Source organism: Cupressus sempervirens, chromosome 4 (assembly GCF_028749045.1).
Source record: "Cupressus sempervirens isolate cs-2001-9-10 chromosome 4, ASM2874904v1, whole genome shotgun sequence".
In the NCBI taxonomy this organism is placed as follows: Eukaryota; Viridiplantae; Streptophyta; class Pinopsida; order Cupressales; family Cupressaceae; genus Cupressus; species Cupressus sempervirens.
This window is the reverse complement of record NC_143121.1, coordinates 73,910,538-74,054,716: the sequence shown is the minus strand read 5'-3', so window position 1 is coordinate 74,054,716 and position 144,179 is coordinate 73,910,538. Positions and strand designations below refer to the sequence as shown.

The 144,179-nt window shown below is 35.4% G+C and overlaps 1 protein-coding gene and 2 pseudogenes across 1 annotated transcript; 2 read left to right on the top strand and 1 right to left on the bottom strand.

The window, feature by feature from the left end:
- Positions 1 to 10,850: 10,850 nt before the first annotated feature.
- On the bottom strand, positions 10,851 to 14,896 carry LOC149560007 (receptor-like protein 7). The gene is made up of 3 exons (XM_089827539.1): positions 14,701 to 14,896; positions 14,132 to 14,572; positions 10,851 to 10,873 (listed from the first exon to the last, which is right to left on the bottom strand). The coding sequence occupies exons 1-3, from the start codon at positions 14,894 to 14,896 to the stop codon at positions 10,851 to 10,853; spliced, it is 660 nt and encodes a 219-aa protein (XP_089683665.1).
- A 41,812-nt stretch (positions 14,897 to 56,708) lies between these two features.
- Positions 56,709 to 129,726, top strand: LOC149560005 (protein LEAD-SENSITIVE 1-like; annotated as a pseudogene).
- LOC149560006 (seipin-1-like) lies at positions 83,355 to 84,534 on the top strand (annotated as a pseudogene).
- Positions 129,727 to 144,179: the final 14,453 nt, after the last annotated feature.

Below are 144,179 nucleotides of genomic sequence, written 5' to 3'. Positions count from 1 at the left end.
TCAATAGATAGATTAAATTGAGCTAGTTGAAATTGTTGATACTGAAGTTGAACCCTAAATTTTCTCATTAATGTACTAGTAGTTAATACTATTGCATACCTTTTCAAATTTTTTGGTGTACTTTCTTTTGGACGTTCCCCTTTCTCCTTTGCATCCAAAATGAACTCATTCCAGTCCCTCACTGAAACAAAGGGAGGACACTCATACTTCGGGTTTAGGATGAGGCTCTTTCTATATGTGTCCCTCACAACCTGTTAGTACTCGATATGGTCACAATTTCAAAGCTTCAAGTTTAGAGTTGTTGAACCACTTCAAACTGAAGTTCAAAGTAGTTCAAAGTAGTTCAATGGTTCAGAGGTCCAAGTTGGTTTGTTGGTTCAACATGCAAACTCAGATAAGGCTTAAGGTTGTAAAGTTCAATGATTCAGAGCAAAGGTATAAGGATCATTTAATCCAAGTTAAGAGGACTTCAGAAGAAGTTTCATAGTTTCAGAATTCAGTTTTAGATGTTAAACCCTTTTGAACCACTTTGAACTAAAGTTTGAAGTAGTTCAAAGCAGTTCAGAATGGTTTAATGTTTCAAATGATCCATCATGTAGGTTCAATACAAGCATAATTCAAACTCAGGGTACGAAATGCAAATCGGTTGACTTAGCAAAGTTCAAAATCAGAAGATCAAGTCCGGTAGATGTATGGAAGATGAATATTTTTCCAAAGCAATTTCATATATTAGGCATGTATGTGGATACCTACAATGTGATAAATGAAAAGAGGCCCATGAATTTTGTAGGAAACTGTGCAAGATTGGTATAACCTACGGCTTTCCCCCAGTGCACATAAATATATATTAATCGGCATCATTATGATGGGCAGCAACAATGTTTTAAAAGTCAAAAGAAAATCGAGTTCACATTTCAAGGACAGTCTAAATCTCAATACAATCACATTGGTCCATACACTTCTATAAGCCAAGCATCTATGAACTGGCAAGACTAGTTTCATAAAGGCCTCGATCTCAGTATGAGATCATGGAGCTGAGGTGGGTTACAGGAATACAGAGAGTATATGCTCGATGCAAAAAATCTTGAAACACAAGGAGTAATTTGTGATCATCTATAAGTTGAAATTTTGACGATATATTGTGCTTGAGCTGCTTTCAGTATCAATGTTACATAAAGGTCATGTGACAAAGCACTATGGTGATCGGTTGTAATGAGAATAGGCAGATATACATCTCATGCAAATTTTGGATGCTCTAATGACAAACAAATAGTCATATTTAAGAGGTCATAAATTCCAATCTGAACATTGGATCTAGCTGAATTTTAGATATTTCTTGGCAAATCTAGTTCTCTAAATATTCACCAAAGAATTTTGTTATATTACATGTGGATCAAAAGTTACAGGTTCTTGACTACACCACTATTGGATCAGAAATAACAGTCATGAATTGCAGATGGAAGAAAATAGTCATATTTCGAGGGTCATATCTCTCAATCCGATTGTTGGATCATGTTGCATTTAAGATATTTGTTGGAAAACCCAGTTATCTAAATCTTTTCAAAATATTTTTATGATATTTAGTATGGATCAAAAGTTATAGGTTTCTGTTTACACCTCTATTGGATCAGCAATTAACAATTACAGAATGCAAACAACCAGATTGGGTCTCACTGTGGAGGCCATAACTTCCAATCAAACTGTTGGATTTGGCTCAATTTTAGATATGTTTCTAAGAAGAAAGTTACACATGATCTGACCATATATTTTTTCAAACTCATTCCTGGTTAATAAGTTACAACTGATTGAGTGGGACACTGTCAATGGCAGTTATAAAACCATGACAAAACATCATCACCAGCAAGTGCCACCTGTCAGCGTGAGTATGTCATAGGGGCCACGAATTTGCAAAGATATAAAATTGAATATTATATCCAAGGAAATTTAATCCAAAGATGAAAAATTATTAATTGGCACCTGTCAATTAGTTATGTACATTTGTCCAAAGCAGATACAGTCACATGAAGGTGTTAGAACTTTGGTTAATAATCTTTGGAGACTCTCACATAGGGAAATATTGTAAAACTGAAAGGTCACCGAAATAACTTTGAAAAGGATTACTATTAATGAGAATAAATTTTATGAAAGTAAGTTGATGAGGGAAAATGAAAAACTTCCTGGGAATGTGTAAAGAAACAGTTGGCAAGAAGCAGTTATAGGAACTGAAAGAGGGATTCATGCATAATTCTATTTAATTGAGAAGGTAAGATATAGAGGGGGTTCCAATTTTTGGATTTTTGGCTAGGAGACTTTGGGATATAGCAGAACAGAGGCTGTGAATATAGTGATAGGAGGGAAGATTGGATTTCTCTAAGACTTTGTGCTACAGGAGGTCCCATTCTTTTTCCTATTTGATTCTAACTTCTTCCAGACTGTAGACTTTGAGCTTCAGGCAGGGAGGAGATCTTGCAAAATCATCTTTTTTATTTCCTTGGGAGACAGGGAGAGGCAAAGCATGGGCAGATTTTTCTGTTTTTGAATTGTGTGTCTGAGATAGAGAAAAGGTTTTGGTGATTGATGTAATATTGTGAAAGAAGTTTCTATTTTTCTTTAAATAATGGTCTGATTGTAATGTGTAAAGGAGTCCTTGTGTTCTTTTACAGTCAGGGAAGGGAGGCTGAAGGTTAAACATATTATACTTTGTTGATAATGTATTTTTCCTTCCACTGAATTTGGACTTTGAGTCATTTCCGATTTTTCCTGAAATTACAGTTTGTTGTCATTGTTTCTTTATTATGTTGACATTCCAAGCATCTTTCAGAGCTATGATTTTAATTCTCTCAAGAGAGCAGAGGTTAGGTATTCATTTACATTATGTGATATAGCATACAGCAAATTAACTTTGTGTAATATGTTGTATTCTATTTCCTTTCTTTTCAATTCTTAGGTTTTGTGTCTACTCTACTCTGTGTTTACGAATAGATGCTTGGTATCCTTTCGTGCTTTCTGGTTAAAAGTACCTATAATTAATTCATTGTAAATCTTACACTGGTTAAAAGTACCTATAATTAATTCATTGTATATCTTACACAGGGAGCTGTACCCAATAAAATTCAGAGGAAGGCTATTAATCTAATAATAACCTATCCAACTGTTAGTGCTAATTTGTCCTTTCATTTGGGCATTCAGGGTCAGATTTGCATGCATTTTCTCGAATGACAATCTGTTCACTAATAGATTTTTGGCAACTCTACTGGGGAACAAAACAAAGATTTAAGTGTCTATCTTTATTTCCTCAGTTTTATGATTATCTCTGTGTGCAGGAGATTGGCAACTCTACATTTTTAACCCGATGAATCTTTGATTGTGGAGTTTCAGTTTGTGTTATGGTAGCAGTTGTAACTCAACCATGGGGTGCTCAAATTGGACCATTTTCCTTGGTCCAATATTCAACCTTACAAAAAAGGTCATCAAAATTCCTTCCCAAGTTTCATGGAAACAGAACACAAGATTTGGCTGATCATATCAAAGCGTTTATTGTTGTATGCGGGATTCTTGGTGTGTAGGAAGAAGATGTATTTGTCAGATTGTTCATCCAAAGCCTCATGGGAAAAGACATAGAATGGTTTCAGCATTTTCAAGATGGATGCATTGCAACTTGGGACAATCTTGAGCAGAGATTTCTTGAAAGGTTTCAGCCCACAATCAATTCCCATCAATTATTGGTAAATCTTTTGCAAATTCAAATGAAAGATGATGAATCTGTAAGGAAGTTCATTGATAGATTTAATCGAATTGTTGGTAAAATTCCTCTAGCCAACCAACCAAATGAAAAAAATCAAGTATGCTTCTTTATTGCTGCTATGGATGTTGAAGTCAAGTTTTGGTTACAACACCTTGGAATGCAAAATTTGTTAAATGTGCAAAAAGAAGCAATCAGGTTAGATGATGCCTTAATTCTTAGTGGTATTAAATCTATAAAGACTCCCCCAATGGAAGAATACCTTTATGGACAGCAACAATACATGGATGAAGAAGTTACAAAAAAGAAGCACATTTTAGAAGAATCCAAACCTACTCCCAAGGTTGCTCATTTTCAGAATCTAACAATCTTTAATGGTGGAGACTTTAAAAGACCCTTGTTAGCTGAAGATGGTGCTTTAAAGATGTCAGGATTCTACTACGTGCATATTGAAAATGATAAAGAGGAGCAAAGCAATGCTAAAGATCTCATAAATTCAGGTAACAAGATTTTGCCACAATCTGTCTTCAACCCAGAGACTAGATCTCCCAAATCCACAGGTACAGAATGTTATCTAGTTTCAAATGGTCCATATGGTAAAGATTTTCATAACGATATTTAGAAATTTAGTTTCATTGAAAGAATGAATATGGATGATTCTTTATATTCTAAAAATTGTAATCAGCAAGTTGAAGAGTCTGTCATATGTGATGCTGAAGTTATATCATATTCCTCTTTTGAAACTTGTGTTGATAGTAAGGTGTCATATGCTGATGAGGATAAAATTGTTTGGAGTCATCTTAATCCACTTTTCATGCCGATGGGGTTTGATGAGAATACTTCTATCAAAGAAAATTCTCTTTTCCAATTTCAAAATTCACACTTAAATAATGAAAATATGTTCAATAGCCCCTAGCCAGGTGAAAACTTTTCTGAAACACCACATGAAAATCTCATCTATGAAAAAGAAGAAACTATGGGTATGTCTCTGCCATCACTTAAGCTGGATCATTTTCCTGATCATACCTTAGGTACCTGTTCAAATGAGTTCCAGAATGAAGCATGTATTGAAAAATTCCTTTCTCATTCATCTATGCATAATGTCATTTATTTGGAATGCAAAGGAAATGATGAGATATGTGATGACATTCTAAAAAGAGAAAGGGATGGGATTTGTGGCATGATTGATGACAGTTGGTATCTTGAAAGAGGTGAAGGAGATATACATCCAAGGGCTGATCCTATGCTGAAGGAGGCATCATTATGGCTACAAACTGATCATGACCATGCACAGGAATTGAATCTGCATGACAATATTCCTAAGGATTGTAGATCATCTTTTGGTGAGGCTTTTTCATTTCATTTTTTTCAGCTTAAGGTGGAAGTAAATCATGCCCATGTGGGAAATCAATTCTTAAGTGAAGGAGAGCACTATGATGAGTTGTGGTTGTTTGAGAAAGAATTTTGGATCCATATATGCATGCACACTGATAGTCTAAAGTTTGGCATTGAAGGAGTCATCATCAAGAAATGGTTTGGAGATATTCCATTGAGGTACGCTTTGCTGATTAGAAAAGGCTCCTATTTCTCTCAACTGGTAAATGGATTCACTTAATTTCTTCTTTCTTTTGATCTTTATGGTAGGTTTCTTTTCCTACCTTTTAAATATTGTAAATAAGTTTTTGTTGTGTATAGTGTAGTTTGGAATAATGAGCAAGCTTCAAGCTTGTTGGTAGTTTTGGTTTGTTGTTGGTTTTGGTTTGTTGGTGTTGCCCTGCTCCCCACCACCCTCTTTACAAGAAACTCCTGGTCTTCTCTTCTTCTTGACTCTATTTTCCCATGGATAATGCACTATTCTATTCCCAAAGATTACTAGATTTCTCTAATTTTGCATCAAAATTAGTCCCGCAGTTAGAGCCCCTATTAGTACCCGATATGGTCACAATTTCAAAGCTTCATGTTTAGAGTTTTTGAACCACTTTGAACTGAAGTTCAAAGTAGTTCAAAGTAGTTCAAAGTAGTTCGATGGTTCAAAGGTCCAAGTTGGTTTGTTGGCTCAACATGTAGACTCAGATAAGGCTTAAGGTTGTAAAGTTCAATGATTTAGAGCAAAGGTATAAGGATCATTTAATCCAAGTTCAAAGGACTTCACAAGAAGTTTCACAATTTCAGAATTCAGTTTCAGATGTTAAACCATTTTGAACCACTTTGAACTGAAGTTCAAAGTAGTTCAAAGTAGTTCAGAATGGTTTAATGTTTCAAATGATCCATCCTGCAAGTTCAATACAAGCATAATTCAAACTCAGGGTTCGAAATGCAAATCGGTTGACTCAGCAAAGTTCAAAATCAGAAGATCAAGTCTGGTAGATGTATGGAAGATGAATATTTTTCTAGAGCAATTTCATATATTAGGCATGTACGTGGATACCTACAATGTGATAAATGAAAAGAGGCCCATGAATTTTGTAGGAAACTGCACAAGATTGGTATAACCTACGGCTTTTCCCCAGTGCACATAAATATATATTAATCAACATCATTGTGATGGGCAGCAACAACGTTTTAAAAGTCAAAAGAAAATTGAGTTCACATTTCAAGGATAGTCTAAATCTCAATACAATCACATTGGTCCACACACTTCTATAAGCCAAGAATCTATGAACTGGCAAGACTAGTTCCATAAAGGCCTCGATCTCAGTATGAGATCATGGAGTTGAGGTGGGTTACAGGAATACAGGGAGTATATGCTTGATGCCAAACATCTTGAAACACAAGGAGTAATTTGTGATCATCTATAAGTTGAAATTTTGATGATATATTGTGCCTAAGCTGATTTCAGTATCAATGTTACATAAAGGTCATGCGACAAAGCACTATGGTGATTGGTTGTAATGAGAATAGGCAGATATACATCTCATGCAAATTTCGGATGCTCTGATGACAAAAAAATAGTCATATTTAAGAGGTCATAAATCCCAATCTGACCATTGGATCTAGCTGCATTTTAGATATTTCTTGGAAAACCTAGTTCTCTAAATCTTCACTAAAGCTTTTTGTCATATTACATGTGGATCAAAAGTTACAGGTTCTTGACTACACCACTATCGGATCAGAAATAACAGTCATGAATTACAAATGGAAGAAAATAGTCATATTTCGAGGGCCATATTTCTCAATCTGATCATTGGATAATGCTGCATTTAAGATATTTTTTGGAAAACCCTGTTATCTAAATCTTATCCAAATATTTTTATGAGATTTAGTATGGATCAAAAGTTATAGGTCTCTGTTTACACCTCTATCGGATCAGCAATTAACAATTACAGAATGCAAACAACCAGATTGGGTCTCAGTGCAGAGGCCATAACTTCCAATAAAACTGTTGGATTTGGCTCAATTTTAGATACCTTCCTAAGAAGCAAGTTATGCATGATCTGACCAAATATTTTTTTAAACGCATTCCTAGTTAATAAGTTACGACTGATTGAGTGGGACACTGTCAATGGTAGTTATAAAACCATGACAGAACATCATCACCAGCAAGTGCCACCTGTCAGCATGAGTATGTCATAGGGGCCACGAATTTGCAAAGATATAAAATTGAATATTATATCCAAGGAAATGTAATCCAAAGATGAAAAATCATTAATTGACACCTGTCAATTAGTTATGTACACTTGTCCAAAGCAGATACAGTCACATGAAGATGTTAGAACTTTGGTTAATAATCTTTAGAGACTCTCACATAGGGAAATATTGTAAAACTGAAAGGTCACTGAAATAACTTTGAAAAGGATTATTATTAATGAGAATAAACTTTAATAAATTTTATGAAAGTAAGCTGATGAGGGAAAATGAAAAACTTCCTGGGAATGTGTAAAGAAACAGTTGGCAAGAAGCAGTTACAGGAACTGAAAGTGGGATTCATGCAGAATTCTATTTAATTGAGAAGACAAGATATAGAGGGGGTTCTAGTTTTCAGAGTTTTGGCTGGGAGACTTTGGGCTACAGCAAAACAGAGGCTGTGAATACAGTGATAGGAGGGAAGATTGGATTTCTTTGAGACTTTGTGCTACAGAAGGTCCCATTCTTTTTCCTGTTCGATTCTGACTTCTTCCAGATTGCAGACTTTGAGCTTCAGGAAGGGAGGAGATCTTGCAAAATCATTTTTTTTATTTCCTTGGGAGACAGGGAGAGGTAGAGCATGGGCAGATTTTTCTATTTCTAAACTGTGTGTCTAAGATAGTGAAAAGGTTTTGGTGATTGATGTAATATTGTGAAAGAAGTTTCTGTTTTTCTTTAAATAATGGTCTGATTGTAATGTGTAAAGGAGTCCTTGTGTTCTTTTACAGTCAGGGAAGGGAGGCTAAAGGTTAAACATATTATACTTTGTTGATAATGTATTTTTTCTTCCACTAAATTCGGACTTTGAGTCATTTCCAATTTTTCCTGAAATTACAATTTGTTGTCATTGTTTCTTTATTATGTTGACGTTCCAAACATCTTTCAGAGCTCTGATTTTAATTCTCTCAAGAGAGCGAAGGTTAGGTATTCATTTGCATTATGTGATATAGTGTACAACAAATTAACTTTGTGTAATCTATTGTATTTTGTTTCCTTTATTTTCAATTCTTAGGTTTTGCGTCTACTCTGTGTTTACGGATAGATGCTTGGTATCCTTTCGTGCTTTTCGGTTAAAAGTAACTATAATTAATTCATTATAAATCTTACATGGGGAGCTGTACCCAATAAAATTTAGAGGAAGGTTATTGATCTAATAATAACCTATCCAACTGTTGGTGCTAATTTGTCCTTTCATTTGGGCATTTGGGGTCAGATTTGCATGCATTTTCTCGAAGGACAATCTGTTCACTAACACAACCTTAAGATGTCTAGAAGCTTTTTGTAACAATTTCTTATGATCAAAAATATTACTACCAAACTCATGCTCTATATCTTTGATGAGCTCATCTTTTAATTTTTGATCTTGGTAGTTCCACCTTTTAAGAAAAAATGCAAAATTGTTAGATATAGCTAGTATAAGAAAAGACCCGAATGAAAGGAAAAATGTTGCACCAATTAATGATATAAAAAAAAAATAGTGGGATAAAATTAGTTCAGTTGTGATGTTCTACCTTTTACATATGGTGGGCCTAAATCTTCGCAGCATGAGGTCATCAAGCCTCCTATAAAATGTATTGTTTCCTGCAAAAAATGTCATGGGATAATTAATAGTAAGAACCATTAAAATGAATCATGCGAAGAATACTTTTCATAGTGAATAAAAAATACATAAAATGAGATACATTTCATCTTTTTAGTGATCTATTTCAGGGTTGGAGGATCAACTTGACCAAAATTGACCAAAAAAGAAGTTTGGAAAAAAAATTTAAATGTCTAAAACCAATCAAACTCTACCAGGGTTCTGTTGCTGATGTTCTAAAACTAAAAAATGTACTATGACTATATTAATCAGTATACCTTGAAAAAAATATAGTGCATAATACATATAACTTGCCATGACCTTCATTTTTTGTCATTCTTAATTGATGTTGTCACTGATCATACCCGGGATATTATGGAAAACAAATATTGCTAAAATAGATAGTGAAGCTGAAAGTGAGCACTCTAAAACTCTAATAGACAATAACAATGATGTGGGAAATCATTGAAAACTGAACATTGAATATGAAAGAAGACTCCCACTTTTGGTTCTCTATAGAAAAATTGGTTAGTATCTTCTACTGAAAGCATGAAATTGCAATGTACTGAATTACTGAACTAGAGAATTACTGGTATAGACAAAAGGTCATTGATAATTCAGATGATCCTACCAAACCCCTAATAAAAAGGAATTCTAGAATAATTAAACAACTTGCACAATATGACATACTAAAGAAGGTCATGAGGCATCACTCCACATCAAAAGCCCTTGCATTCACCACTTCCTATCATGTTTACATCTTGCAAGAAAATCCTTATTACAATATAAAAAATAATTATTTAAAGTACTTGGAATCTTAGGACATTTCAAAGGCATTGTTTCATTATCGTCAATCAACAATGATGTCTGCATAGCTCGCGTGCTAGAAATACGGGTAGCTCCAAGAAATGATAGTGAATTATCACCAATACATGCACTATGACCTGCATTTGGTGGCGTACCAGATGATGCATCTCCTACCACAAAAAAAAATAATACACTATGTGATGCACCCAAGATTAAAGTACATATTATCAACTCATAATTAACAGAAAACCAAATATAGAAAAACAAGGATTTACCAGCTAGACTTCCCCTTGTTGCTGACATTGCAGTCAGCAATCTCGTACGGGCATTCGTCAACCTCATAGGAGTCTCCTACACTAGATGACTTGAACAATACATTGTTTGCAAAGACATTCTGAAATAATAAAAGTAAGAGTTAAGAAGTTTTGAATCTTCAAAATAAAAAATTCCTTCTAACTTGTCAACTAAAAGATTATTTTACCAGTCGCAGTTGGAGCTCTACTACTACCGGCCTCATCGTGTTGTCCTTGACAAAGTTGTGGATCAGTTGCCAAAAATTCCTATATAACAAGAATTTAGTAGTTAAAGTTTCTTACAACTCTTTAAAAAAATTGCATCAATAAAGTATTTTTGAACATATTACATATTTTACTTCATAACATAAAAGACTATAAAATATAAATCTTTATTGTAGTTTTGTTATAACTAAATATTCATTGGAGCTTACTTCATGATGCTCTCAAATCTGACAGCCTCTTCATCATCTCCTTGGATTCCATATTTGCCTCATCCAAAATTTTCATTGCTTCTAAATTTATTTTTTTTTTTAAATTCTTCAACATTTTTATGAAATTGGGAGTTTTAGCAATATCCTCATCAGAAGGCGTAGCTAGTGGCTCAATACTTACTGATGTTGCTTTACCCTTATCCTGAACATCAAATTGTGAGATAAATATCAGTAAAACTATCATAAAAACTAAAAAATCATAAATAAAATAACGTAATAATATAACATTTTTCAACTATCTAATTTGTACAATTTCAAAAAGGTTTACCCTCACTGAAGAAGGGGTGGGAGTAGCATCCTGGTGACCTCTATCATCTGTCAGGTCCATATCGCCCTGTCACAAAGATTAAACATAAAAAATTCAGCTAACTGAAAGCAATAGACAGCAAAAAAAAACTTATTAACAAAATGGTAAATAGTACTTACAGCCCTCATGATAGCAACTTTGTTTGTATCTATGCAATTTAAATGGTAATCGATTAGCAGTTCTTCCCCTACACTTATTGATTTTATTGCACAAACAAAAACTTCATTCCCCTCATGCACCTCAAATATGCAATTGGGCTGCTTACTAGTTGAGGAAAGTCGCATACTATTTATAAAACCTACAATATTACCTATTTCTTTTGGTCTCCCATCAATGTACATAGAAAATCTTTTACTTTGATCATTTTCTTTTCGTTGTATATAATTAGCTGATACCCCATACCTACGCATACCTTTTTTATATCGAACAATTTGCATCCAATCATTGTAATTGTAACATGGACCGACATACTTGAACAATTCGACAACTTTTTTGTAACATACCTTAATCCCATCCATGGAAAATAGGCCCAAACCATGTAATGAGGATGGAGCAATGCGATATATCCTCTCATTAACACAAAAATCTATGTTAATTGGAGGTAGCTCATTGGGTACCCATTCTTTCTCAATGTGTGAGTACCGAAAGGGCACCTTGATGTCGCCTTTGGTCTCATCATCATAAGAACATGACCCCCCCATTAGCAAGGAAAAATTGCATGCATTTATTAATTTTTTTTCTATTCTTTTGACCTCTAGTTGATCTCCCTATTTTAGCCGTACTACATGTAGAGCTTTCATCTACCATTTCCTCATTTCCCTCGTTCAATGTAGATAGATCTAACAAGTACCTATTTGGTGGGTCCTGCAACCCATCAAATGGAAAGTGAAAGTGACAAATATAAAATGTAGTAAGTTGAAAGTGATTATACAATTATATTTCTATACGGACCTTCTTTGTCTATATATACATTATATGATTATATAATATGTCTATTTATAACATACGTGCTCAATGATAAAAAAGAAGAATATAAGAAAATTATGTCTATTTATTGACTTATACCTGTTGATCCATGTCACTGTGCACAATCCATGCCAAATGGATCAAATTTCTTGTAGTCAATTGACTCTTTGCAAAAAGGGTGGCAATTAGACACAATATAAACATTGTTAATTATAAATAACATATGTTGTAATCATTAGAAATGAACACAATAAATATGTAATCAAATTTTTTGAATATATTAATCATTTACCTTAAGTTAGCTAAAAATTAAATGATACACGTTTGCTACAAATAACTTAGAAGACAACATGAACAATAGGTAACATCGCCAACATGAACAAATTTCCCTTATATATGGAATGCAAGATCATCAACAGAAGGGGTGACGATGTACCTGTAGTCAATTGACTGCTTGCAAAAAGGGTCATAATCAGACACAACATAAACATTGGTAACTATAAATAACATATGTTGTAATCATTAGAAATGAACACAATAAATATATAATCAAATTTCTCACATATTTTAATCATTTATCTTAAGTTAGCTAAAAATTACATGATACGTGTATGCTACAAATAACTAAGAAGACAACATGAACAATATGCAACATCGTAAACATGAACAAATTTACCTTATATATGGAATGCAAGATCATCAACAGAAGGGGTGACGATGTTTGTAGTCATTGATTATCTTCTTCTTCTTCTTCTTCTTCATCATCATCATCGCCATCATCATTGCCATCATCGCTATCATCATTGCCATCATCACCATCATCATCGCCATCATCACCATCACCATCATCATCATCATCATCACCATCACCATCATCATCATCACCATCATCTTGATCTTCATCATCTGCTTCTTCATCATCTTCAATATCTTCTTCTTCCATAACATTATACTTTATCGGCCTTCCTCTTGGATCATGTCTAATAACAAATGACCAACCCTATTTATGTGGAACCTCTAAGTGAAACACTTTCTCACATTGGCTTCGAAGAACATAGGTATCATCTCCAACTGGCTCAAATGACCTTGTATTGATCATTGTAAATCCATTATCATGTTGAATAACTATTCTATCTAGATCATTTTGATTTAGTCATAACCTGCACCATTTGATGACGAATAGAACTACTTTGAAGGTATTAAATTCACACTCAATTATATCATCCAAGATGCCATAGTATTGATTTTTAGATTGTTGAGGATGTGTGTTGTTTCTAGATGATATATTGGTGACCTCAAAAACTGCAATTATCCCAAAAATCACAAGTTTTCTTTGTGTCATCCAACCTTTTTATGCAAAATTTGTGGCCATGATAGTACATAGCTTTGTGGTGCTTGACCTGTAATTTTTGAAGTGCGTGTAAATTATTTGCATCATGAGTTGATACGAAACATACATCGAGTTATGATCATTAATAAATTTTTACGTACCTCTCTACCTCTTAAACCCTTTACTAGATCAACTACCATCGGCATAACATTGGAATCTCCATTACGATGAGCTTCTGTAACCAATGAAGCAACACCTTCCCATGTTAATGAGCAACCATTTTTTTGACATCATTCAATCCATTCCATTGTCCCTTTCCTATGGTATTAATCCTCACAACATGTTGTTTGAAAGATTCAATACTTCGAGGAAGGTTAGATTTGAAAATTTGAAAGGAATTTTTCCTAACAACTTGTTTTTTGAAAGATCTAGAGACTCTAAACGAGCCATGTTTGCCAAGGATTTGGGAATTGAACCACATAGCTGATTATTTGAGAAGTTGAGAGAAATTAAACCTTGGAGGGCTCCCAATGCTAGAGGAATATTGCCTGAGAGGTTGTTATGTGAGAGATCTATGAACTTGCCTGCATAGATTATCTTCTCATATGTTTGAACCCTTCCTTTTATCCAAATTGTTACTTCATCCTCGAACTTTGTTTCATAAGGAGAGTCCAGATTTAAATTAGTGAAATAAGAGAAGGTAAGTCATTCATCAATAATTTGAGATTGATTGACCATAGCATATAGATTACTTAGATCTTGAGGGATACTTTCTGATAAGCAATTACTCGATAAATCTAGAATTTGGAGATTCTGCAACCTCATAAGTTGGGTTCGAATTTTACCTTCGAAATTATTAGAGATTAAGCTCAAAATTTTAAAATCTTTCAACTTTTCAATCCAAACAAGAATTTTACCTTCAAATTTATTATTTCCCAAATCAAATATTTTGAGACCTGTGCAATTTGAAAGGGATGGAGGAATATTACCTTGAAACCTATTGCCATTGAGATTTAGTGTATGAAGAGCTGTGAGATTTCCCAACTCCTCTGGAATCTCCCCTTCCAAATCATTGTGAGACAATTTTAAAACCACTAATTGAGAACACAACCTGATAGTTGTAGGGATCTTTCCCGTCAGCTTGCTATTTGACAAGTCCAAAATGCCCACTCTATCTGAATTTGTGCAAGTAGAACTTGGAATTTCTCTGGAGAGGTTATTTCCTGACAATGACAGAAAGATCAATGCCCAAATATCTGATGGAGGTCTAATGTTTGGAATCGAGCCGTTAAAAATATTATTTGATAGATCTAATAGGAATGAAACAAAATCCAAAGTAGGAAGTGTGCCATACAATCTATTCCCTTGCAAATCCACCGTAGAAAACCAATGGGATATCTGCCAGGGTAGAGAACCTTCCAAATTGTTATCTGAAAGAATGAGCATATCAAGATTAAGAAGATCCCACAATGACGAAGGAATATTTCCCACAATGTTACTACTTAAAAGATCTAGTTCCTTCAATTATATTGTTGGGACAAAAATGCAAGGAAAGCACCTTCTATATTGCAAGACCTCAATGCCAAGTACTCCAAATGGTCAAACTGTGGAATCCAACTTGCAAATATAGTAATAGATAACTGATTTTTAGAAAGGTCCAATCCTCGTAAGCGAGTCTGATTTTCAAGCATCTGAAATGAAATATTGCCTCTTAATCTATTGGAAGCAAGTGACAACACTTTGAAATTGGCCATCTTCAAAAGAGAATCTGGAATTGTTCCTGACAGCTAGTTATCGCCCAAATGCAGCTCACTTAATGTTGAAAGCTCACATAGAGAGGATGGAATCTGGCTAGTCAGATGATTATGGCTGAGTAACAATACTCTTAAACTTGCCAGCTTTGAATTGGAGTCTGGGATTCTTCCTGATAGCTAGTTGTTACTGAGGTCCAGATGTGCAAGGGATAAAAGGCTTTCAAAAGAGGATGGCATAGTTCCCTCCAAATTATTACGGGACAGATCCATGGTCTCAAGTTTTGAATAGTGTGCAGCAGAGTGGGGAAACTCTCCACTTAAATTGTAGCCAGAAAGAGATAGAGCAACAAGTGAGTTGGAATGGCCTAAAATGAAAGAAAGGTTTCCCTTCGAGTCATTATTACCACTAAGGTTAAGATTTCTCAATTTCAAATGGGGCATGAAATTGGAAGGGATGGAGCCATCTAGATTACTGTAGCTGAGATCAAGTGAAACCAATGAAGACCCATTCTCAATCCAAGAGGGTAGTTCGAAAGGGAATGAATTCCATGATAAATGTAGATGGGACAAAGAGGTTAGATTTTATAGATCTGGAATATTATCTGATAGCCCACAACTAGATAGTTGAATCTGGGTGAGATTGTGAAGACCGTTGAGGGCCTCACCCCAGTGCTCTGAGCCCATTGTCAAGTTCACTTCATTCATTCCCAAGAATTCAAGGCTTCTCAGACCTCTGGCCCATACATCAAACTTGTAACTCTTAAATTCCCAATTATCTGAAAGATCTAGATGACGCAAGCTTGACATATTTCCCAACACTAGAGGAACCTCAATGCCAAATCCAGCATTTGACAAGCTAAGAAATGAAAGCCTCTACAATTTTGAGAACTATGGAGGAATATAAATACCTTGAAAGTAATTCCAGCTGAAATCCAAGTGCTACAAATCAAACAGCGATGGATGAATTTCACCACTCAACTGATTGCTTAAATCAAGGGTAATCACATGCGATGTATGATAATCATAGCCAACACCCTCCCACTCACAAAAATTTAATCCATGCTAAGAGGATAACTGACTCGAGGAAAGATAAAGGCCACCCTTGAAATCTAATAAAGAACTTCTCTCATCTTCAATACATGTTGTTGAAATTGACATATTAAGTTATGGAGCTAGATTTGGTATTGTGATTGCAGTGTTGTGCTTCCACATTTCTAAAAATTACAGTGCAGATGTATGAAATTATATGCATAACTACTCCTATACTAGTTCATAACTCCTATATTGTGATTGTTTAACTCCATCACCCAAGAGGATGCCAAACAAGATTAAGTTTTACCAGAGATGTCAAAAAATTACATTCAAAAAAATCTAATTTATAGAAATAACTACAGCAGGTAAAGCACATTTGAAAGATAAAAATAGACAACTAATGTATATAAATCCCAGAATCATTATGATTCAAAATATTACTTGACTTATAATTAATAATTATGGAAGGTTTTTTTTCACTACACTCAAAATTCATTAACAGAATGGGTGAAGGTAAGGTAGGGATATACCAAACTCGCACTGTAACGTGGTTCCACATTTATAAGACACAACAAAATTTGGTTCCACATTTATATGACACTTTTGAAAAATTAAAAATATATAAGTAGTTCACCATAGTTTTTAACTCTCAAAATATTAAAGAAATGATATTCTATGATGCCAGTGTTTTTCCTAAATGCTAGACAAACTACATTAGAGATGTATAGTATTTCATATACTACTACTCAAGAGTTCTAATCATTTCAAATTGTAATAGAATAATTACTATATATTAAATGTACATTTATCTCACATGGCCTTTACCTTATTGTTCACTTGTTGTAATGCTTATTTATGGATCATGTACAAATGTGTTATGAGTTTTGGAAGATATTACCTTATCTCATAGACATCCTTGGTATCAAGACTAGCTTAGTTGTATATATGCAAAGCATATTTTCAACATTTTCATTTAAAAGGATACTTCTACATTTTCCATTATCTACTCACTAAAACACAAAACACTAATTCTGAGCCATAAGTTTCCATCAATAAAATACAGATGTATTGATAAGACACAGATCAATGCAAAAGCAAAGAAGAAAAGCTTGGTGAGATAAGGCCACATAATAGAAGGAAAGAAGTATAGGAGAAAATTGTTAAATAGGAACACTAAATTGCTCATGGAGAACATTAAAATAAATTCAATGAATTGAACTTCTATGATGCCCCCAATCCAGCCAGTCAATGCACAACTAGAAATTTTTTGCTAACACTATTTTGTAACCCTGCGAATAACATGCAATTAGCGAAAGCACCAAACTTCCATTAATTTCAAGCAGTCTCCATTTAATGTAGAAGAAAAGAAATCTCAAACCAGTTAGCATATTAGTTTCCTGATTTCCACCAATTCTGGAGGGCCTATAAGAAAATGAGAGGGAAATTCCCTTAGTGATGTAACATAAACAATTATTGTTCTTGGCTCTTAGTTGAAGAGGTTTTAGTACAAGGCTTGCACTCCCATACCAAGTAACAAAGATGATTGGTGTTCTTCACTACCAATTAAGAATATCCCAATCTAAGGTTTGTACTCTCATATCAAGTAACAAAAACAATTATGGTTCTTGGTTCTTATCAAAGAGGTTTTTCAACCTAGGTCACAGGCTTCCATACCAAGTAGCGAAAATAATTATTGTCCTTGGCACTCAACTAAAAAGGTTTCAGTTTAAAGATCTTGCTCCCATACAAACTAGAACAAAAACAATTATTGCTCTTAGCTTACAATTGAAGAAGCTCTAATCTAAGATTCATGCTCTCATATCAAATAATAAAAAATTATTATTATTCTTGATTATTTGTCCGAGAAATATTAATCTAGAACTCATACTCTTATATCCACTAACAAAAATATATCATTCTCAACTGTCAATCCAAAAAGTTTCACTCTAAGAATTCTACTTCCATATCAAATAACAAATATAATTATTGTGTTGCTCCCAATATAAAAAGTTGCAATCTAAAGCTCATGATCCTATATAAAATATTATTAAACAAGCTCAGATTTCTTCAATCCATAATAACTTCTCCACATACAGAATATTATTCATCAGTTTTACCAATAACCAAAGTAATTGGTAGACAAAAGGTCACAGGCTACAGATTCAAACCATTGGAGTGTCTAAAAGAAATTGCATTGTACAGCTGACACAAAACGTGAGCCAAATTGTTGCGTGAAGCTTAAAATAGTGAAATAGTTGAAGTCAATGAAGTCAATCATAATGTAGGTTCAAAAAATCTAAATGTTTTTGGTAGAACTTGCTCAGCACACTAAATTAAGATCTGAATTGTTAGTTTTTCAGCTCCCCAAAAGTAGGATGCCACAGCAAAAAAATTGCCTTGTTAGGATAGCGTAAATGAATATATCACCAAGCCACTTTCCACATAAAATCAAAGATTATCTTGGTTAATTTCTTTTTTCAATTCAATGGTCTCAATATAACTTCAATCTCTTTTCATAAGTACTATTGTTTTCAGCTGTTATATGGTACATAGTATTATAGTTGTTTGAAAGTTTTTATAATGCACATTCAAAGACCTTCTAACGGACAGTTTGATGGACCAAAAGTTCCACAAGATGGATTCAACACATGGTTTTAGAAGATCAGGATGCATTAAGCAGTCAGTACTGAAAAAATAGCACAAGATTAATGCATGGAGTGCTCAAACCACTAATTTTGGAGAAAATGCTGCCAATATGGAGTCCCCAAGTGCATTCTTATGAAACCCCTTATAGTATGGTTGAATTGACACCACATGGTGGAGAATGGAACACTTTCTATTGTTGAATATAGGAGGATAATAAATCATGTAAATCATGTACCAACTAACAACACATAAACAAGGGCTTGAATGCAGAAAAAGGCATGATCCAAGGCTTGATCATGCATGAGGAGTTGAGTGCCTGGAAGAGGGGATGAAGCCATTCATGGAGAATATGTGTGGAGTCTAGACAAGATAGAGGGCGAAAAAACTAGACTGTGGTAGTTACCACCAAAAAAATGAACCAACAAAAAATGATGCAAGTCACAGAGCGCCTATAGCCCATGTCGATCTTCCTTGCCATCTAGACACACAGTTGCGGCCAAAAGATTGATTGCAGCAAGAGTATCATAACTGAAAGTCCTATAGAAGGTCAAAATGCTCCCTTCCTCAATTGAATTTAAGTCATAGAATTCAAGAGTTTCCCATTCTTCACTACTGAGTGGTGATCGTTTGGAAAAATTACTCCCATCCTCATTTGAAGAATCCTTCTCTGATCTCTTTGAACACATGTATCTAACAATCAGTACTCCAAATGTATGCACATTTATGAGAAAACAATAGTTAAACATGAGAGTCCTATTAAGGGTTTGAAAGCTTGCAAGGCTTTTAATAACAAATTTCTATGTTCGGCCCTGGGTATATATGGGAAATAATCAGTGGTTAACCCTACACCTCAAACACAAGTATTTCATACGTAATTAGCCAGACAAAAATCTTATCAACTAAAATTTTATATATTACAAATCTACACAATGTCATGGTAAAGAAAACCATATAGCGCCAAACTCTTACCTGTTACAATGGTCCCTACACAATGTCGAGTCCTCTCTTCCGGAACCCACCCTTGAAAATCTATGCCCTCCTGCGAGAAAAATACTGGAAGTGAAGGAGTTGAAGTGGTGGGTCAAGGAAGGTCGACCATTGGCACATCAAGAAGCATTCCATCGATTGCCATACAATTCTATGCCTAAAATTATATGGCAATTGTGAACCATCAAAAGCTCGCCCTTATGTTCTATTCTCCGGACTCATAGCAACCCTTGTGCCAAATGAAATGTGTTATATTTTTGCCATTTTTTTTGGTTTTATGTTGCGGTGTGTGTCGCAATTGCAACAAAAATAATCTGTCGCAATTGTGACCAATACGAGCATGTTATAAAATAAAATAAAAATTTTCTTTATAACTTGACCAACCAACCCATTTAAAATACTTGGTCGCAATTTAGGGTAAAATGCACTAGTGAGTCTGCATTTCTGAATGGAATTCTAGAAGAAGAAGTCTTCATTGAACAACTTGAAGGATTTGTTGATCCAGACAATAGAGATATGGTATGTAAGTTGTAAAAAGCTTTGTATGGATTGAAACAAGCCCCTAGAGCTTGGTATGAAAGAATGCATACATATTTGGCAAAAATTGGTTTTGCAAGGACAAATGATAATGGAAATATGTACTTGAAGACTGAGTTTGACAAAGAGATTATATTAGTTGGGATATTTATTGGTAATATCTTATTTGGAGGAAAGGATGCATTGTGTAAGTCATTTGCAGATCAAATGAGACAAGAGTTTGAGATGTCTATGTTTGGAGAGGTCAATTTTATTTTATTTTGCCTTGCAAGCATATCAAACAAAGAAAGGTATCTATATTACACAATCAAAATATATCAAGGAGATATTGATTTTTTTTGGTATGGAAGACTCAAGACCAGTTGAAACACCTATGGCTACTAGACATAAACTTTCAAAAAATGACGATTCTACTGATGTGAATCAAACGTTGTATAGATAACTGATAGGAAAGTTGCAATATGTTGTTCATAGTAGAACAAATATTGCACTAGTAGTTGAGATTGTTGCTAGATTTTCTACAAATCATAAGGAAAATCACATGATGATAGTGAAAAGAATACTGAGATATCTAAAAGGCACAAAGGATTATGGATTGTACTACAAGAAGAATGAAAAATTTGAGTTGAAAGTGTATACTGATGCAAATTGGGATAGTGATGTTGATGACATAAAGAGTACAAATGGTGGTGCTTTCATTCTAGGAAAGAGACTAGTTTCATGGATGAGCAAGAAGAAAAATTGCATCTCCCAATCTACAACCAAAGTTGAATATGTAGTTATAGTAGTTAATTGTTCTAACATAGTGTGGATCAAGAAATTGTTGAAAAGAATGAAGAGATAATTGAACCTATTATTATATTCTGTGATAACACAAATGCTATAAACATATCTAAAAATCATTTGATGCATACTAGGAACAAGCATATTGCTATCAAGTATCATTACTTGAGAGTGTTGGTTCAAGAAAAAGAAGTGAGATTGGAGTATGTGAATACAAAGAAACACATTGTTGATATATTTACAAAAGCTTTATGTAAGGATGCACATGAATATCAAAGAGGAAGCTAATTGTTTTCATGTTCTAATATGATAGAGGGAGTCAACGTGCCTAGTTATGTTATAACTAGAGGTGTTGCATATTAGAGTTGCATGGATGAGAATCATAATGAAACTAAAAAGGGAGAATTGTTGGATATTGAGAACATAAAGCATTGATTGAAGCAAAGTAAATGTTTTTGGATTGCATGGTAATAAGAGGTGATTCCATCAATGCCAAAGAGGGAGATTGTTAAAAATGAAAATTGGAATAATTGTTATGTTGTCATTGATGTCAAACCTTATTGGTGAGATAGTTGTTACCTGAGTAGAGTTCCATATCAAGATGATTGATGAAGAGGATTTGAGAAGAAGAGATAACAAAAGGACCTAGTGAAAAGGTTGAGTTATGAGAAACTACAATGGGCACTTGATCAATTGGACTTTGATAAGATAATGCATTGTTTAATCATAACACTTAATGAAGGAGTTAGTTGTATTGAAGCCTAATAGAGATGATCATTGAAGGAACAAATACATAGGCTTAACTAAGCTTCAAAGAAGAAGATTAAGGAACTTAGAGTTGAAGCTAAGTTATGCTAGTGTCAACTGAGTAAGCAATAGAAGGCGGTAAAAATTAGTGTCAATCGAGCGCCAATAAAGACAAAATAAAATAAAAGTTGGACCGAGTGCCAATAAATGGACTGGGTAAAGTCTATGGAAGCCAAGTAAAGAAAGATAGTATTAACAAAGTAATCTAGTGATAACCAAGGCCAAGGAACATAGTTTTGGCTAAATATCAACATTTTATAGTTTGTGAAGGAATTGAGATTCTTGGAAGACATAGTTGAATTCTCAAAATATGGGAATTGTGTTGAAGATAAGGATTGATGATATGGAAGCTAATGCAAGGGAAACTATGTTTGAGAATTTCTATACATGGATTCAAAGAGGAGTTTGGAGAAGTTTCTAGAGGGTGAAGGAGGAAACAAAAATATGAAAGGATTTCATGAATCTGACCTAACCCTAAGATCAATGGTGGTTGACTTAAAAATCATTTGTAAATCCTTTAATTAAGGTGACATTCTAATGGAATATTATCAAGTCCTCTAACAAGGCCACTCCTAATAGGGTGATTAAATCCTTTAACAAGGTCACACCTAACAATGTGTATTGTAACCTTTAACTAGGTTGGCTCCTAATAGAGCTCACTTCAAAAGAGTGAAAAATTGGTGATATGTTACTGGTGGCTTTTCCCAAATTGGGTTTCCACGTTAAATCCTATTGTCTTACTTGTGTGGCTGTTATTTGAGATGTTTTATCATTAATGTTTTACATTCTACAAGTTTGTTACTATTTTGACAATGGACTACAAGTTTTATGTTACTAATAAGTTCTTATCAAGACCGAGCTACTTAATGATTAGATCTAAGTTGTTTGAAGTTTTGAAAAGTTTAATTGGTACATCTAGACCTGAAGACAATTGATTCACCCCCACCCGCACGCCCCCCCTCCCCCCCCCCCCCTCTCTCTCAATTATTCTAAATCATTTTAACAAAGAAAACCTTGGTGATCAAATCCACCTCTGTAAAGTTGGGGGGGGTGGGGGGGAGAGTCGGGGAAGGATGTAAGTATCCTTTGATGTTTAACCTTTTAAGAAGCAGGACCAATGATGTTTGTTGAATTGGACTCAAGATATGATTATTTAAAACCAAATGGATGATGTGAAATCTCTTTCTTGATTTTTATAATATTGGTCTTGAAAAGGTTTTTTCAACTTCATAGGATGTTGATGGAGAAAAAGGGTGCTCAAATTTTCTCTCTAATTTTGTAAATTTCTAGTGCTAGTATCCACTATCTTGCAAGTTTTTCCAAAAGTGTTACATGATAGATCAAATGCCCTATAATATACTACAAATGCAATGTTTCAATTGTCCCTAGGTGTTACTCTGCATAGTGGATGTGTTGTCATAAATTCACACACATTTTTTTATGTTTCAAAAGCCTTGTAAGAAACTTCATATATGTTGTTTTAAATTTAGATGTGTTGTTATATATTTTGAATGTGTTATTTCACCACCGATATGCATTATTTTAGTTTTAGAAGTGCTATTATAGGTTATAAAATCAATGTTTTATCCATTTTACTGTCTACTTATGGTTTTTGCCTAGATTAAATTGAGAGTTTACAATTTTAAGATTTTCATTTAGTCCAAAATAAGCACATTCAAACTCAGCAATGATAAAAACGGGAAGATTCCAAGCACAAACCTAGAATGCAAATGGCTTCCTAACAATGGCTTTACTCAGGATGATGACTACAAGGATTTAGTATCATCCAATAATAATCAAATTTATGTCTCTATAAAGAGAGCTTCCCACCAACGTAGGTGATGTTATGCACAATCTCTTGTGAGACTACTAGAGGAAGGCTACCTTTTGAACACAATTGCCTTGCATCCCATTAAGAATGCAAGTTTGAAGGATTTCCCTCTCACTGACCCTATTAAGGAAAATATCGAGAGGTATACCTTTTTATGGCCTTGTAATTTACCTACGAAAAACTAAAATTAAAATTAGGTTGAAAAGTTTGTTTGCTCTAAAAGGATGAGAGCATATCCCTACTACCTCAACTTTCAAACATACCAAACATGACTTGTTTAATTTCGAAGCCTTTAATATATGAAAAACAAAAGGATCTTAATTAAGCTATGTGTTTTGTTCATTCCTTAGCTAATTTTCATTAAAAAAAATAGGTATTTTTGGTATTCTGATTCACTCATAAGAGTAAAAAGCATAGGCTCAGTATTAAGTCAGAGATTCAAAATATCTTGTCTAACTTAGGCTAGATTTAGAAATACAAATGCCAAAATTTAAGTATAGAAACCAAAAGAGTTTAGGCCTACCTGATTCGAAGCTAGATAAAGGCTAGGTGAGACTTTATTGTAAAGTAATAGAGAATGATGATAAATATAAAGTGGGTCCAATAAACAACTACCAAATCAACAATTCAAGAACATCTCATGTCTCCCTAACTACAACTGCTAAAATTGCTTTCAGATCAACATCTTAGTGACAGTCCTAGAATGGGATTAAGCTATTATGTAGATCTATGATGATACTTTGAAGACTTGCAAAAGCTATACGAGACCTATATGGATGAGTGATCTAACAAGATAAACACATTAAAATACTCTAGATATGATGTTAAAAATGCTAGAATTGCCTATACTTATGATGTTAAATGACTTGATATCTCTTAGCTCTAGGCTCTAGTATGCCTATAGTAATGATGCATAAAACTTGGGTCCTTTTGCTCTCAATTTTGCCTCCCACTTAAATGATTTTAGAAGAGGTTGGGATAAAGATTTGGGATTTACTTTTTTATAAAAGGTAATGGTGAAATTGGAAATATCTCATAAAACCCCAAGAGGAAAAGTCTAATAGACTTGAATCATGAGGATAATTATGCTTTTTCATTTATTTTTAAATCCAAAGGGATGGATTTTCACTTTTGAAAGAATAATGACTTTATTTGGTTTATTTAAATTTCCATTTTTTAGAAAAAATTAATTTTAGAATTAGGACTTTAAAATGATGAAGAATTTAGGTAATTAATTGATTAATTACATAAATCATTTGATGTTGTGATTAATCTAAATATCTGTTATTTTTCTCATTTTCTCTAATATTGTCCTTAATCCGTATTGATTTGATTAAAATCATTTTGTCAAAGTCCTAGCAATTTTAGGGTGTCTACAGTGTGCTTGTTGGAGTCTCGGCTTTAACAAATGTTTCATTGAAGTTCTCTACATGCTCTTTCACATTTTCTTTTAGTCTTTCATTATTGTCTTCATTCCTTCCCATATTGGTATTTGCACTCCTTTTATAATTAGATGTCCGTGAATTCAATGATATCATGATATTTGTCCTCATATTATTTCTACAACTATTGAATCTACAAAATATTTTTGTATGTCCAAGGTTGTTGCAATTATAATAGGCGATGACATTGTTTCCATGTCTAGGTCATGATTGATTGATCTGTAATGTGCAATCTCTAGCAATATGTTCAAAGTTGTTGAACTTATAATGCATAACTCCATTTCTTATGACATTTGTAACTCCAATAGGTCTACTAGTTTCTTGGTAAGTACCTTGATGCATATTATTATTATTTAATCTAGATTTCCTACATTCATTAGCTCTATGACCATGAACAAATAAATTATAACAATAACCAGAAAAAGGGTTAGTGTGCATACCTGTACAATCCTTCTTCATATGACCAATTTTACTGCATGCAAAGCACCTTCTATTAAATTGTTTCTTCACTACTTTAGGTTGTATAGACTATTTAGTTACTTCTTTATTCAGATCTTTTTTTTTTGTTCAAGCTATTGGTTTACTGAATCTTGCTCCTCAATGACTTCAAATCTCTTAGATGATTCACCTTCATAGTAGCTAATACTGGTCATATCACCTTTAGGTCTTTCTACCATGATTTTCTCATCAAGCTTCTTAGTTTTGGAATACAAATTCTCAAGATGATGCTTTTTTTTTTGTAAGCTCTCCTTTTACAATAGTGTGATACTTCTCAAGTTTTGTACGTGTTGTAGCTTTGTTTATTCAAAAGTTTAGATGTTACCTTAGTAAGTTTGGATTTCAAATTTGCATTCTCAGATCCCAAATTTGATTGACTTTTCTTCTCATCTTTCATCAAGATCATCTTAATATTCACAATTTCAAGTTCATTCTTTAGAATCTCATTCTCCTTCTTCAGCTTAGAAACTACATCACTATCCTTGATTTGACCATTTGACTCTTTCTTCTTGGATTTAGTAGATTCAATATGCTCTTTCAACTTCTAAATGAAATCTTGCACTTCTCTAAGTTTTATCTTTAGGTTATCTCTTTCTTCTATGATTACATCAAGTTCCTCAAGATTTTTCTCCAGATCTTCTATAACTTATCCATATCCATAGAGATCTTACTCAAGTTGTTAGGCCTCCTCTGAGAAACTATGCTCTGATACCTATTGTTAAAAAAATAGGAAATACTGAGGGGGGCGGGGGGTGAATTAATACTCCACAAAATTTTCCCCAACTAGTGACATCTTTAACAATTTGTAAGAATGCATATAAGATTAATTGAAAAGTAAACATAACAACAATACAATGCAACTAACAAAACCATTATTTTTTAACTACGAAAACCCTAGCCAAAGGAAAACTCTAATGGGGATGGTGCTCACAAAATGATCCACTAATAAAAAGTATCTTGTGAGAGATATTAAACTTGTTAGGAGTCTATTACATCTGTATAGTGTATTTGTCCTTTTTAGAGTATTAGGCCTTGTTAGAAACCTCAACCTTGTTAGGAGTTGATATTACAATAATAATGTAGCAATTTGAGGCCACTGCTCAAACATGCATATCTAATGTGTTGGAAATATTCAAGACTATGCTAGGTTACTAATAGGGGAGGGGTGAATTAGTAACTTTAAAACTTTATCAACATTAGATCTTAGTTGCAATAATCCAATAATCATTGAATTCATTAAATTAGATCTAACTACATGCATAAGAAACTAAAAACATAAACATTCATGGCACATGAACACAATAATTTGGTGACCCAAAAACCTTCCAAATAGAAAGTAAAATTGGGGTGGGGATGATACCCACAAAACTTCAATACTGCAGCATAAAGTTGGCCTGTTAAGGCTTACAATGATCACTTTTGATGATCTGCCCTATTAGTAGCAATTAGGACTGCTAGGTTCACCTTGTTAGAGGATTTACAAACATACAATGAAGGATGCACTTGATAAAGAGATTTGACAAAAGACTATTAAGTCTACCTTGTTAGTGGATTTTGAACTGGTTCACTTGTTAGAATAAAATAATAGATCTTTGACTTACAACTAATTTTTTGATAGAGATTCTTTGAAGTATTGATCACCTTTATGTGATAGATATGACTCTAGTACTCCTTAACTGATATGACCTTACAATACACTTGTTATTGATTCACATTTGCATGCCTCTTACACATTCTTCATTCTTATTTTTCATTCATGCACACACACATCTATATCTATCCATGGATATGATACAATACATTACACACACACACACACACACACACACATATCTATCCAATTTACAAAATTACAAAGTTGGTCAGTATACAAGTTAACACCAATATTACAAAGTCAGCTCAAATGAAGACACTCAAGTTTTGAAGATTGACTTGGTGAAGTTCTGATACATATCGTCCACTGTCATTACTTGGCATCATCATGCATTCAGTAGAAGTGAAAGCTTAGTGCATACTAATCATCTCAGATTAGTCTCGAACTCAATCTACACTGGCAACTTGGTAGATATTGTGTAACTTGGTAGAAACTAAATTCCATGTTTACCATACCTAAACTCAGTAAACACTAATCATCTCATCACTCAGTTAACACTAACTTCACTTTACATGAACTGATGGCTCAATAGAAACTATGAAGCTTGGTAACTATTGAACTGATCGGTAAGAACTATAAGACTTCACACTGCTTGAATTTACTTGTTAACCACTGGAATGCTTAGTAGGAACTGTAAAGCTTGGTGGCTACTGAATTTCATGGCAAACACTATAGACTGTGAAATGAGTTGGGTAAGCATTCAAAATCTAAATAAGTGTTGTCACTAATAACAAACTTGACTTAATGTCAACAATCTCCCCCTTTGGCATTAGTGACAAAAACACTTATCAGCCAAAACTTATATACATCATTACAGTGTGATACTAGCTTGGTACTAGAATATTATTTTTTAGATTTTTCAAAATTTTTCTTTGTAAGTATATACTCTCCTTTCCTTTGCTTTCCATGATTCTCCCCCATATAGTATACATACTAAGTGTTTCTCCCTATATAGACTAACTCTCATATACTATTTCTCCCCCTTTTTGACAATAATGCCAAATATTTATTCAAAACTTATTTACACAGAGACACCAATATAAGAAAGAAACTTAGAATGTACCTTAAGTATGAGTGCTAGAGTCTTATCCCAATTTTCTTGCAAAACTTTTCAGGTATATAGAGCAATTTGAACTTCTACAGAGAGTTCTATCATGTGATCTGCAATTGAGAAGTTATTGTCATGGATCAATGTTTTTGAGTAAACAATGTGCTTCTACATTGTGTCCATGATGGGAAGGATCATATTCTAAATATCTATCAGTAAAGACTGGATCCTTGCTTCTTCTCTCAATAATTCTGCTTACAGATCTGACAAGAATCTGATTTTCATATGATGTGCAAAACTTGAACTAGGGTCAAGTGTCAACTGTTATGCACTAGCCTTCAGATCTTCATCAATCTTTGTTAGTTTTCTCTTTATTTCCTTTGTGAACTCGGTAACATTACATAATTTTACAAAAAGTGATGTTACATTTGTGCAAGAATTTTCAAGATTGGTCAAAATTGAGGAAAGCTCCACTTGTTGAATAATAATTTGTTGAGCAATGTGCTCAAGCACTTTGTTATCAAATTTCTTCCCTGCTTTATCAATCAATTTTTCTTGACCACTGGAGTCCTCATTAAACTTCTAGACTACTTCTAATTGAAATAAAACATGTTGAGAAGTATCAACTTTAACACCTATTACCTTAGTCAAAATATCCTTAGCACTCTCTATGATTTTATATTCTCTATCTCTTTCCTCTCTTAATTTCTTTTGTCTCACTTTCTTTTGGAGTTGACTAGCTATTTGCATTTTTTCTGTTGTGGCATTATCAAAATCCCACTTTGGAATCTAAATTTCCTCATCTAAATCAATATCCTCCTCTATCTTTTTTCCACTCAAAAGCCTTGTACAAGGTTGAGCCTTGAGTTCAATTGCCTTTGTACATACCACCTTAGAATCTAGAATGGAAAAAATAGTAGAGATAGCAAGGCTAGCAGTAAAAACTAATATAGTACTGACAGATGGAATATTGACTAGAGTGCTTACTAAATCCAAAATTGATATACTTATAGAAGTATCCAAAGTTGTAGAAAAAAAATTGTAGAATCCAAAATTGTAGAACTCAAAACTGTACTTACTGCTAAAGAACACAAAATCATAGAACATATTGTAGTCATTGTTGATGAACCTAACTTAGGAATTGAAGAAGAGGGAGGTTGCAGCTCAGTAGATGAAGTGGTAGACACTTCCATTAGTGATACGTTGAGCTGTGAGGGAGCGAAGAGTGATTGGACATTTGATATATTTGTTGTGGTGACCATCAAACTTGTTGAAGCTAATTCTAAATTTGATGTAGCTGCTGATTTGCTTGGAGAATGAGGAAGTGACTCAATGACTGCTACAACTATCTTCATAGGATTAGTCTCCTCATCATCTTCTTTGACTTCCTCAGTGGCTTCTTCCTCTTTATCTTCTTCAACTCCTTCATTGTCAAATTGAATTATTTCAAAATTTGTTTCTTCTTCCTCATCATCACTATCATCATCCTTGACTTCTACTAGAAAGTCACTTGGTTTCTATAAGAAACATATATTCTTCCACATGTCTGTAGCATTCTTGACTACATGCTCTATATCCTTTAACAATATTAAACAAGTATAGAATCTAAGAGTCATTCTGTCTTCATTTTTCTTCACAAACTCTTTTACCTCAGCATTTGTAATGCTCAATAACAACTGCCTCAAGGTTTGTTCATAGATATCTCTTGTTTTCTGCAAGGCTGAGTCCCATCTTGGCTTCAATCTCTCTAATAGATCATTAGAAATCTAAGAAGCTATCTGATCAGGGGAATACTTCTATTTACCCATCTTAGTTAGCACCAATTCCTCAATCTGCTTCTTCTCAGCCTCTGTCTTGGTCTCATACTTCAATGATTTGAAGTTGGTTATGCTTGCACCTTCTTCCATTTGTTTTAGTCTTTCCTAGAAGGTAAGAGAAGGCTTGCTAAACATGACTTCAGTACCTTTCTTCCTAGATCTTCTAGTAAACACTATAATGGATGGCTTGGGTGGCTTAGTGATAATCACCTTGCCTTTCTTCTTCACTGGTTGTTCTTCCTTCTCTGACTCATCCTTTGCTTCATCATCATCATCTTCTCCTTTACCCTCAGTCAACAAAAGAGGTGTGTTGGTTTTGAGTTTTTCTATTCTCCTCTTGCCTTTGTTAATTACCTATGGAAGCTTGATTTTAAGCTCTATTCTTGCCTTGACCTCATCATATGTTCCAAAGTGTGGTTCCTTTGGATTAATAGGTTCATTTAACAAGGCTTAAATTATGTCTTTTTCTTTATCAATGTTCACCTCATATGGAAGAGGTTTTACCCATACAACTCTTAGAATCACTGCCTAAATGTAGACTTTGTCACTGTCTACCATGAAACAAACAACATCTTTGTAATCTTCAACAAATTTCTTGGGAATCCTAAATCTATTATTCATTTTCTCTTTGAAAAAATCAAAGTATTTATACATTATGTTGTCAAAATTCTCACACATTTCTGCAATGTATTCATTAATTTGATACAAAACTGGCACATACTTTCTCCATACAACTGTATCTTTAGAAGGGAAAAAATTTTGAACATAGAAAAATAGACATGTCAACAATGAACCAAATTTACAAGGATTGTTCTTGGATGTCCTTATACTTTCTGCAAGATCATATGATAGATTATTTTTTACAACTTTGAATGCCAAGTCTACTGCTTCACATGACACACTATTGAGACTCAAACTATAAATCTTGTGTGCTATAACATGTATGCCAAATTTCAATTTTGCATATGTTACACTACTAATCTTCATGCCTCTACTATCCCACTCGGCTAGGGTTTTATTTTCTAACTCCACCCAACCTAGGGTTTTAGTAGCTTTGGCTTTAGAGAGAATTTTTTTTTAAATATTCTAAAAGGATTCCCTAGCTTGAGATGCGTACAATATACAAATTATGCTACCAATGCAATATTTTTAAGTTAATAATAGTCTTAATCATCTTCAAGCTTGGTCTTCATGTGATAAATCATCTTCTTAGTAATCAAAACTAGTTGCTCAAGCCATAACTAACCGCTATGAACTTGACTTAGGATGTATCTGATCCATTTAATTTGGAAACTTCAGGATAGGTGGGGAATGTGGGTTAAACCCTTATCTTCCAAGTGCCTATGCTCGGGTTTAAGAACACCATTCACACATAATTCACCTAGGGCATCATCCATCTCTAGGGTTACAATTTCTTGAATTGCACACTTAGAATGAGTTCGGATATCATTAATGAGAAGTACCTTGGGAGGGATTTGCGATTGTGCTCCTTTTGGATCAAGGGTTTTCGTAATTGTTGGTACAAGTTTGAAATCTAGTGGTTTCCATTTGACTCCTTGAACTAACATTTCTGACCCTTTCTTTGCCTTGCTATTGTTTCTTGATGTTGCCATGGCTACTCAGTAGGTTATGGAAAACTTCAAAAAAATTTACTACAAATTTCACTCAAAATCACTTGATCGCAATAACACTTCAAAATTTTGGTGAAAAATGAATTCAATTTCCTACCTTTTGATAACATTTTACCATTAATGCTCTATACAAAAGTAGTTGTGATGACATCATTATGCATGATAGGCTATCATCCACTATCTATTTGGATCACTCGATGAATACTTCATAACTTGGTAACCAAACATGTATGACTAGTTACTCCTGACCTTGCTCAGTAGAGTCCAATCTTACTCAGTGATTACTGATATTGATCTTCTGTGATCCCCTTGTATCTCAAATACTAATTTGGATCTTTCCTTCCTTTTCAATTTTGGAACTGTTTAGATGTGACCATGATAACGCAGTTCTAGTTCTTACTTAAGAACTTAGTTAGAAATGGTCGAGTCACCCATTTCTTGAGTGACATGGCCATCATTTCTTGGACTAGCTTCTTCAATGGATTTAGGAATCCATTGCTGCCTCATTTGTTTTCTAATGTTATCTGCTTTTGCTTTCTTTTCATCTTCAATTCTACTTGTATTCATGCAATTCTTGGCTAGATGACCAAGTTCTATACAAGTGAAACATCTTATGGTGGCATCTCTCTTCCTTGTGTGACATTTAACATAGTTCATGCCAATGTGTCCATACTCTCCACACTAATGACATCTACACCAAGTGTTATAGTCCCAACCAAATAATGCTTTCACAATTTGCTCCACTAGATTGAATGACTTGGTTCTGTAGTATGATGCCTTGTGACCTTATTTCTTGCATTTGTGGCATTTATCTTCAAATTTTGGTTTCTCTTTGCATTCATTAGCCTTTTGACCATGCTGATTGTAATTGTAACATTTACCATTGAATTTTGCTTTTCCATTACTCCAACATTTGTTTGATGTATGACCTATTCTACCACAGTGATTGCAAGTAGGTCTTTGACTCCTTTGACCACCTCGTTTGGAGGACTCACCTTCTTCTTTGTATCCAATTCTTGCATTACCCTTTTGTCTATAGAGATTTTTCTCATTTAGTTGATTCAATTGATTCATGTCTACTTGGGATTTCATCATTCTCTCATTGACTTTCTTTTTAGTGTTCGGGTCATTTTTCAATCTTTCACTAATTTGCTTTTTAGATCTCAGCTCACTTCTTATTCTTTCATTTTCAGATCTCAGACTCATGATTCTTTCATTTGCATTGGAGATTTGATCTATAAGATCTTCATGTTGAAGGGATTGGTTATGGATCTCATTGTTTCTTTTATCCATTTCTTCTTTCATCTTGTTCCTTTGATCCAAGATTTCACATAGCCTTACTGATTGAATTTCTTTTTCTCTTTTGAGCTTTCTAACTTCTTCTTGCAGGGAACCATTCTTCTCTAAGAGTTCTTTGATTGCATTATTTGCTTCATCTGAACTACTTGAAGGGAAAAGATCTTCAATGTACTGGTGATCATTCATCTAATTTGCAAGTTCCTTCCTTCTTTTTAAGGATTGGGAAAGTTGTTCCTTAGCTTTCTTGACTTGTGCAATGGCCATTTCTAGATCTAGCTTTTCATTGTCAATTGCTTCGTCAAGTCTGAAGATCTCCATTGTCCTTGATCTTTGCTCAAGCTGTCAAGCTTTATCCTGAGAACCACAAAGCTCTGCTACTAATTGTTGGAAATATTCAAGACCATGCTAGGTTACTGAGATGGGAGAGGTGAATCAATAACCTTGAAACTTTATCAACTTCAAATCTTAATTGCAATAATCCAGTAATCATTTAATTCATTAAATTAGATCTACTACATGCATAAGAAATTGAAAACATAAACATTCATGGCACGTGAACACAATAATTTGGTGACCCAAAAACCTTCCAAATAGAAAGTAAAATGGGGTGGGGATGATACCGACAAAACCTCAATACTGCAACATAAAGTTTGGCCTATTAAGGATTACGATGATCACTTATGATGATCTACCCTATTAGGAGCAATTAGGACTACTAGGTCCACCTTGTTATAGGATTTACAAACATACAATGAAGTATGCACTTATTAAAGAGATTTGACAAAAGACTATTAAGTCTACCTTGTTAGAGGATTTTGAATTGGTTCACCTATTAGAATGAAATAGTAGATCTTTGACTCATAATTGATTTTCTGATAGAGATTCTTTGAAGTATTGATTACCTTTATGTGATAGATATAAATTTTTTGCTCCTTAACTGATATGGCCTTACAATACACTTGTTTTTTATTCACATTCGCATGCCTCTTACACATTCTTCATTCTTGTTTTTCATTCATGCATACACACATCTATATATATATCTATGGATATGATACAATACATTACATATATATCAATCCAATTTACAAAATTACAAAGTTGGCCAATATACAAGTTAACACCAATATTACAAAGTCGGCTCAAATGAAGACACTCAGGTTTTGAAGACTGACTTGGTGAACTTCTGATACACGATGTCCAATGTCATTACTCGGTATTGTCATGCATTCGGTAGAAGTGAAAGCTTGGTCCATACTAATCATCTCAGAGTAGTCTTCAAGTCGGTCTACACTGGCAACTCGGTAGATACTGTGTAACTTGGTAGAAACTGAATGCCAAGTTTACCACACCTGAACTCAGTAAACACTAATCATCTCATCAATCGGTTAACACTAACTTCGCTTCACATGAACTAATGGCTTAGTAGAAAATGTGAAGCTTGATAACTACTAAACTACTCAGTAAGAACTATAGGACTTCACACAGCTTGAATTTACTTGGTAACCACTAGAATGCTTAGTAGGAACTGTGAAGCTTGGCAGCTACTAAATTGCATGGCAAACACTGTAGATTGTGAAATGAGCTCGGTAAGCATACAAAATCTGAATAAGTGTTGTCATTAATAACAAACATGACATAATGTCAACACTAATGATATATTTTGTACACAAAAAGGTATAGATACAAAAACCTTTCTAACAATGTTGATATCTTCAATATTGGATTTGTCTGTGGTGGCTCTCTTCGCAAAACTGTTAGGATTTAATGAGACATAAATAACAATTACATGAAAATATAACCAATATCAAATAATACGCACATAAGAGAACACAAGACACAAAGATTTAATGTGGGTCACCCAATCCTTGGGCTACATCCACCAATAATGAGTCCAATATTTTATTATCCAATGATTACAACCTAATTATAATTTGTAATCCCTTACAACTCAATACTACCAAAGAAGCTATTATTGTATCACACATTATGAAAAAACCCTAACCCTAAACCATTTTATATAAGTATTTTTGCCACTTTAAGGTTAAAATTAGTTACAACATGTCGGCCCAAAAGTGCCAATAAAATAGCAACAAAAATATTCTTCTTGGGGGCTATGCCCCCAACCCCCTAATAGTCGTGGCCTATTAGAATTATGGAGTATGTACAGTAGTTCCCTAATAACTCACCACAAATTAACAATCTCCCACTTGGGGACTAATCAAGCTCTACACTAGACAATAATCTAGCACTTGGAGATTGATCCTCACGTGCTACAATCCTCACATGCTAAACTCTTCATAACCTATACTACCTTTTGTCAAGTGCTCACGTGCCAAAATGCTATCAGTTAAGTACATTAACCAAAAGGTGTCTCTACTGATAGTACAATTTTCCAATTCTTTATACCAAAAACATGTCTTCATATCTTGATGACTTTATATAGATTATATGTTGCCATAAATGACAACACTAAAGTACATCCATACTATCCTCTTAGGAAAATTGCCAACACCAAAGAAATCACACTTCCTTATTTGGTATAAGAGGAATACAATCATTGTTGAAGTCTTTAAGAATAAGTTCTCTAGACCTCAATTCCTCTACCACCTTCACAATATGTTGTCCAAGGGTGTTCCAAAAGTCTTGAAATAAACATCTAGAAAACCATGTAATCCTGGGGCTTGCTCCAGTACACTCATGCTAAAAATAACTTGTCTAACTTTATCACCACCAGTAGGAGCATATAGCATTTTATTTTGAGCCTCTAAAATAAAGCTAGGGATAACATCCATGATATAAGCGCTTGTCTCGTTATGTATAATATTTGTGTTGAAAATATTATAAAAGTGTATGACAACCTCCTAATTAATATCAGCCAGGTTAGTTAACCTTACTCAATCCTCATTATTGATAGAGAAAATCTTATTGTAGATTGTTTTGCTAGTAATATAGTTAGTTAGATGTCTTGATGGTTATCATTTATGGCAACATACATTCAACACTTCATTTATGCATTTAGAGATAGAAAATTGTCTATGTGTTAGACAATTTACAATAGCACATAGTACAGATCTTAAGAGTATGGATGATGCACAAAGAGTTAGCTTATGCTTAGTTGAGAAAAGGTTTGTGACATTTTCATGATGATGTGTGCCAGTGCGCATATGTGTACAGATAGTACGACACAAGTTATACTAAGATTAATAGTATGTGTATTTAACAATGCAGAATAAAGCATAGCAGCAAATAGAGTTGTACAATTTTAGGAATTATTTTGGTTACAAAATAATTACTAAGTCATGTTTAGCCAACTATGTGGATTTTATTCCATAAGTTATTTAATATTATGTCAAGCAAGTGAAGACATGAAGGCCAATAGTGCAGAGTTTTGTGAAAGTGCAAGGTATAAGTAAAGATCTTATCTTGCATAGATATTGGGGAAGTTGCGTGATTATATGTAACATGTGAACTATTGTGAGAACTATCTGCAAGCTTTATGTGATGTGAAATATGATGTAAGATTAGAGCAAGTGTGAGTTACAAAAATAGAGCAAGTATTGTATGTATACCTATCTTGTGAAGGCATTGAATTATATAATGGCATGTTAGGGCAGTGGGCTCTTCTTGCATACATTGTAATTGTTCTACCAACTCCTAATAGGGTTGTAGCAACTCCTAACAAGGTTGAGGCTTCTAACAAGGTCAAGTCCTCTAAAAAGGATTCAAGACACTATATGTACTTCATAGACCCCTAATAGGGTCAATATCCTTAACAAGATCCTATTGTTTAGTGAATCATCTAGTGGGTATCATCCCCACTAGGGTTTCCCTAGTTAAAAAATAATGGTGTTATGAGTTCTCTATGTGCATGATTATATTTGCTATTCAAAATTGTTGGTTTACTTTCATATGCAAGTTATAAAGTAATTAACAATATTCAGTTGTGGGTAAAAGTTTGTAAAATACTGATTCACCCCCCGCCCCCCCCCCCCCCCCCCCCTCCCCCCCTCTTAGTATTATCTATTTCTAACATGTTTAGCATTGATTGAATTATGAAAGAACTTCATATTTCTATATTCTATCACAATCCAAGTTTCTCTAGATTTATGATGCCAATATACTTCTTCTTTTAGTAAGATTCTTTAATACCTTTTAATTAAGGAAGTCTCAAGCTAGAACTCTTCTTCACCCATACTTAAAGTTATGACTAAAGAGTGTAAGTCTGCTAATTCTTGATCCAATTTGATTTCAATGAAAATAATTTGAAAAGTTTCCCTCTTCCACATTTTTAGTTGATCCTTAATAAAGTATAACTTCTTGAAAAAATTCAAAGCCTTATTCCCTATTTTGATCTCAGTCATCTTCCACCATAGATTGATAAGTCCTTCCAAGTTTTTATGTCGAAGCCACATGGTCTCATACTTTAATGGGGCTCATTTTGGGGCCAAGTCTTCTTGGATGTTTATGCTAATTAGGTAATGATCAAACCTAGAAATAAGGATATTCTCCAATTGGTAAAAAGTAGTCCATAACACCACATTCACCAAACAAAAGGAATCTATCCAGTTTACCAAAAATATTGAGAAACCTTTGCCTTCTATTAGTCCATGTAAACTAGCCATTTCTTAGGATTGGTTCACTAAGTCCATTATTAGTGCAAAATTTAGCAAAGTCTCATTGTCTCTGCCCAACCCAACCTTTCCCTCCTCTCTTTTAAACTCAATAAATGATAGCATTAACAATAGATACAAAAACCATTCTAACAGTGCTAATATCTTCAATATTTGATTTGTCTTTGGTGGCTCTCTTCACAAAAATTTCTATGTACTAAATTTTCTCTACTATAACATGAAGTTCACATCATACAATAATCATAATAAAATAATATAGTCAGTATACAACTTTACATACAAAACTCTTTCCTTTATACCAAACTATATTATCTAGTTGGCCTTTAACCTTGTTACATGCTTCACAAAACATAAAATCACTTCATGCTAACTTAGGGTTAGCACCTAGGATGCCATCTCATAATAGTTAAGTAATTATTTTGGTAAACCTAAATAATTCCTTAACATAATTAATCCTTTTCTCAAACCTATCATGTTTTGTTTGTGCAAATCTGTAATTGATAAATTGTTGATATCTATGTCTGTACAAGTCATAATGACTTGCACTCTTAGATATAGAATCCTCATACCCTGTACTACCTTTTGTCAAGTACACATGTGCCAAAATTCTATTAGGTAAGTGTGCTAACCAAAAAGGTATCTCTCCTGACAGTTAATCTTTATAACACTTAGACAATTTCCAAATTCTTCGTACCAAAAACATGTCTTCATATCTTGCTGACTTAATACAAGTTATATGTTTTCATAAATGACAACACTAAAGTATATCCATACTATCCTCTTAGCCAAATTTCCAACACCAAAGAGATTCTCTCTTCCTTTTTTGGTATAAGAGGAATAAAAGTATTATTGAAGTCTTTAAGCATAAGTCCTCCAGACCTCGATTCCTCTACCACCTTCACAATATATTGTCTATTGGAATTATGATATATTTGTCATTAGTGCAAACACTTATTCTATCCTAAATGCTTATCTTTCTCATCACTTAGTCTCAAGTATATACCAAGCATTCAGTGGTTACCTTATAAGTTCAATAGGCAAACAGTTCTCACCGAGCATTCCAGAAGATACCGAGTGAAAAAGGTAAAGGAAGTTCAACAGTGTTTACCGAGTGAAAAAGGTAATCAAAGATCAGCAGTTTTTACCGAGTGAAAAAGGTAATCAAAGTTCAGCAGTGTTTACCGAGTGAAAAAGGTAATCAAAGATCAGCAGAGTTTACCGAGTGAAAAAGGTAAACAAAGGATTCAGTGTTTACCAAGCTAAGCAAGGTAAACGAAGAAGATAGTTTCTACCAAGTAACACTACATCTATCGAGTCACCAATGGCTACCGAGTTCCAAGCAATGTTCTATGACTAGTATGAACCGATTCTCTACTTTTATCGAGTGCATGACAATGCTGAGTAACATAGTGGATGCCGAGTATCAGAAGGTCACCGAGTCAGTTCAGTGAACCCGAGTTTACTAATGGGCCGACTCAGTAATGTTTTGTTCACTTGTGTTTTGGCCAACCTTGTAACTGTAAAATATTAGAATGGTATATATGTAATGTATGATATCATTTTTGATATATGAATAGGAATATGAACATATTGGCATGAAATAAGAAAGGATTGTTCACATGTGAAGAAGGTATTGCTATCAGCAGCAGAGCAAAAGGAATACAACAAGGTCAGCATAAGGAGCAGAAAAGTTATATCTATCACATCAGGTGATCAATGCAAAAGGATCTTATCAGCAAACAAGTTGTAAGTAGATCCACTATTTCATCCTAATAGGTGAATTAGTTTTTAAATCCTTTAACAAGGTAGACTTAACGGTCTTTTGTAAATCTCCTAACAGAGTGCATACTCTATTGTATGTTTGTAAATCCTCTAACAAGGTGGATCTAGCAGTCCTACTTGCTCCTAATAGGGCAGATCACTAGAAGTGATCATTGTAAGCCTTAATCGGCCAAATTCATACTGCAGTAACAAAGTTTTGTGGGCATCATCCCCACCCCAATTTTACTTTCTAATTGGAAGGTTTCTGGGTCACCAAATCATTGTGTTCATGTGTTATGAATAATTGATCTTTCATTTATGCAATAGATTAGATGAATGAATGATGAATGGTTAAAATGCATAAAATTTTATATGTTACTGATTCGCCCCTCCCCTCTTAGTAACACATTTCATCCTGAATATTTCCAACAATTGGTATTAGAGCATTTGGTTCTTAGGACAAAGTTTAACAGCTTGAGCAAAGATCAAGAACAATGGAGATATTCAAACTTGACAAAGCTATTGAAAATGAAAAGTTAGATCTAGAAATGATCATGGCTCAACCCAAAGAAGCTAAGGAGCATCTTTCTCGATCCCTAAAAAGAAGGAAGGAACTTGCAAGACAAATGAATGATCATCAGTATGTTGAAGAAAGAATTGAAGACCTTTTACCTTCAAGTAGTTCAAATGAAGCTAATGAGGCAATCAAGGAACTCCTAGCAAAGAATGGTTCCTTGTAGGAAGAAGTAAGAAAACTCAAAAGAGAACAAGAAATCCAATCAATCAGGCTATGTGAAATCTTGGAATAAAGAAACAAGGCAAATGAAGACTTAGAGGTAAGAAATAGTCAATCCCTTCAGCATCAAGATCTTTTAAATCAACTTTCCAATGCAAATGAAGCAATTATGAATTTGAGATCTGAAAATGAAGACCTAAGGAATGATCTGATCACTGAAAGACAAATTAATGAAAGCTTAAAAAGTGACTTGAGATCTGAAAGACAAATCAATGAAAGTTTGGAAAATGACCTAAACACTGAAAAGAAAATCAATGAGAGAATGATGAAATCACAAGCAGACATGACTCAATTAAATTAGCTAAGTAGAAAAATCTTCATAGACAAAAAGGTAAAGCTAGACTTGGTTACAAGGAAGAAGGTGAAACTTCCAAACAAGGTGCACAAACAAATCAAAGGCCTACTTATAATCATTGTGGTAAGATAGGTCATACATCAAACAAATGTTGGAGTAATGGAAAAGCAAAATTCAATGGCAAATGCTTCAACTGCAATTAGCATGGTCACAAAGCTAATGAATGCAAAGAAAAACCAAAATTTGAAGGCAAATGTCACAAATGCAAGAAACTAGGTCACAAGGCATCTCAATGCAAATCAAAGGCATTAATCCAGCAGAACAAATTATCAAAGCAATATTTGGTTGGGACTACAATACCTGGTGCAAATGTCACTATTGTGGAGAATATGGACACATCGGGATAAACTGTGCAAGACATCACCTAAGAAAGAAGGATACAACCATAAGATGTTACACATGTACTGAACTTTGTCATATAGCTAAGAATTGCATGAATACTGGAAGAATTGAAGATGAAAAGAAAGAAAAAGTTGATAAAATTCAAAAGCAAATGTGACAACAGTGGATTCCTAAATCTATTGCTCAAGACAGTTCAAATAATGATCATGTCACTCAAGAAGTGGGTGAATCCATCATTTCCAATTGAGACTTAAGAAGACTCAGGAACTGCATCTTCTAGCCACATCTTAAACAGTTCCAGATTATAAAAATGGGTGCGATCATACCAGCTATCCCTAACATTCCTACCTTTGGAACCTATGATGAAGCAAAGGCCAGAATAGAGCTTGAAATCAAGCTACCTCATGCAATAAGCAAAGGCAAGAGGAAGATAGCCAAAATGAAAACTGCTACTAGTCCTCTTATGCTAACTGAAGGTAAAGGCGAGGATGAAGAAGATGATGAAGAAGAAGCAGGAGGAGAAGAAGAACAAGAACAAGAATCTACAGGAGAAGAACCTCTAAAGAAGAAAGGTAAGGTAACCATTACCAAACCTAAGAAGATGCCTACTGTAGTATTCTCAAGAAGGACCAGGAAAGGCAAACAGGAACCTGTACTGGTCAGACCTCCACTCACATTTGAGGAAAGGCTCAAACAATTGGAAGAAGGGGCAGGCATCACACATTTCAAAGCTTTGAAATTTGAAACAAGAATAGATGTTGAGAAAATGTAGATAGAGGAACTGGTACTCTCCAAGATGGAAAAATGGAAATACTCCCTGGAGCAACTTGCTTCTCAAATCTCCAAGGAACTACTGGAGATATTGCAACCAAGATGGGAAACAACCACCAAAATGGTGAAAGATATCTATGAGCAATCTCTGAAAAACCTTCAACCAAATCTCACTGAAGCAAAAATAAAGGCTGCAATGAAAAATCATGAAGGAAAAATGATGATCAGATTCCACACTTGTTTGATTTTAATCAAAGACATTGAGCATGTTGTAAATGATGCAACAAACATGTGAAAAAATATCTATCATCTGCATAAGTCCAGTGAAGATCCAGTAGAAATCCAGGATGATGACAGCAGTGACAGTGATGATACAACTGCCTCTCCATCCATCAAAGTCTCACTAGGAGAGCTACATGCATTAATGGAGGAAGATAAGGAAGAAAAAGAGGAAGAAGCTAAAGAGGAAAATATGGAGGAAGATGATCCAGTAAAAATTGCAGTAGCAGTCATTGCATCTCTTCCTCACTCTCCACCTAAAACTATCACATCATCAAGGTTGGAGTTAGCTTCCATAGGATGATAGCATCTTCATCAGATTTATCATCTACACCTGCCACTTCACAGCTCCAGGTATCATTAGTGGAAGTGTCTACCACTTCATCTACTGAGCTACAGCCCTCTTCTTCAGTCATCGAGCCAGCCTCCTCTGTTCCAACATCATCAGGCGACACATCAGTAAGTTCTACAATTTTGTCAGTTCCAGCAATTTTGACAGCATTATCTGTATCTACTTCAAGTATAACTAGTTCAGATACTGCAATAACGGGTATATCATCATTTTTGGGAAGTATTCTGAATCCGGTAAATACTTCTATTGGAATTCATTATTCAAGTCCTATCCCAATTTTTGCTGCTAGCCCTTCCATCTCTACTATTGTGTCTATTCCTAAGATTAAACCATTGGCCACAGAAGTCAAACAAAAGCAACCATTAAGACTTCTGATAACTAGAAAAGAAATACCAAAAGAAATTGATTTAGACACAGATATAGTTATTCAAAAAATTGACTATGAAAACGCTACCATTGAAGAAATGAGGTATGCTAGTCAATTAATAGAGATGAAGGCTACGCAGAAGTAGTTAAGATCTAAAAGGGATAAGGAATACAAAATAATAGAGGACACCAAGAACATTATTACAGAGGCTATAGGTGTTGAAGTAGATTCTACTCAACACATTTTGATTCAATTAGAAGAGGCTATAAATAAATTCAATGAGGACACCTCTGGTCAAGAAAAATTGATTGAAAAGGCTGAAAGGAAATTTGATAATAAGGTGCTTGAGCACATTGCTCAACACATTGCAATAAAACAAGTAGAATTGTCTATAGTTTTGGCCAATTTTGAAAATTCTTTTAATAATGTAACTTCACTTTTCGCCAAACTTTGTGATGTTATCGAGTACACAAAGGAGATCAAAGAAAAATTGAATAAAATTGATGAGGATATGAAGGGCAGTGCCCAAATATTGCAACTTGATCCCAATTCAAGTTCATCCCGTCATCTCTAAATCAGATTTTTGTCAGAAAAGTAGGTAGAATTGCTGAGAGAGGAAGAAAGGATTAGGTCTACCTTAATAGACATCTAGAACATGATCCTTCCTATCATGGACACAATGCAGAAACACATTGTCCACTCCAAAGCATTGATCCATGACAACAATTTCTCAGTTGTAGATCATATGATTGAACTTTCAACAGAAGTTCAAATAGCACTCTGCTCCAGCAAAATTTTGCAAGAAAATTGGGATAAGATTTTGGCTCTTATTCTCAAGGTACATTCTTCTTTCATCTCCCATTTTGGTGTCTCTGTGTAAATATATATTGCTTAATTTGGCATTATTGTCAAAAAGGGGGAGATAGAGTTTAGAGTGGGAGATAGAGTTAGAAAAGATAGAGATATGTGTAAATACACCAAGCATATTGCATGGGGGAGATATTTGTAAATCAGTATGACAAATTTTGTACATAAGTTTTTACTCATAAGTGTTTTTGTCACTAATGTCAAAGGGGGAGATTGTTGGAATTATGATATATTTGTCATTAGTGCAAACACTTATTCTATCATGAATTCTTATCTTGCTCATCACTTAGTCTCAAGTATATACCGAGCATTCAATGGTTACCTTATAAGTTCAATAGGCAAACAGTTCTCACCGAGCATTCCAAAAGATACCGAGTGAAAAAGGTAAAGGAAGTTCAGCAGTGTTTACCGAGTGAAAAAGGTAATAAAAAATCAGCAGTGTTTACCGAGTGAAAAAGGTAATCAAAGTTCAGCAATGTTTACCGAGTGAAAAAGGTAATCAAAGATCAGCAGAGTTTACTGAGTGAAAAAGGTAAACAAAGGATTCAGTGTTTACCGAGCTAAGCAAGGTAAATGAAGAAGATAGTTTCTACCGAGTAACACTACATCTACCGAGTCACCAATGGCTACTGAGTTCCAAGCAATGTTCTATGACTAGTATGAACCGAGTCTCTACTTCTACCGAGTGCATGACAATGCTGAGTAACGTAGTGGATGTCGAGTATCAAAAGGTCACCGAGTCAGTTCAGTGAACTTGAGTTTACTAATGGGCTGACTCAGTAATGTTTTGTTCCCTTGTGTTTTGGCCGACCTTGTAATTGTAAAATATTGGAATGGTATATATGTAAGTATAATATCATTTTTGATATATGAATAGGAATATGAACATATTGGCATGAAATAAGAAAGGATTTTTCGCATGTGAAGAAGGTATTGCTATCAGCAGCAGAGCAAAAGGAATACAACAAGGTTAGCATAAGGAGCAGAAAAGTTATATCTATCACATTAGGTGATCAATGCAAAAGGATCTTATCAGCAAACAAGTTGTAAGTAGATCCATTGTTTCATCCTAACAGGTGAATCAGTTTTTAAATCCTTTAACAAGGTAGACTTAACAGTCTTTTGTAAATCTCCTAAGAGAGTGCATACTCCACTGTATGTTTGTAAATCCTCTAACAAGGTGGATCTAGCAGTCCTACTTGCTCCTAACAGGGAAGATCACCAAAAGTGATCATTGTAAGCCTTATCCGGCCAACTTCATATTGTAGTAACGAAGTTTTGTGGGCATCATCTCCACCCTAGTTTTGCTTTCTAATTGGAAGGTTTCTGGGTCACCAAATCATTGTGTTCATGTGTTATGAATGATTGATCTTTCATTTATTCAGTAGATTAGATGAATGAATGATGAATGGTTAAAATGCATAAAATTTTATATGTTACTGATTCACCCCTCCCCTCTTAGTAACACATTTCATCCTGAATATTTCCAACAATTGTCATAGAGTGTTCCAAAAGTTTTGAAACAAAAAGTTGGAAAACCATATGATCTTGGGGCTTTCTCCACACTCCTAAAAACAACTTTTCTAACTTCCTCACCAACAATAGGGGCATATATCATTTTATTTTGAGCCTTTGAAATCAAGCTAGGGATAACATCCAAGATATAAAGGTCTATCACGTTACGAATAGCATTTGAGTTGAAAATATCATAAAAGTGTATGACAACCTCCTAATTAATATTAGTCAGGTTAGTGAACCTTACTCCATCCACATTATTGATAGAGAAATTTTTATTGAGGACTATTTAACTTTGACTAAATTATGAAAGAACTTCATATTTCTATATCCTGTTGCAATCCAAGTTTCTCTAGATTTATGATGCCAATATATAATTCTTCTCTTACTAAGATTTTTGAATACCTCTTATTTAAGGAAGTCTCAAGCTGGAACTCTTGTCCACACATACTTGAAGATATGACTAAAGAGTGTAAGTCTACTAATTCTTGATCAAATTTGAACTTTTCAATGAGAATATTTTGAAAAGTTTCCCTCTTCCAAATTCTTATTTGATCCTTAATAAACTATAACTTCTTGAAAAAATTAAAGCCTTATTCCCTAGTTTGATCTTAGTTGTCTTCCACAATAGATCACTAAGTCCTTCCAAATATTTATGTTGAAGCCATATAGTGTCATACTTAAATTGGGCTCATTTTGGGGTTGAGTCTTCTTGGATATTTAAGCTAATAAGGTAATGATCAAACCTAGAAATATGGAGAATCTCTGCCTAGCAAAAACTAGTCCATTACACCATAGTCATTGGACAAAAGGAATCTATCTAGCTTCCCAATAATATTGAGAAAGTTTTGCCTCCTATTATTCCATGTAAACTAACTATTTCTTAGGATTGGTTCACTAAGTCCATTATTATTGCAAAAATTAGCAAAGTCTCATTGTTCCTACCCAACCCAACCATTTCCTCCTCTCTATTCAACTGGATAAATGATAGCATTGAATTCTCCTCCAACCTAAAATAAATAACTCATCCTCTTGTGTTGAGGGAATATTGGATAAAGTCTACCACACCAACCTTTTATGCCTTGAGTTTGTTGGCCCATGGACATTTATAATGTTAAGCCTTAAGAGTAACCATCTTGAATCAATTTGCATCCAATGTCATGACCTCTCCTATCCTTTCAATGTAGCTATTAGGTAATTCTCATTCCAAAGAAAACCCAAACTCCTAGTTTCTCCCACTACCTCTGAGAAACAAAACCTCCATTTGGGAAATCTAAAGGTAAAACTATCCATATCATTATTCTTAAGCTTAGTTTCTTGCAAAAAAAAAGTCTAATCTCACTTGATCCAAACATCTTTTGATCAAGTGAACCTTGTCAGGGGAATTACAACCCTTGACATTCGATGAAATGATCCTCATAAAGGGCATAACCCTTTCCCAATCTCAAATACTTGGCTTAGTTTGCATCATTTCCTATTATGGCCAATTTTACCTGAGTAGACTTAGGTCCACACTTCTTTTTCTCCCCTATATTTGGTTTGGAAATATTAGTTGGAGTTTGTTTGACAATCCTCTCTTCCATGATGTCAGGAATATCTGTCAACCCTAGAAAGTCCTGATCATCATTATCATCTAAAAAGGCCCCATCAGAGTTTGAATCTAACTATCCACTAATATCCTTGACACCTTCAAAAAAGGTTTGCAAATTTCTAAATGGAGGATAGGAATATCCTTAAACTATTGATTAACATCTTCCTCCTTGATCAAAGAAACAACACCTTTTAATTCTTCTCTAATCAAAGCTTCCTCATGTAGAAGATCCTTGTCTTCTAGAGGAATGGCAGCCTTGTTTGACACCATTTGCACAAATTCCATTTCCACTTGGGCTGAAGAAGGTAAAGGCATTCCTTTATCCATTCCTAACTCATTTGGTGGAATCCCATTGGAAAAATCAACTACCTATGTGTCTTGAGCTATCACTGCTTTCCCATTACCTTCCATTCCCTTTGAAATTTTAGAATTCACAAGATTTCCTAACAAACCTCCTCCCTTTGTAAAGTCATCATTTTAAAACAAAATAACAACTTCTTCCTTGATTAAGTCACACCACCAAGTTTGGCTACAATCAATTTGATCTATTTTCTATCCATGAGAAAACATCAAAAGACCAAGAGAAGGATCCTCATATTTACCCTTTAAAATTTGAGGGTAAACCTTTAGAATCACATTGACATAGGTATCTCTCTCTAGGCCTTTCCCTTTCCCTGAGCCATCCTTCCTTAAATCCAATTCTACGTACTATTGATGCACATGTACCTCGATGGCCTATTTCCACATGCCCTCCCCTTTTCTTATTCCCATACGGTTATGGATTGCATGTAAACACTAACAATTAACAAACATTCTTGTGTATATTCATAAATTGTTGTGGTTTATAGCCTCTTTGTGGTGCATATAGCGACCCATTTAACCCCTATAATATTTAGGGTTATAAGATTTGAATATTCTTGTGGAAAGTTGGGGAGTTTAATCGATGTGGGGGCTTCATTCAATTCAATTTTCAAAGGGTTAAAATTTGTAGACGAATCTAAAATAGTAATCCCATTTCCATTCACAAAGAACAAGCCATTATTGAGAGCCCATTCTTTGTCAACCACCGCAACGCATATAACTACATGGAAACCATTTGACAAGGGCTTAAGCTACCATCCCTATCATAGGGTTTTCTCACATCACTGCTTAAGCTTAGGGTAGGTCGGCCAAAGTTCCCCCCCCCCAATGGAAGCACACTCTTTAAGGAAATTGATAATGTCCAACTATTCCCTATTTTCTATGGCTAACAATGTAACCAATGAATGGTCATAACTCGGACTTACCAATGAGCTTGAGCTATTTGTTTGCTCTAGGATCTTAGGTCTCCAAAACTTGTTATCAATCTTTTTGAAATCAAAATAGATGGTCTAGCCTTCAATCATTTCCTCGATTTTTCCAAAAGGGTTCTTGTGACTGAATCCTCTCCTACCTTGAAACCCTTTTCAAATAAAACCAATTGACTTCCAATCAAAAGGTTGTTGCTATTGGAAATAATCAAGACTAGCTAGGTTATTGAGAGGGGAGGAGTGAATCAATAACCTCAAAACTTTTGAACAAATTCAACACTTAATAACATAATCCATTTACCATTAATAGATCTAATCTACTACATGTATGAAAAAACTGAAAGCACAAAACACTTTGAACACAATATTTGGTGACCCAAAAACCTTCCAAATAGAAAGTAAAATTGGGGTGGGGATGATACCCACAAAACTTCAATACTGTAGTATAAATTTGGCCTATTAAGGCTTACAATAATCACTTCTGATGATCTACCCTGTTAGGAGCAATTAGGACTGCTAGATCCACCTTGTTAAAGGTTTTACAAACATATAATGAAGTATGCACTCGATAAAGAGATTTAAGAAAAGATTGTTAAGTCTACCCTATTAAATGATTTGAAGTTGATTCACCTATTAGGATGAAACAATAGATCTGACTTACAACTGAATTGCTGATTTAGATCTTTGAAGTACTGATCATCTCTTTGTGATAGATGTAACTTGACTATTTCTGATTTTGACCTTGCACAACACTCTGTTGCTAATTCACATTTGCATGCTGATCATCACATTTGCTTTCACTCTCCTAAAAAATATTACTACTTTATTCTTAGGTATGATACAATACATTACATATATACCAAACCAATTCTCATAATTACAAGGTTGGCTAAAACACAAGATAACACCAATATTACTGAGTCGGCCCAAATGTAGAAACTCAGGTTCTAAAAGCTGACTTGGTGAAGTTTTGATACTCGGTGTCCATTGGATTACTCAACATCATCATGCATTTGGTAGAAGTAGAGGCTCAGTCCATACTAATCACTCAATGTAGCTTCAAACTCGGTGAACATTGGAGACTTGGTAGATATAATGTCACTTGGTAGAAACTAAATATCATATTTACCATGCTTGCACTTGGTAAACACTACTCATCCCATCACTTGGTTAACACAGGCTTCACATTACAAGAACTGATTACTTGATAGACACTACGAAGCTTAGTAAACACTGACTACTCAGTAAGAACTGAACTGCTCAATTTGAACTATTGGACTCAATTCTGCCTGTATTCACTTAGTAATCATTAGAATGCTCGGTATGAATTGTGAAACTTAGTCACCACTGAATACTGAACAAAGAGCTCGATAACCATACAAAATCTGAATAAGTGTTGTCACTAATGACAAACATGACTTAATGCCAACAATCTCCTACTTTGGCATTGGTGACAAAAACACTTATTAGCCAAAACTTATGTACACTGACATGTTGATTTTGATATTTGGTTTTTCAAAATTTGTCTTTGTAACTTTTTTGTATATACACTTACACATATCTCCCCCACATAATGTACATAACATATCATACTAAGTGTATATATAGATATCTATCCTCCTTATATACATATCTCTCTCCACAAATATCTCTATTCCTTATATATATGTCTCTCTCCCCCTTTTTGACAATAATGCCAAAAAATTAAAATCTACTTATATAGAGACACCAAAATGTGAGAGAAACTCAAAGTGTACCTTAAGAAAAAGAGCTAATGTCTTGTTCCAATTTTCTTGCAAAATTTTGCAGGTTTGAAGTGCAACTTGGACTTCTATAGAGGGTTCAATCATATGATCTGCAATTGAAAAATTATTGTCATGGATCAATGCTTTTGAATAAGCAATATGCTTCTGCATTGTATCCATGATAGGAAGGATCATGTTCTAGATGTCTATAAGTGTAGACCAGATCCTTGCTTCCTCTCTTAATAACTTAGCCTGCATACCTGATAGGAATATGATCCTCATGTGGTCTGCAGAGCTTGAACTAGGGTCAAGCTACAACTTCTGAGCACTGGCCTTCAGATCCTCATCAATCTTATTCAATTTTCCTTTTATTCCCTTTGTATGCTCAGTCACATCACATATCTTAGCAAAAAGAGATGTTACATTTGTGTAGGAATTTTCAAGATTTTCCAAAATTGTAGAAAGTACTACCTGCTTAATAGCTATTTATTGAGCAATGTGCTCAAGCACTTTATTGTCAAACTTCTTCTCTACCTCCTCCATTAGCTTTTCCTGGCCACTGGAATCCTCATTTAATTTATTAATTGCCTCTTCTAATTGTAACAAATGTGTTGAGAAGAATCTACATCAACATCTATAGCCTCAATCAAAATGTTCTTGGCACTCTCAATGATTATGAATTCCCTGTCTCTCTCTTCTCTTAGCTACTTCTACTTGGCCTTTTGTTCAAGAAGCTAACTGACTAATCTATTTTTCTCTACAGTAGCATTATCAAAATCCAACCTGGGTATCTCAATCTCCTTATCCATATCTATATCTTCTTCAATTTCTTTTCCACTAATCGAAATTTTTAGTGGTGTCTTTGGTTCAACTTCTAATACTAATGCTTTGGATTTTGAAATAGAAACAATAGTGGAAATAGTAGGGCTTGTAGTAAAGACTTGTATGGTGCCTACTGATGGAATACTAACTAGGGCACTAAGAGAATCCAAAATTGATGTACTTCCCAAAATTGAGGTATTAATAGGTGGAATACTGATAGAAGTACTTACAATAGGAGCACTTACTGGAGCAGGCAAACCTAAAGTAGACAAAATTGAAGAATCGAAAACTGTAGAACTAGAACCTATACACACTGCTGATGAACCAAACTCGAGCACTGAAGAAGTAGAAGGCTGCAACTCGGTAGATGAAGTGGTAGAAACTTCCATTAGAGATACATGGAGTTGAGAGGGAGCAAAGAGTGATTGGACATTTGATGTGTCTAATGTGGTCTCAATCACACTTGCTAAAGTTGTCTCCATGCTTGATGATGTTGTTGTTTTTACTGGAGAGTGAGGAAGGGAGGCTATGAATTTTGCAGCTATCCTAACCGGATCAGTTTCTTCTTCTTCTTCTTGCCTAGATTCCTCCTCAGCTTCATCCTCTTTATCTTCTTCATCATCCTTCATCAATTTTTGATAATCTTCAGCATCAATAGTGACACAAGGAGTATTGTCTTCTTCATTATCTTCATCCTTGTTACTGTCATCATCATCATCATTGATTTCAACTAGATTTCTCACTTGGTTTGTGTAGATGATAGACATTCTTCCACATAGATGTAGCATCCTTAACTACATGCTCTATGTCTTTTACCAAGATAAAACAAGTATGAAAATTGATGGTCATTTTGTCTTCATTTTTCTTCATAGCTTCCTTTACTTTAGCATTGGTAAGGCTCAGTAGCAACTATCTCAAATATTGTTCATATATATATATATATATATATATATATATATATATCTTTTTTTGTTTGCATGACTGATTCCCATCTTGGCTTTAACCTTACTAATAACTCATCGAAAATTTGAGGTGCAATTTGATCAGGGGAATATTTCCATTTTCCCATCTTTGTCAATACCAACTCCTCAATTTGCATCTTCTTTGCATCATTTTTGGTTTCATACTTTAAAGCCTTAAAATTTGTTATACTAGCACCTTCTTCTAATTGCTTCAGTCTTGCCTCAAAGGTGAGTGGGGGCTTGCTAAACACAACTCCACTATCTCCTTTCTTCTTGGATCTTCTGGTGAATATAGTTGTGGAGGGCTTGGGTGGCTTGGTGATAATCACCTTGCCTTTCTTTCTTGTAGGCTCTTCTTCTTCTTTTTATTCCTCTTCTTCATTCTCATATTCTTCTTCATCTTCACCTTTTCCCTTGGCAAACATAAGAGGGGCACTCGTTGTTTTCAGTTTAGATATCCTCCTCTTACCTTTATTTACTGCCTGTGGAAGCTTAATTTCAAGTTCTATTCTAGCTTTGGCTTCGTCGTAGGTTCCAAAGATAGGTGCCTTTGGATCTATAGGCTCATTCACCAGGGCTTCAATTATTTCCTTTGTTTCATCAATATTAACCTCATAAGGAAGAGGTTTCACCCATACTATTCTAGGCCTTATTGACTGGATGTATACTCTGTCACAATCAACCATAAAACAAACATCATCCTAATAATCTTCAACTAAATTCTGTGGAATCTGGAACCTGTTATTCATCTTTTCCTTAAATGCTTCAAAATAATTGTCCATGATGCTGTCAAAATTCTCACCCATTTCAGCTATGAATTCATTAATCTGATACAAGATTGGTGTGTCCTTTTTCCATACCGCAATGCCTTTTGAGGGGAAAAACTTTTGAGCATAAAAGAACAAACAAGTCAACAGAGAATCAAATTTGCATGGGTTATTCTTCAAGGTTCTAATGCTTTCCATGTTCTTATTCAACTGCTTCAACATTAAGTCTACTAAGTGATACTCCAAATTCTTCTTAGCAACATTATATGCTAGGTCAATTGCCTCGCGTGACACACTATTCAATTGACTAGAGCTATAAATCTTATGAGCAATAATATGAATGTCAAATTTGAGTTCCACATCAGATACATTTCTAATTTTCAATCCTTTGCCATCCCACTCAGCTAGGGTTTTCTTCTAAAGCTCATCCCGACCTAGGGTTTTAGTGACTTTCACCTTGTTAAGAATAGGGAGACCAGTAACACGATGAATTATTTTCTTCATAATCAGAACTGGCTACTCTAACCACAATTGACCATTATGGACTCAACTCAAGATATATCTAATCCATTTAATCTAAAAGTTTTGTGGCAGGTGAGGAATATGGGTTAAGCCTTTCTCCACTAGGTGTTTATGCTCAGGCTTAAGAGTTCCATCCACATAGAGTTCACCTAGGGCACTATCGATTTCTAGGGTTCCTATTTCTTGAACAACACATTTGAAATGAGTTCTAATATCATTGATAAGAAGTACCTTTGGTGGAATCTACGACTGAGCTCCATTCAGGTCGAGGGATTCTGCAATCGGTAGCACTAATTTAAAATTCAGAGCCTTCCACTCAATGCCTTGCACCAACATTTTAGATCCTTTCTTCGCCTTGTTGTTGCTGCTGCTGGATGCCATGATACCTCGGTAGATTGAGAAAATTCTTCAAAAAACTTCACTACAAATTATGCTCAAGATCACTAGAATGCTCTGCAAATCGCTCTACTCTAAATATGCTAAAATCATGGTGGAAATGAAATTGAATTCTTACCTTTTGATAAAAATTCTCATTAATGCATTGTACGATGAGAGCCATAATGACATAGTGCATGACAGATTGTCATCCACTATTTGCATAGATTGCTCGGTAGAAGCTTGTAACTCGGCAACCAAAAAAAACTTTGTTACTCCTGACTTCTCTCGGTAGAGCCTATGACCCAACCTTGCTTAGTGAATACCGATGCTGAATGATCCCTCTATATTTGAAATACTGATTTGGATCTTTTCTTCCTTTCAATTGGAACTATTTAAGATGTGACCTTGAGAATACAGTTCTAGTTCTTTCTTAAGAACTTAATTGGAAATGGTGGAGTCACCCACTTCTTGAGTGACTTGACTACCATCACTTGAACTAGGTTGCTCGGTAGATTTAGGAATCCATTGTTGTCTCATCTGCTTCCTAATGTTATCAACTTTTGCTTTCTTTTCATCTTCAACTCTACTTATATTCATGCAATTCTTAGCTATATGACCAAGTTCAATACATGTGTAACACTTATTGTAGTATCCTTTCTTCTCAAGTGATGCTTAGCATGATTTATGCCAATGTGTCCATATTCTCCATAGTAGTGACATTTACACCAAGTATTGTAGTTCCAACCAAATATTGCTTTTACAAATTATTTAGTTGGATTGAAAGGTTTAGATCTGCATTCAGATGTCTTGTGAGCTTGTTTCTTGCATTTGTGACATTTGCCTTCAAACTTTGGTTTCTCCTTGCATTCATTAGCTTTATGACCATGTTGACTGCAATTGTAGCATTTTCCATTGAATTTTTCCTTTCCATTGCTCCAACATTTGTTTGATGTATGAACTACTTTACCACAGTGATTGCAAGTAGGTCTTTGATTCCTTTGAGCACCTTGTTTGGAAGATTCACCTTCTTCTCTGTATCTGAGTCCTGCTTTACCCTTTTTCCTATAAAGATTCTGCTCATTTTGTTGATTCAATTGATCCATATCTGCTTGGAATTTCATTATTCTTTCATTGAGTTGCTTCTCAAAATTTAGATCGACTTTCAACCTTTGATTGATTTTCTTTTCAATGCTTAAATCATTCCTTAACCTTTCATTTTTAGATCTCAAACTCATGATTTCTTCATTTGCATTGGAGAGCTAATTGATAAGACTTTCTTATTGAAGGGATTGATTTTGAGTTTTATTGTTCCTTGCCTCCAAGTCTTCATTTGCCTTATTTCTCCATTCCAAAATTTCACACAATCTTATTGACTGGATTTCTTGTTCTCTTCTCAATTTCCTTACTTCTTCTTGTAGGGAGCCATTATTTTCTAGGAGTTCTTTGATTGCATTATTTGCTTCATTTGAACTACTTGAGGGGAAAAAGTCTTCAATCTTCTTCAACATATTGGTGGTCATTCATCTATTTTGCAAGTTCCTTCCTTCTTTTTAGGGATTGGGAAAGATGCTCTTTTGCTTCCTTGAGTTGAGCTATGGCCATCTCCAGATCTAGCTTTTCATTATCAATAGCTTTGTCAAGTCTAAATATCTCTATTGTCGTTGATCTTTGCTCAAGCTGTCAAACTTTATCTTGAGAACTACAAAGCTCTGATACCAATTGTTGGAAATAATCAAGACTAGCTAAATTACTGAGAGGGGAGGGGTGAATCAGTAACCTCAAAACTTTTGAACAAATTCAACACTTAATAACATAATCCATTTACCATTAATAGATCTAATCTACTACATGCATGAGAAAACCGAAAGCACAAAACACTTTGAACACAATATTTGGTGACTTAGAAACCTTCCAAATAGAAAGTAAAACTGGGGTGGGGATGATACCCACAAAACTTCAATATTGCAGTATAAAGTTGGCCTATTAAGGCTTACAATGATCACTTTTGATGATCTACTCTATTAGGAGCAATTAGGACTGCTAGATCCACCTTGTTAGAGGTTTTACAAACATACAATGAAGTATGCACTCAGTAAAGATATTTAAGCAAAGACTGTTAAGTCTACCCTGTTAAAGGATTTGAAGCTGATTCACCTATTATGATGAAACAATAGATATGACTTACAATTGAATTACTAATTTAGATCTTTGAAGTACTGATCATCTCTTTGTAATAGATGTTACTTGACTGCTTCTGATTTTGACCTTGCACAACACTCTGCTGTTGATTCACATTCGCATGCTGATCATCACATTCGCTTTCACTCTCCTAAAAAAAATTACTACTTTATTCTTAGGTATGATATAATTCATTACATATATACCAACCCAATTCTCATAATTACAAGGTTGACTAAAACACAAGATAACACCAATATTATTGAGTCAGCCCAAATGTAGAAACTTGGGTTTTGAAAGCTGACTTGGTGAAGTTTTGATACTCGGTGTCTACTGCATTACTCAACATCATCATGCATTCGATAGAAGTAGAGGCTTGATCCATACTAATCACTCAGCATAGCTTCGAACTTGGTGAACATTGGAGACTCGGTAGATATAGTGTCACTCGGTAGAAACTGAATACCATGCTTGCACTCGATAAACACTCATCATCCCATCACTTGGTTAACACAGGCTTCACATCACAAAAAATGATGACTCAATAGACACTGCGAAACTTGGTAACCATTGATTGCTCGGTAAGAATTGAACTGCCCGGTCTGAATTGCTGGACTCCATTCTGCCTGTATTCACTCGGTAACCACTAGAATGCTCGACATGAACTGTGAAACTTGGTAACCATTGAATATTGAACAAAGAGGTTGGTAACCATACACAATCTAAATAAGTGTTATTACTAATGACAAACATGACTTAATGCCAATAGTTGCACCCATTTATTAAAAGGCTAGTGCAGGCTTGGTCTCTCGCTATAATCGAAACCCAAATGCCTCCTAAAGCCACATCTCCACTTTGCACCTTCACCACTAGGCCCATGTCCTTGCCTATCCAAACTGTTACCACTCTTACCCTGTTCCTTTGAGATTCCACTTGCAATTGACCATTGCAGAGATCCCATTCCCATCGTTCCCTTGATTTTGAAGGGATCTTTAACAATTAACACAAGGTGTTGAATGACTTTAGTAAGATCTCTTTTTAATGCTAAAGTATGCAATGTGAGCAAGGCACATTCGCTTCAAATTATATTTTGTTATTATTATACTTGTTAATTGGGGAAGTATTTTTTTTTTTTCGATTAATTTATGGGCTGTTATTGATAAATTAAGAGTCTCCTTTTGAGAACTCTTTGAAATGACCACTTTTTGACCTTTCAATATTTGATGACTGTAAAAAAAAAAGTCAATAAATACTAAAAAATCAAAATCACATTCTCTATATCTAACTTTTACTATGTTAATTTTTTCATCAACATTTCAAATTATAGAGAACTTCCAAATCAAATTATACTCAATGTTACGAAGAGAACTTCCAAATCAATTTGTTTAAGGATGTCAACTTACATAAAAACGTCTCATTTTTCTACGGGACAGTAGTACACTTTTTTAAACTAAGCCAGCTTTATAACCTCACCGACTTATTACTCAAACAAAAGCATGATTGGGAATATAGAGCGAACGAGCATGCTCAAGAGGGAAGTAATGAATTGTCCGCCATCTGCCACAAAATATTAGAATCGGAGTCCCTCTAAAACCAGCGAATGGGAGAGCAAATGATAATTTTTGAAGCATTGATACTTCTTCTGATTTCAGTTTAGAAATGAGCAGAAGAGTTTAATATTGTCTTCAACTATTACAATCTTAATCATGGGAGTGCTTTCCAATAGGATCAGCAAAGAAGATCTCCGACCAGGAGACCATGTTTATTCATGGAGGGTAGCCTACTCCTATTCTTATCACGGTACCTTCGTTTCCCATTGCTTTTCCAATGTTTGCTTATTTTTCATCATCAGTAATCGGCGAGAATCTAGAACATTTTTTCCCTTTTTGCTTTCCTCAATGTATTTTGTCTTGGAATTTTCCTTATTTAACCTTATCAGAAGTAGATGACCATCAAAGGCGTTAAACATATAAGGTTGGCATACCCCATTAGTTGCAGAAACATAGCTAAATATGCAAAATGAAAATGTAATTAGAAGCTGGGTGTTATATAATAATACTAAAATATTATTCCAAATCCCTCTTAACAGTTAATTTAGTTGGTTCTGTTCAAGCGCTTCAAGTCATATTGAAGCAGCAGTTGCTCATCTGAATTGGCCCAACTCGTAAACAGATAGATCAGTCTGTAAAAAGGACAAATCAAATATAGTCTACAAAGCGATTCAAGTTAATTTATATGGTAGTTTCCATCCACGTTAATAGAACTATGTGTGAAAGTACAGGGCATTAGTAAATATCTAGAAGCGATACACACTGATCAAGTCATGCAGAAGAGTGGGCATTTTATCATTTATTTTATTGGTGAAATCACCTGTCAAGGTGCCCATCTATTTCAAATGTGATGACTGAGTTGTATCTCTACTGTCAAATTTACTTAGGAATCGTAACTGGTCTCATCCTGCTCAGGAATCGCAAGTGGTCTCATCCTGCTCAGCAAGCCCACTCACAATTGGTTGTGGTAGTCGATTTTCCTATGTGTACATAGCTTAATGTGATGATGGAGAGGTATCCTTCCGGTCATGTGTATCAAAAACTTGCAACTGCCCTCATTCTTTCGGTAGGCCTGACCCTCATTTGGATGTGATATTTTACTTGATTAAACATTTCAATGTTTGTATGTAAAACACTTAACATACCTCAAAGGGATTTGAATATAAACCTCCATTAAGAATACCAAGATGCTTTACAATTAAAGTTCGTTCATCTCGTAGAGGCATTTTATCATATTATTGGATTGCTGAGTATCTATTAATACGAGTCAGAACCTGCAGCATGCAAATAGATTGGGCTTTTATTAGCTTCCTTTGTTATAATTTCCCAGCCCATCTTACAGCATTATACTTTTCGCAGAAGTTAGGTATTCACCAATGCCACCTGTCTTAGAGTGGATCTCACCTTTGGCAGACTAGGATTATCACATACAGTTGCAAGTAATATACTAATATGGTATTCAGTTCTATTGGTTCCTGTGGAAACTAAGGCATAGGTCGGTATTTCATGAGGATTCATCCCCTTAGAAAATTTGGGCATTTGAGCTAGTTGTTGCTGACTTTGCTGCTAAAAGATAATTACAAGTCTTTTCTCAAAGAAGTTGGTTTATTTCCTTTCCAGGTACAGGCTGAAATGTTCACTTTAGCTTTGTTAGGAAGAGATTTTCTATGTAAACATACTTGTAGGTATGCGTAAACTTTTATTTTATGAAGGAACATGAGATGCATTTCCATAAAGTAATCAAGGAAACTTTACCTTTTTATTGAATTGTTCATCCAATGAAGCTACTTGAAAACATCTGCTGAGGATGTGAATGGCAGGTGGGAGGCATATCTATTCTTGCAAACTCAAAGTTCCATGAAAATACCACTTGAGGATTTGCGTGGGATGTTAGAGAGATATCGATTCTTGCAAAGTTGAATGAAAGTGCCTATTTTAGTCCTTTGCAATTTTCCGATCAGCCTTCAACTGGAATAGCAACCACAACTTTTTGACTTCTCTAACAGCATTGAACATCAACAGGGATTTTATGTAAATCAGTTTACCAGGTACTTGATTGAGAACAAAGGAATAGCTCACATGGGATCTGATCAGTGTTTTTCGTTTAGTAAGACAAGGTAAACTTGGCGTGGAATTGGAGAAGATCGTGAACATGTGGTGATTCAAACTCTGTAGATGAAGATGAGAAGGAATAGTAATCAATATTTTATACATGTCCATGCTTGAAAACATATCATACAAGTTCAGATACTAGTGGATGCTGAAAGGAATATGATAATGATTTGAATTTTGAACTATTTAATACCAAGAGATCTCTAAGTGCATTTGAAATTCTGGATTACAAGGCATTGGACATATGGGCAATGGGGAAAAGTATTAATGTAAATGACTAGTTGGAGATTAGTATGGCAATGAAGAAGGAAAGATACTAGAAAAATATAATGGGGAAACTTGATGCTAGATAGATTTACAATCATAGTTGATAGAAACTTCATTATAACAATGTGGATCATGTCCTTGTCCCATATCCACGATTTCTGTTAAGCAAATTTATATATACTATAGCTGTGTCCTTATTCTTTGACCCACGTAGACATTGATTTAAGTTTTCTGACCGCTTCAACATGTAGAATCGAATACTTAGCATGTCAGGATGAAACCAAAAAGTCAACATCTTTCTCTTGAGCAAGGAAGCTCATATGCTAAACTATATATATATATATATATATATATATATATATATATATATATATATATATATATATTGTGTGTGTGTGTGTGTGTGTGTGTGTGTGTGTGTGATCAAATGAGACAACCCCAAGGTTCCTTCTAATTGTGGACTTTCACTCAGCTTTGTGATGTGATATGCTAGGTATCACAAAGGGACTTACACTATTCGTTCAATGGATATCAACTACTTCAAGTATTTCTAAGCAAACAAATCACAAATAGACAAGGGTTTAGGAATCTAATCTAATCCTATGATGCAAGAAATTGTGAACATCTTTGTTACTCTACTAGACTTGATCTTTTCATCAACTACACCAAGCATGTGCATCTCTTATGGTGAATGTAAGATGTTCAAACTATCATCATACATAAAGACCATCAATGAAGGCCAATGAATGTGTAAGCAATACTCGAAGTAAAGCATGTGTGATAATTATAGTTGACCACACAAGGAAAACTTTCAATCAGCGAATTGCTAGTGTTATGGATAGAGCAAGTGCCACAAAGATGGATTCCCAATTACTTTCATCCAACTTAGCTACCACTACTCAACAATAATGAAATCTATTGTAAGTGAGGAAACCTAGAAACCATGCAATACTCCAAAATGATACAAGTAATCCACCATGAATATTATGGTAAAATAATGAATGTGTTATTAAACAAAGATCATAAATGATCTATATATACAAGTATACACAAGATTGTTTTTACACCGAACTAAGAGAGAGAATTAGAAACATTTTGAAGAGAGATAGGAAGAGAGTTTCCATCTTGAATAGAGAGAGAATATGGAAACATAGAAGAGGAGGGACCATTAGAAATAGAAATAAATCTATGGAAGAGAAGAACAAAAATAAAGAGATTTAACTCTAATAACCTCCTTTAATGGTCAATCTAACTTCAAAACAAAAGTCTGCAAGGGAATCCTTAGTTGGCATAAAAGGAAGACTCATGCTGATCGGTGAGCTCTATATATTCTACATTATTAGTCTGTGGATGAGACTTTCTCTACTTTCACTATTCAGAAGCAATGCAAGTCCTGCAATCTCGGATTACATGACCAAATTTGTGGCAATAGTTGCACCGAATTTGCTTCTTCTTGGAGCTATCCTAAGATTGAGTTGATGATTGAGATGGGCTTTTATCCCTATGAAAGGATTGGGTTGTAAATGCTTGTTGAAAGGAGCATGAAGGAGTAAATGCTTGTTCTGGTAAATCCTTGTGAGGATATTCCTGTAAGGACATGCACTTATCCATAATAATAGAGAATAACTGATATTTCAGAAAGAAAGCTTTGCTTTTGTCTGATGTCTTCTGGAGATCCTTCAGTGTAGTCTAGATCTCTGTAGCTGTCTTGTCGGATGACACTTGAGGTAGCTGATCATCAGTAACTGAAAACTTAATGAGCATAACTGCTTCACAATTACTGAAAACAAGACATCAGACTTTTTTAGAGTAATGATTACCATATCCTTTTCCTCCATTGTATGCCCAATGGCATCAAGTTGATCTCTGATGACCTTAATCTTTAGAAGATATTCTTGTAAGGACATGTGCTTATCCATAATAATAGAGAATAGCTGATATTTCAAAAAGAAAGCTTTGCTTTTGTCTGATGTCTTGTGGAGATTCTTCAGTGTAGTCCAGATCTTTGTAGTTGTCTTGTCGGATGACACTTGAGGCAATGGATCATCAGTAACTCAAAACTTAATGAGCATAATTGCTTTATGGTTATGCTCATCAAACTTCTCTTGAGTAGTATTGATTGTGGTAGGATGAGTCTTAGTACCAAGAACAACTGCCTCAAGGTGATGGTACTTGAAGATTGTCATTATTCTCTGCTTCCAAGTGTTGTAGTTCTTTCTGTTGAATTATTGATTGTCTTTCGATAGAAGATTGGTGAGAGATGCCATACACTTTTTTTGATGCATTTAAATGTAAATATTTGAAAAGGCACAAACTTCAAGGAAAATTGACTGAAGACCCAGAAAAAATGAAAGACACCCACAAGAGAGTTCAAAATGCAAAAAGAATCTGATGTTAGATTTTGAACCCACTGGCTTGAAAATTGAGGCACGAAAAATGATGCACCCAAAAAAATGAAGGCAACCCAGATGATGGTTTGAAAAACCCACCACAAATGTAGAAACACATTTTTTTTGATAAAGAAAACTAGAATATTTGAAGAAAAACCTAGTTGGTGGCTATGGTTGACTAAATAACCAGCAGAAAATGGCGTTTGTAGACAAATGAGGATGTATAGTTCAAAGAGGTCCAACAAACACCATTGTTGAGCCAAAAATGACCACTTTTATGGTCAAAGCTTTGCAGATAGAAGATGCAAAAGGAAGAATCACAAAAGAAGGAACCATCGAAGTTTACAAAAGCTTTAAAGGCCAGGAAGGAAATTGTGAAAAAAACTCATAAAACCTAGCAAAACTATCTAGGAGTCCTTTGTTGTGGCTAGAAGAGGTGTTGGAGTGGTAGAAGAATGAAAATAATGACCATATGCTCAAGAAATGAGCAAAATAAATGATTCTTTTCAGAAAAACATGATCAAATACTTAGAATCAGTGCAAATAGATGTGGAAAATACCAAAAACAACTTGCAAGAAACTCACGACAATGACCATATAGAGCCACGACTCGTGTAGAAAAAAATAAAATGAACACACTGAGGCAAAAGGATTTCAAAAACCTTATGAGTAAAAAATTTCATGAAGAAATCAAAGATTTTTAAAGCCTATTTTGAAAAATAACTCAGGAAATTTCAATAATGAAATTATTAATTTTTGATAAAAATAGCTCTGATACCATAGTATGGTAAAATAATGAATTTTTTACTAAACATAGATCATAAATAATCTATATATACAAGTATACACAAGAATGTTTTTATAATGAACAAAGAGAGAGTGTGAGAGAGAGAGAGAGAGAGAGAGAGAGAGAGAGAGAGATAGGAATATTCTAAAGAGAAACAAAAGGAGAAATTTTCCATATTGAGTAGAGAAAGAATATGGAAACATAGAAGATGAGTGACCATTAGAAATAGAAAAAATAATCTATGGTAGAGAAAAACAAAAATAGAGAGATTTAACTCTAATAATGAAGACCAACAATGAATTATGAAAAATCTTGTTACCATTATATCAAAAATTTCAACAAGTCTCTCCTTTCCTTACAAACAATTCAAGTTGGCCTTTTATAGAGGCTCCAAGAATGGATGGTCAAGATCAAGGTCCAAGACTGTGCCAACAAAACCCTAATATAACTAATTGTTATAAGCATTAAATGGTGACCAATTACAATTAGGCACTACCTTGTGGGCCAATGTGAAAATTATAATGCTTTTGATTGACCAATAAGAAAATGGGTTAGGTAGAAGCATTATGTGGACTCCACATGTTCACTTGGCATGATTTGATTGGATGCTCTTGGATATTTGCAACTGGGGTCTTCTATTTTGTTGAAGATGAGTGGGTGCCACCTCAACATGCTTTTCTTATAAACTTTATTAATCCCTTGGTGATGGGAAAATATCTCTTTATAATCAACATTATCAAACATTCAATTGTGATGGCAGATTCCTAAATACTTCATCTTCAAAAATTTTCTCCATCTTTAGGAAATCTTTTCATGGCAATTATTACAACTTGCTTCTACTAGAGATTTTGGTGTCTTGGCCTTGATCTCGTAGAGGTGCTATAAGTGTTTCATAGAGTTGGATTGATCCAATTGAATTTGGATTTTTGAAGGAAACTCAATTTGTAATGATTTCTTATCTTTGAATTGTTGACTTGATTACGATGTTGCACTTTGCATTTCAATTTGGATGCCTCAAATTTGGATTTGGATTTGCATCTTGACTTGATCTTCAACTTGGAAGCCTCCCGCTTGCTCAATGTTTTGAGTTCTCCATGTTGTCCTTAATGTTGAAATCATGTTCACACTGGAGTCATCTAGCCTCATGTCTCCTCCTCTTGAACTTCTACTCAAGCCTCATCTCCTCCACTCGATCACCATTTCACCTTGCAAAACAACATCAGTTTGTTATATACTTAAATTTCACATTTTCATATCAAGTCCAAATTACTGTTAAGAAATTTGTTGGCCTGATTATTAGCTTACCTAAATTTTGCAAAAAACCCTGTGAAAATTAGGAAATTCTTTACCTAGACTGCCTAGGGTTTAAAAAAAAACTATCATTCATGTTTAAACCCTAGGGCTTTGCCTTGTCTTTTGTTTCGTCAGGGTTTTGTTTTTAAAACCTTTTGAAGAGGGATACATAAAAATGATGCATATATTTCATACCCCTAAGTTTTGGTCATATTGCCTTGTTATATGTTGCCTTGCTCCTAACATATCTTAAGTTGCGATATTGCGAAAAGCTACCAGGCGCAGCTTCGCTACCTTTTAACTGCTAACCTTAATCATGGGTGCGAAGGAGCGAAATGGTTACATTTTAGGTTTGCATAGTTTCGTAGCAGTTAAGACTCATTGCATGGTTTTTGGTGCGAAGAAGTGATTTCATTGATCGCATGGTCGCTGCTTATTTTGGCATGATGGGATTTTGTGTTGCCACTGGGTGATCAAAGGTTATGGTGTGGTTGTTGCGGCTTTGCACGATTTTATGGTGCAGTTACATCTTATGTTGTGATTGTGCAAATGGGTTAATCAGATGGTCTAAGTTGCAGAGTGTTCGAATGTCGTAGTGGATTAAGGATAACCTGAGGTTAAGGTGGCAATGGGGCATTTGCAATGGATCACGTGGTTGCAGGGTTTGTGCTTAGTTAAAGATTTCAAGTCGTGATGGTGCGATTGATTGCCACCTGTCCCAATGGGGCCCTTTTTAGTTCAAAGCTATGCAGATAGTACTTGTTTCCTGGCTGTTAGATCTTCCAAGATCCACGGTAAGCGTATGCCTGCATTTTGAAGGTGCTCAAAGTTTAATCAAAATAGGGATACGCCCTTCTGACACATGTACCAATGGGCTCGAGATCATGACAGCAACAGTTAAATTTTGTTCCATCTCATGATCATTGGTCAACTCAGTCAAGATCGAAGTCAAGTTGCGAAGCCACGAAGGTCATCCAATAGTCAGATAGAATGCACATCACATGTTCACAAGGTTTTAAATGTACTTATATTTTGAGTTGCGATTGTGCGATTGAAAACTGAGCAGTTAAGTTCTGTCTTCAGTCGCAAGATTACATGGGGTTAAGGCTGACCATGGGTTTGAGTCACGAAATGACGAAATGCACTGGATCGCATGATTGCTGGAGTTAAAAGGATAACCATGGGTTATGGTTGTGAAGATGCGACTAGCTGCCATGTGGATCAACTTGTATGATGTGGTAGTTCAATGTTAGAGCGATATGGTATACGAGTTGTCTCTGATTGGATAAGAGATGTTGGCTAGATCGACAATGTTCAATATTTTAGGACCATCAAATGATTAAGATCGATGATTGTTGTATTCCTGCATTTTGAAGATGCAAGAAGTTTAAACAAAGCGAGAATACGATGTGAGGACATGTGTCCTAGTGGGCCCAGATAGTGAAGCCAGAGCAGAGGTAAACAAATCACAAGCTGACACGTGCTACACTCTAGGAATGATGAAAGGTCAATAGAAATGGTAGGTTCAGGTTTTGAATAAGTTATTATATTTGATTGATAAAGAAAATGTAAATTCATTCGATATCTCATTAAAAAATGCACCCAATAGTAAGTTGCGATGAGGCGATTCAGGTTTGGTCGTAGCATCGTAGCTTTGCAGGATTGCATGGAGAGCCAAAGTTCAAGCTTTCGGAGGAGTATTGATCATAAGAGGAATGATGCATTCATTTGATTTCGCTCAACCGTAAAAGAATGGGGTTACGATCTTACGCTTAGTCGCGAGATCGTAAGGAAATGTAATGGTCCTGAGATGTTACAATCAGCCATATAGTCGGAAAGGTCAAGGTGATGTGTTATGATGTTACAATGTTGTCATAAGATTAGGAAGATGGATTATATGAACTGAGATGATACAGAGGGTATTGTAGGATGGTAGGTCTATTGTTTCAGTGTCGAGATGCTACGCTTCATTGTAGGATTGTATGATCATGCGATCATAAAGATATGAAAAGGTAAAGTTTTAGGGTTTTGAAGGAGTCAGGTTATCGATCAAAGCAAAAAGTTTTAACTATTATCGCTCATTCAAAAACTAGTCAAATACATGTTACGATCGTACGATGAGAAAAGTAAAGCGCATAAGGTTAAAGTAAAGAGCACGTGGTAATTCTTTCTCTTGATCTTACGAAGTGTAGTGTGATCATGAGATTGCGAAGGCTAACCAAGGGAGCTTTCGAAGCTACGATGGATGCTGAGCATAAGATCTTAAAGATAAGTATAAAGGGCTATGACAAGACAAAGTGTGTTGTGATTGTAAGATCGTAAGTCATAGAAGATGGAGCGGCGATGTTCCACCAAAGCTGTATCATGACATCATAAGGGTTTAAAAGGATAACTACCGAAGCTACAACAAGGCAAATGAAAATGAGTTAAGATGCTATGCCAAAGGAGTGTAAACCGTGATCATAGGATCATAAGAGGCTAAAAGGTATGTTCCGATGTCACAGTAACTAAGATATCGTATGGTCGTAGAAGCCATTTCCAAGGCTTACGATGCTACGATAAAGGGTTTAATTTTTGATGATTGTAAGATCGTAAAGCCAATGCCTTCAAAGATGATATGAAGGGCTTCTTCTCCAGTGTATCATGAGATCATGACATCGAGAGTTAAAAGGGTTCAATGAAATTTCAACTGTTGCATACATGGATCTCACTTGGCAGTTAGTCGGGGTTTGACCCTAGGGTGGTAGAAATATTGATATAAGAAAAAACAAAGCATGGCGCAATTTGGCATAGAAAAGATGGATGAGTTGATGATTGAGCAACACAATTTTGATGAAGATCAGATTTTCAGTTGGAGTAAGGATATGGTGGAAATTAGATAAAATCAGTTTCGTGGAACGACCACCAAGAAAGAAGTAAGTATTTTGAATGCAGTTGGAGGATTCCATGATTAAAGGCAGTAAAAGACAAACCAAATCAAGTTGAAGACTCCAGTAGCAAGTATCACCATGTCGATTTTGCGGCCATTGACTTGGTTTTGTCTAAATACAAAGAATGTTTTTAATGCAATATCATCGATATCTCTGCATGTATTTTCTAGTCAGATTTTGACATGTGTTCTCTCATTTGTAGCTTGTTGCAATCCTTTATAAGGATTTCTAGGATGAGGAGGAAAGGGTTCTAGTTCCAGTTCCATTTTTCTGCAACTGTGATACCAAATGGGGTTCCAATCTTTACTACTGTGATCACAAGGATGACTCCAGTTTTATTGCTGTGATACCACCACTATTCTTCAGTATTTCTCTATTATGAACAACAATGTCGTAGTTTCTTTGAAGCAACTAGTTAATATAGTCATTTATTGTGTCTTATTTGAGTTTTGCATACACTTGATGTATTGGTTTCAATGAAATGAATACAAGAAACACCAAGCTTCTTAGTTTCATTCTGATTCTTGTCTCCTATCTGTGTTGTTTGTAATCTTCTATGGTTTTTGAACAAAGAGCTTAAACCTAGTTGCAATTCCTTAAAATTGTATGTCTTAATATGTTTTTCTTTTGGAACAAAGAGCCAAGTAAATTCTTAATATATCTGACAGGGTTATAGATTTGACAGAAGGATAGGTCGAGTATAAAGATTTTTATGAACACTGTGTTGGTTAACAATTTGTTCTCGTATTAGATTTTATAACCTGACTCTTTGATACCTAATGTTTTGGAGAGACAAAAGGATGTTTACCAACAAATGGGTCAATGTATGTATTCTATGACTGCCCTCTGAATTACTAGGTACAACTCCCTTATGATTTGCAATGATATGCAATGAATATGTTTTTATGAGATTAGAAGTTTTGGCATTATAAGCTCTTAACCTGAGAGCAGTAAAGGATAACCAAATTGTTTGTAGACACAAACAATTCAGGGAAAATATATTTGAATAACCTATCACACCCAATGGAATGACTGTAGTAGATTATCTTGAGATTTCTGACTCTTACTTCTATTCTAAATGTAGATTAACCATCTAAATGCAGAAGAGGAATGGAAGAAGAAATGCATATGAAGGCAAGTGGAATTGTTTTTTAACTATCAGCCTTGAACGAAATGGAATTCAACAAGTAACTAATAGATTCATACACATTTATCTTTCACTTCTCAATGCTAACATGTTATGAAACCAACAAGAGAGGAAACAAAACCATATATGAAGAAAGCGAATGGGATCACCTTTACTATAATTACCAAAATGAAATGGAATCCATATGATTATTACAGAATCACATATGATTGTCTTTCAACTCTTAATGCAGAACTAATCTATGCATGGGCAACAAAACATGACAAGCAAATACGGTAAATAGAATTACAGAACCAATTCATCATCAAGTTTGTTGACCTTTGTATTGTCAAATGAGATTACATTTATAGTTTTCTGTCATCCTTCAGTTCAGCAAAGCAATAGTCACAAAATAGAAAAGAGAATAAAATATGAAATTATCCAATGATATGAACACGTGGCATCTTTTCTATTGATGATTCTGGATCCATGGTACTTTTGAAAACATACGATGATTGTTTATCTTCTTGCAACTTTAGAAAATCCTGTAGAAATCTTCAATTCTTCATATTCTGCTGTTTGGCGGCAAATCTGTATAATTCATATTATAACGGTCACTAGAGCTTTGAATTTCCATTGTTGATCTCAAATCAATGGTCAAGATTAAATCACGATAAAATTGCTTTGTTTTTCCCTTTTTCAATTTCCTCTATGGGTCCCTCTGTGTACACGTGTTGCGTCATCATTATGTCGCCTTGGTTATCAATCGTGCAACTTTTTATAGTGACATAATGACAACCATCGATTTCATGTTTGATCTATGGTGATGATTTTCCTCAAGATCTTTCCCTCAGTTGGGTCCTATAGACAGGTGTCAACTCGTCGTTATGTTGCCATGGTTATTACTCGTGCAACTTTTTATAGCAACATAATGACAACCATCAATTAATCTGGAGATCAATGGTGAAAAGAATTTCTTAAGAACCTAGTTCTATTTTGTATAAAACCAATCAATTGAAGACACTTGTCACCTTGTCTGACAACCCCACTAGCCCCAAAAGGAAATGGCCCATAGGGACATGTGTTGTTCTATCGTTGTGTTGCTATGATTAATAATTGAGCAACTTTCCATGGCGATATAACAACAACCCTTGATCTCAAGTTTGATCTATGGTGATGATTCTTTTGGTGATCTTACCCTCAGTTGGGTCCCATGGACAGATATCAACTCGTTGCTACGTCGCCATGATTATTCTTCGTGCAACTTGTTGATTTCAGTTTTGGTACCACTACATAACATATTAGTAATTGAGTATTTGATACAGAGTATCAAACACATAATTCCTCTCTTGAAAAGTTAATACTCATGGGGACATGAGACTAACTCCAATGTTTCTTATACCTATGGATACTAACTCAGTGTTATCGATGTGATTTGCTAGTAATCGTGTAGGTGGCCTTACGCTGTTTGCTTGAGGACAATTTGGACTTTGGTGGAGTGAAGGTGATGGTGATTTGGTGTGAATGCAAGATGATGTTGATGGGAAGGTGATGATGAATGAGTGTGCTTTGATACTTGACTTCTCTAACTTTCTTCTCTAAACTTCAACTACCCAACTACTTGCTATTCTACTCCTACTCCTATGAATGGAAGGATTAGCAAATGGATAGGGATCAAATCTAATGAAATTTTACCCGCGGCTCCACCTTCAGATGCAATGATTCAAGGAAAGAGAACTCGTTTACCACACAAGGCTTCCCAACAAGCCACTAGGATGCTAGTGGCCTAGTTATAGATCCCTCTTAAACATCCACCATTGCTACTATGCAACTATCCATCTACTCTTACTCTTACTTAGCAACTTCTTGAAATCAAATTTACTTTAAAAACTTCAAAGGGAAATCTAATGCTAACAATTGGAAGCAGAAACCATGCAACAATACCAAAAGCTCTTAATCACCATGCAAGTCACAGCAATGAGAAAGAAATAGTGATTTTTGGCATTATCTTTGCAACAATTTTCTTTGACCCTTACAAATGAGAGCTAATGGCCTTATATAGAGGCCAAAATGTACAACTGACGGTAGAGATCAAAACAAAAATCAACGATCCAGATTGGATCCTAGAAACCCTAATTAGAGTTGTCACCCCATTGGCCAATGAGAAGATGCTACCTCATCAATGGGCCAATGAAAAAAAAGGAAAAGTGGCAACTAATGAGAAGGCACCAAAATGGTAGCCAATCAGAATCAGACACCTATCCTACCCAAGAAAAAGGAGAATTTGCCACTTGGGCTTATATCAAATGATCTAATATAGTTCTACCTCTTTCTTTCATCCTTTTAGCTAAGGCAATGAACCTAGCTAGCCTTTCGTTGACTTAATTCATGGGAGGGCAAGGTGTATGCTTCATCTTGAGTTTAGCCAATTTCATCATGTTGCTTGCTGCTTGTAGTGCTTCTTATATTCTTTTGTGTATCCAATAAAGGCATTGACGGAGGAAAGGGTACCCAAATGTTTCTTCTTGATAGCAACCTTTCCTAACTCATCCAATCTCGATCCAAGTCCTGTCTCATTGATGTCCTCTTCTTTGATGTCTTCAAAATCAAGTGCCGCTCCAACATCACTCATCATGGTTGAGATGGAAGTGTCGACGCTTGGGTGGTGTTGTGCAATTGCATTCTGTATCTCCTCGAGTGTTCTTAATCTAGTAGTCAAGGCAACAAATCAAGACTCAACCGTACTCAATCCTCCTCCATCGACCAACTTGGCTCTTTCTAAATATGTCTCCGGTAGCCCAATGAATGCCTGTAGCCTAAGAATAGCCACACCCTTGACTAGAAGGAAGTCCTTCCACTCTTCAAATATCCTGAATTTGTTTCTAACAGTCACTAATGACCTAAATATTGAGATAAAGGAAGGCAAGAAATTCTGCCCATCTTGGATTGTATCATGGATCCAATCCTTAACTTCATGTAGTTGAGCTGCTATCTCCTCTGTATTGCTCCCGCTGTCTTGAGGAAGGGCTGCCTGGTGCAGCTGTTGGATAGGCTAGCAATCTCTCCAATATTTGTTTTCAGCCTCTAACTTTATTATCTTTTCATTCACCCTCCTCAACCTTTTTCTTATTGAAGCTATACCCTACTGGATCTTCTTACATTCCATATCATCTGTATTCCTTCCCAAGTCATGCTCCACTATCTCATATTCTTGGGCCGCAATCTCATCCAATGCCTTGTTGACTGTCAGTATAGCAATCTGAACCTTTTAGTGACCATCACTATGGTCCCTGATTATCTTAGCCACCATTTTTGCCGTTTGTTTTTGGTTCTCACTATCACTGTTTTCTATTAATTCTTGGATGTCCTCAACCATTCGGGCAATTACTACCTCGCCTCTTGGCATAAGCATTTGCCTTAACCATAGTGGTGCAGTGGATCTCCCCAAATTTGGATTTGGTTCGATAAGTAAAGCATCAGCAATGGCTTTAGGCAGTTGACTTATTTATTCAATATCAATCAGTCCATGTTCTTCTCCATTAGTTACTGCCATATCATCTCCTTGTTGGTTTTCTGAGAGAGGAGAGTATTGGTTTTCCGAGAGAGGAGAGTACTCGGTGCTCTCACTGTAACCACTTGATTCTGAATCAGAGCTCACCTCTACTGCGACCCCTTTATCACTTGAATTAACCTCTTGGCTTCTAGCCTCAATTATGCTTTCCCTTGATGGTGCTGCATGCTGTCTCTTTGCTGGAGGTTCTGGATATTCTTTACTTTTCTCAACCTCCAAAGCTCTCTTCTTGCTTCTAACTGCTTCTTGTTGCCGGCTACTTCCTTCACCTTTTTGTCCGACTGATTCCATTAGATCCTCTTTTGGCTTCATCTTCTCATAAGTAAGGGGTATCCTTTGACTTTGTAGCTTCCTTAACTTTCCATTATACCATGACTTGGTATGCAAATCTACTGTCCTTGTGACCGCTTCCAAGGAAGGATCCTGACGATCATCCCAATCTACTGGATTCAACTCTATTCCTTCTATTGTATCATAATCTTCTGTTAGCATATCTCTATCATCTTCCAGTTGATCGAGAATATCAAGGCCTCTGCATCTGATGTCTCTCATCATGTTCACTGACAATCTTGAGAAGGCTAGCTTTCTCACATGAAAGTCATCCTTGGCATTGGCCTAAAAATCTTCTATAGTGGGAACATGTTTAAATGCATTTCCATGAGATACTTTAATGAGACCATTAGGATCAAATCCTTGTCTTGCTCTGTACCATCCTAGATGATACCATTCCAATTCTTTCTCCGCAGTTGCAAAAGTGGCACGATTGGAGCAACTAGTGTTGGCGATTCCGAATGAGAAGGTAATCCCTATCTTACTCTTGTGTCTCATTATCCTATTATAATGCTCAAGTTGCCTGGCCAACTCCATCAAAACTACCTTTTCGGGTGGGTATCTTGGAAGTCTCTTGGGACAAACTGTGCTTCCTACTACTTTAATGTATGTAAATTGTGGAAATTGAATGAACCAACTCCCATATTTTTTGATCCTTGCTTCTGCTTCCAATGAGAGTCTCCTAGCAGGTGTCCCTTTTAATAAATACCCTTACTGTTTTCATGGCGAAGGCATCGCAAAATATTTTGTAATCCTTGTTGTTGTGCAAATGAAGCTGCAGACAACATTAATGCACCAAATATTGCCCCAACCCACTACCAATTTCTTCTAAGGCCTTAAGTCTCAGACCCTTATACAATCTAGCAATTAGGTAAAATAGATAGGATCCCATGTAGAATTGCTTTTGGTTTTGTATGGTTTTAAGTTGCAACTCTAGATTCTTGCTTATGATCCTAGCCCAATCAAATCTTCTTTTTCCTTTTTCAATTTCATCAATAAAGAAGTACATCCAATTTTTGAATTGCATACCTTGAGCTAGGCCCATGATATGGCTGAGAAGCACAATGAGATCTCCATACTCGGATTGAAATTTGCCACTGTGAGCCTTGATGATCTAGTTACTGTTTTCTTCCTTTGTGTACCTAATCCTATTTTAGATGTATGAAATAAGCCTCCTGGTTATCCTGAAATGACTTAGCTGCCTGAGCCATCATCACCATCGTCATGCTCTTGTACTGGGGAATGTTGAATGTTTCTTCGATTGCCTGTTCGCCAATGTTTGCCAATACTCTTTTCCCTTCATAAAAAATGATGGATTTACTGGTCAGATCAAACCTAGATGCACATTCCATAACCAATTCTGGACAAGACAATGTAGGAGGAAAAACTGTTGCATGTACAATTTTGCTTCTATATATCTTCTTTGCCATGGGGGATTGTCCTTCCTTTAGTCTGTCCTTTACCTGTATCATATTTATGTATCGACGTTGGTATCGGTTATTCGCCTCATTTTCGAGAAAAAAGTTGTTTTGGACATCATATCCTCTTTTTCTTTCTTAGTATTTGTTCCCTTAGGGTTCTTGCTTGCACTAACATCTACCATCCTAAACACTTATTTTTGCTCTTTCGTTCTAAGTGATATGGACTACCCTTATTGGTCTCCAATCTTCTTTGTATTGATGGATTCTAACTTATTTCTACCTCACCAAGTCCTATCACTACACTTATCAATTTCCAAACTTCAACCTAGGGATGGGACTAACACTTATTTCTGCCTCTTCGTTACCTTAGGATGAACTACACTTATATCTCCCAACTTCATTCCTAGGGTGGTCTAACTTATTTCTACCTCTTCAAATGTCCTATCATGGATTCTACACTTATCTCCAAACTTCAACTTATGATAGGATGATGAAGTGGTGGATGATGAATGCAAGAAGAACCAAGGGAAAACAAAATTAGATAAGAACGAAAGAGCGAAATCCACTTAAGGACCTCTTTCAACTCTAAATGGATTGAAATTACCTTTACCAATAGCTAGGTCTTCTTTGAAGTTCGGATCAGATTTAAGAATTTCAAATCCCTTGCAAATCTTGATGCCCTAGTTGGAAAAATCAGAATTTGGTGCTCTTCGAATTGCCCATTCATGTGCCACAAAAATCAGACTTTACCACTTGTTTCCTCCTTCAACCAAAAATCATCCAAACTCTAGGAGAAATTGCAGCCTCTTTGCAAAAAAAATCAGACCTCAAAATCGGCTAGGGCAAGGAAAAAAAATCACAGCCCTCTAGCAAATATAGAATCAGGCTTAAACAATAACAATTCTATCCTCCAACTTTGCAATTCTGAAAATGTTCTTCTTTGTCAAAACAAATCGCCAAAAATAAGAAATTCAGATCTGCCTTAGAGAAGCCACCAAGCATGAGAATTTTGTATTTAACATGGAAAATCACCAATATAGAGTGCAGATCTGCCCCTTCAAAGAAAATCGCCAAGCATGAGAGATCCCTATCATGAAGAAAATTGCCAAAAATAATGCAAATCTGCCTTTGCAAGAAAATCGTTCAAGGAAAAAGAAATTTGCTTCTTTGTCTAAATCGCCAAACAACATGAAGAGGAAGAATGAGGAATGAGGAGAACAGGGGAAAGAGCTTCCTCTTATACCCAACTCTCTTGCTTTCTTGAGCTGGCGAACTTGCAGCCTGGGAGAACAAAAATAGTAATTAGAGCACAAATCTAGTCCAAATTAATAAATAAAGCCTTGGAGATGTTAAATGTTTCCATTTAATGATGATTTAGTAATTAATATATCATTAAAAATCAGATTTTGGCTAGCCAAAATTGATTTTTTCAATTTTAAATTACTAATTTCTTTAAATATTTTCAAATCTTCAAGGCAAATTAATCCATTTAGAGCCAATTTTTTGCAATTTAATCCAAATCAATTTTGCTATGCAATTTTTTTTCCCCTTAGAGTCCTAAATCGATTTTCCCATTTGATTTCACCATCACAAAATTTTTTTTTTTTACTGGAAAAGTTTCAAGATTTTCCAAAAGACCCAAATCTAACAAAATTCCAATTTTTTTGAAAAATTATTCAAGTTTATACAATTATATCCAAATTTTCAAAAAAAAATTGTCTAAGTACAAAATTCACAATTCTACCTTGTCAAGTGTTGTTTTTTGAAATTTGTTTAGTCTAAGGATAAAATTAGTCGTTCTAGAAAATCAAGCTTAAAACCGGGTGAAAAATAAATCTAACCTTCTCTCTCTTGGTTTGAAGGTGTCCAAGATGTAAAATTTTCTAAAATCAGAAAACTTTGGACAACTTCAAAAATTTATTGCCAAGGCGATCGAGAAAAAAGGGGGGTCCCCAAGATTTGGGGCGATGGTGTGAAAACCTCACAACACAACTCTCCATAGTGACATAACGACAAGCGTGGATTTTTTTAAGATCTGACGGCTGAGTAGATTCATCATTGAATACTTATAATTCCATCTTTAAAACATCATCCGTCGATCTGGTCTTCATCCGACGATCTGGATTTAGTCTCTGAGCCATTTGACTTGTCAACTTTACAATGTAGATGCGCAGATTAAATATTGACCATTGATTTCATTTCAAAAAGAGTCATACCACCTTTGATTGGGTTCTTTCACCATTTTTGATGATTCATCTGCTCTCCTGCATTCTGTCTTGATCATCTGCAATGTCTTTCATGAAAACTGCAACATAGCATGAATCTTTGTCTCCATTATGATTAAGAATAAAGAAAGATGGATCGTTAAGATATCCAAACCTCCTTCCCATTAGAGGAATGCATAACGAACTCTCCCAAAACCTAATCACCTAGCCTTGCACTAATGCATTGCTCATATGATTTCCTGCATCTGGTTAGCTGAAATGAATGATGAGAAGTGAGGCCATCCTATAAGCAATCTAGACTCAGACTCAAAACATTGACATTAGCATGACTCAAACCTAAGGCAAAAAGATATGAACTGAAACTTGGGCAACACACTGATGTCTATTTGCAAGGTAAATGGATAGATCAGATATTTGAGTATATGAGTATACTTTGGCTATTTATGTGTATGTTACGACTTAGTTAATGCCCAATGGATAAGGGACTGATCAGCTTGGAGAATGCATGTTTTTTTTTTTCATACCTTAGTCTTGCTGATAATCAACATCCTTAATCAAATCTTTTCCCTTTCATGTTGAAAGAGCTAGAAGAGTTACCCTCACTTATCTTATTTGGTTCATAGGTTATGTTATTAGCTATTCCATGCATATATTGTTTGTATAAGTATTAGAAGATTAAGGGTTTTATCTGCTTTGTCTAGATTCAGTTGTATGCTTTTGACATTGGTACCATATAAAGAATCTATAGGTTCACTCGCCTAGGTTTTGCAGAGCCTAAAGAGAAGAAGGAGATTAAATAGCCTTATAGTTGGCCTTGGTGTCTGAATAGGTGCATTGAACATGGGAATTAGCTGCCCCTAGGTGTATATATTCTTATCACCGGGTTATTCAAAAGCTGTTAATTCAGACGCCAACAAAATCAAATTTCTTGGCATTCCACCTAGATAATTGTTATGATCATTCCACAAATTGAAAAAAAGCAAAACTCCTTTTTTTTGGAACTTGATTGCATCTATTCAAAAGGAAGACTCCAGATCTAGAAAATTCTATTATCGCTTTCGAACTCTTCATTCATAATGCATTCACAGCCTTCCAGTAATTATGAATTGCCATAAGAAATCATTTTTTCCTTGCCATTAATTACAAAATTTTGAGTTAATAACTTAGATCTGGAGATGTTCGATCCTATAGAACGTCTGATTTTTACTTTCAGATTCAATATGTTTGCAGCTTGAACAGTCAGACATAATTCTTCATGCCAAAACCAAGACTTGTGTTTGTGTTTGTTGATCTACAATGCCCAGCAGTTCATAATTCATTAATGATTCATTTCACATTTAATATTCATCTCCTTGACATGGATGCCTTAATTAACTTCTTTGATCAAACTTGAATGCTCATAGCTATGAGTGAAGTATGCATACACCTTGGATTTGTGCACTATGAGCTGTGCAGAAATACTAGGTGGAAAAAGCGCTTGTGCAAACTGTGATCAAATGTCACATGTGCATTGGATGCTTTCATAGGCATAGTGAGAAAATCAGGGGTAAATAAGGCACAACACCATGTCATTGCCTTGTCTTTTCTTTGTCAAGTCTTAAATCAACCTTTAATTGAGTACTCTTCATTGTCATTCGACCTTGAAGATTATATGTTGATTGGGTGCTTATAGCCCTAAGTGGAAATAATATGTGAGTGGAAATAATATGTGAATAAAGCACTATCATACCCTAGTGTGAAAATCACATGCAAATAAGGCAGACTCATCTGGGGTTATGTGGAATTGGCATGCCAATAAGGCCCTTGTATTAGGGGGTGGTGGAAATTTGATGTAAATAAGATAGTTGCTAGGCAGAAATGTCATATAGATAAGACGCTTGCACTTTGCCCTTGGATTTGGAACTTGGATCTTGTGTTTTTATTTTGCTTCTTGATCTCTAGTCAATGCGTTCTGATCTGATTTTGTTTAATTGCTGATCAAGTTTGACCTAAGTTGTCGGTTCTAGTTCAGGGATGGACCAGGTGTGAGATCCCAGTATATGGGCCTGTGAATTTTATTTTAGGGATTTGGGTGTGTATAGGTATGTGTGTATATATATAAGTACATATGTATCGTATATACATATTTTAATCTTGGTAATCCTATATGCTAGACATGGCAGTAATTCTGAGAAATACAAATGATTCAATGCATTGCCTATTGTTGATGTTAGTTTTGTACCACTACATAACATAGGAATTGAATACTTGATACAGAATATCAAACACTCAACCCTCTCTTGAAAAGTAAATACTCATGAAGACATGAGAAAAACTCCAATGTTCCTTACACTTGTGGATATCAACTCAGTTATATTAATGTGATTTTTTGGTTAATCACGTAAGCGGCCTTATGTTGTTCATTCAAGGATTGTCGAACTCTCGTTGTGATGGTGATGATGATGGCTTTGTAAAGTATATGAGCACCAAATGATGTTGATGGTGATGATGATGGAGGGTATGTCTGCCAATGATGCTTCTCTTTTTCTAACTTTCTTCTTAAATGAACTCCAACTACTGAACTACTTGCTACTTTACTTCTACACTTATGAATGGAAAGATTAGCAAATGGATGGGGATCAAATCTGATGAAAGCTTACCAGCAGCTCTACCTCCATAGATGCAATGATTCAAGGGAAAAAGACTAGATTACCATGCAAGGCTTCCTAACAAGCCGCTAGCATGCTAGTGGCCTAGTTTATAGATCCCTATCAAACATTCACTAATATCACCATGCAACTATCCATCAACTCTTACTCTTATTTAACAACTTTCTTGAAATAAAATCTACTTTAACAACTTCAATGAAATTTAAGACTAACTATTGGAAGTAGAAACCATGCAATGACACCAAGTGTTCTTAATCACCATGCAAGTCACAATAATGATAAAGAGAATCAATTTTGGTATTATCTTAAGCAACAATTTTCTTCAACCCTTTACAAATGAGAGCAAATGGCCTTATATAGGGGCCAAAATTACAACCAACGGTAGAGATTAAGAGGCAAAATCAACGATCCAAATCTAATCCCAGAAACCCTAATTAGGGTTGCCACCTCATTGGCAAATGAGAAGATGCCACCTCATCAATGGACCAATGAAAAAAAAAAGAAAAGTGGCAAATAATGAGAAGACACCAAAATGGTAGCCAATCAGAATCAAACACCTATCCTAACCTAGAAAAAAGGAGAATTTGCCACTTGGGCTTGCATCAAATGATCTTCTAATATAATTCTACCCTTTTCTTTCATCTTTTTAGCCAAGGCAATGAATTTGGCTAGCCTATCGTTGACTTCCTTCATGAGAGGGCAAGGCGTGTGCTTCATCTTGTGCTCAGCTGAATTCATCACATTGCTCGCTGCTTGTAGTGTCTTCTCATGATCCTTCTCATACTCTTTTGAATATTTGATAAAGGCATTGAGGGAGGCAAGGGTGCCCAAATGTTTATTCTTGATGGCAACCTTCCCCAACTCATCCGATCTCGATTCAAATCTGTCTCATTGACTTTCTCCTCTTTGATATCTTCAAAATCAAGTGCAGTCCCAACATCGCTTATCATGGTTGAAGTGGAAGTGTCAATGCCTGGGCTGTCCTGTGCAATCTCATTCTGTATCTCTTCAAGTATCCTCAATCTGATAGTCAAGGCAACAAACCAAGACTCCATTGTACTCATTCCTCCTTCATCTACCAACTTGGTTCTCTCCAAATATCTCTCTAGTAGCTCAATAGATGCCTGTAGCCTGGGAATGGCTAAGTCCTTGATTGGAAGGAAATCTGTCCACTCCCCTTCAAATGTTCTAAATTTGTCTCTAATAGCCACCAATGACCTGAATGTCGAGATAAAGGAAGGCAAGAAATTTTGCTCATCTTGAATTATATCACTGGTCCAATCTTTGACTTCATGTAGCTGAGCCTATATCTCTTCTATATTGTTCCTGCTGTCTTGTGGAAGGGTTGCCTGATGCAATTGTTGGATATGCTAGCAATCTCTCCAACACTTGTTTTCGGCCTCCAACTTTACAATCCTCTCATTTGCCTTTCTTAACCTTTCTCTAATCGAAACCATGCCTTCCTGGATCTCCTCACATTCCATGTCATTTGTGATTCTTCCCAAGTTATGCTCAACTATCTCATACTCCTAGGCTACAATCTCATCCACTGCCTTACTAACCTTTGGTATAGCAATTTGAACTTTTTGGTGACCCTCATTATCACTCCTAATTACCTTTGCCACCGTTTTTGCAATTTGTTTTTGTTTCTCACTATCTTCTTTTTCCACTAACGCTTGAATATCTTCAACTGTTTGGACAGTCACCACCTCACCTCTTGGCATAAGCATTTGTCTTAACCTTAGCGGGGTAGTGCATCTCCCCAAATTTGGATTCGGTTTGACTAGCAAAACATCACCAACAGCCTTAGGCACCTGGCTTATTTCCTCAATAGTGACTGTCATACTATCTTCGTGTTGGTTCTCTGAGAGCGGAGAGTACTCAGTATTGTTACTGTAACTACTTGATTTCGAATGAAAACTCACCTCTATCAAGACCCTTTGTCCACTTGTATTAATGTCTTGGCTTCTAGCCTCAGTTATGCTATCCCTTGACGGTGTTGCATTCTGTTTCTTTTCTGGATGCTCTTGATGTTCTTTGCTTTTCTCAACTTCCAAATTTCTCTTTTTGCTCTTAACTACTCTTTGTTGCTGGCTATTGCCCCTACCTTTTTGTCTGACTCCGCTGGACCTTCTTTCTTCGGGTTCATCTTCTCATAAGTAAGGCGTACCTTCTAACTTTGTAATTGCCTTAACTTCTCATTTTACCATGACTCAGTGTGTAGATCAACTGTCCTTGTAACTGCCTCCAAGGAAGGATCCTGATGATCATCCCAATCTACTAGCCTCAATTCTGTTACATCCATTGTATCATAATCCTCTCTTAGCACATTTTCATCAGCTTCCAGTTGATTGAGAATATCAGGGCCTCTCCATCTGATTGCCCTCATCATGCCCACTGAAAATCTTGAGAAAGCTAGCTTCCTCACATGAAAGTCATCCTATGCATTGGCCCAAAAATCTTCTATAGTAGGAGTATGTTTGAATGTGTTTTCGTGAGATGCTCTGATAAGACCATTAGGATCAAATCCTTGTCTTGCTCTATACCATCCTAGATGATATCGCTCTAACTCTTTCTTCGCAGCTGCAAAGGCAACGAGATTGGGGCAAGTATCATTGCCTATTCCAAATGAGAAGGTAATCCCTATCTCACCTTTAAGTTTCATCATCTTGTCATAATGCTCAAGTTGCCTAGCCAACTCTATCAAAACTATCTTGTCGGGTGGGTACCTTGGAAGTCTCTTGGGACAAATTATACTTCCTGCCACTCTAATGTATTTAAATTGCGGAAATTGGATGAACCAACTCCCATACTTTTTAACTTTTACTTCCGCTTCCAATGAGAGCCTCTTAGCAAGTGTCCCTTATAATATCCTTATCGTCTTCATGGAAAAGGCATCATAAAATATCTTATAATCTTTGGTGTTGTGCAAATGAAGCTGTGGATAGCACTCATGCAACAAACATTGCCCAGCCCATTGCCAATCACTCCTAAGGCCTTAAGTCCAGGATTTTCATATAGTCTCGCAATTAGATAGAAAATATAGGATCCCATATATAATTGCATTTGATTTTGCACTGTCTTATAATTGCATTTGATTTTGCACTGTCTTAAGTTGCAACTCTAAATTTTCACTTATAATTCTAGCCCAATCAAATTTTCTCTTTCCATTTTCAATTTCATCAATAAAGTAGTACATCCAGTTCTCAAATTGCATACCTTGAGCCGCACAAGATCGACATACTCCAGTTTGCAATCTGACCTGGTGAGCTTTGACACCTTGGTGACTCCCTTCTTGCCTTCGCTTAACCAATTCTGCTTTATATGAATGAAGTAGGCATCCTGATTACCTTGAAAGAGCTTGATTGTTTGATCCATTGTTATCACCATCATGCTTCTACCAATAATGGGACCCTCTTCAAGTTCGGATCTGATCTCAGAAATTTCAGTCCTCGACAAAATATGATGCCCTAGCAAAAATCAGAATTCACCAACCTTGAAAAATCTGCCCATTCCACTGAATCTTGACCTTCTTGCCAAAATCGCCCAATTTGAAGGAATTCGCTGCCCTAGGGCAGAAAAATCTGCTCTAAATTAGAATTTCAGTTCTCCAAATTTGCCCAAAATTGTCAAAATTCAGACCTTAAGTCACATTGCCAATTCACCAAATAAAATTGCCAAACTTGAAGAAGAAAACTGCTGCCAAGGATGGAGAAATCAGACCGCAAAAAAATGCTGCCAATTCACAAAAATCAGGCTTTCACTACAAATTTGACCTAGGGTAGAAATCGGCCAACTTGCAAAAATCAGATTTGCTCCTTCGAATTTGCCCTAGGGAAGAAATCGCCCATCCAAGGAAGAAAAAATCGCTGCCAAAATGCAAAATCAGATCTCCAAAAATTGCCTTAGCTAAAAATTCGCTCTCTAGAAGAAAATCGCTCGAACTTGCAAGAGGAGGTGTTGGCTCTCAAAATTGAGTTCTCATTTTGAGCATCTATTTCAATTTTGAGTCTAATCAAGCTCCATAAATGCATTTGTACTTGGCTGTACCTTTGAGGCTTAAGAGGTGTTCAATGCTTCTAACACCTTCCATTTAGTGCGTCTACCTGTTCCATGAAGTTAAATCGCCATTCTAAGCCATTCTGTGAAGTCTCGTTTTGAGCAAATTTCAAATCTGCATTTTTCACCGAAGTGTCAAACAGCGACAGGAGCCTATGTTTGCAACTGAATATCTTGCATCCAGTTACGTTTCAAGACTTTTTGCTTTAGGAGTATTTAGTGTCCATATCTAAGAACCTATGTTTCAGATTTCGAGTCGTTTCAAGTCCGTTTGACTAGGTTTTGAATCCCTCAAAGTTGGTCAGTTATCAATATCATGCTGATAAGAAATGTTCAATTCTGGGAAGCCTTGTTTGACATGCTATAACTTTTGACCAGTTGACCAAAATGCTAAATTTTCTTATGCATTGTATTGTAGACGTTAGAGGCTTGTTATGTTTCAAGTTTTAGCGATTTCCATCTTTTTACTGGTGTCAGCATTTGCAGATTTGTTAGAACCCTTATTTGTGATGTCATATTTTGAAATCCATGATAGGTGAAATCGAATGGATTGTACCACTTTATTGTCCTCCGAAAATACTTCAAGTGTGTCAATTTTCAAACCTTGACGAATCCATTTGCACACTTTTCCAAGTCATTTCCATTTGCAAAAAATCACTTTCTATTAGTGTTTCCAATCCGTAAAATCCAAGTAGCCCACTTTGACCGCTTTCCATTCGCGACCTGTTATTCGTCATGAGCCCAAATTGCAAATTTATAATGTCCTCATGACAGAGAACCAATGTCCCAATTTTTATCTTCCCAAGTGCCCATTTGCCCAGTTTTCAAAGCTAAATCCATACCCAGTTTACTGCTTTTTAACTTGTTTTCTTGCAGGTAGTTTTGAGAGGTCAACTTTGACAGCGAATATCTTTTGGCTCCGAATTCTTCATGAGACGAGATTTGACGAGCTAAAAGTGTGTGGAACAGAGATTCAGTGTTGTTGGTTTCAAAGCTTGGTCAGATGTCTGGATCAATTTTTAAGGCCAATCAAAGGACCCTCTAGCACAAATTTGATAAGTTGCAAGGAAGTGATAAAATGAGTTTTTAATGATAGAGCATTTGTTGAATCTGTTTCAAATCAGTGTTGGAGGATGAATGAGTCAGTTTTGCAATTCAGTTGTTTGAAAGCGAATTTTTTTTAGCCGGACCCACTCTAGGGCCTGACTAATTACATCAGACTGAATAGAAAATGTGGGGGTTAAAATGTGGTTATAAATGTGCCATTTTACTGATTAAATAACATGCCAGCTTTAAGGGAAATGAGATAAATGGGGAAGATGATGGAGTTGAAGCTATGCCTAGAGAATCAATTTGAAGTGAAATCAAAAAATTTCTTCAGAAGAAGTGCTTGCCAAATGGAGGAGATTTTGCAATGTGGTAAAAAATAGGAAGAGCAAGATCAATGGCTTCTACCTCGAGTGTTACAGAGGAGGAAAGCTGCTCTTCAAGTCCAAGCTTAGTATACCAGCACAGGAGAAGAGGAAGGGGAAATGCAAGGGAATATACCTACATGGAAGAAACCAAGATTCTTTCCCTTCCCAAACAAGAAAACCAAGCTGCCGAAGATATAAGTGGATTCATATTGAAGCCAGCAGCATGGATCATAAAATTGTTGACTTTGCAGGTAAAAACCATCCTTCACATTTCTGCAGTTTTAAGCAATGTATTGAATTTGTGTTGGTCTGTGGTGGCAGAGCCTGTGCACATAACGGTGCAGGTGAAGGACAAGGCAACAGAAGTAGTGAGTCAAAACATAGCCATGATTTCCAAGGTTCCACCCAAGGTTATTGAGGGTGGGGGTCTTGTCTTGAGGAAGTTGGGATTTGGTTGCACGGTTGCCACCTATGTTTGTGTCATGCTCCTTCTACTTTTGTTATTTTCACTACTTCTCGGCATTGCCTTTGTTTAAGTGTGGATTGAGGAGCCTATTATTATCAGAAAACTCTTGTATTTTGATTATACGTAGTCCAATACTAGCGCAATTGTGTCGTTGGTTCCTGCTAGCCACAAAAAGGTTCGTGGAAGAAGAATCATTCCAGCTAGACACAAGTTCTCTGCTGTCGTAACCCTTGTTATGCCACAGTTGGATCACAACCGCCATGTTGGGATGTTTCAGGTAAGGGCAGAGCTCATTTCCAATGATGATAAGGTTCTTGCCCAATCTAGCCAGCCATGTATGTTGCCTTTCAGGAGTGGCCCAATTCAGCTTTGCTAAAATGTTTTCAATGAGTCTTCCTATATTGATGGGTATTTTTGGAGAAACTGAGATTGTGGTAATTCATCTCATTGATTACCGAGAGAAGAATATCCCAACAGAAATAGTGAAGATAATATTGCAACCAAAAGCATTGACATCAGGATTGCCTGAATTGTATTATGTTGAAATTGATATTCGTTCTCAGCTTCCTTGGATTAAAGAGTTTTCTCGAAAATGGAAATGGACATTTTGTGTATGTGGCAAGGGAGAATCTGCCAATCTGGAAGCCCGCATGCAAGAATGGCACCCTGTACAAAACATTGAAGCCGCAATCATTGAGAAAAGAGGCCCCACGTTTTGTGCAAGGGGAAAATACAACACTTGAGCAGAGGATAGACCCATGGAAGAGGAAGACACCCACGAGCTGGCTTGGAGAGTGTAGAAAAGAGAAGAGATTCTTTTATCAGCAGGGTTATCTGATGCAGACAAAGAAAGGAGTAAAAAAAGGAACTCCACGCCCTAAAAAGAAATCAAAGCCTAGGCAGCTTATAGATTGTGAGCAAGGGCAAATATAATTATCCCACATTTGTGAGGATAGAGGAGTTTTGAAAGTTTAAATACAACATAACACTGAAGCTAAAATGAATTGAAAGTGTGGGCTTTTGGAAGCCGCATGCTCCAAAGTGGACCCCGGTGCTACGCTAGCGGTGAGTGCTGTATTAAATTTTGATAGAACACGCCAGTAAAGAGGATGATGTCAGCAAGTTGCAGGTCGCCGGAAAGGTTGAAAATCCGGCTAGTCACTACCTCGCTAGCCGGAAAATCCAAGGATTTTCAGCTAGCGACATAGCGAGTTGCCGGAAAACTCCGAAAACTAGCGAAAGAAAACTCTAATGTAAAATGCAACGTGGGTCCTGTAGTTACAATTAATGAATCAGGTAATGACAAGTGGCAACATGTGGTGAGCAAGCTATACATAAAATGCTGGCGTGGCAAATCATGATCAGAGGTCACCAGATGGTAACACGCGGCGGATCTAATGATAGTCGCTATGTCGCCATGACAAAGTTGCAAGGGAGTTAACAAAGCAACTTGGTGATGATGACGTGGCACAATAAGCTGGCTGTGATGTGGCGTTGAGGTGGCGATGATGTGGCATCAATGAGTAGGATTAGTTTGTCGGAAAAGTTGTTGGAATTTGGTGGTCGCCATGTTGCCACCGAAAAAGTTGAGAAATTTCGGCAAGCGACTTGGCGACTTGCCAGAAATTTGAAGAATCCGGAGGAGTTCGAAGGTGGGTCCCACTTGGCAAATCAAAAAGTGACATGTGGTGCAGTTCAATGGTTAGAGCCAATCAGAGAATGACAAGTGGTGTGGTCTGAATGGTTGAAGGGTATAAAAGAGTTCAAAAATTTAACATATCCAAATATTGCTGTGCGTTCAGTTTGCAATTGAATAAAATTTGGTTTCAAATGATAAATTTCTATAGTTTAAACTATAGAATGTTATAAACTTTTAAATTTTATTCCTTTAGTTGCCAAAGCCATGAATAGGACTTGAACTTTAGAGGGCCATAATAGAAGCTATTTTTATCGAAAATGGGTGCTTCAATATACCATCGGAATCGAGAGAATCTGAATTTCCCATTTCAGAAGTCAATTTGTGCATAGGTCTTCACCGGTTCACGTTGTAAGCCATTTTTTGATTCCTAGGTCCTTCTTAGTGGAATAGGCAGATTTGATCATGGAGCATCAGAATTGGTTAGAGGGCAGTTTTAAAGGCTTGTTGGGATCTGAATGTGAAGAAAATTTTCTTTAAATAGTTTTCTTGCATTCTGGAAGTTACATTTCAATTGATATGCTACTTTTACCTTGTGTTCATTTTAACATTAGAAATCAGTTGCATTCTTTCATTATGAAATTTCTCAAATATTTCTATTTGGTAGAGGCCAAATGATGGGATTAGATATGCAGTTATAGAGAGAAGGTAGATAGAGGTTTTTTGAGCTTCTTAGGAAAGAATTCAGAGGGGACACATGTCAATTGCAAGTTGAATCCGAGAATTGTCCTCTTGATATTTATACTTTCTTCTTCTCTTTTGTAAGGTTTGGAAAATTTGGAAAGTTTCTCTGGTATGAAGATAGTTAGTAGGACTGGCCCTAGAATTGATGAATTCTGAATGGAAGACTTGGGATGTGCTGGTTCCAGACCATGAAACTTTGCTTTGGTTGTGATACCCCCTTCCCATCCCATCAGTTTCTCATTCCTACCATTTTCTCTCTTGTATGACAACATTTGTTCATTGAATAGTCTGGTTTATTAGGTTCTTTATGAGTTAATTTCATGCATTTTTATGTATTATTTCAAGGAAATCAATACAAGGAACAACAAGTGTTTAGTTTCAGTTCAAATCTTGTCTCCATTCTTAGTGAGTTGTAATGTTTTATGATCTTTGAACAAAGAGCTTAGGTCATAGTTGCAGTCCCTTAAGGCTGTATGTTGTTTCATTGTTGCTTGTAATTCAAGGAATTATGTAAATGCTTCAAAAAAATCAATAGGGTTGCAGATTTATTGAGGAGGATATTAGGTAAGAATGAGATTTAAATTGAACATTGATGTCTATTTACAAGGTGAATGGATAGATCGGATATCTGAATATATGAATAAGTATCAGATATTCAAAATGCATGAGGGAGATTGATGAATTGCCCAATGGATTAGGCACTGATCAGCTATAGGATCATTAGTTTGTTGTCCATATCTGGTTTTCATCCACTTTCCCCATCTACATAAAATCAAAATCAAATTCAAATCATCTTTACATTTTATGTTGAAGAGCTAGAATAGTTTAACCCTCACTCAGCTTATGAGATTCATAGATTTGCATTTAGCTACTGTAGATCTGTGTCATTTCATGAGTTATTAGGAGATATAAGGGGTTTTCATCTACAGTAAATAGATTCAGAGATATGTTTTGCACTGGTATGATATCGATTGAATCTGAGGTCTACCCGCTTAGGTCTTGCAGAGCCTGAAGTAGAAGAAGGGTCAAGCCTTATAGTTGGCCCGGTGTCTGAAGTGATGTGTAAAAAATGGGACTTAGCTGCCCCTAGATGTGTCATCTTCTCATCGAGGTAATTGGACACCCTCCAGCGTTTTCAAACACCAACAGGAGGTGGAAAGAATGAATGAGGAAATAAGAGGGGGGAAGCCCCTCTTATACCAAACTTTTTGCCTCTCCAAGTGGGCCGACCTGCCTAGAGGGAAAAGAAAATTAAGTTAGTCCCTTAATTAATGGCCCAAATTTAAATGCAAAATTAAAATTACTTAGCCCTATAATGAAATTGGCCCATTTAATTGCCAGTTTTAATTAGAAATTGCAAAATAGAAACAAGGTAAGTTTAGAAGATGTCAAAATTTTCATTTAATAATGTTTTGGCAATTAAAATATCATTAGAATCAAATCTAGCAAGCCAAAATTGATTTTCAATTCCAAAATACCAATTTCTTTTAACATTTCTAAAATCCTCTAGGCTAAATTTCAACCAAATTAATGAGATTTTGCAATTTAATCCAATTTCAATTTTTTAACAAAATAAATCCTTTTCTTGGCACTCAAAATTCAAACCCTAACTCCAATTTCACTATCAAAATTTCTTTTCACCAAAAAATTCAAGATTTTCGAAAACGACTAAATCTAAAAAATCATTTTGAGAATGCTCAAGCTTATATAATTGTATCAAATTTTCAAAATCCGCCTAAGTCCAAAATTTGCAATTTGTCCTGCTAGATATTATTTTAACCATCGAAAAAATTTGTTGTTGAAACTTGTTTGGCCTAAGGATAAAATTACATGTTCCGGAAAATCAAGTTTCGCATCGGGTGAAAAATAACCAAATCCTTTCCTGGCCTAAAGGCGTCGAAGGTGTAAAAATCGTCAATTTGAAAACCTTTGGACCACTCCAAAATTTTGCTGAGGCAAACAAAGACTTACAACACCTGCAAAAATTGCCAAGCCCTACCCGAAAAAGGGGGTCCCCAAAGTTTTTGGTGTGATGGTGTGAAAACCTCACAACACCTATATGCTGCTGTGTATTTCTGAGTGCTGCTACATCCTTTTTGGTCCAGTATATGTAATTTTGAGCACTGAAAAAATCATTTGCAAATTGGTACATGCAATGAAAGGCCATAATTTTGTATCACTTTTCTTGTAGATTCTTATCAGCTCTTGCATATTAAAAAGGAACATTATCATTTCAATTTATGCACAAATACAAGTTTTTTTGTTCATCCAGTGTATGTTTCTCTTCATTGCTGAGCAAAGAAAGCTGCATAAACACATCAAACCAATGGAACAGCTAGTGAAATGTGAAATCATGCATTCATGCCATCAAAGAAACTACTAAAAGAAAAAACCTTGGATCAGAACTAGCAGAGTATTTTACAAAATGCTTGATGCTTGAGATTTAAGGTTTCTGTGCCATATAGTATCTCTTACATACTTGGTTCTCAATGACTAATATTTGTTCCTCTATTACACTTGCATCTTTGTGTGATATCCCTGTCAAAATAAAATTCATGTAATTAATATATAGATAAATAATTAATTAATAAAATAATAATATAAAGTAATCATATTATAGTATTGCATAATATATGTTAAAATATGATTATATAAAATGATAAAACTTTAATAATCATAATAAAGTAAATTGTATTAATATTAATATTGATAAAATTATAGGCCCATTAATAGGTTCCCAATGGTTAATCCTTCGAATGCAAATCAAGAAAATAGGGAGAAGGGTTTAAGGGTGAAGGAAGGATGGTTTGGAGTCCACTTTGATGGGGCATCAAAAAGCAATCGGAGACGTAGTGGTGCGGAGTGTGTCATACTAGGTGCAAAGGCATTAGCAAAGGGGACGAATAATGTGGCTGAATGCATGGCAACAATTTTTGTTCTTAAAGTTGCCAAGAAATATGGTGGCAAGCAAATCCATCTCTATGGGGACTCACAAATTGTGATTAATGGCATTATCAAAGGCAAGCTGGATACTTGGTTTCTAGATAAGTTTATCAAGAGGATACGAAGGTTACTAGATGGATTTGAAAGTTTTCTAGTTACCCATACTAGATGGGAGGGAATGAGTTAGTTGACAAAATGGCTAATGTTGTTGTGAACTTAGGAGAGCAATAAGAGGTGATAGAGGACTTTAGAGATATTTTATTAACTTAAATATCTTCCCCTTAGTCGATTGGATGTATGAATGGACCCCAACAATGATGGTGTGGAGTGGTGGTTGGTGGTAGAGGGGATGTCCTTTGGCAAGTGTTGAAGCTATGGGCAGAGGATAGCAGGTTTTACAATGGGTAGGCATCATTCCCATTATGTAGGCACCTAAGAACTTTCTAGATAAAGGAAAATGTTAAATAGAGCCAAAATCCAGATGTTGTTGTCTTTCCACAATGTGTAGAGTTAAAAATATAAGTGCAAAATGGAGGCAATTTTTTTTTGATGATGCCAAAGAAAACACAAACACTAGATTTTCACAGTGAGATCTCACTATGCCATCTTGTAGAGGTGTTTCACATTGATGAGGAATTTGTTGGAATTATTGGGCGTCTGTTTGTTAAGGAGTTTATGGAGAAAGACTTTCGCCATTAGATGAATGTAGATATTTCTTCTTTATTTTGTGTGTGGTCATTTCTCTTGGCCTAGAACAAGGAGGCTGCTAGAATGATTGAATTATGTCTAGACCTGATTGGCATTTGGAGTTTCAGCAGTGGTTGGACATGGCAAAAATGGGTGTCGATTTTCGCATAGTCGAATGTGTTTGGTGAAGAGTCAAAGGTCTGGAGGATGAGTGCAAACTTCCATCATTTTCAGTACTTCAACTATAGTTTGGCAAAGGACGGGGGGGCTCATTCTACATTGATGGAGCTACTTCATTTCATGGTCAAATAGGAGGAGGACTAGAGGCGAATGACAAAAGAAAGGAAGAGAAAGAGGAAGTTTACTCCAAGAAAAATCAAAGAATGAGATTATTATGAAATCGCACGGAAGGTGCTGCCACCTTTGATGGGTAGGAAGAAGCGTAAAGTGGATACGGTAGGCGAAGTGATGATCAACAAATCAAGGGAGGACATGATGGCGTGCTGGGGTTATCCCGGGTGAGCTTCAGTGTGGGTGTTTTTTGGTTGCCCATTTTCTTTAATAGGGCCTACTTCCTTGTTGTATGGTCTGTGTGTTTGTGTCCTCTATTAGTCATGTTGTTAGTGTTTGTTAGTGTCTTTGTTGGTGTCGGGATGTAATGGGGGTGTTCATGCCCATGTTCAAAGGAGTTAAATGATAATTTTGGGCTGCAATGTAATGGTGGGTTTTGAAAATCAAGGGTGTAAGGCCATTTATGCTATCAATGTAACACTTTTTTAAATCAGTAAAATCACTTATAAAAAAGAAGAAGAAATAATAATTAATAACACAATAATAAATTAATATTAACAAATAATATAATGATAAGACATATCTTTTCACATATCAAGGTAAATTGAGAAATATCAATCACCCAAAAAATATATAGGAGAAAATGAGATATGCAAAATTTGGTCTGCAAAAAGTTCAGATTGAGGAATTGAAATAAATTATGTAAGTTACAACAAGGGACATTACAAATGTTACCAGAGCTAGCATCCTGCCAGCCTATAAATACATGAAGACATTTAGTCTATGATGCCTGCAGATTCGAGAAGACAGAATATATGAAATTGGTAAACATGAAAGGTTCACAAATCATTTTGACTGCATGCAAAACAGATAAATTAAAGGCACATGGAAGATATAAAATCCAAATTAAGTATAAGTGGAGATAAGGTAGCAGCCGATAAACTCTAAAGGGACTTTGAAAAGATACACAACCAATAAGGTATAAAGACTTTGAATACAAGAAGGAAATATAAAGATCTGAATTTTATCTTGAAAACAATTGCATTCTCTAAGAATAATATACCTATATCAGATTCTAAAACAATTGTCATGTTGAACACTTATAGCCTCTGCAAGTCATGTATTTACAAATCAACCGTGTGGAATTTCTTATTGTGTTACTTCCAACAGCAACACTTAGAGTCGTATTCACTTCACGGATTTTTCATCATATGCTACTCTTCCAACATACATATCATCAATACAGTAACAACAACTGATTTTCTTTTTCAATAGATATTCACGACTTCCTTTTTTATTACTTAGAGGAACCATGCTTCAAACTCCAAGCAAGACATATTTATAACAATCTTTATCCAACAGGAAGTTGGAATGACAAGGTAGTTTTTAACTTAGTCGCCCTAACCCCTTGTCGGTTTTCAAACTGACACTTCTCAGTGTACATTTGCAAAACCAAAGTTTTATTTATCTTAGCACTGAACATGTCAGATCCATAACACAAACCGACTGAGACAAACAACATAGCTACTTGTCATATTTACCGATTCTCTTAAATTGTGACCATGTTCAATATTATAATTTAACCACTTCAATTTTGTCTTTAATTATCTCCATCGAAATATAAATATGAACAATATGCTAATAGGCAGAAGCCCGATAAACATAATTATATCATAACATATTAAGACTCGACTTCTTCCATAGTTTTTGCATGTATGGATGGCTGTAACTGTTTCAATGGGGCTTAGAAAAGACAAAATGTTTTTTTTTATAAAACCACATTTCAACAGCATCCAAATCTTTAAGAGTCAGTTTTGTCTTTCCATGCCGTTAATCATGCCTGAAGAAAATGACAACTCTATCTTTGCAAATATCATGCTTGAAGAAAACGACAGGTCTTTCAGTCACTTTTTCTGGTTTGACATGTGTAAAAAATGATTCAGAATATGCACTGTGCAGAAGGCATTGTGCTTTGAAAAAATAATATATATTGTTTGCCAAATGCAATTCATGATTGTTTCCTTCAACCTTGTAGTCGGAATAAAGTAACTATTGTGTTTCATTCTTGTTAGAACTAGTCGGGCTGGGTAGTTAGGAGGTGAGGGAATGCGTGAGTTGGTTTGGTTTGGAAGTCGGGCTGGGTAGATAGGAGGTGAGGGAATGTGTCGGTTTCCAAACCAACCGACACATTCCCTCACCTCCTAACTACCCAGCCCGACTAGTTCTAACAAGAACGAAACACAATAGTTAATTTATTCTGACCACAAACCTGTTACTGAACCTCTGTGGAAAAGAGCTGTAAATACAATGAACCGATGTGGAAAAAGGGACTTTGGAAACATCAATTGAAATAGACTTGAATATTATGCAGCCCATACAGATAAAGAGCTTTGAATAGGAGGATCCCCACACAGTAGAGGATATCAAAGAGGGTATTATTATACATGGCGATTAATAAATATGATAAAGTAAGAGGGATCAACAATAAGAGGAGAAAATTAATATTCAAGGAAAAAAACAATAATATTACCATATAGATAAGAAATAGTTAAAAAAAGGAATTCATAACATTGTTTGCACAAATGGCATATATAGCTGATAAATAGAGGACAATCACTGTACAAAAAAAGGACATTAAAAGGATTGGTATAAGGCTTTGTTAAATAATAGAGAGCACCATTGGGAGGTAACCTGACAAATCACTATACATAGTACCCTTAAAGGGAATAAACAAATAACTCTGCAATCTATGTCTGATACAATTAGATATGAAATACATCACCAACACAGAAGGAAGATATTCTATTGGCGAAACCACACTTTATGCATCTCTAAGGTAAGTATGTTATCTATTAAAATAATTAGAATCAACTCAATTAAAGAATATCCATGCTCAATCCCAGTCTAAATCTAAGCCAGAAGTAATAAGTAGGGATACAATATGGGAAAGGCCTGTATAAATCCAGCCAACAGGTTATCTCGAGATAGGTAAGGGTCAACGTCCCTGAGCGCCTTGAGGACATGTCCAAGAAAGGCTTAAGGGCTTCAATCCACAGAAACCTTAAGGGGGACCGTTGAGTTTGGCCTCAAAGCAACATATTGTATCTTTGCATTCCCTCTAAGCTAGAGTTATAGTCGGAATAACATGAATTTTCGTAGCTTGCCATAGCTTAATCTTGATTTAATTAAATTATTAGGTTAAATAGAATACAATTATAATTAATTTATTCATAAATAAATAGACGACTCACATGGGGTCAAAGTGACCTATTGTTATCTCATAATTCCTTCTAGACCAAAGTTATAACCAAGATAGCATGGCCTTTTCAATTCACATATAGTTTATTACTAGCTTACCTATAAGGGTAGCTTTAGGAGAGAAAACAAAGGTGTATTTAGGGAGAGGCTAGTGTAGATCTAGCCAATTGGTTATTCCAAGAAAGGATAGGATCAACGTCCCTGAGTGCCTTGCGGACACGTCCAAGAAAGGCTTAAGGGCTTGGATCTATAAAGCCTTGAGGGAAACCGTTGAGTTTGGTGTCTAAGCAATTTGTTTACATCCTAAGTTTCTTCTCGACTAAGAACAATAATAAGAGCAAAATAAAACGAGCATCCTACTAAGTAGGCCACCGAGGCCAAGAGGGCCAAAGTTTTGCTCTTGGACTTAGTATGGGATCAGCTTGGAGTAATTTATCATGATTCATATTTTATTTGAAACTTATATATACACATATTTACTAATGATCACTTGTGGTTTCAGGTTTCTAATAAAGAAGTGAATTTTGTAAATCTTTTTCTCAACCCTAGGTCATTGCAAATTGTAAGGCATTAATCAAGAATGCATGTGTTATATCTCTGCATCGTGTCTACTTTGTATCTTTATGCATTCATGTGTCTACTTCATGTTTTCATGCATTACATATTGTTTGTCTTTTCATGCACTCTATGAACCCCTTATGCCTTCTTGCATCCAATTATATGCCTTGCATGTTGCCTCTACAAGAAATTTTATGATCTTGCTTGAGGACAAACAAAATTTGAGAGGGGAGGACTATGATATCCCCATCAAAATAAGATTCATATAATTAAAATATAGATAAATAAATAATTAATAAATAAAATAATAATAAAATAATATTAATCATATTATAGTATTACATAATATATAAATATTAAAATATGCTTATATAAAATGATAAAACATTAATAATCATAATATAGAGTGAATTGTATTAGTATTAATATTACTAAAATTATTAATAATAAATAACAACATAATAATAAATTAATATTAACAAATAATATAGCGAAAAGACATCTTTGCATATCAAGGTATATTAAGAATATCAATCACCCAAAAACATATATAGGAGAAAATGAGGTGTATAAAATTTGGTCTGCAAAAAGTTGAGATTGAAGAACTAAAATAAATTATGTAAGTCTTGACAAGGGACATTACACTTTGTAAGTGTGTTTGAAGGCCTCATTCTAGGCTGTTTTAGGGTTAGGAATAAAAAATGAAAAATAATTTGTTTTTAATCTTGGGTTCACTTTTTCAATCTGGGTTTGTGGGGTTGCGTGGGTTCATGCCAAGTGCGCCTTGGTGCACATATGGTGCATGCCCAACATTGTGGATGCTCTAGAGTTCGCAAGTGCACAAACCCTAGCACATCCATAGTGCTGGGCGCACACACCCTATGAGCACCCAACATGAACCCACAGACGCACCTAAATCTAGTGCGCCCACAGAGGCACCTGAACCCACTTTCAGATTCATCCATTTTCATCTTGATTTTCTCATGTCATACTCTCAAGGTTTGAGATTCATGTTTGTCCAAGTCATTCATTCCAAGCTAATCATCTCCAAATCAAAATTATAATCTCATTCCTCTAGTCTCAATCAAACCAAACTCATCTCAAGTCAGATTGTAAAGCTTTAAAATCTCAATTCTCATGCCTTGTACATGTCACATCTCATGCACTTAGTGTGGAAATGACACGCAAATAAGGCACAAACTCTTGGTGCAAGTTGGGATTCAGAGGCAAATAGGGCACGGTCATCATGTCATGTCATGAAAATGAGATGCAAATAAGGCATGTGTACTAGGGAGGCATGGCAGAAAAATCAGACCCAATTAAGGCTCACTCCATAAAGGTATTGCAGAAATGCAAGGCAAATAAGGCACTTTGTGTCATGTCCCCACCATGAGACACCAAGAAGATATATGATATAATAAGTTTTAATTAAAGATTGAAACTTATTTTTTTATTGACAAGCATAAGAAAAGATAAATATTCTACAATTTGAAATTTCTCTGTAACTTCAGCAGGAGTTTGGGACATCACCCTTGCCACAGGCATATATGAATTAGATACAGAAGAAGTGGCTGGTTGGGAAACAAAATCTGGATGCTTGACAGTGGATAGGCCATTCTGTAAACAATGAAACAGTTTCCTATGTTTTCTAGAAATGTGAATATTTTAACTCTGCACAAATGTGATTTTGGAAGCAATAATCTTATCATATGCTTCTTTGAGAAGGTGGTTGTTCAGACTTAACAAAGCATGCAACTTTATGACTCCTCAAACTTAATACATCTCGGTTGGCCCCATACGTAAGGGTCACCCCAGTATCATTTCCAGTTGTAATAAATGCACTAGCTTCTAGAAGTCTTTCCACAGTTCTATAGTTTTCACTTTACCTATTGGAAGAAGTCACATACACCACCGAACATACATACCTTGCTTCAAAACCAGTAATTCGTAAATGCATGAAAGATATAACATTGAGTAAGTCGGTAGGGACTAGTTGATGATAATACTAAGAGGGTGAAGGATAATATAAACACACAAGGAGTCTAATCAAATAAGCCAATGACCCAATAAATAATGATTAGATGGTAAAACCTTCTGTTGGGTAACAACAATTATTATAAATCCTGAACGAATGATTAGTAAAGAAACTATGCAAGGATTCAGTTGTTGATTCATAGAGGTTTAGTCTTAACTAAGAGGAGAGGCATGATTTGAAGAGACATGTCCCTTTTCCCCATCAAGCAAAGGTATATGAAGGGGTAGACAAACATTCCCAAAATCACCATTGACAGAAAGAGGAAAACACAAAGGAAAGAAAGGAAATAGTCTTAGAATATTGATATCTGGTACAAGTATCATCTGAATACAAATATTAGAAATAAATGATTTGATGATTATTATTGTTTGGGATTAAAAAATTATAACGAGAATGTTTATATATATATATATATATATATATATATATATATGAATCTCATAATTGTATTATTAAAAAACATATCAATAACTTGATATGAATTTCTTAAACATATTATTAAATAAATAATGACTTAATTTGAATTTCATAAACATATTATTTATTGATGATGTGTATTATTTGTGGCATAAAATGTTATTTATAATTGTTGTATTTAATCATGGTAAGAAAAGTGAGGTAGGCATGATTGGGAGAACGACGATGAACCACCTTCTAAGTATGCCACCTCATGGTTGTGATCAAGGGATCCCCATGGGGCCAAAGGGGGACAAATTGGACTACCTTTGGGCTTAAGAAGGATAGGCTTTCATGCATCTTATTGTGAATCCTTCTAAAATTCCCTATTAGGGCGAATAGGTGTTCAATCATTAGAAGTTAGGAATGGCGAGATAAAGGAGAAAGGTGATAAGGGCCTACACTAGGTAGCCCACCTCATATGTATGGGAAGGGCCATATGAGGCCAAGGGGGAACAATGTATCCACTCTTGGGCCTATAGTATGAGTTTTTTAGGGCACCTCATCAAGTCACCCTATGTTGTCAACTCTATGGGGAGAAACAAACGAAGGTAGAAGAAGAGATAATTGCACCCCCAGTGAATAATATTGATGAGATTGTAGATAGGATAACTTTCTTAATCTTCAACAAAAGTCCACAAAGAGGGTCCATGGGACTGCCAAAACAAAGTAGCAGGTCAGCCCATAGTAGGAGCACCAAAGAGTGTCCGAAGAAGGAAAAATGAGAAGCCGCAACCAACCAAAGACTAGGAGACCATCTAGGTGCTCCAAGTTGTTGAAGATTGTAGCTGTGATACAGATCTTTATCTCTAGAAATATGGACCTTATTAGTGTTATAGCCACCTCCAGCTGAAGAGGACATTTATGATAATAATCGTAATATTAAAATTAGAGACATTGAAAACCAGAAAATACTGAGAGGGAGAGGGGTTGAATCAGGATTTTAAAACTCTTACAACAGAGACCAAGATAAATGAAAGCATAATAGATACAAACACAAGAGTTTACCTCGTGGAAACCTTTTTGGGTAAAAACCACGGTGCACTAATCATCAGCATAATGGGCAACAACCCAGTATAATCGAAGCAGCCACTCTTAAAACTCACAAATACAATTATGGCACTAACCAAAACAAGTGAAGGCTGCGAACTTCCAAGGGCTCCTACCTAGCACACTAGACTATTGCAAAGATGTACCGAACCAGCATGTAGGCTTCATGTCCACTCTGTAATAAGTGAACCCTCAAAACATAACAAGACTCTAGGTGAAATAAGAAAGCCTATTTGTCAAAGAAGATTGACCTGTGAGAATGTACTCTTCCTTTATCAGTCATAGGATAAAAGAGGATATGGGTTGTCAGCATTTATAATTTCAACATTTCTTCTACTTTTAAATCCCTTATCAGCTGCACCATTCAATCTCTTCTCACTGTGAATCAATATGCATAATGAAAGCACTTGATATACAAAATTTCCATAGTCACTCCTAGCACGATCATACATAACCAAATTCAGATTCAATAATCGAGCTCTAACTACTTGACTTCATATCCACTGTGCCAGAGACAACACACCCCTTTTTACTTCATTGTCACTGTAATCGCACTTGCAGACCTATCTCCATTCTTTCACTGTTTTTAAAAACCACCTCAACTTTGATCCTTCTTGGAATTCTAGAGTCTCTTTTCTTTTTGTGTTAGTCAAAAACGATGCATATGACTTCCAATAACAAACGATGATGATGTTTTCTTTCTCGTGAACTCTATAAAAACTCAATATTCCACTGATGTGTGAATTTTCATCTCAATTTTTGTTCACTCATCAAATGACCAAAAGAAATGAGTTGTCTTTTCTGTATGGTTCCCAGAGACTGTACGATACCCCTCATTTATCTCAGACAAAAAACAAAAACTATTTTTTATGTGTCCATTCTTTTCTTATATTTCTACAACATGTGTTTTTCTTGTAATTCCTTATGCACACCTATGCTCAAAGATTGATAATATGCATTTTCAAAGAAAATGCACAGTTCTAGGCAAAAAACAAAACAAGATAATCCTGTCTCTTGCATATTTTCTTTTCCAAAAGATGTTCGAACTGATTGCAAATGACAGTTACAAACTAAAGTAGTAGATTGCCTAAATGTGGGCTCCAGGTGTTCTCGCGGTCCAATCAATATGCAATATGGGTTGTGGATACTTAGAAGAATATAATGATTATTTTATGTAAACATTCCCATTTCAGAACAAACGACCAATGTTTGATCACCAGCGACCGTTACCAAAAAAGATGCTCTTACACAGTCTTCACTTATCCAGCACAGTGCTTTGGTTTGGGTAGAAGAATCTACTTAAAGTAATGTCTCATGCAGCCCGCACATAACTTCCAATCATGTCAACAACATGTAGTAGTAGCATTGTAAAAGCAGAGGGTGCAGACGATTTACTATGAGATCAAGAGGCCCGAGCAAGACTGGAAAAAAGAAACTTGGAAAAAAAGACAAGCTTGCCAAAATAGACTTTCAAGTTGTAAACCGAACATATGGAAAATTCCCAAGACATCTGAGGAGTTTGAATAGGCTTAGAAACTATCTCTACAAATAGCCATTTGGCACATCCAAGGACTAGATTGCCACTCACTGATATCATACAAAAATTATCAAGACATTAATGAAAAATATCAATAGACATGACATGTATTGAGGTATGCATATGGAAATACGGAGAGTCATGTTTTGGGAAATTAAAGAGACATTCAGTTGTAATGTGAATAGTCTCTCTATTTGTTTTATATATCACATTAAATGAAAAGCATTGTACACTTGAACATTTTATCATCAATAAAATGATTTTTTATTGTAAGGCTGGGCTTTTCCCTTCATTATGCTTTCCTTATCATTGTATATCTTTTATTTATGGGTTAAATTTAACATGGTATTAGAGCCTAGTTTAATATCAATAGTGAGGGAATCTCCCCTCATGATTGTCATTCAATCTTAGTCATGGTCATATCTATTAGTTTTGGCTCATTTTATTATGTTGGCTTCTTCATTTCAATTGGTTATTCAATATGCTATTTTTATCGGACTTCATCATTATTGAAGGCTCCAATTTTTTTGGCGACGTCTCTCATTTTATGATAATTTGTCATATGCAAAGTTTTTTTGATTCTTCCTCTTGTATACCCAGTGTGTACATGGCTATGTTTATTAGATCTGTGTGTGATTGAAGCAAATTTTTGGTTGTGTATGAGTATTGCATCTTAAGTGTTATCTGCCCAGTGTTCTTGGTTGTGGTCTATATTCAGGACCCCTCTTGATCTAGTCAATTTTATAGTTGTTTGTGGATCTTCAGTATTCACAACTTCTTGAAAAAGTCTTTTACTCTTTACTTTTTAATCATCCCATCTTTTAATCGTCCTTTCTTTTGATGTTTGGAGTGTAAGCGAGTGTGGAGCATTTTGGGTTATTGTGCTTGCTCAGAAACACTCAAGTTTGAATAACCACGTAGCCTCTATGTCATTTGAAAGTGAAAATGGATTTGGCACATTCGAGTTTGTAACTTGCAGAGCATCATGTCTTTCAGTTGTAGAGGAGTCCATCAAAGAAATTATAACCAATGATGTTGGTGTAGCTCACGTGTCTCTTAGTAGATTTGCGCAGTGGAGCATATTGGAGGCCGAAAATGATTATCAGAGTTACTCGAACAATTCTGGAATCTTATTCTACGACACTTGTATTGAGTTGTAGAATGATTGAAATTCTTTGGGGCCATGACATTTGTAGGAACCAATTGCACAAGTTGCCATAATCCAGAATCATATTCTAACCTCACACTTTGCTTCCTACCTCACATGCACAAAAATGCATGAAATTCTCATGGCGGAATTAGGAGATAGGGTAAGAAGAATTTTGTGTCAGTAATGGAATGGCCATTGAAATTTTCTACCAGTGACGCAAAATTTAGAGTAGAGGAATTTTGTATTGGCGATGGAAAAATCTTCGAGAGAAGAGTTCTATGCTAGAAGGGACTTATTGAGTATTGAGTTGCGAAGGAGAGAAATGCAACAACATTTAGGAGAGCTTCATCATTCTTATTTCGGCTTTGTCGAGAATCTTAATTTTTTTGCCGAGGTTATGGTGACTTGGCACTGCAGCTATAAATCCTTGTTAATGTGTACATTGAGTCTTGATGGATTGTAGTAACTAATAAACTCCTATTGGTGAGCAGCTGAAAATTCATCCTTCGAATTGTCACAAAGTTCTCCTAAGTCTCGACAGTTGAGTAGTTGGGCTCTTTATTACAAGAGTTGTGTGCATGTTGGTGAGGGACGTAAATTCTGTGGCAAGCCAACATTTCTCATGAAATATTTTGAAACTGACAGAGTGTTGGGGATTGGCTCTTATTCAACGAACGTTACGCATGCTATTGTGGAAAAAATTTACTCCTCTTATGACCATTTTTTTTATTGTCTAAGCTTGAAGATATGATTTTTGGATTTGTAGCAAAGGAAATATCAGATAATTATAAGGGTGATCGTCTTCTTTTGTAGAAGAGTATGATCAGGTCTTACTTTTTATTTATTGTCTTCATATATGTTAGAATGTGTAGCAAATAATTTATTCTCTGTGGGTTATTATTTATGTATCAAACCTATATTGTTAGTTCAACAATAGTATGATTAGGTTAATTCTTCAGAATGATTGTTGGGTGTGCATCTTTGTGATTGATATCAAGAAGGATGTTCAGAGGTTGTTGATGTATTCTAAGTTGTAGCTTATAGATGACTAAGTTAAACGACAATTTTCACAGGTACTTGGGAGTAGTTAGTATACCGACAAGCAATAAACTATTTGTGAACTCTATATTAAACTTTTGTAGCAAGATGGCTACAATCATTGTTGAATGGTTTTTGGGTTAGCACCAACATAAAGACAAATATTTTATTTTTTGTATAGCTCCTGAATTTTATATAACTAGAAATAGTATTTATGATAAGTTTATCACTCTTGGTTGCTGGATCAGGATGCAAGAAGAAGAAATGAGATGGGGATGTTGCTTTGATGTTACATATTCAAAGGTAGATATTAAACTTCAAAGGGAGGATACTTCCATGATCTTATTGTGATGATCAAAGTAGTTTTTGATTAAGAGGGAGCCCTTATAAATTCCTGCCATTCTTATATATGTCATTAATGTTTTTGATATTGTAGAATTTGAGACTCTTGTCTTAGCTTATGACTTTCCTTGTTGATTATGAGTTCTTATTCATGTGAAATTAATAATAGTTGCAAGGAAAACTTTGAAAGCTCTTTCACTTGTGAAGAAAATCATAGTGAACATCATGTAGAGAGTCCATGATGTCATCACGTTAAGTTATTCCATGATGGGAGTTGGATGTCATGTTGAGAGAATCCTTGACAACATCACGTTAAGACAGTCCATGATGTAAGATGGTTGTAAGCCTCGTAGGATTGTCATGTTGAGTGATTCCATGCAAAATCACATTGAGATAGTCTGCGATGTAAGAATCTTGCAGGCTTCTTAGGTTGAGAGATTCCATGACAACATCATGTTGAGAGAGTTCGTGACATAAGAACCTTGCAGGCTTGTCATGTTGAGAGATTCAATGACATCGTCATGTTTAGAGAGTCTGTGATGAAAGCTGGTTGTGATTCTTACAGGTTTTCATGTTGAGTGATTCCATGAATTATGTTTTTTCTATAAGAATCTATGTGGTTAGAATTTATCATTGATATTTTTGGTTGCAGCCCTATGTGACTGTTTTGTTAAAGATCTCTCTCTTGTTAAGGAGTGTTGAAGATTGTAGCTGTGATAGAGATCTTTATCTCTAGAAATATGGGCGTTATTACCGTTATAGTCACCTTTAGCCGAAGAGGACATTTATGATAATAATTATAATATTAAAATTAGAGACATGACGTGTGTTGAGGCATGCATATGGAACTACGAAGAGTCATGTTTTAGGAAATTAAAGAGACCTTTGGTTGTAATGTGAAGAGTCCCTGTATTTGTTATATATATCGTATCAAGCGAAAAAACATTGTACACTTGAACATTTTATCATCAACAAAATATTCTATTTTGTTGTGTGGCTTGGTTTTTCCCTTCATTCTGGAAGGGTTTTCCCACGGTAACTTTTGGTGTATGTTGTATCTTTTTTCTTTCATTATTGTTGCATATCATTTATTTTTGGGTTAATTTTAATACAAGAAATCGAGAAGAAATCCAAAATCGAAGGGAAGGCCCTAGGGCGATGTGAGATCCCACACCACTACGTAGAGGCATATTATAGAGTTCATCCAGAACTTAGGAAAGATATTTCCTTTATAGATTATTGTGATGCTAAATGAAAGCTTACTCTAATTAGAAAAGAAAGACACCGCAAGATAAATACCTAAAAGACAAAGTGAATAATATAATCCTTCCAAACTTTGAAGGATAAGAGAAAAGTACAACATTTTCATGGGTGCATAAGTTAGACACCTATTGCTCATTAAGTTCCATGATAGAATAAAATGCCATTAAATTTGTTGTGCTCTATTTAATAGGGGCAATCCTTGAATGGCGGCATCACAGTCTTATCACCCAAGGTTACCAACAAATAAATAATTATGATTAGTCAACACAAAAAACTCATAAAAAGGTTTTATCGTACACACCCACAATTGTACTTCAAATAGTCAACCCAACTTAAGCAAGAGGGATCAGAGGAAGAATACACCACTGAATTTGAAAGGTTAGTGGTCATGGTACAAGAGATCTCCCAAGAAAGATACATTTATTTGGGGAATTATTGATCAAAAGAATGGTGAGTGCCTTGGACCCAATAGACTTGGTAGAGGCAATCCAAAAGGCACTAAAAAGTTTGATACACCCTCAACTAAAGATGATCCAAAACACTTGCATCAAAGATACACTCAAAGCATCTCCACAAAGAAGATAAACACTTTTGTAGGTAGGATGAACACAAAGGTTCCTCTCCACCTAAGAGGGACCAAGAAGAATCAAGGAGGAAAGTTTCATGCTTTGATTACTAAAAGAAATGGGAATCAGGTACAAGTGTAGCCAAGAGGAAAAGTTATGTTTTTGGTTTAAACATATATGGAAGCCAAGGCACTTATGTAATCAAAAGGACAGAAAGGTGTGCTTCAATTGTGGAGAAAAATGGGGGTTAGGGCATGTGTGGAAAAAAGAATCTAGCCCATGAATTAGAAGTAATAGTTGACATGCAAACAAAAGACGCCGCTAACAAGAAATCAAAGTTTGAAGGAGATACCAAAGCACCCGATCAAAGGATGAATAAATGGTAAACAAATGGAGCTTTGAGGAGGTGCAACTTTAGTAGCGACAAAATACATAGACAAACTCTCAAAATAAGACATTGTAATATATATATTCGTAGTTTGTTTCCATGCATTTATGTGTATACTTTACATTTTCATTATGTATTTACAAATTGGTTTCATTTGTTGGTTGACCTAGAAAGTATAGAGTGTGGATCCAATGGATATTAGTTCATTGGCTTCAAGTCATATTGTAAAGCTTCAAAATCTCAATTCTCATGCCTTGGACATGTTACATCTGATGCACTTAGTGTGGAAATGACACCAAAATAAGGTGCAAACACTTGGTGCAAGTTGGAAATCAGAGGCAAATAGGGCATGGTCATCATGTCATGTAATGAAAATGAGATGCAAATAAGGCACATGTACTAGGGAGGCATGGCATAAATCAGACCTGAATAAGGTACAGACCATGAAGGTATCACGGAAATGCAAGGTAAATAAGGCACTTTGTGTCATGTCCCCACCAGGAGACATTGAGAAGATATATGATATAATATTATTATTTATTGACAAAAGATAAATATTCTATAATTTGGAATTTCTCTGTAACTTCAGCAGATGTTTGTTGTTAAATTTCAGGGATTGCTGCAAATGTATTAACACTGCCATAATGTCTGGTATGTATGTTTCAAATGCAACATCCTCATATATATATATATATATATATATATATATTGAGAATAGGTCATGAATAGACATGTCCCTCCATGGGACATGTCTATTCATTAATTAGATAATTAATAATAATAACAAATTTAATCTCATATATATATTAATTTTCCTCATATAACAATGAACACATATCTCAATATAAAGAACACATAAATTATATCTTATATATAATTATATAAAGGTTTATCTGACAGAAGCTACCAAACATCAACACTCCCTCTTAGATAGGGAGGATAAACTCAAGACAAATATTACACCATTGGTAATATTAGGCATGATAACTTTTAAGGATATCTTCGACTAGAAGGTATCCACCATTTTGACATCACATTTGATATCATGAGTATTGGCCTTTAGAATATATGATATTCACCGAATACTCTGAGTAATGGACTCCAAAATATCAACACTTGATACTCACCATGTACTCAATAAGGCAATGGCCTGTAGAACATCAACATATGATATTTGCCATTTTGATATCACAATTGAGTATTGCTCTCTTGAATATCAACATATGATATTCACTAAATACTCTTTGAGTAATGGCCTTCAGAATGAGATGCAAGATATTCACCAAGTATATTCACCACGTACTCTGTGTAGTGGCCTCTTTTGATCTGGAATTTTTTCTAAAAATTTGCTTTTTGCTTTTTAGAAATAAAAATTGTAAGAGGTATTTCATGAAACTTTTGCGGTTTGTCTATGAGAATTTTTGTTGGAAATCAGAAGCTTGGTTAAAGTTTTTGATCATGCAATTTCTTGGTTGCAGCAAAAGTCAATGATTTTTGAGTGTTGCATGTGTTGGTTTACCATGCAAAGTCTCGTATTTTGCCGCCCTTAAAAATATTTGATGGGATTTCATAAATTTTCCTTATAAAATTATTTGATGGGTTTTCATAATCTTTCACTAAAAAAATTTCTGATTTTGTAATTCGCAAAGTTGCATGGGATTCCTTTGTGGGTTTATAGTTTTTCGTAAAAAACTATCTGGTGGGTTTTACTATTTTTCCTAAAAAAAATGAAGCTTTGCATTGTTTTGTTTTGATTTTTTTTCATTGCAAAAATCATGCCATGTTTTGATTGATTTTCCACCCCAAAATTCATGTTCGCTTTTTCTGTTTTTTCTCCTTAAAAGTCACACCTTTTTGTAGTCTGTTTTGGGGCATTATGCACATTTGCAAAGTTTGGAGGGTGTGCTAATTTTTCCTCAACATTGTGCTAACTGTACTCAGTGTTTATCTTTGTCTCCAGGGAAGGGCAACCACATTATCTAACATTAGGTTGGATGTTTTGTGATGATTTTTGATTAGATGTTTTGCTGATTCTGGGAGGGTTTGTGGCAGAATGATATCAGTGGTAGAGTCGATTTTGTTTGGACAGATGTTGGCTTCTTGGTCATTGACATTTTGCAGATCCATGGAGGGTCTCAACCACAACAAAATGTTTTGAAGAATTTGTGACCAAAAGACAACAATTAGACAATGACCATTAAGGGAGGCTATTAGAATATTATAATTTTTCTTTAATGGTTATCTTAGTTAGTGTTTAGTTGATTAAGTAGTTTCTATTTCCGTCTTAAGTAGTTTCTATTTCTGTCTTTAGTTCACGATTGTTTCTTTAAGAAACATCATCTTTGTAAATTTATATAAGAATCTTTAATCTCCTTTGTTTAATACAACTACAACAACATCGATTTACCATAACAACTGGATATGCCATCTTGAAAGTATTGTCTTTCACTTTTTTTAGAACACTTAGACAGTGGGTTTACTTGTTCTTTTCAACCTTTAGTAGGGTTGGAACCTTCTAACAAGGGTTCAAGGTCTCCCAACAAGGATCTATCCTCTAATAAGGATTGTTGTACTAAATGAATTATATTTGACTTCTAATAGGGTCACACCCTTCCACAAGGAACTTATATATTAGTGCATTATCTTGTTGGTACCATCCCCACCAGGGTTTTCCCTCTGATCAAGGGTTTCCCTAGTAAAAAAATCATTGTGTTATGGTGTATGGTTTCTTACTATTGTGCATCATTGTTTTAAATTTTCGAGATTAGATTTAGAAGTTTGCATTTAATTATATTTGTTTACAACTGATTCACTCCTCTGATTTCAGTTGTTTGTGGACTTTACTTCTTCACAATTGGTATTAGAGCATCAGGCCCTCTTTGAGAAGGAAGATTAGCAACTTGAGGAAATCTACTATGGCTTGTGGGAAGGAGAGTCCTAAATTTGATGGTGATAACTACGATAAATGGAAGAACAAGATGCAAACACATTTGATTTGTGTGAGAATTGATTACTAGTTGATTACAAGGGATAAAGTGGACGTTAAATTTTGAAGCAATTTGTTTTCATGCATTGATGAGGAGAATAAGATATTTCAGTTCAACATGATTACAAGGGAAGCATTGATAAGTGCCCTATTTGAATTGGAATTTGTTGAGGTAAAGGAACTTGACCTAGCACATGGTATTTGGACTAAATTAGAAAATTTATATGAAGGTGATGAATATGCAAAGAAAGAAAAGTTGCAAAATTGGAAAACTAGATTAGAGAATGCTAGGATGTAGGAAGATGAAACTATTAGGGTCCGTTTGGTGAGCGGAATAGGAATACATATTCTGGAATACGTATTCTGGAATAGAACATATTCCTGTTCTCCGTTTGGTTCAGCCAATATTTGATGGGAATTCGCGGACCCAAAAATTTATGTTTTCTAAAATAAAAAAAAATGGAATAGGAATACGTATTCCAATACCACCTATTTTGGTGGAATTGCAAAACCCCATTTTTGGGCCAAAAATGGAATACGTATTCCATTTTTACTTCGTATTCCAATCCCGTTTTGGTTCATCCAAACAAGGAATTCAAAATTTTTGGAATACGTATTCCTATTCCGCTCACCAAACGGGCCCTTAGAGCATGTGCAAAGGATTACTGAAATTGGAATAGGGATAAAGAGCATAGGAGGAACTATCACAGAAGATGAAGTTGTTTAGAAAATTCTCGGATCTTTAACACCAGCCTATGAGAACAAGGTAAATGCAATTGAGGAAGTCATTCTGCTCATCAAAGATTTCAACAAGGAAATGTTTATTGGTAAGTTACAAGCTTTTGAAACTAGAAGATCGAAAGATTCTTTACCTAGAATTGATATTGCATTTAAAGCTAGTGTACAAAAGGATAAAAGAGTACTAACCAAGAGTGCGAGCACCAATAGCAGAATTCTCGAAGAATATGCAAGTGAATGGACAAAAATCCAAGAAGAAGAAAGAAAAATGGATGAACTTGAAGCCTTAATTGCAAAAAGAAAACAAAGAGGTAGAGGAGTATTTAAAGGTAAGTTGCCTATAGTGTTATAATTGTAACAAAACTGGTCATTTTGCATTAAAATGTCCTACAAGAGAACCTAAGGTTAAACCTAGACCTTGCAATTCAAAATTCCTAAAGAATGTATGTTAGTGATGATGAGATTGAGCTTAGGGATATTAACTTTGAGGATAGTGATAATAAGGATGAAATTAGATTTGTTGCTATTAAAGATGAAAGTCCTATAAAATAAGAGAAAGCACTTGTTTCACATATTGAGAAAAATAGAACATATTGGATTATAGACAGTGGATGTTCATATTACATGACAGGTGACAAAGACAGGTTTGTGGAATTGAAAAGCTATGATGGAGGTGTTGTCAGAGTTGGTAACAATAGACCTTGCTTGATAAAAGGAAAAGGTTCAATATCACTTGATGGTAAGACTAATGCTGATGATGTTTTTTTTGTTGATGGACTGAAACATACTTTGCTAAGTATTGGACAACTTGCAGACAAGGGTTATCATTTACAATTCACTGATAAGAAACATTCAATTAAGGATAGAGAAGGAAATGAGATTGTAACTAGTACTAGGACCAGAGGTAATATATTTCAGTTGAATACTTTTGAGATAAGTTGTTTTATTGTAAAAGTTGATGAAAATTGGTTATGGCATATGAGATTTTGTAACATAGTGAAGGTCAATAATTCCAATGTGGTTAGAGATTTCCTAAGATTGTGAAACCTTTTAACATGATATGTAAGGAATGTGTGATGACAAAGCAAAAAGGAGTACATTTTAGAGCAAAGCATTTACTACTTCAGAGAAGTTGGAAATTGTACACACAGATTTGTGTGGACCTACCAAGACAAAAACATTCTATGGTGAGATATTTTGTTCTTTTTCATTGATGATTTCACTAAGATGACGTGGGTTGCTATTCTAAGAGAGAAAAATGAGGCATTTGATAAGTTTAAGATCTTTAAAGAAAAAGTTGAGAATGAATCAAGATTAAATGTAAAATGTTTGAGGTCTAACATAGGTGGAGAATTTACATCTAATCTGTTCAATGCATATTGTGAGAATAATGGAATTCATAGACAAACTTCAACCCCAAAAATACCACAACAGAATGGAGAGAAATAGAATAGTTGTGAGGCAGAAAGAACAATGTTACTTGAAGGTAAAGTGACACATGTACATTGGAGAGAAGCAGTAAATACTACATTACACACTATGAACAAAGTTTAGATTAGACAAGGAACAGATAAAACATCTTATGAACTTTGGTTTTGTCATACACCGAGTGTTAAATATTTCAAATTTTTTGGAAGCAAATGTTATAAAAAGAGAGATGATGAAAGAGGAAAGTTTGATCTTAGAAGTGAAGGTATATTTCTTGGATGTTCTACTAAAATTAAGGCTTACAAATCTATAACTTAAGGCTAAGAAGATTTAAAAAAATGCAGATGTGAGAATTGATGAAAGATTTCAGGTACAAGAGAGAACTTTGGAGTATGATTCAGATGATGATACAAGTCAAGCAAGCACAAGTCAAAGATTAGTACAAAATCAGAATATAGAACAATAACTATTCTTTGAGATTGATAATGGAATTCATGTTCAACTTGATGAATCTAGAGAAGAGCAAAGAACGCTAAGGTATGTTCCTTTAAATCATCTTGATAATCAAATTATTGGTAGTGCAAGTAATGGAGTAATGACAAGAGGAAGAATGAGAAATGAGATTTTTTTGATTTTACAAATTGAATCTAAGAATTCTGATGAGACATGCAAAAATAAATCATGGATTAATGCTATGAAGAAAGAACTTGAACAAATTGAGAAGAACAATACATGGGAATTAGTCCCTAGGCCTAAAGACAAGAACGTTATAGGAACTTTGTGGCTATTCAGAAATAAAATGAACGAGCAAGGAGAAGTGGTAAGATATAAAGAAAGATTGGTATGTAGAGGTTATTCATGACAAGAAGGTATTGATTTTGAAGAAACAATTTTCCTTATGGAAATATTAGAAGCAATTAGATTATTTTTGGCATATGGAACTAACAAGAATTTCAAAGTGTATTAGATGGATGTCAAATCAACTCTCTTGAATGGAGAATGAGGAAGAAGTATCCATTGAGCAACTTGATGGATTTCTATTGATGGAATATAAAGATATGGTATGCAATTGAAGAAAATCCTTTATGGATTGAAGCAAGCACCTAGAGCTTGGTGTGCGAGGTTAGACAAACACTTGCAAAACTTAGGATTCAAAAAGTGAAGTGCAAACAATAATCTGGACCTAAGAGTTAATTTAGATGGATTATTGATTATAGAAGTTTTTGTGGATGATATCATTTTTGGAGGAAATCATAAGTTTTCTGATGGAATGAAATGAAAATTTGAGATGTCTATGATAGTGAGATGAATTACTTATTGGGATTGCAAATAACTCAAACTAAAGATGGCATCTTTATATCTCAAACTAAGTACCTTAAGGAATTGTTAGTAAAATTTTGTATGAAAAATTGTCAACCAGTTGAAACACCTCTGGTTACAGATTGTAGGTTGACTAATAATGATGATTCTCTTAGCATTGTTTAGACAAACTATAGATAGTAAAGTTGGTATTATGGCGAGGTATCACATAGATCCTAAGGAATCACATCTTGCAACAGTAAAAAGAATTAGAGATACTTGAAAGGAACTTTGGAATTCAGTTTATGGTATGATAAATCAAATGATTTCACATTATATGCGTATACGAGTGTTGATTGAGCTAAATGATGATAGAAAAAGTACTAGTGGAGGAGCATTTTTTGTTGGAGGAAGATTGGTTTCATGGTTGAGCAAGAAACAAGATTGCATATCATAATCTACAACAAAAGCAGAATATGTAGCAATGACAAATAATTGTAATCAATTGATGTGGATGAAATAGATGCTAAAAGATATTGGCATAACATTCTTTGAACCTATTATCGTACATTGTGATATACAAGTACAATTAACATGTCAAAGAATCTAGTTTTACATTCAAAGATTAAGCATATTGCTATTAAGTATCCTTTTCTAACCGAGAAAGGCACTGAGAAGGAAATTAGATTGGAATATGCTAGCACTAAAGGGCAAGTAACATATATATTCACTAAACCTTTGGCTAAGGACATCTTTGAGTACCCTAGAGGTATGCTTGGGGTAATAGCCCCACCTTGTGAAGAGTAATTGATGTAGATACACATCGGTCTAGTATATTTAGAGCACATTCATTCATTTGGATGTGATACCTGGTACTGCTCCTTAGGGGGAGAGGTTGCATGGTACAGAGCTAGTTCTCTAGCTCTTATGTGATGATTTTTGTATAATAGAATTTGTTGGCACTTGACATTATTTTTAGTTGAAGATTGCTTTGATCCAATGAAGGTACTTTGATGAAGATCATCATCAAGGGGGAGAAAACTTCAAAAAGGAAAAAGATTAGTAAAAATCTTGATGATTGTCAACAAGGATAAGATCAGTGAAAAACCTTTCATTAGGGAAGGTATATGCAGGAATGTATTAGAGATATTTAGGGAATTATATGTATAGAAAGTTTTAGATTTTGAAGACTGTATATGTTGAGGATATTGAGAAAATTACATTTTGTTGTTTACTTTTGGATTGATGATTTTTCACCATATGTTGCCATCAATGCCAAAGGGGGAGATTGTTAGGAATTAAGGATATTGTTGATAATTGGATGAGTTGCAGAGATTTTGTATTGATGACAAGTTTTTTCATTGATGACATGTGTTCTTATGTTCATAACAAACTCAGGTTCTGTATATCCCAGGTTGTTTATTAGATCAATGAGGTCAGTGGTTGATAGAGTTAGACATGTAAGCTTACTTGTGTACAGTAGAATGAGTGTAGATATCATATCTATGTTTGCTATACTTTGTGTGATGATTTGGTTAAGCTACGGGTTGTTTAATAATGATTAGTAGCGGACTAGTGAACATGAAATAATGACTGAGATATTGGAGACATATTTACTATATATTATTTGGCGAACAATAATTAATGCTAGCAAGCATGGAAGGTGTTAGAAGATGTGTTCGTGTGCCTATGTTTGGAAGTGAGAAACATTTGGATCATAGAAGTGAAATTCTTTTTGGAAAAAATTGGCAAACCAAAAGAGTAGGATTTTTTGAAAAAAATGGAAAAAAAATAGATTTGCAAAAAAGGGTAAACTTGAAGTATAACAGTAAATTTTTTTAAAATTAAGGGGTGTTTCCACTTCATAGATATATTGAGAATAAATAAATTATAGAGTTAACTAGTAGATTGTATAGAATTGATTTTCTGCAAAACAAATCTTGTGTACTAAGTTGCTGGTTCGGGTTTGGTTCCAAGCTCACGGTTCGAGAACTGGTTCGCTGGTTTGACAAAATTTTTGAAAGCGGTTTGGGTTCATTTGGGTTAGTACAAAAACATGTAAAAATTATTAAATTTAAAAATAAAATAATATATATATATACATCTTTATGAAGCATGAGTTAAAATTAGAATGTAGGATAGTACCATAAACACATTTAAAACTTTAAAACAGCATAAACAATAACATATCATGGTGATCATACCATCATATAGTAACATAGTTCAATCAACTTCAACATCAAAGATGAAAGATTCAAAACATTTAAAATATCAAGTTCAAGTGTCATTGTTTCATGTTCAGTGTTTAACAGTAACTAATAGAATGAAAATCTATTAAAATTTGAATTTTTAGTTCTAAGTTCTTCAATATTCATCTTTATCTTCTTCATATTCATCTTCATCTTCTTCTTCTTCATCTCCTCCTTCTCCGCCTTCGATATTACTTGCACCAAGGCCAATGGGATCAGCAGCAGAATTAACAATGGTATTGGCATCAAAGTCATCAAAATCATCAATTGTAAGCCCAGCAGTGGAAGCATCCAAGTCCGCAATCTCTGCATCTACATTCTACTTCTTTGTCTCCCCTTCTTTGTATTCTTAACTCTTGTGTGAAAGAAGGCGCAAGTTGTTATGCACAAATACCAAGTTCTTTGCTTTTTTTGATTGCAACCTATTGCGCTTCACTGAGTGGATGAAAGAATAGGGGCTCCAATTTCTTTTTGATGCAAAAGAACTAGCAACCTATAAAGACAACATAGGGTAAGCAATTAAAAAAGAATTAATTCAATCTTATAAAAAAATTCTTTTGAAGATAAAGTGAGCTAATTTAAAAAAAATAAAACTTACTTGTGATATAACTTTGATTGCAAGGGGCGGCAATGTTCAAAATTTTTGGCCATGGAGGTACCACCAACCATGAGCATCCTTCTTGAACCGATGACAAAGAGCATCATTACTTAGACCTCTAGCATTGACAAACTCTATGAACTCATCCATGATTACATCTCTTATATCATCATCAGGAAATATTCTTCTAAATGCTGCTTGGTACCCGTCAGACACTTCCATATCTCTATATGGTGGCAACCTTCCTGGTAGATCACAATATTATGAGCTATCGTATTTGGGGGTCAAGGCATAGGCAAGCAAATGTAATGGAGTGGTCATTTTGTTCCATCTTTCATTAATAATTTGTTGCACTTGTTTGAAAAAGGTCTCTTGTGGATCTTGCTCCTCATTTATAACTTGCCTAATCTTCTCAATCATTGAGTCTATGCCATCATAGATCTCTCCAAGGCAAGGCCTATCCATGTCAATGTACCTAAGCATTCTCATAATGGGCTCGGTGATCTTAATGAGATATTCCACACGTTCCCACCATGAGTCAGCCAATAGCCTATCCTTTATTTTGTTTGCCCTTTCAGTGTTCTTTAATAAAACTTACTTGTGATATAACTTTGATTGCAAGGGGCTGCAATGTTCGGAATTTTTGGCCATGGAGGTGCCACCAACCATGAGCATCCTTCTTGAACCAATGACGAAGAGCATCATTACTTAGACTTCTAGCATTGACAAACTCTATGAACTCATCCATGATTACATCTCTTATATCATCATCAGGAAATATTCTTCTAAATGCTACTTGGTACCCGTCAGACACTTCCATATCTCTATATGGTGGCAACCTTCCTGGTAGATCACAATATTGTGAGCTATCATATTTGGGGGTCAAGGCATAGGAAAGAAAATGTAATGGGGTGGTCATTTTGTTCCATCTTTCATTAATAATTTGTTGCACTTGTTTGAAAAAGTTCTCTTGCGGATCTTGCTCCTCCTCATTTATAACTTGCCTGATCTTCTCCATCATTGAGTCTATGCCATCATAGATCTCTCCAAGGAAAGGCCTATCCATGTCAGTGTACCTAAGCATGCTTATAATGGGCTCAGTGATCTTAATGAGATATTCCACACGTTCCCACCATGAGTCAGCCAATAGCCTATCCTTTATGTTGTTTGCCCTTTCAGTGTTCTTTAATAAAACTTACTTGTGATATAACTTTGATTGCAAGGGGCTGCAATGTTCAAAATTTTTGGCCATGGAGGTACCACCAACCATGAGAATCCTTCTTGAACCGATGACGAAGAGCATCATTACTTAGACCTCTAGCATTGACAAAATCTATGAACTCATCCATGATTACATCTCTTATATCATCATCAAGAAATATTCTTCTAAATGCTGCTTGGTACCCGTCAGACACTTCCATATCTCTATATGGTGGCAACCTTCCTAGTAGATCACAATATTGTGAGCTATCATATTTGGGGGTCAAGGCATAGGCAAGAAAATGTAATGGAGTGGTCATTTTGTTCGATCTTTCATTAATAATTTGTTGCACTTGTTTGAAAAAGGTCTCTTGCGGATCTTGCTCCTCCTCATTTATAACTTGCCTGATCTTCTCAATCATTGAGTCTATGCCATCATAGATCTCTCCAAGGCAAGGCCTATCCATGTCAATGTACCTAAGCATGCTCATAATGGGCTTGGTGATCTTAATGAGATATTCCACACATTCCCACCATGAGTCAGCCAATAGCCTATCCTTTATTTTGTTTTCCCTTTCAGTGTTTTTTAATAAAACTTACTTGTGATATAACTTTGATTGCAAGGGGTTGCAATGTTCAGAATTTTTGGCCATGGAGGTACCACCAACCATGAGCATCCTTCTTGAACCGATGACGAAGAACATCATTACTTAGACCTCTAGCATTGACAAACTCTATGAACTCATCCATGATTACATCTCTTATATCATCATCAGGAAATATTCTTCTAAATGCTGCTTGGTACCCGTTAGACACTTCCATATCTCTATATGGTGGAAACCTTCCTGGTAGATCACAATATTGTGAGCTATCGTATTTGGGGGTCAACGCATAGGCAAGCAAATGTAATGGAGTGGTCATTTTGTTCCATCTTTCATTAATAATTTGTTGGACTTGTTTGAAAAAGGTCTCTTGCAGATCTTTCTGCTCCTCATTTATAACTTGCCTGATCTTCCCAATCATTAAGTCTATGCCATCATAGATCTCTCCAAGGCAAGGCCTATCCATGTTAGTGTACCTAAGCATGCTCATAATGGGCTTGGTGATCTTAATGAGATATTCCACACATTCCCACCATGAGTCAGCCAATAGCCTATCCTTTATTTTGTTTGCCCTTTTAGTGTTCTTTTGCTTCCATACACCCCAATTGTTGCTGATTACCATACTTTGAAGTGCATCTTTCACTTGCACAAGTTGTCTTAAGATGATTATACGTGATGCAAAACGGGTCTCAGCAACCTGTGAGATAAATTAGAGCAAAAAACAATTACTATTAGATACATATTTTGGAAAACTAAGAAAAGTATACACATTGGAATTGCACAAGTAAAATATGAAAAATTAGAAATTGTCAAATTTAAAAATTAAATTACTAACTTGAGTTGACGTTCATTTACCTTCAATAGCTCCAATTTTGAGTAGTTCCTGAAAAGAGATTGAGTCATGTGGTAGTTTGTGACAAACATTTGTATGTCTTCAGCCTCTTCATACACTGTTTTGATCCACTCAATTTGGTTCCCAATCTTTTGTAGCATAATATTGAGTGAATGGACTGCACAAGGTGTCCAAAAGATATGTTGATATTGTGATTCAACAAACAAACCTGCTGCTTTACAATTCTTTGCGTTGTCCGTTATGACTTGGCCAATGTTTCTTGCACCCACTTGTTCAATGGCCTCAATTAGGATATCAGCAATAAATGGCCCATCTTTTACTTTGCCCTCACAATCCATCGCTTTCAGAAACATTGCCCCTTTAGGGGACATCGCAAGGACATTAATCAAGGGACGGTTCCTAAAATCCTTCTAGCCATTTGAAAACATTGTTACCCTTGTCTCAATCCATGAGTCCCTTATGGGCTTCAATTGATTTTCAACCCGTTGGACCCCATCATCCAGCAAGGTGGTGTACACTTTCTCATACTCAGGGCCACAATACCCTTTTGGAGCTTCATTGGCACCCCTCAACATGTCCTTCCAAAACAAAGAGCGAACAACATTAGAAGACAAGCCATTTGCATACAGGCATCTTCCCAACTTAATGTCAGCAATATCTTGGGCCTTATTTTGAAAAGAAGTTTCTAGTGGCCCCTTTCTTTTGTGTACAATGGGGATAGATTCATTGTCGGTGTCCATTCGAGTGCTGAAGAAGGGGTGGTCTTGTACTATAACATCTGAGGGGGGCTGCATTACCTTTGCTTTTTTTACTTTTATTGCTACTACTACCAAATTCTATTGCATTGCATCCTTCTCTCTCTTCTGCTGCCTCATGCCCTTCAATGTATTTTAACACGGTGTGATTTGGTATAGGGACACCATTTTTGCTAGGGCATTTCTTGACTCCTCTTCCAGTATAACCACATAAATGACCTACCACACAATAATAAGAACTATTTCTTTCTACACCACATCCTTGACATCTCCAACGGAATGCACCACCTCTTGGAATGGGTTTTATAATGTCTACGTACTTCCATAGAGGAGAATTAGGGTTGGTTTCCATTGTTTGTTCGGTGTTGCCTATTGATGAAGAGGTAGATGACATTCCTTTCGAACCTTTCCCTATGGCAAGAAATTAGATACATGTTCATAATCTATATGCAAGAAAATGACAAATTTTGGAATAATGGAAAAGATTCAAGAACATATGAAGATTGAAAGAGAGATGAAAAAAATAAAATGGAAAAACTAGAACAAAAACAATAGTAAATGGAATAAGATCTTACCTCTTTGTCCTTTTCCAGCCATTGCAAGTTTGCAAATGTGTATGAATGATGCACAAACACTTGAAAAACACCAACAAATCAATCTTCAAACTCCTCCTTGCACAATTGGATGCTTGCTCAAAAACTTATGTGCTCTCCTTCAAGGAAAAATAACCTATTTAGAAACATCAAATGACAATGAAAGGGCACAAAACCAATTAATAACACCTTTTTAGATTAAATGGATGCAGAAAAATTATCCAAAATTGCAAATAAATCATTCAAGTTGACGTCCATAGCACGGGTTCTTCCTTGGTTCAAAATTTAATGCATGGTCCAGTTCGAACCAAACGGACCCTAGTCGAATTGGACCCAAATTTTGAACTGGTTCGAACCAGTTCATGGTCCGGAGGGGGGGGGGAGGTATTTGTGCAACCTAGCTTGTGTATCCTAGAGGATTGTGGTGCAGGAGCATGTCTGCTACAGGAAGTCTAGAGGCGACAGGAAGATAGCATGCAGTATTTTATTGTAACAGGAATTTAGGTGGCGATAGTAAGATAGCATATAATATTATTAATGCAAAAATTTATTGTGGAAGGAAGTCTGGTGGCGACAGGAAGGCAACATACAATATTAGTAAAATGCAGAAGTTTTGGTACACGAAGTTTGACTGTGACAGGAAGTCTGATAGTGATAGGAAGTATGACAGCATATTAAAATGCAAAAGTTTATTATAAGATTTAAATGATTCCCACTTGTTATTGTAATTGATGGAATATGAGGAGTCATTCGTTTGTAACTGCCCATGAACAATATATGATGGGCTAGAGTTTTCAAAAAGGAGGACAACCAAAGAATAGTTAAAAATGTAGTCTTATTAGCTTTCTTTGGCTGTAGACAGCCATTTATTTTATGTAGTTTGTTTAGTTTTCAATAAAGATTTTCATAGTTGAGTTTCATATTTTTCTTCTTCTATTTCTTAGTGTTGTCCTTGTAATTGATAAAGGTTTAATCTTTTAGTGATTCAATCATGTATGGAAAGATTGCAGAATATGTATTGATCTTTATTTGTGGGTTTTCAGTTTAGGGTTGCTTATATTGAAGTTCATATGATTTGGAGTCAAATCTAAAATATGTTGACAAGTAATAACAAATTTTCTACAGAAAGTTTTCATCTTTCTATCATTTTCGGACAGAACTATGTTAATGCAAATTTGCAAAAATAATATACGTTTACTTTGAGTTTTCCTCTATTTTGAATTTTTATGACAGAGAAATGAAGTAAAAGGTGTAGAATTTGATTGAAGAGCTCATTATAAATTATATTAAGATGTAGAGAAGATCCATTGTTGAATCCCTTGAGTGTTTAATTCCTTAAGGAGAGTTCTAGTGTTGATCCCTCTGCATCAGATTGGTGTTCTTCAGGTGCTTTTCTCTAACATGTATACAAAGACTAACGTAAAGTAATTATAGGTACAAAAAGTATTCTTGGTTTCATTTCATTCATCTAGATTTAACTTTCTAAGAACTAAAAACCATGCACAAAATAAAAAATAAAATAATGTTTTAAATAAATTGATAAAATAATGTACTGTAGTTCACTCATGTTTTTGGGACTTTGTACTAAGACACTTGTGTTTGTGATGCAGGAGCATCCTGGGTTGGCATGTTATCCTGCTCATTTTGGCAGTTGTTGCCGAGTTTTAGTCATTGCCAAGTTGCTACAATTGCCGAGTACTAGGAATTTTGCAGATTAAGCCGAGTTCAGGTCATCCCACGTCATGTTAACACTCGGGTTAGTGTGTTATCCCATCTTGCTCTGTAGTGTGTGCCGAGTTCCATAGTGTGCTGAGTAACTCTTCATGTGCTGAGTGACTCTTCATGTGTCAAGTTTTCCTATTTATGCCGAGTGTCAGCATTTTGGACGTGATTTCTGCATTTTTGGTGCGAGCCGACTTGCAGGATTTATTTCAATCGTGACATTTATGATGAGATCTTGCCTTGGGATGCATTTTGATCATTGTTGGGTTGGCCATCTTGTTTTGTAATGTTCTAGAATGTTCTGTAAGCCATTTTGGCAAGTACAAATAGGAGTCTTGTGGAGTCTTTTGGGCATTCAGTTTCTAGAAGGAAGATAGTTGCGAATATTGAAGAGTTAGTAGCTGCGGCTTGAGAACCAGAGAATATCTTGGTGGACCTGAGGGTACTAGTTTGGATTCTTCTTGGTGTTCTTATCCAGTTGTGGATCTGGACTAGCTAGGGTTTGGATTGGATCTTGAGGGATCTTGTAGAACTATTATTGTAATTGTTGTTATATTTGGCCCTAACCTAGAGGGCCTTACAGCTGAGCATATTGCATGTAAACAGTTATTTTATAAATAAAGAGTTGTGATTTGGTATCAGATCTTGTATTGTTTCTTATTGCTGTTGTGTTTCCACTGTGTGGTTTTATTGCTTAGGGCTAGGATATCTCCTTTGGGGATTCATTTGCCTTGCACTGCATCAATTTGCATGGTGTTAAAGGGTTTAACTACACCTCATGACCACAATTGGCAAGAGTGCTTGAGAAGATTGCATCCTAGATGCAACATATTAAAAGGATATATAATGTGCTATATTACTGATATGATGTAAAGAAGTACACAAGACTTGGTTGATTTTTAGATAGTAATAGCTGAGAAAAAGTTTTATTCATCACATACACTTGAATAAAATGTGATATCAACTAACAATTCTTTCTTTCTTAAATATTGAGGATGAGTGATGGTTATCAAGGAAGATTTTTGTTACCTTTTTAGTGATGAACAAATTGGAGCATGATTGGCCCAAATAGAGGATGAATGGTTTGTAGTTCTTTTGCACCATTTTGCATAAAAAAAAATGTAGTTTTATTGTATATCTTTGTTGTCATTTGTATATAATACTATTTACTATGCAGATTTGAGTTTTTAATTATTCTTCTACAAGTATCTAGGACAATGATGGCAAGGGATGGGAAGGCACACTTCTGTGACAGGTTTTTATAAAGGCCACTTTTGTAGGGAATGCTATGGGATAGCTATTAGGCATTCATCATAGACTTAATTAAAAAATTTGTAAGCATTGGTAATTAAATAAGAAATGTGATATTATCTATCTATCTAATGTGTGTGTGTGTGTGTGTGTGTGTGTGAGAGAGAGAGAGAGAGAGAGAGAGAGAGAGAGAGAGAGAGAGAGAGAGAGATGCCCAATTGGTTTGTATATTTAGGTGAGGGATTTATTATTGATGCTTCCCTAAAGCCTTTAAGACCATGTTCTGTTGTCAGACTCATTAACAAAGAGGAATTGTTATTTAAAAAGATAGCAAGTTATATTCCAATTTGACTTGAGATGGGATATAATAGATGCAGTTGTTTTAAACTTTTGTGAGTTGCCTGCGGTGAGCATGATTGATATATTTTGCATTATACATGCTTCTACCTATGACTTGACTCATAGTCAATGGCTTAAGGACTATAGAGTGTATTGGTCAAGGCATATTGAACTAGCAATCCAATGTATGGAATAAATCAATCCTTGACCATGACTTGGAGTGTGAGGATGCAAAGATCCACAAGAAGGGATATGCATTTTGTAAATTTTGTGATTATGATTAATCATTGGTCTATTACTTGGTTAGACTTGTAGTTTGTTGGCAACATCTCAAGTGGGGTCAAGTAGCAGTGCCCTTGGTGCACTCAGTGTCATGATATTGGGAGGGGTTGAGTGGTAGAGCCCTTACCACCAAGCTCAAATGAAATCGTTCAAAACCACACAGATCTTCATTGTGCATATTTTCATAATATTTTTGTATATCTTCAATGGGCATGTCATAAACCTATATAACCAGATAAGGCCTCAATATTGATTGGTCTTGTCCCTTTAAATAACAAGGGCACCCTTAGATTAGTAGGGGGAATGACTGGTCTTCCTGCCTGGTTTGATAGATGGGTCTTCCTGCTTAGTTGTATAGAGAATGGCTGTAAATTTGTTCTAAGCTACCGTTTTGATTAGTATTTCTACCTACTATACCAGAAATTTGAATTAACTGCATTAAACAAATATAATACCATAGTGCCATGCAATGCGAAGGAAATGGTTTCTTCTATTGATTCCAAAATAGTCCATACAAATCTACCCTTTCATACATGGATCATTCCTTATATATTGTTCTTGTTGGTTAAGTAAACCATTGAACACATCCCTTCACTACTAACAACTTTTAGCATTAAGTACACTAATGATTTATTTCCGACCTACATTATCCCCCCTCCGCCAAAAGCAGTTGTCTTCCAAATGATTAAGACAAAAATGAGCTAACCAATTCACAAATGTTACTAAGAGGAAGGTTGCGAGGACGTCCCTAGAATGGTGGCGCATGGTTGTCTCAGAAAGTCTTGGTTCCCTTTCTATGGCTAGTTGCTTCCTATGTTAGCTGTAGTAACCTCAAAGCATCTATTCTATCTTTCGTTGTTGTGGCTAGTCTTTCTGCTCGTGCAACTCTCTCCAATTACCACTCTGTTTCTAATTTTTGTATTTTGTCCATGAAAGAGCTCGTTCTCCTTTGATCCTTGTTACCTCCCTTTTGGCATGTTGTAGCTCCATAAAAGTGGTTCTAAATGTATGTCTGTACTATGTGGCATCTTCCATTTTTCTAGCTCTTCTTCCCTTTTGACACGTCCTCCAAGAAGTGTGCTCAGTTCCTCACAGCATTCGTTCTACATTAGCAGTGATTCTACTGCCTTAACTATTGCTCCTATGTCTGACTTCTTTGCCCTTTTAATTATATTTTGGGTAGTTTGTGATATGACATTTAATTCCACTAGGAATCTCTATGCTCTATCTTCGAATGATAGTTCCCCACCTTCTGTTATTCCTTCTTCCACGCCCTATGGGTGTTGACTTTCTGCTTTCATTCTATCTTCCCCTTCAGTTTGCTCACCCTATTGCTCTTCCCATACGTGTCCTATTCTCATCATAGTAAGAGAGGGTGGGGGTACTTTTACTTCCATCTAAATGTTTTCCAAAAGCTTGTTTGCTTCATCCATTATATCCTCCTCCCCTCCTTATCCAGTGCTATTCTCTTGATGACTGGGTGTTTGTTGTATCCCCATTCTACTAATTTCAGCAGGTGTAGGTGTGACCACTAGGGCACTTAGTTGAGCTATTTCTATTCCCTGTGGAGTGGTGGTGTTAATGGTGTGAGGTGCCTTTTTGCATGATTTTATATCTACCACCTTGGTATGTGGCATCCGCTCAATGGGAACTAACTGTGCTATTGATGAAAGTTGTGACGCAGTGAATGCTATCCTTTTGGCTCCCCAATTGAAGAATGCTTGACTTCTCACTATCTTGCCGGATCCATCTTGTATCTTGTGGGTGGCTTCTACTAGTGCATGCTTTACATCCTCCAAGGGCTGTCTTCTCCCATTGTTGCCGTACAGAGTCATTTCCTATTGTTGTCATATAGTTGCCATCTTTTAAGTTTGTATGGATACCTCCTCCCGTTCTTACTAAATGGGGATCCTCTTCTTCCGTATGGATGCCTCCTACAACTTTAGTTCTAGAACCCTCTTCTTTTGTATGGTGTTACCTCCCACCACTCTCATACGAATAATCCCTTCACCCTCTTCCGTACGGTCACTCCTATATGGCATACAACTGCCTTGTTATCTCACTTTTGTACGTTGTATCCTTGCGGTGCCTTGGGTTGTCTTTTCTCCATGGAATTCAATTGCCTATTCTGGTATGACTCTTGGCAGTGGTCCTTCAATTAGTAGAAATGTGACATCTCTGGCTGTTCCTCTAAGGGTGTTGTTTGTGATATGTGCCAGCCAAATTTCATTTTCCTTGGAACTTGAAGTTGCATCTTCTGTTGTTGTCCCTTCTTCATCTAAGCTTTCTTCCTCTTCCTCTGTGTTGCATGTATTGATGAAAGCTTCACGCCTTATTCTTTTCTTTCTAGGTTCCGCACTCCCAACATCGAATGTGTCAAGGTGCAGCCAGTAACTCATTGCCAATCGGTAGGGTTCTAATTTGTTTGTTGGACTAAATGTCCCCCAAATGCTTTGGAGTTGCCTATGTGCAAAGGGCTTCTAGAAACATGGATATGGCATGTTGGGGCATGTAGAAAGTCTTATGTCTTACTTCTAGAAATTGTTTCATTCCTTTTGACTCCTGAGAGAAGTTGGGCCCAATTGTAAATCCTTCCCATATTCAATCCATTTACCAAGGGCACCATCCATATGGCTATATTAGAGGTTCCACTCTCTGCTGTGAGTTTTCTCTTGGCCAAATGCATGATGCATTTCCATTTTGTATTAGCTATAAAGGTATTTTTTTCAAACCCCTACAGTTATTCTTACTCTAGATACTTTCCCATTCATTTTCTGTAAGGTCATCTCTACAAATCAGCTGGAGCGATTTTTTCTTTTCCTTTGTTGACATTTTAGATGGGGTTTTGGCAGGGTCTTGCCTTCTATTTGGAACTCCAAATACCTTGCTTACTTCTTTTGGAGAATAAGAAATTGTAACAGTTTGCTGCAACTATTGAATCTTGGATTTGTGCCCTTTGTTATCATATCTAGCAATCATTGTTCTAAGCACAGTTCAAATTCTTTCAAATAAAAATGGGCATAAAAATAATCCTGTCTACCTTTGCTTTTTGCAATGCAACCTTCAACACATGGTTGTCTTCGCCCTTCTCCAACCATGCATGACATTGACTTCTAGAAACGATTTCAAATGTGATATTCATTGTTGTGGTTCTTTCTTCATTGCTTTTTCCCCTTCCCTTTCTCTTCATGGAGGCCATGTGTTTTCCCTATAACCTATTTCTTCCTCTTTCTTCCCGTGACTCTATGATTGTGCTTTTGGTGGAATTTCCTATGCTGGTCTTCACCATATTGTGAAGTATTTTAATTGTCTTTTCGTCTCTTATGTTTTCTTCTATCCAATTATTCTTTATCATGTGTCCTCCTATATCTTTCCTTTCCTCTCTTGCATTACTCCACATTCATATGACTCGTACAATCTTTGTTGCTGTCATACAGTGGTTTGTATGATTTGTTTCTCTTGCCATTCACACTCTTTCACTTGTGTTATTTTTTCTGTTCGTTCCTACAATAGAGGTTGTAACAGGGGCTTCCTTCCTTGCATGGCATACTGGTGTGGTTTTGTGTCGTACAACATCTCCCCTTCCTATTGCTTGTATGTCCTTTGGTTGTATCGAATTTTCTTCCTCCCGTATGACTACTAGCTGCATGGAAGATATTTGATTTGTTTCCTTCCTCCTGTGCGATTTTACTCCTATTGTGCTCTTCCTCAATTTTTCTTATGTTTGAGCTCTCCTTCCCTGTTATTGCTCTATAATATCTTCTTAGAGTTATGTTTACGTTTAGTTTCTTTTTTAGTGCTTTTATTTTTTCTCCTCATATCCTTTATTTTTTCTTTATCTTTGTTTTTCATAAGTAAAATTCAATATCACCTCTCCTGCGTGATTGCTATTGTGGGTTTAAAAAATTGTCTTCATTTTTTGTCTCAACTTCCAACACATTAATTTGAAACACCTATTTTCTTTCTTTATAAATTTTAAGCTTTGATCTGTTTACTTCAGTTTTTGTTTCATGAATTTGTAACATATTGCAATCTGGTTGGAAGACGTCATAACCTTCCATATTCTAGTGAAATAACTTGTTGAAAGAGCTAGTTTCATCTTCTAAGAAGTTCGCTAATCTTAATATGCCCTCCTCATCAGGTTCTACTCCTTCACCTTTGTCCCATTCTTCACCCTTTGCTTCTGAATCTGAGGCTAACTCTTGACTCACTGTCTAGTTTTGAAGATCGATTACATATTTCTGTTCTTTTGCTTCAATGGAAAGAGTAATCTTTTTCCAATTATGAATAGCCGTAGCCATAATAAGCCAACCTCTCTCTAAAAGTGCATCATACTCTTTCTTTTCTAAAGCAATAACTACGAAATCTAGGGAGAATTGTTGCATACCAATCACCACTTTTAGTCCCATCGATGTTCCGGTGGGCTTGATTTCATGTAGTTCTGCTCCTACCAGATGGAATGTAGGTGGCTGGAGGGTTGGTTTCCCCAAGGCTTTCCAAGTTTCTTTAGGAAGGATGTTTACACTAGATCCTCCATCCATGATAATGTTTGTTAATTTGCAAGCAATTATTTCCATTTCCACAATGGCAAGTGTCCTCCCCACTATTATTGTGAACGGAGTATTCATGTCTTTTTCTCCCCTTGATTCCTCTTTTTCCCCTTTCTTTGGTTTCTCCTCTTGATCACTTTCTTCTTTTGTAATAGCAACCTTCAATTGTGGTAGAGTCTCTAGCAAATCCGCTACCCTCACCGGTATGGGAGCTTGCAACATTTGTTGGATAATGTTGGCTTTGATTTAGATTTACAGGGAGTGGGTTTGTGCTACTAACCTATCCTATTTTTGTGGCCTCTAGGATGTCTTTTCTTGCCTCCTTTAGTTTCTCCTTCTTTGTACTCGCATCCAAATATGCGAGTTTTCTAGCTTGTGTCCTTGTAATGGCTAAGACTTCCCTCCTTGGTTTTGAAATATCAATCATGTTAACTATTTTTTGTCTAGGACAGTCTGCATCTTCACGATTTATCAGTCCACACCATTTGCACATCTCTCCACTTTGTACTCCACTTTGGTAGTCATGTGCAAAATAACCCCATTCGTCAGATCTCTGAAATTGTATCATGGGGCATCCCTGAGCTCCGTATTGTATGTGGCTTTGAGGTGTATTAATATTGCTGTTATTATTACTTCCCTGTCGAATTTTGTGATACCCTCCTAGCAATACCTCCATGTTTGTATTTCTTGATGGTGTGGAGGGGGGCGTGGCTTGTTCACCTTGGGTGAAGAATAAAAGGGCACTTCTTGCCTTTAGGTTATAGTGGCATTTCTTAATGGAATGTTGTTGTACTTGGCATATGTCACATAATGCCTTCTTTGGACAATTGGCGTTTGCGTGACCCTCCAGTTGGTAGTTAGTACACCAAAGCTCCTTTGCTTCTTTTTTTGCTTCTTTCTTGACGACCATCTCCATCATTCACATCATATCTCTTCTTAATGCCCATATTGTCTTGTATTCTTCTCCACTCTCTCCTTCTGTGCTGCCACTATCGCTCCCATGCTTTCTTCCTTTTGAAGTCTTGTTTTCACTTTCAATGACCATGGTACATGTGTAGGCATGTGTAGGAGGATGCTGGTACCACCTTCATCTTCTGCCTTAGGGATGGTGCTTGTTTATCTCAAATTTTCCTATTAGTTTTTATAGTCTCCAACTGTAGGCTCGTATTGATTCATTCTTTCCTTGTTAGGTATTATATATTTTGGTTACTATTTCATTATCATCCAGTAATATCTAAACTCTTCTTCAAAGGGCATTTTGAGATTCTTTGGTATATCGGTCTATGGAAATCCCCCTTAGAGTGGCCGAAAATGCTCTCAACCACTCATCTTGGTCATTCTCTCCATTTGCTTGCCATATAATTATGCATGTCTTGCAGTGACGTGCAAAGTGATTTGACCCATTGCTTATGAATCTCAGAATTTTTTGTTCCTTTGTCATTTCGGCCATTCTAGTATGCCGACTACTACCTTGTGTGTTTACTGTAGGCAAGTTTACTTCTCCTCCTTTCCCATGTACCTCTTATTCCCTCCAGTTGGAGCTACCTTCGTGGCTTGCTTGATACTCTCTTTGTTTTGGTGTTTCTAGGTTTGTCCACTCAACCTCCTTGTTTCTGGTTCTTTGGAAATAGCTAAGTTTGCTATTCCTATTATGGTAGTTTCAATTAGGTTCTCTGCCTCTGATTTAAAGTGAGTTGGTTCCTTTAGTTGACTCCTTCATTCTGGCTCACTAAGTCCCCTTAGATGGCAATGTCTCTCCTCGCACTCTCTGATGTGTAAGGTCCGCCGTAATGCAACTTCTCCCTCAGTCTCCTCTACTAATTGCCTTGGGTCTTTATTTGGGATTACGGTCATTAATTGTTTCATTGGCTATGTGTTCTACATTGCGAAGTGTCTTGCTCTTGTGTCTCTCCTTGGTTCCTTTCGACCAATTGTTGGAGCACTTGTTGCCTCTGTTGTTTAGGTTGCACTTTGGCACATTGTTCCTCCAACTGTATTAGATTCCTTGCCAGCAGACGAGCTATTTGTCCAAGGAGATCGTACACTACTGATGAGACTGAAAATTCATCATGTACCATGCTCTCTCTCCCGAGCTTCCTTTTGCACGTATTGATTGAGTGAAACTTCTGACACCTGCACCAGATCTTGTATTACTTGATCCTCCCTTGTTATTTTGTCCTCCTCAACGTCACTGTCTGTGGCTAGTACTTGCTGTAGGAATAGGTGACCCATCACTCCATCACCTCCATTGCCATGAAGTTATGATCACAAGACCTCTAGGTTTGAAAATAGGTAGCGGCGCCAAAAATGTAGATTGGTTCTAAGCTACTGTCTTAACCAGTACTTCTATCTACTATATCAACAATATGCATTAATTACAATATACATATATGATACCATAGTACCATGCAATGCGAAGGAAATGATTTCTTCTATTGATTCCAAATAGTCCATACAAATCTATTTTTTCATTACATGGATCAATCCTTATGTATTATTCCTGTTGGTTAAGTAAACTAATAAACACATCCCTTCGCTACAATAAACTACCCTGACTTCCTTACTAACAACTTTTAGCATTAAGTATACTAATGATTTATTACTGACCTACAATGGCCTTCCTTTCCTGGGAGAATGGCCCTCTAAACTCTTGGATAGCTTTCCTAGGACTTTTGCTGGGAGATGGGATTGGCAGATGATATAGCCTTCTTTAATGCCTACTATACTGCCTCCTACACCAGATGTTGGTGGGCTTCTTCTTTGAAAGGTTGTAAGGTTCTTTTTAAAGAAGTAACTAAAACTTGCCTGGGTGTGTTAGGGATGGCTAGCTACCCTCAAGGCAAATGGGTGAAATCTGTATGTGCCAGGGATGGTTAGCTGTTCCCTAATGTACCCTGAAATCTATTTAATGTCATGGGGATGTTCACAATTTAAAAAAAAAAGGTGGATGGGCTGGGGAAATATCCTACCCATGTCCACAAACTTGAAATGTCTTGTACAATTCATGGGGTTACTTTGGGGAGGGGCATAGGCTTTTGACCATTGTATAAATGGCATAAATTTACATCATAGGTAGTTTATTGTTTCTGTATAAAAATACTCCCTTATTGTTTAAATATTTTAGAAATGGTGTGGACTCTGAACATTGGTATTGTTCTCAGCATCATATAATTGTTTTGGTCTGATGCAAAAATTCTCAGAAACATAATTTTTTTATTTGGGCTGTGGATATTCATGCTTACAATTGTATTGTTTTCATTATCATTGTGTTTCTTCAACTCTCTGAATTCTATTTTGAAAATGACAAGCTAGCCATTTTTTTGTTCATACAGATAAATGTAAGCAGTGATATTGTCATGTTTCTTTGCACTTTGTGTCGGGTTTCTTTCTTCTATTTAGCTTATACTTAAAATTCTGCATGCATTGCATGTATTTATGTTGGAGACAACAAGGTCACTCATTTTACCAGAGGAAAAGCTGAATCGGAAGACAATGCATTGCTTGATCTGCTTTTGATAAGCTCAAGCTATTCTAAGACTACTAAAGCATGTGAGGCATGTAGACATCAGTAAGATATCAATGGAGTAATTTGCTATTGCCTTGATTATTTTCTTGATGGAGGAGCATTGTACCGTTTTGTATATGGAGTCAACCTAGGCTTCTTTCTTTCCAAAGCTCGAGGAGGGACATGCACACTCGCAGAGTCAGACCCACCTGAGACAGTGTTGCATAAGGCAACATATTTGCTTCAAAATGGATTTGGATACTACAATGTCTTTAAGAACAACTGTGAAGATTTTGCTATTTACTGCAAAACTAGTTTGCTTGTAATTGACGGAGTAAATGTTGGTAGTCAAGCAGCATCAATCCTTGCTGCAGTTGCTGCAGTGTTTTCATCCCCTTTTCACTTTTTGACAACCAGCATACCTGGTATAACAGCAGTTGCAGGTGGAGTGTACTGCTTCAGTAGGCCTCTTGCTGATATTGGTAATCATAAGGATGCAGTCAAAATTCAAGTGGAGAGCTTGACCGCTAGGCTTGGTGTTAATGACTTGCCAGTCATGTCGTCTGTTAGTGCAGAACCAGTGTTGCAAGTGGAAATGTAAAGTGTTATTCTTTATGGAATTATCTTAAGAGAATCATTTTGTTATGAATCTGTAGCTTCAACGTTTCAATACTATAGGGTTTCATATATTGTTTGAGTACAGAGTCGATGGAAGTTTCAGATTGGGTATTACACCAATCTTGTGGATATGCATTAGTATTTGCCAGTCTCTAGAAACAACAGTACAGGTATGAAGAGCTATCTCCATATTTGTAGCCACCTATTCTGGTGAGTTTTTTTCATATACAATGTCGCTGTATCCATAGTCTTTTACATGCTTAAACTGATTCTGAATAGTGTATCAGTAACCATATCCTCGCATCTCAGGTTGCTATGATTTTTGTGTAGGCAGTGGTAATTGCCATCAATTGTCTATATTTTCAAATACTGAACTATTTTTGATCGTCCATTTTAAATATAACAGGTATTATGATTGATGGACAGAGCCTTTTGTGTTAGTGATGCCTATTAATGTATAGTTTTTCTAATGTCTTTTACTTGTTGGGTTTTCCTCTCTTTTAATTCTTACCTTCAAATTACAATAGCATCATTTGTCAACAAACACAATCATGTCAGTTATCTCTTTAAGATGAATAATTAAAGGTTTTCAACTTTGAACTGTTGTGGAGTGGCAAATGCGAGGCTAAAGCATAAGGAGGCTATGGTAGAAAATCTGATGGGTAGCAGTGGCTTGTAAGGGATGAGGTCAAATGCATGTCCTGGGTAGATACTAATGAAAATAAGATCCATATGTAGGATACAGTACATCCTCCTCCATGAAGGGTTCTTTGGATTTTCAAATCTATGTAAAAACTAAAAGAAAAGCCCTCTGATTCCAATATGTTTTATTCTAAAAATACAACTGGCTTATGGAGTTCAGAAGGATTGATTAGAGTTGTCTGCTGAGTATCATTTCCTTGTACAGTAATTTGGAATTTTAAGAAAATGTCAGTTAGTAATGAGCTTTGAAAATGAATAAATTTTAGAATGAAAGAGAACCAAAAGATTGGGTCAAATAAATGCCATTAGGACTAGACTGGCGATTTTGACTTTTTAGCTTTCCTCCCATTCTATTGTTTTGTTGTCACATAAGCATTTCCATTGCTTGTATATGTAAATGATACCAAGAGATTGGTCAAAATCAGAATATGTTTACAGGTAGAATATATGCAAGTGTTAGCTAACAAAGTTATGGCTGGCTTGGTTATTGCATTTTTCTCACCTAAATTGATGTTCATAGACTTTTATTTATGGAGATACTCGATTCCTCTCACTGATTAGAAGAACTTTTATGAAACTTGTTGTTCGCTGTATGTTTCCAATGTACTTGATTTTTAGTATTTGGCCAGTCACATATATGGTATTGTTCATGATTTCAATATTGGACTAGACCTGTGCCTACTTTCTTTCTTCCAAAACTACCTTATTTCTGGTCAGCCATTTTTGGGGTTTAGCATTCTCGAACATTTTAAGGGTTTTTATGTAAGTGGTCCAATGATTTATATAGCTAAGTTTAAGGAGGAAAAATGATGTTTGAAGTTCTACAAAATTATTGTTGTTTGGATTTTATCTAAACTGTCACCTTTGGGGGATGTGAAGAACAGTGTTTGGAAGTCATATCTTGTGAAGAGGTGGATGTCAGTCAGGAAGGTCAATATTGGTGATGACCTTACACCTACAATTGGAAACAACATTGATATATGAGAAAGAAATCACTCAAAGCACATGTTGAAGTAAAGTTGGTTATTGTAGCCACAACATTTTAGTAGCCTGTGGTGAGAGTATGAAATTGAAGGATTGCAATAAGACTATCAGTACATAAGGTAGTTGTGTAATAAGATTATATTAATATTCTCTTACTGAATTATGGAGTGCTAAATGATTCTAATCATACTAGCAAAAATCTCTAGTTGCTGAATTGTGTTACTTTTCTGTGCATTTCTCTGTACGAAATATACTGGAATATGATTGTGAAATGAATCTCGTTTGGTTACACATCTAGGATATGTGTTTTTAAATGCCAAAATGTTTAGCAATTCTTGTTTGATCTTTTAGATTTTTTAAGACCTAGACTGCCAATTAGCAAACTGTGAACTTATCATGAGATTCTTGGCTTGGGCATTTTGCTACAAAAACCTGAAATTAAATTAGAATGATATGCTTCAAATTTTAAAATTCCTAATGATTTTATTTGGCACATGTATAGGTCTATGACATTCTAAGCCTCCCCGCCCCCCCCCCCCCCCCCCCCTCTCTCTCTCTCTCTATATATATATATATATATATATATATATATATATATTTGTATGCATGTAGATGTGTGTATGTATAGATAGATAGAGAGAGACATTTTTGTATGAGCGTACCAAAAATGTAACAACACCTTACAAATTTTTTTGTTGTACCAACATTTCATACCTATGTATCTCTTGTTAAAAGATTGGTTGGAAGCATCAATGTTGATGATATTCCTATGGGGGAGTATTGTAGATATGGTACTATGATGATATGTTACATTCATGACTGAATTTGTCATTGATGTGAACATAGGAATTTTTTGTGGTATTTGACAGAAGAACAATAGAAAGATCAAGTTGGTATGGATGACTAGTTGAGGATTTAACTACTCCAAGTTATGGGAGATACTTTTGAGTATTTGGTATATGCAATTAACATTGGAAGAAGAAATGATAAGTCTAGAAGAAGTTATGTAAGTTTTGGTGATGTCTGTTCTGAGATAGAGTTTACAGAGGCATGTTCTTGTAAATTTGTTATATCTCTTAGCAAAGTTGATATTTTGAGAATCGAGGTTGAAGACATGGAGAAGACATGTTGGTGATGATGTGGCTTAGCTCGCTCATCATAATATGGTGTGTACGAAAAGTTATTCAAGTTGCAAGGCGAGATTTATGTTATCACTAAGTGCAACGTGTTCTTAATGTGGTCCTATAATAATTAATTGAGGTGGTCTAACGGCTGACTTAGGGAATTGTTTTATGGACTCGGTATAAAGGAAGGACATTTTCCTTTATCATGGGAGGTGATGAGTATGAATTTTGAATGTTTGATAAGCAACAGAGAGTGCGGAATGCAATGTTGAGAGTGAAGGAAAATTCATTGCTGAAGTTTTGTTGAGTGATCTAAGGTTTGGTATTTGGATTTGAGGTTCATGACTTGATCTACAAGGTTTGATAGTGATTGGTCTGGTTGACAGGACAAAGGAAATAGGAACATAATAGTAAATTACTTGTTTGAGTAGTGAGTTCTTCTTGTAGTTGAAATTGCATGTCGGCTTATCTTGCATACATTGTACTACAAATCCTAACAGAGTTGGAATCTCCTAATAGGGATTCAAAGTCTCCAAACAGGGACTCTATGTACTAAATGTTGTAATAGACTCCTAGTAGGGTCCATCTTCTAACAAGGAATATAAATATTAGTACATCATCTTGTGGGCATCATTCCCACCGAGGTTTTCCCTCTGATCAAAGATTTCTCTAGTCAACATATATGGTGTAATTGTTTATGTGCATTTTATTATGGTGGTTGTTTACTTTGGTTGAATGGTTAAGTTTGGTTAATGGAGATATATGTTTTAATTATTGGATAATTGATACGATAACTAATTCAACCCCCTTCCAGTTATCTTGGTGGACTATTGCTTGTAATAATTAGTATCAGAGCATCAGGTCCTTGAAGGAAAAGTTTAACAATTTTGGGAGATCCATGACGAACATGTTCAGGAAAGATACTCTGAAGTTCGATGGAACAAATTATGACATCTGGAAAGAAAAGATGAAGACACATCTGTTGTGTATGGTTCTGGGATATTGGATCTTGAAAAAATTAGAGAAGATAATCATTGTTGAAACAAATTTAAAAATTTGCATCGCAGCAAAAAGAGATATTTTCATGTGTGACATGAGAGCTAGAGAAGCATTATTGAGTGCACTTCCTGAAATTGAGTACAATCAGGTAAAATCACTTGCTACTTCATATTTGATTTGGAAAGCTTTGGAAAATAGTTTTGAAGGTGATACACATTCTAAGAAGTTAAGGCTACAAAGTTGGATTTGTACATTTCAAGATATTAAAATGATGGAAGATGAATCTGTAAGAACATATATAGGAAGGATATCATAAATTACTGCAGGTATCAAAACTCAAGGAGGAGCAAAAGAAGAAGATGAGGTTATATGAAAGATATTGAAGACTCTAACACCATCATTTAAGTCAGCAATTGAGATGATACAGTTGTTGATATCTTGTACCAAAGATTCCACAAAGGAGACATTGCTTGGAAGACTTGAAGCAGTTGAGAATGAACTTAGACTGGAGAATTAACCAAAATATTTGACCTAATTTATCAAGGAGCACAAGTGCTAGAGGAGATTTTGCTAGTAGTAGCAGATCTAAGGAGAATAGAAAGATTGAGGAAGGAGTAGCCCTTCTGTAAGAAGAGAAAAAGGAGGTAAGAATTTTTTTAAATGTTGGACTTGTGATGAATATGGTCATTATGGATCTAAGTCTCCTAAGAGAGAGAAAAAGTATAAGGGAAATCATAAGCCTAGAAAAGATAGAGTGTTTGTATGCAAATGAAGATAATGATTTTGATGAACAAGCATTAAGTGCTAGTGATGATGAAATTAGATTTGTGGCAATTAAAGAAGAAAGTCCAAAAATGTAGCTTTGGTGTCACAGGTCGAAAAGAAATCTAATTGGATAATTGACAGTGGTTGTTCACATCATATGACTGGTGACATGAACAAGTTTGTTGACTTTAAAAGCCATGATGGAGGAATTGTCAGAGTTGAAAACAATGCAGCATGCCAAGTTAAAGGTATTGGATCTATAACTCTTGATGGTAAAACTAACACTGAGGATGTATACTTTATTGATGGTTTAAAGCACAATCTTTTGAGTGTTGGACAATTAATAGACAAAGGTTATCAGTTGTAGTTCACATAAAAGACATCCATGACCAGAAATTAAGATGGAAAGGTAATTGGAACAAGAACCAGATCTAGAGGTAATGTATTTTAGTTGAATCCTACTGAAATGACATGTTTGGTTGCAAAGGTAGATGATAGTTGGTTATAGCATAAGAGATTTTGTCATATAAACTTTGACAGTATTTTGAAGACTAGTAGAGTGTTTGCAGTTGGAGATTTGTCAAAGATTGTAAAGCCTACTAACACAATTTGCAAAGAATGTGTTTTGGCAAAGTATGACAGAACTTTGTTTCACAGCAAGAAGTTTACCACTAGAGCAAAGTTGGAGATTGTACACATAGATTTCATTGGTCCTACAAAGACTAAATGATTCTATGGGGAAAGGTATTTTATGATTCTAGTTGATGATTTTTTTAAAATGACGTGGGTTGCATTTCTTAAAGAGAAATCTGAGGCATTTGATAAGTTTAAGATATTCAAGAATAGGGTTGAGAATGAATCAGGTATGACAATTAAATGTTTAAGATCATATAGAGGAGGATAATTTACTTCAAATGAGTTTAACATGTTTTGTGAAAAAAATGAAATTAAAAGAGAGTTATCAGCTCTGAGAACCCCTGAATAGAATGGCGTTGCAGAGAGAAGGAACATGTCAATTACAGAAGCAGCTAGAGCTATGTTAGTTGAGAATGATGTATCCAAGACATTTTGGAGAGAAGCTGTGAATACAATAGTTTACACTATGAACAGAGTGCAAGTTAGGAAAGACACAAACAAGACACCTTATGAATTGTGGTTTGGTCACTCACCTACAGTTAAGTATTTTAGAATTTTTGGGAGTAAGTGTTATATCAAAAGAGATGATGATTGGTAAGTTTGATGCTAGAAGTGATGAAGGTATGTTTCTTGGTTATTCATTGAAAAACAAGGCTTATAAATGTTATAATCAGAGAACTAAGACTATTATGGAAAGTGCAATTGTGAGAATTGATGAGAAATTTAGATTACAAGAGAAAATAGTTGATTACAATTTAGATGACGATGCTATTACTAAGCCAAGGAATGATGAAGTATTTCTTGAGACTAACAATAATTTGTAGAGTGAAGGAGAGCCAAGGTAGGAACAAAGCTCAAAACCTTTAGTAGAGCCAAGAGTTGAGACAACAACTCCTACTTCAGGAAAGAATTTGATACAAAATCACCCATTCAAGCAGATCATCGGAAGCAAAGACAAAGGTGTGATGACAAAAAGTAGAGTAAATAAAGTTGAGCCTAAGAATGCAGATGAAGCATGTAAAGATGATTATTAGAAACAAGCTATGAAAGAGGAATTGGATCAGATAGTAAAAAATGAGACATGGGAATTGGTCCCCAAATGAGTAGACAAGAATGTGATAGGAACTAAATGGGTATTATAAAATAAGATGAATGAACAAGGTGAAGTTGTAAGAAACAAAGCAAGATTGGTATGTAAAGGTTACTCACATCAATAAAGGGATAGATTATGAGGAGACTTATGCTCCAATGGCTAGAATAGAGGCAGTAAGATTATTCTTAGCCTATGCAACACAAAAGAAATTCAAAGTATATCAGATGGATGTCAAGTCAACATTTCTAAATGGAGAACTTGAAGAAGAGGTATACATTGAGTAGCCTAAATGATGTCCTTTGATAGACAAACATTTGACAAAACTTGGATATAGCAAAGGTGTGATAGATAGTAATATGTATTGGAAAGAAATTGATGATGGTTTGATGATTTTGGTAATATTCGTTGATGATATCATATTTGGAGGAAATGATGAAAAAAATGAAAAGTTTGTAGATAAGATAAGATAAATTTATTAATGTCCAACAAAAGACCACAACGTGGGTCTATGGGACTGGAAGCTTACAAAAAAGAAAAAGAAGACAAACGGAGCACTAAACGGTGTCCAAAAAAGAACAAGCACAACAAAAGAAGAAGAAAGTAGGAAACATCAAGAAAAAGATGAGGTATCCATCTTCATAGGGAAAAAGTCCAACAATGACTGATCTGTGCGGCTACCAAAAGCCCTGTGATGAAGCTGAGTGCTACGAGAGGAGTGTTGCTGGCAAAAAGGTCCCCTACGGGGTCTCACCAATCTGGAACAGCCTGTGCAGAAGAGATGAAGAAAAAAATTGAAATGAGTATGATAGGAGAGATGAAATATTTCCTAGGATTGCAGATTGTACAGAATAATGGACTTTTTATTTCTCAAACTAAGTACTTGAAGGATTTACTGAAAAGGTTTGGTTTGGAAGCATGTAAACCTATTGGAACACCTATGGTAACTGGGCACAAGTTATCTACAAAGGATGAGACACCTACTGTTGAGCAGAAAAAGTATAGATCTATGATTGGAGGATTGTAGTATCTGACTCGCACAAGGTCAGATATAGCAAATGCAGTTGGAATTATTGCAAGATTCCAAGCTGATCCCAGAGAAATGCATTATATAGCAGTCAAAAGGATATTTAGATATTTGAAAGGAACATCTAAGTTTGGATTATGGTATGACAGATCTAATGATTTGACTCTAAAAGATTACACTAATGCAGATTGGGCAGATAGTATGGATGACAAAAAGAGCACTAGTGAAGGAGCCTTCTTTCTTGGAGGAATATTGGCTTCTTGGTTAAGCAAGAAGCATGATTGTACATCACAAAGTAGAGCAGAAGTAGAGTATGTTGCAATAACAAATAATTGCAATCAAGTCATTTGGATGAAGCAGATGCTAAAGGATATAATGATAGAAATCAATGAACCTATTGTTATACATTGTGACAACACAAGCATGGTAAATATGTCTAAGAATCTAGTGTTGCATTCTAAGACCAAGCACATTTCTATTAATTATCACAGGTTGAGAGAGAAAGTTGTAGAAAAGGAAATCTGATTGGAGTATGTGAACACTAAAGAACAGATTGCAGATATATTCACTAAGCCTCTTCCCAAATAGACTTTTGAGTATTTGTGAGGTATGCTTGGGGTTATGCCCCTTCCTACATCAAAGTAGAAGATGCAAGAGTGCATTAGTCTAGGATAACAGAGCACCATTATTTGTCTGGACTGAATGCTAATGCTTCTTGTATGGGGGAGTATCTGTGATGGACAATGTCATCTAGGACTCTTGTTGGATGTTGTTTTGGACAATCTCTTTTGACACTCGATCTAAGTAAGATTTAGTTGTTGCAGAGTTTGATGTAGTAAAGATTGGTTGTTGAAACCTTTGACATTGATGTCAATGGGGGAGAATATTGCATGAAAAATATTATGTTGTTGGAGAATTTTGGCATGAGTATAGTATGTTCAACATGAGCACAACATGGAATGATAGTTGTTAGAAAGCACATTGAGGTATATCAATGGCGAGAATGATTGATGAAGTTTAACAGTCTTTTGTTGGTATTCCTGGAATTAGATGTTTTTCATCTATGTTGCTATCAATGCCAAAGGGGGAGATTGTTAGAAGATTGGTTGGAAGCATGAATGTTGATGATATTCCTATGGGGGAGTATTGTAGATATGTTACTATGATGATATGTTACATTCATGACTGAGTTTGTCATTGATGTCAACATAGGAGTTTTCTGTGGTATCTAACAGAAGAACAATAGAAAGATCAAATTGGTATGAACGATTAGTTGAGGATTCTAACTACCCAAGGTTATGGGAGATACTTCTGAGTATTTGGTATATGCAGTTAACATCAGAAGAAGAAATGATAAGTCTAGAAGAAGTTATGTAAGTTTTGGTGATGTCTATTTTGAAATAGAGTTTATAGAGGCATGTTTTGGTAAACTTGTTATATCTCTCAGCAGAGTTGATATTCTGAGAATCGAGGTTGAGGACATGGAGAAGACATGTTGGTGATGATGTGGCTAAGACCGCTCATCATAATATGGTGTGTACGAAATGTTATTCAAGTTGCAAGGTAGAAGATTTATGTTATCGCTAAGTGTAACATGTTTTTAATGTGGTCCTATAATAATTAATTGAGAAGGTCTAACAACCGACTTAGGGAATTGTTTTATGGACTCGATATAAAGGAGGACATTTTCCTTTATCATGAGAGGTAATGAGTATGGATTTTGAATGTTTGATAAGCAACAGAGAGTGTGGAATGTGAAGTTGAGCAGATAAGTGCAAAAGTGAAGGAAAATTCATTTTTGAGGTTTTGCTGAGTAATCCAAGGTTTGGTATTTGGATTCGAGGTTCATGACCTAGTTCACAAGGTATGATAGTGATTGGTCTGGTTGATAGGACAAAGGAAAGAGGAACATAACAACAAATTACTTGTTTGAACAGTGAGCTCTTCTTGTAGTTGAAATTGCATGTTTGAGCAGTGGGCTCATCTTGTATACATTGTACTACAACTCTTAACAGGGTTGGCACAACTTCTAATAGGGTTGGAATCTTCTAATAGGGATTCAAAGTCTCCTTACATGGACTCTATGTACTAAATGTTGTAATAGACTCTTAACGGGGTCCATCCTCTAACAAGGAATATTTATATCAGTACATCATCTTGTGGTGATCATTCCCATTGGGGTTTTCCCTCTGATCAAGGGTTTCCCTAGTCAACATATCTGGTGTAATTATCTATGTGCATTTTATTATGGTTGCTATTTACTTTAGTTGAATGGTTAAGTTTGGTTAATGAAGATATATGTTTTAATTATTGGATAACTATTTCGATAACTGATTCACCCCACACCCCCAGTTATCTTGGTGGACTATTGTTTCTAACATCTCTACCTGTTTCCATTCTTGATATGGCAATTTAGAAAAATCTCTTTGAAATAATTGGGAAAACCAAAAGATAAAAGAGCTCATGAATATGGGAAAATTTGGGGGAAATATGACATATTAAAAATACATTTTTGTTCTTTTAAAATAGAAGAAATTTTGAAAGTATATTTTTTTTTTTGGTACCCATTAGTTTTTTTAGTTTGACTAATTATGTAAACCAACTACTTTATTGGGAAAAAATCAGAAACAAGGTCCACTTCCAATTAATTCATTTTTTGGTATCAATTCTCTTTTTTACGTGTTGTGTTATGGCAATGGTAAACCTAGGGATTGTTCATCAAAAAAGTATTTTTTAAGTCATTGTAATATATTTAGAGGGCATTATATATCTCTGTTAATGTTGTAACTTTAGTCAGATTGATTTAACCATGAGATACATTGTTATGATTACTAGTTAATCATTCTGATCAGTAATCACATTGTTATGATTACTAGTTATTCATTCTGATCAATAATCTTTAGACAATTAATGTATACATACATACATACCTACAGAGTTATAAAATTAACAATTGTCTGATAACTACTAATCATAAATAATGAAACAATTTGCGTTAATGAATAGACATGTCCTATGAAGAGACATGTCTCTCCTTGTCTCATCCACAATATACATACAAGAGAGATCGCTGCCTTTGGAACACAAAAATTACAGGCAATACTATTACATTTTGTAGTGATAATACCTTAACATGGTATCAGGGCATATGACTCCTAGGCTGATTAGTAATAAGGTGAATAATTTGAGATGAAAAATTGACTATCTAGAAGATAATTATGTTTGGAGTAAACGAAGTTTATTGTTAAAATGTGATATTGGGTATAGGTTACATTGAATGACATTGTCGTTGCAGAGAGAGACCTAGAGTCTACGATCCTCAATGTGAGGTGCACATTGATTATGGTGAGGACAAAGCAATCAATGATTGATGAAGAGGCCATACAAGGGTGTGGTTTCGTAGTGAATAAAAACAACAAATCCAAAGGTCTTAAAATCAAATGGAATCATGACACAAAATTGATGTTATGGAATTGACTATAAATTATGCTTCAGATATTTCTCAAAATACCCATTAATCGCATATGCACTAAGTAGGAGTAGAATGTACAATTAAAATAACATGATTTCTTCATGTGATGAAACATAAAACTCTCATGCCACATGTTGATGGAGTACTAGGAGAAAGTATGAAGACTGAGTCAAATCCATGGTCGTTAAAATAATTATCCTTGTAGAGGATTAGATTTGGCTCTAGATGTGCAGTAGCTGAAAGTGGTGGTGAATGATGGTGGAAAGTGTGAGAAGTATTTCATTGTTACAAGTGCAATGAACACAACCAATCTTACAAAATAGTTATAAGAGTTTTCAAAATTGTGGGTTATCAGGAAGTTGACATTTTCTTGTACTTCAGAAAAGAGTGCTTGTGAGTTCAAAAGTTTTAGATTCCTCGACTCCTCAACTTGTTGATGTGCATAATCATGTAGTCTAATAGATCTCAAAAGATCCAGTGACTACAAAGAATCTTCAAGTCATGATCCATCTCATGGATGCTATAACTATAACCACATGAATATGATAAAATGCCTTGGAATTCCATAACCATCATCTATATACCATGTGCAAGCACAATATAGAGAATGACCTTAGAAATTTTGAAATGAATGTGATTGGACAATGTGAAGTTTGTCTCTATCATTTTGTAAGGTCCTCAATGACTAATTCACTCACAAAATATAATGCCATGAAATGCATTGATTTTTGGTTGATAGAGCCTAAGTCGGGATCAAATATAACGAGCCCTCTTTTTTTACTTTGTATCCATATCTAGAAATTGATATTTCAGGGTGAATATAAATAGAGACAAATTATAATAAGCGGTCAACATATTCTATCTTCACTGTTAGTTATCTTAGTGAAAGACTTGGAGTTAATGATGATAAACAATTTCATTGAGGAGAAGGAAGCTACTAGACAAGGGCAATGCAATCAACATCCAAGATCAATTCTTCACAAATAGGATGGATAAACACATCAACACCAAGTATTAGATAAGATGGTAACACAATTATAAACTTAAGATATATATATATATATATGTATGTATGTATGTATGTATGTATGTATGTATGTATGTATGTATGTATATATGTATGTATATGTATATATGTATGTATATATATACATATGTATAAATATATACATATATATATATATATATATATATATATACATACACACACACACACACACACACACACACACACACACACATATATATATATATATATATATACATATACACACATATACATACACACACACACACACACACACACACACACACACACACACACACACACACACATATATATGTATATGTAGATATATATATGTATATGTATATACATATATATATGTATATGTATACACATATGTATATATACATATGTATATATGCATGTATATATATATATATATATACACATGTATATATATATACACATGTATATATATACATATATATATATATGTACATATGTATATACATACATACATACATATATACATACATACATACATACATATATAATAATAATAATCATGAAAATATATGCACTTAACATTTTAAAGTAATCACCTAACTTTGAGAAAATGTATGCTCTTTAACTTAACTTTCTCTCTCATTTTGCTTTTCAAAATTATGATGCTTGAATCTGGGGAGGATTCATCCTTCACCACTGGTTCCTTTTCCCATGTGCCACTGGGGGCATCCATAGACCCAATGTTGGTTGAGGTTGACAATGGTCTACCTCTTATCCTGTTGGAGGAAGGTGTACCATGAACTGTGGGTCCTAAAATAGACCCATTGATTCTCACAAAAAATGGTTGGAAATCAGCATTGGTGGGAGCAGCTAAGAACATACTTGAATCAGTCTTAGTCAACATTACCACCACAAATGCAGAGACTAAGATAGGGCTCCTTGACTCAGTGGTGGAAAAAACCATAGCAAATCTTCATCTAGTTGTGGTGGGAAAATTCCTCAACTTATGACATTTGACTGAGATGGTAAGGAAATAGGCTATGGGGCAATGGAAATTGAAAGGCAATGTTTCCACCTTTTCTTTTCCAAGTAGCCTTTTGCTCTTCATGTTTACATCTATTGAGGACCCATCTAAGAACCTTACGTGGTTGTGGCTTTATAGAAAAAACTCCCTCACTTTAGCTAAATGGAAGCTAGGGTTTGATCTAGCCACAAATTTGCTACACATGGTGACTATTTGGGTTAGGTTGCATGGGCTTCCGTTGGAATATTAGGATGAGCAAATTTAATGCTGGATTGGGGGCTCATTTGAGAATTTCATAGTAACGGATAGTATCACCCTATCTAAATCTAGGTTGGTGTTCACTAGATTCTTCATTAATGTGGCTATAAACAAAATCCTCCCCACCTTTTTCATCCTAAAGTCAAGGTTTGGGAAGTACATTCAAGCACTGGTTTATGAAAGTGTGACTATGTTTTCCTAGAACTGCAGAACTAGGGGTCACATTGTGAATACCTGTAAGCGGAAGGAATAAAAAGATAAGGAAAAAATATCCTTGCTTTGGGTTGTTAATATAGTTAAAGGAGAATGTTCTAAGACCACTGAACATTAATGTGAGGTTTTCACCTATAGCTCAGAAGGAGAAAATGTAAAATTGATTATGGAGGTACAATATAGCACATTGGAGGAAGGGATTAAGTAAACCCTTGTTGAGATGGACTCTATTTTTTGGATCCCAACCATTAGGTGGTCAAGGTTATGCAACCTAAGGATTCCTCTACGAATGACATAGACAACTAATAGGTGCTGGTTGAAGTGGGAAGCATCATTGATTCAGTTTCCAACCCAATGTGATTGAGGAAACCTTGATGAAGGATGGTTCTCTGGATGAGACCCTTGAGGTCCTAGTTGAAGCTACTAATGAGACCCTCAATGATTTGGGGAGTGGTAATGATCTCTCTATGTTTTTATCACTCACCACCAAGGTGGGGCTTACCGATTATCTCTAGCAATAGGTGGAGGAAACTTTGATAGATGCTAACACTGATGAGGAGGAAGAGGAGTGGAAAATGAAAAAAAAGAAGACTAAAGAAAAGAATATGGAAAAAATAAATGTGGGTGAAGACTCTACAAGAGGAAGAACTAAACAAAGGGTAAGGCACCAGAAAGTTATTGCAAAGGAGATTGTTGCTGCAAGGCAACTCACCTTAGACACACATTTTAGAGGTAAGAAATGATCTTCCTCTCTTGGAATATAAGAGGGCTTAACAACCCTAATTTTTTTTTCAACTAAGTAGTACATTGTTGAGCACAAGGTGGATATCCTTATGATCCACGAAGTTAAAATGACTTTTTCTAAATTTTCAAAAATCATTAATAGCCTTTGGCTAGGGGCTATGTTCCTTTACTTTGAGTCCAATGGTTCCTCAAGGTTATTTCCACACTCTAGAACTTGTCTAGACTCAAGGATTCTCTCCTTTCCTTTTCTCAAAACTACCTTTTGGCGTCTTTTGTTAAAGATCGGAACCATTGGCATATTTTCATTGTGTATGCCCCAAACACTAGGGCTAGCAGAAAATCCCTATGGGGAGAACTTCAAAACTGTGTACAATCCTTCTCCTTTGATAATAACCTATTTGGAGGGGACTTCAACTCCCCTCTTTTCCATTCTAGGAATATAGTGATAGCATGGGGGACCTTGTGAGTTTCATAAATAGTACAAACCTAGTGGATATCTCTCTCATTGTCAATCCCTTCATGTGGACTAATAACCACAAAGAAGCTCATTTGATCTAGGTTAGATTGGATAGATTTATTTCCTCCTCTTCCTAGGTGGCTGCTAATGAATCCCTCCTGAAGTCCTTTCCATGTAATGTGTTTGACCACAACCTACTGATGTTTAGATGGAATGATTTGGAATGATTCCTCACTATGGGGTCATCCCTCATTTAGATATGAAATCATGTAGAGCTCCCACCCATCCCTTAGGAAGATGGTTGAGAGATGGTGGAACACCCTTGTAATGGGCATTGCTATGTTTAGAGTCTCTTCTAAGTTGGACCTAAT

What these genes read in the sequence shown, in the direction of transcription:
- LOC149560007 (XM_089827539.1), bottom strand. Translation starts at nt 14,896, where the DNA reads ATGGCCAATTTCAAAGTGTTGTCACTTGCTTCCAATAGATTAAGAGGC. An exon ending in GAGGTCTTGCAATATAGAAG is followed by an intron (nt 14,573 to 14,700) that starts GTGCTTTCCTTG and finishes TCATTCTTTCAG; the next exon opens with ATAACAATTTGGAAGGTTCT. An exon ending in CAATGGCAATAGGTTTCAAG is followed by an intron (nt 10,874 to 14,131) that starts GTAATATTCCTC and finishes TCTTTGTGACAG; the next exon opens with GGCGATATGGACCTGACAGA.